Raw genomic sequence first — 125242 nt, forward strand, 5'->3', positions numbered from 1 at the left:
GTGAGCCCCACTGCAGGTGAGAGCACCCGTGAGCCCCACTGCAGGTGTGAGCACCCGTGAGCCCCACTGCAGGTGAGAGCACCCCTGTGTCCAATTGCAAATAAAAGCACCCGTGAGCCCCACTGCAGGTGTGAGCACCAGTGAGCCCCATTGCAGGTGAGAGCACCCCTGTGCCCCATTGCAAATAAAAGCACCCGTGAGCCCCACTGCAGGTGAGAGCACCCGTGAGCCTCATTGCAAGTGAGAACACCCGTGAGCCCCATTGCAAGTGAGAGCACCCGTGAGCCCCACTGCCGAAAAGGGGGAAGCACAGAGGTATCTTCGGGAAGGGGTCCTGGGTCTAGTGTAAAGAAAGGCAAAGGAAGAAGAGGGGAGGGAGTAAAAGTGAGAAAGAAGGGGGGAAGGAGGGGGAGAGAAGGGAGGGGGGAGGGGGAGGTCAAAGGGGAGAAAGGAAGGAGGTGAATGGGGAGGGAGGACAGAGAGGGGTGCAGAGGCAGGAAGAGAAGGGTACAGAAGTTAGAAAGGGGGCGGGGAGGAAAAGAGCGAAGGGGGAGAAAAGGGAGGCAGAGAGAGGGAGCCTGGAGAAGTGCGGGGGGAGGATGGCGGAGGCGCCGGCCGGCGGCAGGGGAGCTGTCAGCCTCTCCGCCGCGCGCGCCTCGCCCCCCCCACCGCCCCCAGCCCCGGACCCCCGCCGGGCTCCCCCGCGGCCCGCTCGCTCCCTCGCCTCCGGACGCTCACCCTCGGGCGGCAGTGGGGACATCGACAGCCCCGAGGCCAGGAGCAGGGGCAGCAGCGGGAGCAACAGGAGTAGCGGCGGGGCCCCGGCCGGCCCGGAGCAGTCGCGGCCCCGGCCCCCCATCGCGGGGACGGAAGCGGCCGGAGTGGACCGGAGCTGGAGCGGAGGAGCGCCGGGAGCCGAACGGCCGCCGGCGCGGGAGGGGGCGCGAGTGCGCGTGAGGGAAGGCGCCCTGTCCGCCTCGCGCCTGCCAGCCGTCCGTCTGACACTCTGACAGCCGCGGCTCGCGCCCGCCAGCCCGGAGCTGCCCCGCCCCCCGGGCCGGCCTCTTTTTCACTCGGGGACAGGGCGGCCCCGCCCCCCCCCCCCCCCCCCGCCCCCCTCGCTCCCAGCCCGGCCGAGGGGGCGGGGCCTCCTGACAGTCCCTCTCCCCGCCCCGTTGCGGCCGGACTCGGACTTACACACCTGGCGGGCTCCGGGCTCGGGGCCTCGCCTCTGGAGCGCACGTGGCCGTGCCCCCCCCCCCCCCCCCCCCCCGGGCCCAGGGCACTTGTCCTGGGGTAACGATTAGCTCCAGAAAAAGTGGTGGTCCTGCCACCAGAAGCCCCTTCTCATACCCTTCCAGGCGAATTCCGATCCACAAACTCATTAAAGCGCCTGATGTGCGCAAGCCATTGCCTCCCTCCTGAGCGATCTCGGTTCAACCAGCATTCATTCAAAAGCCTAATACGTGAGAGGCGCTGCGGCAGCCAAGGCCGCTAGGAGCACAGGTCTAGACGAGGCTCTCATGTTACAGATAAGGAAACTGAGGCTCAGAGAGGCAGAATTTGAACCCAGGTCTTCCGACTTCTGAGCCAGTGGTTTTTTTTTTTTTAATCTCTGCCCCACTCCGGGCTTCCTTCCTCTCCTCCAGCCCCGAAAACTCCCGCACCCCCGCCTACCTCTGCCTAGGCCTGTCCTCTCCCAAGCTCGCGGACACTGCTGCCTCCATCACTAAGTGCTGTCCTCCCGACCATAGGACTGACTCGAGGGTGCGGTGGAGTGGGGGGTCTGAAGCTGGGGCTGGTCTGGCTAGGGCCAAGGAGCTTTCAGGGAAGCTCAGAACCTCGAGCAATGGGAGACCCTTTAAAAATCACCTGTTCCTTGCCCATCTCTTGGGCCTGAACACACAACACACACACACACACACACATATTTTATGTAGATAAAACTGGGTTGAAATGATCACGAAACAGCCTCCAAAAAGAAATATCAGAAAAAGGCAAACTAAAGCCAATGAGGATAATAAAAGGGAGAAAATGCAGTCCTGAATTTAGTCCCCAACCATCGCCCCATTGGTGGCACTGGTGCTCGGGCTGGCTTTCCTTTTTTTCTTTTTTTCTTTTTAAGGTCGGTCTGGTGAGCATCTCCTTGAAGCGGTACCCACCGCGATCTCAGTGTCTGCTCCCTGGAGAGACTAACCTGCACAAGGGCTGTAGGGGATGGTGTGAAAGCCTCCCTTATAAGGCTTCAACTCTGAGCCCCAGGGCATTAGAAGACTGTGTACCCGAACACGAAACCGTGAACAGAATATCCTCTCTCATCAAAACATCCGGACACACTTATCATTACAACAAACTACGAGTCACAAATAGAGATACGTAGGAACATGGATTCACACCCTACCACCTCCAGCTCACACTCGGCTTTCCTCTCCATACTCCTTCCTCCTTCACCCACGCTCTGAATAGTTTGAGGGGGTTGGTTTGTCCTGTACACATACTGCTGCACATTTCTATTTGAGGGGGGAAAAGTCTCTTTTTAAAAGGGGGGCGGGACGGGGTGATGTCTTTTTGACCTTTTCATCCCCAGTGAAGGGAGGCAGGTTGCATCCTTTTTTCCCTGTCTGTTTCTGTCTCTCACTCCTCCCTCCCTCCCCCTTTTGCTTTGTTCTGAGAGAAACGCTGGCTATTTCTAGTTGTAAGGATGGTTTATACACATTTGTAAATCTTCACTTAGTGAAACTTTCCCTGTCTTTGTCTTTGTGTTCTTAATGGTAGCCATAAATTACTGCTTTCTTTTCTCACTGGTCCATCAGGCTTCATTGCTTTTGAAATGATCAAAGTTTTTTTTTTTTCTTTTAAAATCCAACTAGAAACCACCTATTGTGTGGAACAGACCTTTTTAACTTCAGTCAAAGCATATAAATACATAAAGCTGCCCATTAAACTCTTAAGGCAGACTTCTTCCTCTCACTTTCACTAGTTAAAGAAAGCTTTGAAAACAATACTGCTCTTTCTGTCGCTCTTACCCCAGGTTTGAGTTTTACCAGCTAGGTAAGTGAATAACGATAACTTCATTCTTCTCTCGCATCTTTTCGCTTTTGCGGGATATCATTGTCGGGTCTCACTTCTACGGTCCCCACTGGGGCAAACCACAGAATATGCGCTCAGAAAAACTGCCAAATTAAAATCGTTTTACTGATTTTCATTTGGTCGGCCTTCAGCCTCCTGGATGTAGCTCACATTTCTTATACAGCAAAGAATATTAGAGTGAACAGGGGCTTTAGAAGATCTTCTAATCCATATCAGGAAATATGCCCAGAGAAGGAAAACAATTTGCCCAAGGTGGCAGGTTAGTATCAGAGTCAAATCTGGAATCCGGGCTCCCAGTCTACTGTTCATTCCATGATGTCATGCTTCCAAAACCTCTGTGTAGACAGTAGGGTACTATCATTATCCTCATTTTCCAGGAAATTGAGAGAAATTAAGTGATCTACCCGTAGTTGCACTGGGAAGTGTTTGTTAGAGATATAACTTGAACTCTCCTCCATTGAATTGTTAATGTTAGTCAATTTGGCAGTTTGTGCCTATGTTAAGGATGAGGAGAAGCAGAGAAAAAAGGAAAAGATTGCTGAGGAAAAGAAGAGGGATTTTTGGTGTGAAAAAATGATTAGGTGGCCTCCTTGGGTCCATTCTGTCCATTGAGCTAATTTAGATGACAGCAGCTGAATTGCCAGGGGGGGAAAAACTGGCCTCACACCAGAGACTCCAAGTCCAGTGTTCTTTCCACTGATTTTGCTTTCAGTTAATGCATTTTAAACAGTAGAGCACAATGTCTGTTTCTTATAGAAGTATTAGAATCTTTGCCATCTAATTGATGGTAGTTATCCAAATATCCCACTTGGCTTGCCAAAGGCCCATTTTGTTGGCGTTGCCAAACAAAAATCTCTCTCCATTCCTCTAGACCAGTATTTCCCAAATTAATTTGACCATAAAAGACTTGAGATTTTCTTATTTTAAAAAAATGTTTTATTGGGCTTTTATTTTTTGCACAATATTTATTTCCAAATATATTCCTCCCTCCCCCTTCCATACTCAGCAAGTCAATCCTTGTAACAAAAACTTTAAAAAAAAGAAAAGAGTTCAGCAAAACTAACCCAAACAAAGATCATGTCTGCCAGTACATGAAATATTCTACATCCCTAGTCCTCCACTTATGCAATGACAGAAAGAGGATGTGTCTTCTCAGCTTTTCTCTGGAACCAAGCTTTGTCATCCTAATTACATGATTACATCATTTTTTTGTTATTTCCATTTACATGATTGCAGCTGTTGTATATACTGTTTTCACGACTGGCCCTGAATACTTCACTCTGCATCAGTTCAGATAAGTCTTCTGATGACTGACTGAAATTATTCATATTTATCATTTATTATAGTAAGATAATATCCTATTACATTTGTGTGCCATAGTTTGTTCAGCGATTCCCTAATCAATAGGCATTTAGTTTATTCCCAGTTCTTTGCTAACACAGGATATGCTAATATTTTGGTGTTGTATCCCCAATATTTAGAACAGTGCCTGGAAATGCCTATTGAATAAAGGAACTTTCTTGGTCTTGTAGGGCCATGACCCAAATTTGGCAATTTTTCTGAGTTCATATTCTGTGGTTTGCTCCAGGGGAGAAGGTAGAAGTGATTCCCAGAAATGATATTCCACAAAATGGGAATGGGATACTCCCAGAAAAAATTGGGGAGCTAGAGAAATTTTAGAAAATATAGGGAATTGAGACTATTTTCATACTGAAAAAGAGATAACTTCATAGTTTGGGACAACTAGGTGGTGAAGAGGATAGAGTGCTGGTCCTTAAGCCATGAAGTCACCTTCCTGAGTTCAAATCTAGCCTCAGACTGTGTGACCCTGAGCAAGTCACTTAACCTGTTTGCTTAAGTTTCCTCCGCTCTAAAATGAGCTAGAGAAGAAAATAGCAAATCACTCCAGTATCTTTGCCAAGAAAACCCCAAATGGAGTCACAAAGAGTTGGACATGACTGAGATGACTGAACAACAAAAATTTCATAGTTAATATTCCAGGGAGAAAATATCACTGATCATCAAAACTTTCTTATGGACCACCTATTCATGTTGCATAGGATACTATGGTTTTTTAGAAGAGTTTAGGAAATATTGTCTTAGAGCAGGGGTTCTTAACCTTTTATTGTGTCATGGACCCCTCTGTCATTCGGATGAAGCCAATGAACCCCTTCTTAGAATAACATTTTTAAATGCATAAAATACACAGGATTCCAAAGGAGATGAAAGTTAATGAAAATAAAAATGCAACTTTTTCCCCATCTAAGAACCCCTAAAATCTATCCAAATCTAATTTTTATATAAAAATTTCATGAGAACATTAGGTTGTCTAAAAGCTATAGGGTAAATAGCATTGCATCTTAGAGAGAAAAAACAACCATTTTTTGGCCAGTCATTAAATCATTACATTAGATTTGGTCAGTCATTAAATCATTATGTTACTTTTGGTCAGTCATAAAATCATTACGTTAGATTACTGAAATGAGAGATGTAAAAGTCCAATTAAAGTACTTGGTTTATTCCTGTCTAGAGAGATCCTAAATGTTAAAAATAAAGATAGGATCTATGGCTCTCTACAATGTTTCATTGATCTGTTTTGCAATTTTACCACAGACAACCCACTAACACTTTGCCGTTTTTTAATTGATCAATTATAAACAAGGAAAAAAATGCTGTGATTTTTCTGACATTCCACATATATTAGCTTTTTAAGAAAAAATACACACACAAAAAAACCCCACAAAACTAACAACTAACGAAAAAGTAGTTTACAAATCCCGTGGGGGCATGCATTGCCACAGTAAAAGGAAGGCCAAAAGAAACATGGCATGCATGACTGTAGCCCTTTTTTCCATTCTCCCTTGGTAGTCATGGGGGAGGTGTGGCACAGTGCCTCCGGGCATGGGTTGCTCTGGATTGTTCAGGGGGTTTGCCAAACAGAATATGTACTTGTCCTTGCTCGTCACGAAAATATGTTCATTAATCCATCGCCATAGCATGATTACAGTTAGGATGTCTAGGATCTGTGGAGATATGCTCTGTCCAAACTCCAAGAGGGTGTTTCAATAATTAATGACAGAGAAAAGTAGCTACACCGTCCCAGAATAATCAGAGCGAAAGCCAAGCAACTATATTTGTTGCTGCTTCAGGAAAAGCCTTGAACTCAGTTGCTCCTCTTTTGTCTGTTGAGCTAATCTGAATGATGGAAGCTGAACCAGCAGAAGAAAAAAAAACTCCAGAGTAGGAATGTTCTAAGAATTGTTACTATTAATGAGATCGACATATGGCTACAAGTGTTTGTCTTGCTTACTTTCTGGAAAAGATAGATGCATTTCAGGAGAAAGCAAATCAGTCAGCAATAACTAACTTTGGTGTGAATTCAAATATTTTGAGAGAGAGATCCCAAACACAGTAAATTTTGGCACATTATATGTCTGAGTCTAAAAGGAAGACAGAACCACTGAAGCCTGATCCTACCCCCAAAGGGGTAAAAAAAAAAAAATGCTACGAGATTCAATGTCAAAGCATTTCCAAGGCTGGTCATCATTTATGGGTACTAAACAGAGCCAGCAAGCTACATTTGGTTCAAACTGTTCTCTGGAGGCTTGTATGACTCTACTACTTGGCTTGAATACAAAGAATGAGTGGGAAAGTCAGAGCCTAGGCTATAATGATATTTTTTGCTTATTAATAATAAGAATCACCTATTGGGTACTAAAAATATATTGGGTGACGCAAGATTGCCTCACATCTTTTGTATGGTTTGTTTACAATTTAAATAGAGAAAAGGAAAATGAAGGTGATCCCAGAGATGCAGAATATAGGACGTAGAGATAGAGGAAGAGAGAGAGAGAGAGAGAGAGAGAGAGAGAGAGAGAGAGAGAGAGAGAGAGAGAGAGAGAGAACCTGGGTTTTTGACTGTCACCATCTTGTCGTGGAAACTTATCTTCCTCACTTATCCCAAGATTATCTCTTTATTTTAAAATGAGAGGGTTGAATTGGCAATGATCTGGTCCCTTTCAGCTCTAAATCTATTTTAAAATTTTTATTTTAGTCATGTAGTTTCAACCAAACTAGGCTTTCTCACTCTTGTCTCTTTTTAAACTTTTAGTTTATTTCCAATTAACAAGCATTTATTATCTCTTCCTCCTATCTCTTCACCCCCCTTAAAATTTTTTAAAAAGAAAAATCAAATCTTTGTAACAAATAGTCAAGCAAAATAAATACCTGCGTATTCCATGTCCAAAAGTATATGTCTCATTTTGTGTCTCAAGTTCGTGATTTCTGTCAGGAAATGAGTAGCATGCTTAATTTTCAATACTACAAAACAGAGTTATTGTATTGATCAAGGCTCTTAAGTTTTTCAAAGTTGTTTGTCTTCACAATAATGTTGTTAGTATTTAAATTGTTCACCTGGTTCAGCTCACTTCATTTTGCATGAATTCATACAAATCTTTTCAGGTTTCTCTAAAACCATCCCCTTTGTAATTTCTTAGATCCCAATAGTATTCTATTACAATCACATACCATACTTTATTCAGTCATTTCCCAATTGATGAGTTCCCCTTCAGTTTACAATTCTTTGCCATCACAAAAAAAAAAAAAGAATATTTTGGAATGTATAGGTCCTTTTCCTCTTTCTTTGATCTCTTTAAAGGAATAGGCTTTGCAGCGCTATTACTGGGTCAAAAGTTATATGTACAATTTGGCAATATTTTGGGCATAGTTCTATAGGACTATTTTATAGCTCCATCAATAATTCATTCGTGTATCAATTTTTCTTCAGCCTTTTCAACATTTGTCATTTTCCTTTTTGTCAAATTTTCCCATTTGATAGGTATGAGGCAAAGCCTTAGAGTTACTTTAATTGTTAATTCTCTAATTATTCATGAGAATTTTTTTCATATGGCTATTGATAGCTTAGTTTTCTTCCTTTGAAAACTACCCATTCATATCTTTAGACCATTTACCAGTTGGGAAATGGCTCTTATACTTATAAATTCAAATCAGTTCCTTACATATCTGGGAAATGAGACCATTATCAGAGATACTTGCTGAAAAGTTTTTTCCCGCCAATTATTCATATCCCTTCTAATTTTAGCTGCATTGATTTGATTTGTGCAAAAACTTTTTAAAGTTATGTGATCAAAATTTGTCCCTTTTATCTTTTATATTTATTTTTTATGCCTTGTTTGGTCATGAACTATTCCTAGGTCTCAAAAGTACTTTCTTCTTTTCTCTTTTAATTTGTTTATGATGTGACCTTTTATATCTAAGTCATGAATCCATTTGGCACTTATCTTAATGTGTGGTATAAGGTGTCAGTCAGTTTAGACCAACTAATTGCTGTCAGAGTGCTTTCTTGTTTCCCCAATAATTTTTGTTGAATAATGAATCCTTATCCTAGTTGCTACAGTCTTTGAGCTCATTGAACCCTTGGCTACTAGGTTCCTTTGCTTCTCTATGCTGTATACCTAATTGTTACTTATGATACTTGTCAGTTTTATTCTCTTTCCTTTATCACATTTTATCTTTCATCATCTTATTCTTCCATTAGAGTATAGTCTCCCTGATGGCAGGGACCATGTTATTTTTCATCTTTCTACCCCTAGTGCCTGTCCCAATGGCCTGCACATAACATGCAGTCAATAAATGTTTGTTGAATTGAATCATACTAAATAAGGAATAAATATTACAGAAATTGAAAAGCCTAAAGAAAGAAGAAAACCGAGTAAAAGGTTTCAGAAGTTAGAACTATAACTTCAAACATTATTTAATATATATATATAAATATAACATATTGAAGATGGTGGCTTCCACCAAACCTAGTTCAAAGAGACAAAAATTAAGAGTATGTGGAAATGTTTTTTTTTTTGTTTCCTTGTTATAATATAAGAAAGTTTCAAGACCCTGAAATACAACTCAACATGTCTGTCTCTCTATAGACAGACTGACCACCAAAAAAAGTTAGTTAGTGATGATTTTAAACACCCGGCATTAAAGAGCCCCTATCAGGGAAAGATACAAGTATCCTAATAGGCTAGTGGGAAGGGAGCAGTTGGCCATCACTTGAAAAAACTAGAGGAACACACACCTTTTCAAGAGGATTTTATAGTATCGTTAGAGATGCATGGGCAATATTCCATTTAACTCCATTTAATAAGCAATTATTAAGTGCCAAACACGTACTAATGTGCTAAGTTCTGGGGAAAATCCACATTAAAACAAAACACTACTTTCCCTCTAGGAGTTTAGATTCTATGTGGGAAGAGAGGATATATCATATACACAAATAATGTAATATATTTATATATTACAATATAATTATAAATATTATAATTATAAAATATTATAGTATACAAATAAAGGTTATATATGCATATTTTTATGGTAAGGTAAATTCAAGATATTTAAGGTAAATTCAAGGTGGGAAAAAACTAGCAATTCTATAGAGGAGAATCAGGAAAACTTAAACAGGAGAAGGTACCTGAGTTGTGCTTTGAAGAAAGCTGGAGATCCTTAGAGGTGGAGATGAGAAGGGAATACATGTCAAGCATAAAATACTACCTATAGAAAGGCACAGAGTTGGGAGGCATTTGGAGAACAACTAGCAGGTCAGTTTGCTTGGAAGGGAAACAAAAATAAACATTTTCATTTCATCTAAAGTAGGAGGTGGAGGGTAGCTAGATGGTGCAATGGATAGGGTGCCAGGTCTAGAATCAGGAAGACTCGTCTTCCTGAGTTCAAATCTGGCTTCAGCCACTTACCAGCTGGGTGACCCTGGGCAAGTCATTTAACCTTGTTGACTCAGTTTCCTCATCTGTAAAATGTTCTAGAGAGGGAAATGGCAAATCACTTTAGTATCTTAGCCAAGAAAATCCCAAATGGTGTTGCAAAGAGTCAGACATGACTGAAAACAGATGTGTGAGGACTAATATTTGCCACTTTCCCTGCTGTAGCTTTTTAACCCCCACCTCTAATGGGGCGGGCCAGATCCAGGTCCCTCCTCCTTCCCTAATCCATAGGGATTCAATTTCCCTAAAAAGAGACAAACTTTCTCCCAGGACCTTGATTGGTCCCTGCTTCTTTCCACAATTTTTCCCCCTATTCCCTGCCAAGGATCAAGGTAAGTTTTACTTCCTCCAAAAAGTTTTCCCTGGTTATTCCAACCCATAGTGACATCTTCCACCTCTTAATGTAATTAAGACCTCATCTGGCACTTACTCACAGATTGCCTTTTACAGGCAGTGTCCTTTTATGTATACTTCACGTCTTCGGGTTTTATAGATGCTAGTGCATTTAATGGTTGGACCACAGGAAAATCTATGCTACTAACTACAGAACTGAAAATGGTTCTCTGGCTTTGTAGACACAAGACATGGTCTAGCTTGTTTCCTTTGAGAACAAATGACTCAGTAAGGCCCAGGCCAACAATACCGCCTAGTCAAAATATATCCTCTACCCTCAGTTCTATTCCGCAGAGCATGGAGAAAAGGCACCTTGGACCTGTGCAGGTATTTCTGCACTAGGCTAAGAACTTACCACTGGGTTACTGAAGCTCCTTGGCTGTCCCCACTGGACACCATCTTGTTATGGGCGCTTATCTTCATCACTCTTTCTGTCTCCTTCTCTCTCTTTCCCCCTCTCAAAAAATACAGCAGCTAACAATCAACTAAAAATAAGCTGTTGACATTCTAATGTAAGGGAAACCTTTCCCTCCTGAACCAGGAAGTAGGAGACCTAGGTTTCCAATCCAGGCTTCACCAATAGCTAGTTGCTTGACTTTGGGCAAATCACTTCTTCCTAGGTCTGGGTTTCCTCATCTGTACATGAGAAGTAACAATAACACCATCCTACCCAGTTCACAGATTTGTGGGAAGGATAGAAACAAACACAAACATGATTTGAAGGTTTGTAATGTCCTATGGAGACTTTTTTCAAAACGCTTTTGTTTTTAATATGCTGCAGTGATGGCATAATAGATAAAGGACCAATCTTGCTATCAGCAAGTCCTGGATTCTGAGTCCTGCCCAAGACCCCTCCTGGCTCTATGATCCTGGGAAAGTGACTGATAGTCCCTCTGCCTCAAGGTTAATCTCCAAAACTCAAGTTACAAAGGAGTTGAAGATTTATACTGGTAGAGAAATCTCAGGTCAGGACCAAAATAAATGGCACATTCCATCACCCTAAAATAGTGATGATGGGGCATATTTTATACACCTCATCAAAAGCAGTGAATGAACCTCTCAGTGCGCAGGACCACTCTCTAGATCAGCAAAGTTGGAGACAGGTGAGAATCCTAATTCACAGGGGGAGTTCCCTATACCACTAAAATCACAGGTTCAGATTAAAAAAAAAAAAAAACACCAACCTCAAAATTCAATTGTAGAAATAGAATATATAGAAAGAGGATTAGGGTATTTATTGAGCAACTTACTGAGGCATGACTATATAATGCTGAAATAAACTTTATGTGGCTTATGAAAACCAGTCTCTTTACTTTATGGGCACCATGCACTAGGGTCTCAGTGAGAGACGCCAAAGAACTACAAAGAATGACTCTCAGCCTCTAAAAGCTGGCGGTGGCAAGGGAGGAGTGATGTATTTTAGATGGGGATCCTGCAAGCAGCACATTGTGCCTGCCCATCTTTTGTATCTTTCCCTTTCTCCCTCACCAAATAAGATCTTTCCTCATTTTCAATAAAAATAAAAAGAGCTAGGGGAGGGGTTGGCATCAAAAACCTATCCCAAAACAACCTGAGAAAATTAGAAAGCAAATACGTCGACAGGAACAAGACAAGGGTCAAATTTCCTTGGAACAAGCACCAAGAGACTCTCTGAATTCTTTTATTGCACTGAGTTCTATAGCATCTAGAGCTGCTCCAGTGAATCATTCATCACCAGGGGAGGGGAAGCTTTTGGATATGCTGAGATTTTTGGCTGCAATGGTTTTGGTTATGGCAGAATTTGTCCTATCCGTCATACTAAAATGCCTAAGTGATGGAGAAAAAGGACTCTGGGGTAAGTCTTCTGACAACTGGAGGAAGTAAATTTTGAGTCAAGTCTTGAATGGAACAAGTTGATCTGGATGAGTGTCGAGGAGAGGAAAGGCAAAGCAGGATGGGTAGTATATAAGCTGTGCAGAGACATAAGGTTGGGCATCTAATTCTGTATAATGGCCAAATAGATGCCTTCTCTTCAAGCTACCTGAGAGGCTCTTCAATCGTGAACACCTATCAGATCACAGAGCTGACTAATTCAATTTCCTTCTCAGAAACTGTCAGTGCCAAGGGGAAATTGAGGGGATGTAAAAACAAAAGATGTAATTTTTTTTAATCTTTCCGTGCCTACCCATTACCAATTCCTTGACCAGACATTCAAAGTCCTTCACAATCTGTCTCCCACTTACTTTTGCAGTTTGATTTAGTGCTATTCCCCCTCATAAATTCTAGTTCCAGTCAAAGTGGACTAATTGGTTTTTCCTGAAATCTATTACAATATCTCCCAACGTTATCCATTCACATACATCATCCTACATGCCTGATGGGCTCTCCTTCACCTCTGTCTCTTAGAATCCTTATCTTCCTTTGGTCTAGTTGAGATTGGTTAACATATTTGTAGTGGATCCAATCTGCATGATTTCTTCCCTTCCTCTAACAGTATTCAGCTGCTTGGGAGTAGGAGGGGAGAAGGCAGATGGTGAGGGTGACCCAGGGCTGAGGATTAGCAAAGAATGAACAACAGAAGTACCAGGGAGCAAGGGATTCAAGGGTGGAGACATCTGTTGGATCTTTCCCTCTCTTTCCTTCTCTCTTCTCTCCCTCCTCCTTCCTTCCCCTCTCTCTTCTCCTTTCATTCCTTTCTCTCCCTCCCCCCCTCTCCCTCCCTTTCTCTCTCTCCCTCTCTCTCTCTGTCTCTGTCTCTCTCAAAAAATACAGAAGCTAGTAATTTCTTAACCTTCCTTAATAATAAGTTCATCCTTTGAAAGGTGGAAGAAGAAACAATGGAAACTTTCATTCTGGCCCAGGTATTCACCTCAAGGAAGAACTGGTTGCTAAATGAAAAATAATGGAAACTTTGGGGGCAGTTGATCACTCCATCTTGGAAATTTTTGAAAGGAGAGTAGAGAAAAGCTGAGCACAGTCTGATATGTAACTTAGAACTTTGGAAAGCGTATTTCAAAGGGTTCAGTGGAAAGACCAGGGGGATCCCCTAGATACAAATTTTACAGAGGAAGTCCACCCAAGAGGGGTGTCTACCATCCGGTAGACTCTCGAGAATAAAATTCTGAAAACCCAAAGAAAACCAGTACTGATAGGGAAGAAAAGACACTGGTGTTGATATTCATTAAACAACTTGGATATTTTTAAGTGTGTACAGAAGATATAAGTATTTTGTTCAACTGGTTGACTATAGAATCAAGACTGTGAAAGTAGAAAAAGATCAGTTCAAGGGTTACATAATGGGAGATCAAAGAAAGTTTGAGGTCATAGTGAGAATTTTTAAAATAGGTTTAGGAGGATCGAGAATAGAAGAGCTGAGAGCACCAGGCAGTGTAATCAGAGAAGGGAGTTTGACAGTTCGGGGTCTTGGAGAAAGAGGAGTTCTAGGTGATGATGAGGTCTAAGGGGTGACCATCCATGGGGATGACCAAGATAACCAGGAGACAGGCATTATGGAAGTTGAGAAGATTGATTAATTGAAAGATGAAGACATTTGTGAATATTAAAGTAACCAAGGATGAGAGCAGGGCTCATATGAGAAAGAAGAGTACTGAATTCATTGAGGAAGGAAGAAGTATGAGCTGGAAGTCTGTGGATAAAAGGAAAAACTATCTGGAGAAGGAAATAGAATTATATGGTGTCAGCTTCCAAGAAGGAGAGATTGGTGAGTGATGGCGGCAGAAGGAATAGCTATCTGCAAACTCCTCCTGACCCAGTGTGTCAAAAGGCATTCAAGAAACAGTGGCCAGCACTGAAAAAGATGACATGGGATAGAGTCTCTGGAGAAAACCAGATTTCAAATGGAAAATGGAAGAAGTTTAAAAGGAAGAGATCTGTCTAGGTTAACAATAGGGGATTCCAGAGAGCAGGGGAGGATAGGCATCAGGGAGGGGCAGGGATGAGAGTATGGGGAGACCCAGAAGGAGGTTTGGGATCAATGAATCAACAAGTCTTTATCAGGAGCCTACTCTGTGCTGAGTGCTGGGGATACAAGGACAAAGAATGAAACAATCTCTCCTGACAAGGAGCTTATATGCTAATATATTTTCATAAAGGCAAGCCATGGTTCTGAATCACAAGAGTCTATGCATATGTATACATATGTATACACATACATATGCATACTTATGTATACACATACATATTACAGGAGGTAGTATTGCATAGTAGATAAAGAAACAGACTGGGAGTCAGGAAGACCCCTGCCATATATCAGCAGGGTAACTATATCACTTAACCTTTCAGGGCCCCCAGGAAACTTAGAATCATAGAACCATAGAGCCTCTCATTTTACCGATGATGAAATAGGCCCTTGAATGCTCTAAATTACAGAGAAGATGACAGTAGGCAATGGTGGGAGTCCCCTATATTGAGGAAATCCCAGGTCCATAGATGTGTACCTATGAGGAGTGGCAGCTCCTGCGTAGTAAAGATGGAAAATTCTACCTTTGGAGCCACAAAGCACAGGCAAATCTCTTAATCTCTCATTGTCCTGGACAACTTTCTAAGACTATCAGTTTTAGTTTAGATAGTGTTTTAGTTTAGTTAATGTTTAGTCGTTTTTCAGTCCTGTCTGACTCTGTGACCCCTTCTGGGGTTTTCTTGGCAAAGATACTGGAGTGATTTGCCATTTCTTTCTACAGTTTATTGTACAGATGAGGAAACTGAGGCAAACAGGGTGAAGTGACTTGCCCAAGGTCACACAGTATATGAGATTGGATTTGAACTCAGGAAGACTCATTTTCCTGACTCCAGGCCCAGTGATTTCCACCTAGCTCTCCTTACTCTACCATCTTTACTTTTTCAGTTGTGCCCAACTTTCTGTCACCCCTTTTGGGATTTCTTGGCAGAGATACTGGAGTGATTTGCCATTTCTTTCTCTAGCTCATTTTACAGATGAAGAAAATAAAGCAAACAAAGTGATATGCCCAGGGTCACACAGCTAGTAAGTCTGAGACTGGATCTGAATTCAGGTCCTCCAGGTCTGGTGCTCTATCCACTGTCCCACCTAGCTGTCCCAATCAATTCTAGATTATTTGCTATTTTTCATTGGTGAAAGGAATTTTCACACCAGGAGTTGCCCACACTGATAAAATCAGATCCAGTCAAAAAAATGCACATAATATTTTATAGATGTACATATGTGTGTAGACTAATATTTTAATATTACTAACTAGTAATTACTCATTAAGAATACTAATAATTTAAAATTGAAGCAGTGATTAGGAGAGAAGAGGAAGTCAATAAAGAAACCAGACTAAAATGAGAATCTGAACTGCCTTTTTTTCCTGCTTTATTCAAATTCTAGCGAAGTGCTTTTGGTGAACAAGTCTCAACTTGAAGACTTCTTAATCCAAAAACCAGAAGCCCTGAGCATCGGTTAACAGCTTCCTCTGTGCGTCAGTGAACCAGGACACTTAGGAGGTCATCTGTGTGGCTTCAGAGAGGCAGAATATGAGTCTGTGACAGCCTGAATATAAGTGCTGCAGTCAGGAAGGTCAGGTCCTCACTGTCTCTTAGAAAGGGAGGCTGGGAGCCAGTTGGCGGCTTTATCTTCTCTGGAAACGGCCTGTGAGCTGAGAGGCTAATATTTCTTCTGGCTGGGGGCAGAAAGGAATAATCAACGTGGATGAGGGGGGCTCTGGGAAAACCTCAGGGTACCCTCAGTGGAAAACCAGCTTGGAAGAGGCCCTGGGCAGCCAGTTTGAGAAACCGAAGATGGCTTCTGAGTAACTAATACTTCAGTTCCGAAATTTTAGAAACACTGACTGTCCTGCCCTGATTAAAGGTCAGTTGCTATAATAAACTATTTTTCGGATGCTGAGAGAGATAATACAGCAACCTTTTAGGATCAGAGACACAGCGTATGGGGGCATCTCAGTCCAGTAGGAAAGAGATTGGTTTTCTTTTCAGAGCCACCAAAGGAGAAGAGAACAGAGAGCTGGTCCCTATTACAGGAGCCCACAAACATCTAGCACAAGAAGGCATAGGTATACAATAAGAGGCATTACATTAGGGAGAAACATGGGGGGAAGGGGAGTAACGTGGCCACACTGTGGCCAAACTGCAACGTACAGAGGCAAAGAGGGTTCAGTTCACCTCTGCTCTAGTCCTCCTCTGACCCTCTTTGAAGGTAGACCAAGAGTCTTGAAGGCTAGCCTTCAAAAACAACCAATGGGGCGGCTAGGAGGCACAGTAAACAGAGCGCCAGACCCAGAGTCACGAGGACCTGAGTTCAAATCCGACCTCAAACACTTACCACTTTCTAGCTGTGTGACCTTGGGCAAGTCACTTAACCCCAATTGCCCTGCCTTCCACCCTCCAAAAAGACCCCCCCAAAAAAACTGCAACTGATAAGCACTTATTAAATGCCTACTATATGCAAAACTCTTTGCTAGGCACTAGGAATACAAAGACAATATATGTATAGTAACTGCCCTCAATGGACTTATATTCTATTGGGAGATACAATAATTCTATATGAAATGTATAGGGATAGGGACTGTGATTTCATTGGTATAAGGAATTCCCATCGAGTTCCTTAAACCCTAATTCCTCTGCCAGTTCAGATCAGCACCTTTTCTGCAACTTAAGAGTCTGAGCTGCCTAGAGCACAGGGGAAGTGTGACTGACCTAGGATTACAGAAGCAGCATATATCTGAGGCAGAATTTGAATCCAGACCTTCCTGCCTCCAAGCCAGCTCTCTCTTAAGTACACCCCACTGCCCCTGTTCACCTGTGTATAGGAATATCTAAGATACAAGTGAGAAGGTCATGAGAGGGGGCAGCGTCGGCTGAGGGGACCAGGAATGGTCTTAGAGGGAAGGTAGAAATCGAGCTCCGAAGGAAAACTTACCAAGGACTTTCTGCCAAGAAGGCCACTTGAACGAACAGTCTGTACAGCTCCTGAATGACTACTCCAATAAAACACTAAGGTTCACACCACACTGGATAAGGAAGAAGAAATGCAGTAAGAAAACACAGTCACTGGCAACTTCCACTCTAGGACTGCACAAAAATCCAGCCAGAAGCCCACAGGCGCCAGTGCCCTCCAGCATGACCAGACTTAGGACATGGGTAGCCTGCAAGGCTCTGGATCTTCAGAAAGCCCCAAGGTAGGGAGGGGGGACCTTGGAACCCCCAGGGAGCAGCAGCAAAGACCAGCTTGATGCCAAACCAGCAACTGTCAGTGTTCAGACTAGGAAAGCCCAGACCCTGGGAGGCTCCGAAGTCTCTAAGTCCTGAGAAGCCAGGGGTGGCTAGGTGGCACAGTGAATAGAGCACCAGCCCTGGAGTCAGGAGGACCTGAGTTCAAATCCAGCCTCAGACACTTAACACAAGACTAGCTGTGTGACCTTAGGCAAATGACTTAGCCCCAATTGCCCTACCTTTCCCCTTCCAAAAAGCAAAAAATAAATAAATAAAACAAGTCCTGAGAAGCCAGAGGGAGTTCTGGGGGGTTCAGGGCCTTGAACCTTAAAGATTCAGGGAGGCCAAACCCCAGGGGAGAATTTCAGTGCAAGAGTTTCAGAGATAGAGGGTAAGACTAAGGAGGTCCAACCAAGCCACCCAAAAACCCTTTTGGGGGCCAGAGTCTGGCCTTGGTACAAAGTCCTAGTTCTGTAACTAAAGCCAAAAAGAGAAGAAAATCAAAGAAAACACTAATCAGTGTCAAAGATAAGCAGAGATTTGAAGGGAAAATTGGATTTTCTTCAAGGATTATATGAATGCCTAGAAGAAACAAAATAAGAGATAAAAAAATTAAATAAAATCTCTTGAGGAAAAAATTGAAAAGAGAATATATAGCTTAGAATGGAAAGTAGTAACCTTTACACAACAAATGAAATATATGACTAGAATAGACCAAACAGAAATCAGACTCCAAGCCACAGTAAGAAATATTTGAACAAAATGAAAAGAATGAGAAAACAGAAGAAAATATAAGATAGCTGATAACAAAAACAACTAATCTGAAAAAAATCAAAGAGAAATCATTTAAGACTTACTAGGCTCCCTGAAAACCACAATTTCTAAAAGTCTGCACACTATATTTCAAGAATTTCTGAATGAAAACCATTCAGATCTATTAGAATCAGAGGACAAAGAAATGATAGAAAAAAAATCCACTGATCACCTTCTGAAAGGAAAAGTCCTAGGAATGTCAGAGCCAAGATACAGAGTTTCCACATCAAAAAAAAAAATACTGTAAGTATCCAGAAAGGCACAATTCAAGTTCCAAGGGACTTTAGTCATGCAGTTTCCAAAAACCAGAGGAGATTGTGGAATTTTCCAAAAGGCCAGAGAGATAGGCTTACGATCAATAACAATTTACTATACAAAGCTGAATATAATCCTACAAGGGGGAAATTGATTTTTTTTAAGTAGAAGACTTTCAAGCAATTCTAATGAAAAGACCAGAGCTGAGTAAGAATGTTGAAATACAAACACTACAGTATAAAGAAGTCTAGAAAGGCACATTTATGTGAGCATTTGAAAGGAATTGAAGGATGATAGAATGGCAATATTCTAATAGAAGAAAAAGCAAGTGTCTCTTCAGAACCTGTGAAAAGCTGAGAGTAGGGGCCCCACAAGAGACTGTGTGACTCCTCTCTGAGGCCCAGACTAGCTAAGTGTGGAAAGGTTGGTGCCCAGAGAGGGTTGCAGCGATTCTTGAAGACCGTCTGATAAGGCATGGAGACCTTGTGTATCCTGAGACAGTACACATGCCAGGTTAATCAGGTCCTTTGAAGTCATGAAGTAGCATTAGGCAAAACCACAAGTTTGCATGATCTAAGGTATATACTCGCATTCACATGAGATAACAATCTATGGCTTATTAATGCCAGACTAAGTGAGCTATCAGGGTAGAACCAATTTTACCTCAACATCCATCTCTGATAAGGGTTTTCTCTCTCTGGAAACAGTCTAATGGAGGTGGCAAGCTGCAACCAATTACAGAGATTTGGGTAGATTAGAGGTGAGATAAACCCAGAAAATGCCAAGACAATGTCTAAAACTTTAAGTTAATTGCAGGAATGTGCTCAATTGATGTCTTCATCAAGACAATGTTAACACTAGCAAATTCCTGAATTTTCCATGAACATGGGGCGTAATTCACAAGAAAGTGAATGTTACTAGATGTAATAATAACTAGCACTTATAGAATTCTTTCAGGTTTGCAAAGAACTTTATAAATATTATTCATTTGATCATCACAACAACCCTAGGAGTTAGGTGCTTTTATCATCCCCACTTTATAGATGAGGAAACCAACGCACAGAGAAGTTAAGTGACTTGCTCAGGGTCACACAGCTATTAAGTGTCAGAAACTAATATTTGAACTCAGATCTTCCTGACTCCAAGCCCAGTGCCCTACGCCCTGTACACCACCTAGCCACTAAAGAAATCCATGTGTGATTTAACAGAATCACAGAAACTAAAAGTTGGAAGAGATAATAAAGGGACTTTTTGGCCAACTGGTCAATGTGACCAGAAATTGTGTCCACCACATCCCCCACAAATTGTCAACCAGCCTCTGCTGGAACAGCTCCATAGGCAGAGGACATTGTGTGTACTGAAATAAGCCATTCCACTTTGGGATATCTTTAATTGTTTGAAGGATCTTCCACTAAGTCTAGCATCTTCTCTGAAACTTCCTAGATCTGCCTCTGGGTCCAGGAAGAACTTAGCTGATCCCTCTTCCCCCTGACAGCCCTTCAGATACCTGACAATGACTTCCATGCACCCCCCCAAATCTTTTCTCCAAAGCTAAACATCCCTGGGTGTTTTTGTCAACTGATCCTTGGGTACCTTGCTGCCCATTCCTCTCACCATCTTGTTCATACTCTATTCTTTTTTTTTCCACAACCTATTCTTGCCAGTCTCCAACTTATTTATAGACATAAGGACTAGATCCATAATTTTGTTAGTACTGGGTCATTCCAGATGAGGACTCTCCCTCTGTCAGTACAGGTTGGCACTTTTCTTTGCAACCTAGTCTTTAAATAATATATTTTTTTATTTTTCCTCGGTTACATGTAAAGATAATTTTAACATTTAACTTAAAAAAATTTTTAGTTCCAAAATCTCTCTCCCCTTTCTTACCTCCACCCCTCCCTGAGACAATAAGCATTAATATAAGTTATATATGTTCAATCATGCAAAACATATTACCGTATTAGTTGTGTTGTGAAAGGGAAAATATACAGAAAGTGAAAAATAGTACGCTTTGATTTGCATTCAGACTCTGTCAGACCTTTCTCTGGAGGTGGAGAGCATTTTTTATCATGAGTTCTTTGGAATTGTCTGTATCATCGTATTGCTGAGAATAGCTAAGTCATTTATAGGTGATTATGGTACAATATTGTTGTTACTGTGTACAGTGTTCTCCTGGTTCTGCTCTCTTCTCTTTGTATTAGTTTGTGTAAGTCTTTCCAGGTTTTTCTGAAATCCACCTGCTCATCATTTCCTGTGGCACAATAGTATTCCATTACATTCATATACCACAACTTGTTTAGCCATTCCCCAATTGATGGGCACACCCTCAGTTTCCAATTCTTTGCCACCATGAAAAGATCTGCTATGAAAATAAGTAACCTAGTCTTAAGAGAGTTGCCCAGAGAACTAAGAGGGTAAGTGACTTGCCCAGGATGTCAGTGGCAGGACTTGAAACCTGGTCTTCCTGACTTTGAGGCCAGCTCTTTATTTCCAATGTGTTTATATGTTTCCTAAAATGTAGTGGCCAAAACTAGACTCAGTAAAGATATAGAATTATCACTGCTAAGTAGAGAAAAACTATTATCTCCCTTATTCTGAGCTCCTTGCCTCTCCTAATGCAGCCAAAGACAAACAGCAGACTTCTAGCTGCTTCATCAAGCTGCTGATTCACAGTGAGTTGACACTACACTAAGACCCCCAGATCTTTTTCACAAGAACTGTCCAGCCACGTCTATCAGAAGTAATCCAGTCAAATCTATGGTTTTTCTTTCCAATTTTTTATTTGTCCCTAATAAACTTCATTTTACTTGATTTGGTCCATTCCTGTTCTTAGAATTTTCAGTTCCTTCCCCTATCCCTATAGACTTGCTCTTCTCCCTACACCATTCTCTCTGAATATCTCTATCAGTCCTACAATTTCACTTCATAATTTTCTTCTTCCTTGAAAGGGTTGGTTTTAATAGCTTCAAACCTTGCTATATAAATTTATTTAACCTAGAAATTCCAGTCAGTAAGTTGCAGCCTGAACATCATGTATAGTTTAGGATTAAAAAAAATATTTGACCAGAAAGAATTGCAAGATGTGTACCCATTGATTGAGAAATAGCTACATTATAGTACAGTACAGTATCCTCAAATTATACTCCAAAGTAATCATTAAAGCAATCTGATGCTGAATAAGAAACAGAGTGATTGATTAGTGAAATAGATTAGGTATCCAATATATAGAAACAAGTGTCCACAGTAGCCTAGTATTTGATAAACACAAAGATTCATGCTTTTGGAGAAAGAACTCACTATTTGACAAAAACTGCTGGGAAGACTGGAAAGCAGTCTGGCAGAGATTAGGCATAGACTAACATCTCACACAATATACCAAGATAAAGTCAAAATGGATGCATGATTTAGGCATAAAGGATGATATCATAAATTAATTAGGCATGGGGGGGAAATTACTTATCAGATCTATGGATAAGTAAAAAGTTTATGACTAAACAAGAGATATAGAGGATCACAGGAGGTAAAATAGATAATTTTATTATAATAATTTTTAAAGGTTTTGCACAAATAAAATCAATGCAACCAAAATTAGAAGGAAAGTATGAAACTGGGGGAAATGTTATAGCAAATTTCTTGGATAAAGGTCTTGTTTCTCAAATATACAAGAAACAAAGGCAAATTTATAAAAATAAGAGCCAACATTCCTTAATAAACAAATGATCAAAGGATATGAGCAAGTAGTTTTCAAAAGAAGAAATCAAAGCTATCAATAGGTACATGAAAAAATGCTCTAAGTCTAAATCACTAATTAGGGAAATGTAAATCATCTTTCATGTTGGCTAACATGAAAGAAAAAAAGAAAATGACAAATGCTGGAAGAGATGTGGAAAAACAGGGAGACTAATTTACTAGTGGTAGAACTGTGAACCGACCCAACCAGTCTGGAGAATAATTTGGAACTATGCCCAAAAGGCTATAAAACTGTGCATACCCTTTGATCCAACACTACCACTACTGGATCTGTATCCCAAAGAGATCATAAAAATGGGGAAAAGGACCCCATGTACAAAAGTGTTTGCAGCAGCTCTTTTTGTGGTGGCAAAGGATTGGAAATTGAGGGGATGCCCATCAATTGGGGAATGGATGAACGTATGATTATAATGGAATACTATTGTGCTATAAGAAATGACAAGCAGGAGAGTTTCAAAAAAACCTGGAAAGACTTATGTGAACTGATTCAAAATGAAGTGAGCAGAGTTAGAACACTGTACATAGTAACAGCAATATCGTAATGATGATCAACTGTGAAAGACTTAGCTACTCTGATCAATAACGACAAATCCAAAGGACTCATGATGAAAAATGCTATCCACCTCCAGAAAGAGAACTGATGAACTCTGAGTGCAGACTAAAGCATATTTTCTTTCACTTTACTTTTCTTGCTTTTTTTGAAACATGACTAATATGGAAATATGTTTTGCATGACCACATATATAATGAGTTTTATATTGCTTGTCTTCTCAATGGGTGAGAAGGGGCTTGCAGGAAGGAGAAAATTTGGAACTGAAAATAATATCTTTTTTTTTTTGTTTTTTGGAGGGCAGTTGGGGTTAAGTAACTTGCCCAAGGTCACACAGCTAGTTTTTGTGTGTGTATTAAGTGTCTGAGGCTGGATCCGAACTCAGATCCTCCTGACTCCAGGGCCAGCGCTCTACTCACTGCACCACCTAGCCACCCCCCAATAATATCTTTTTAAAAAGAAATGGCTAGACAAATTACAGTATATGAATATCATGGAGTACTATCACACTGTAAGAAAAGATAAATATGAAGAATCTGGAGAAACTTGGAAGACTTGTATGAACTGATTCAGAACAAAGTATGCAATACTAGAATGATTTATGAGATAACTACAATAATATCAAAACTCAGATAAATTCAATAACTGATTTCCATAGTTATGACTTAGCATGTTACGAATACTAAGATTGCTTGGGGGGGAAAAAACACTTCATTTCAATGTAAGCATATTTAACCATGAGCTTAGAAAACAGGTCTGAAACCTGAGGAAAATACATAGGCCAGTTTTATGGATAAAGGAAGGAAATGAGAGGAGGAAAAAAATCTGTTTCTCTTTTCACAATTAGCTCACTAGGTGACCTTGGGTAAGTCACTGAACACCTCTTTTGCCTCTTTGCCCAAAATGGGAACAAGATCTCAAGGAAATCATAAAACAACAACAATTTTTAAAAAAACCAACCCAGCAACAACAAAGGAGTAATGTATGTGGGACCTCAGCTTCCTGGAATTCCTTTCCACAGATTCAGGCTTGTCTGAGCTCCTCTCTGGCTGAAGATATCTATAGATACAGGAAAATAACTGTTCCCTTTATATATATACATGAACAGACACAACTAGTAAGTGTCAGAAGTCAAGATTTGAACTCAAGTCTTCCTGACTCCAAGCCCTGTGCCACCTAGCCAATAAAGAAACCATGTATTATTTAACAAAATCACAGGAGCCAAAAGCTGCAAGAGTCACTAAAGGGACCTTTAGGCCAACTGGTCAATATGACCAAAAATCTCTCCCATACCATCCTCAACAATTCACAGAAGCCTCCAAAAATAGTTACCTGGCCTCTGCTGGATAGTCTAGTCAATGATCACTGTGCCTTGGTTCTTCACTGTTTCTATATTAGCACTAGAGGGGATAAAGGAGCCAGTGTAGATACCCTCCTCACCCCATGCAGGCTATCTCCTCTGTTTAATGATTTTAAAGATCTCACATTAAATATTTCAAATACTTTGTTTTCGTTCAGTTGTTTCAGCCATATCTGATTCTTTCTGACCTCTTTTGGGATTTTCTTGATAGAGACACTAAAGTGGTTTGCCACTTCCTTCTCCAGCTCATTTTATAGATGAAGAAACTGAGACAAACAGAGCTAAGTGATTTGCTCAGGATCACATAGCTACCATAGTAACTGTGTGAGGTTAGATTTGAACTCACAAAGGTGAATCTTCCTGACTCCAGACACACCACTCTATCCACTGTGCCACCTATGTTGTTTTGGTTTTTTTTTTGCTTTTTGGAGGGAATTTGGGGTTAAGTGACTTGCCCAAAGTCACACAGCTAGTAAGTGTGTTAAGTGTCTGAGGCCAGATTTGAACTCAGGTCCTCCTGACTCCAAGGTTGGTGCTCTATTCACTGTGCCACCTAGCTGCCCCTGTGCCACCTATCAATATTCAATACCTAAAACTGCAGTGTGTTTATTACTGACATCAGTCCAATTCTCTTCAGATCCTGGGGGCACGTTTCACTAATAAGACACCTATAATGCAAATGTCTCAAATCAGCACCTCCAACAGCCTGTAAACCCTAAGGACAGAAACCAACCTTGAAGAAATTGCTGCTGGCACCATAAACTCCCCCAGCCAGCCCTTTACTGGCATTTAAAGATTATTTTAATCCATCCCCCCCTCAGTCAGAAATGATCTCTCCTTCCTCTGACCTTGCATAAACTTCAGATTTCTTTTAGCTTCTCATATTCTTCTACACAAAGACAAAACTCAAGAAGGGTTCTATTTAGAGTCAATGTGAAGGAGCTCTGCCCTCCCCAGAATAACCTCAAATTGAACAGACTGCTAGATGTTAATAATAGCTAAGATTTATATAGCACTTTAAGGTTTGCAAAGCACTGTACATACATTACATCATTTTATCCTTAAAATGACCCTAGGACTTAGGTGCTATTAATATTCCCATTTTCCAGATGAGGCAACTAAGGCAGGCAGAGGTCAAGTGATTTGCTCATATATCTAATAAGATCCTGATGTAAAATGAGCCAGAGAAGGAAATGGCAAACCACTCCAGTATCTTTGCCAAGAAAACCCCAAATGGGGTCATGAAGAATTGGACATGACTAACTATATAATACATATAACTAATATAATATACATACATACATGTACGTATATATGTATGTGTCTATCTATATTATATGTACATACACACATATATACATATATATATATATATATATAAAACTAATAAGTGTCTAAGGCGGGATTTGAATTTGGGTCTTCCAAGCCTAGCACTCTTTCTGCTGAACCACCCAGCTGCTTAATCCCAGTTTGACTTGATATGAAATATGTTGCGCTACAAAAATGTTAATAACAAAAATATAACAATAATAATGATGTCAATATTATTATTATAGATATTGAATTTTAAAATATCCATGTGAAAGCAATGGGATGGCATTCTGAAATTGAAGCTGAATGGGAAGAATATGTTTAAAGCCATTAACACCTTTGTAACACTACTCTTATTGTACACTTTCAGAACTGTAAAATGGACCATAACAGATCTGAAAAGTGTCCTAACAAAACCTAATACAATATTAATGACACACAGGACTCTCACCCATGGGTAACTATAGAAAGATTAACGCTTCCTCACCAAAAAAGGAGGATTGATAGACACTCTTAGAGTCCATCTACAGTAATATTTTTAGAATAAGCAGACATCCCTTCACTAAACAATATTAAAGGCTGGGGTGGCCAGGTAGCACAGCGAGTAAGAGCACTGGCCCCAGAGTCGGGATGACCTGGGATCGAATCCGGGCTCAGACACTTAGCACCCACCCAGAAACACCTGGCTGTGTAACCTTGAGCAAGTTACTTAATCCCAATTGCTTTAAAAATATATATATTAAAGGCTAATAACAGATACCTGCCATTGGATCTGCTGAAAAAAAAAAATTGGTTGACCACTAGATTCAAGCTGTGAAACATCTAAGATCCCAGAATGAAATCAAAAGACCCTCTATGGGCAGCATACATATGAACTCAACTAACAATATGTCAACCAAAAAAAATGTCAAAGAAATGGTTGAGCCATGCATTTATTCATAGAGACTGAGGAGCTACTGCAGACACCCCCCCCCTGTAAAATTACCTTCCATCTATTCTGTATTTTTTGTTTATTTATATGTAATCTTCCTATTAGAATGTAAGCACCTTGAAGGCAGAAACCTTGCATTTGCCCTTTTTTGCATCTCCAGGGCTTAACTCCTGTGCTTGACCATAAGAGCTTAATAAAAATTTGTTGATTGTTTCCCATAACTGCATAACATAAACATTAAAATTTAGAAACACTGATTTTGATAACCTGCATATCAAATACTCATCATCTCCAAGCTATATGTCTACGACAAAAAGCTTTCAAAATAAAGAGACCCAGCAGGGGAAATTTTAGAAATCCTGCCTGCTACTGGAACTATCCCTGAGAGGGTTTCAGTGAGCCTACATTCCAATATTTTTATTCAATTACCCCCCCCCAAAAAAAGACATTTTATCCACCTGTGCTTTTAAATGTAAAAGGATAATTACAGGATAGTGTTTCTATCTGAATTCCATTGAGAAAAATGAGAATAATGAGATTAATAAGAATAATAATACCTCACACTTCTATCAGAAGAGTGATTAGAAAAAGAGAACAGTTGACAATACAAAGAATCAGGAAAATAAATTATCAAGATGTAACAGGACATTATGGACAAAAACAAAGCTAATCCTCCAAATGTACATTTAGGCAAACTCCAAAGTCCTAGGGAGCCATCTAGTCCACCCCATTCATTTTTACAGAGGGGGAAACTGAGGCTTAAGGAGAAACAAATCTTGCCCAAGAGCAAAGTTATGTAAACCACATCAGAACCCAGGTGTCCTGGCTCCCAGCCCAGGGATTCTTCAACTAAAGAACGCTTTTCCCTGCACTGCCAGCCCATGGACTAGCCAGGTGCAAGCAATTAGCCATTAGGTGAGCTGCAGGTGGGGGGCAGCCAGCTTCCTGGGAATGTGAGGGTAGGGAGGCCTGGTCCAAGGATTCAGATATGGTATATGTACCTTCTAGAAGGAGCATCTCCCCACCTCTGCCTCCTGCCCATCCAGGTGTAACTACAGCAGGTAAACTACAGGTCAAGACCGTCTTTAGTGATTATCACATTCAATTATGTTCCTTACTTAGATTAAGTCAATATCTAACAACCTAGAAGTTCCATTTTCATCCCTGCTTTCATGACCCACAAGATCTCATGAATGATGTTTGGGTTTTGCCACATGGATCTTGGATGGAGATGATATAGTTCAGCGGTAAAAAAAAAATACAGGATTTGGAGTCAGAAGACATGGGTTTGAAGACCCACTCCACCTCAGACTACCTCAGTGATCTTGGACAAGGCACTGCATTCCAATAAGCCTCAGTTTCCTCAATTGCAAAACGGTAGAGGGAGAACTAACTCAACTCTCAATCTATGATCCTATAATCTGTGCCCTATCCCCTGCTTCCTTGTTGAACTCAGATGACATTTCCTCTAGGAAACTTTTTCCCTGATTGACTGCCCACCTTGATAAAAACCTTCTAGCCTTCCCTCCCCACTCCCCCCACACCTCACATAGCACAGCTTTTCACCTTTCTAAATGCATTTGGCATTCATATTGTATCTTACAGCTAGTGTCTTACTTCTCTGTAAACTCGAGAAAGGAAGGGACTGGATCTTGCCTAAATTCTGTAGGTACAGATGGTTCCTGGCACCCTCAGCCTCTATCAGATAAAAATTACCATGTTCTAACTAGTTAATCCCCAGTCGCTGGCAGGTAGTCTCTCCCCCAATCTTCCCCAATAGTCCTGCTAAACACAGCAACCAGTCCATGTGGGTCTTAGATCTGGGGAGGCCTTGTGGGAGTTATGGTTTCTGCTCCCTCACCTCAGTCATAAGATCATAGTTCTAAGAAACAGAAGGGACCTCAGAGACCATCTAATCCACCACCACTTCACAGATGAGGAAACTAAGGCCCATAAGGGTCAAGTGACTTGCTCAAAATGAGGTAGGATTTGAACGCAGATCTCCACTGTACTCCATGGTCACCTGAGGAACAGGGTAGATAGCCCAATGGAATGAGATACACGTAAACCTGGCCCTGGCCCCACTCCCAGACACATGCAATTGATTTTAAGACTTTCTCTTCCTCTTGACTAAAGCTTGGGGTACAAACACCGACTGCTTTCTTTTGGAGTCTTCCCTTGAGGTGGAGAGAGGCCAGTTGTGGGCAGCAGGGAGGAAAATGGAAATGGAATCAAATCGCAGGAGTAGATCACCAGAACAGAGACCCCTTACAAGAGTAACAGATGGGTTGCAATGGGACAGCACCCAGTCCTGGAAGCCAGAGACTGGGCTCTTCTTGCTGTAGTTCAGTTATTTCAGTCATGTCTCAGTCTTCATCCCACCTGGGGAAGATACTGGAGTGGTTGGCCATTTCCTCGTCCAGCTCCTTTTCCAGAGGAGGAAACTAAGGCAAACAGGGTTAAGTGACTTACCCAGGGTCACACAGCTAGTTAAGTGTTTGAGGCCAGATTTTAACTAAGGAAGATGAGCCTTCCTGTGAGTTGGCTGTGTGAGTTAGAGAAAATCACTTCACTTCCAGGACCCCAGTTTCTTTATAATTCAAAATAAGGGTCTGGACTCAATGATCTCTAAGAATCCCAAATCCTTTTCAATGCTAACATTAGGTTGAGTCCATGAGTGCCTAGATCAGCACAGCCTCTTACTGCCACCTGTCGACAGAAGAGAACATCTACATCATCAGCAATTTCAATAAACCTAATTAAATACCTACTATGTGCAGAGTCCTATGCTAGTGTTTTTATGACATTTTAGATAAGGGAGCTATCAAACAGCGCATAGGCTAGCAGCAAGGGAAAGAACCAGTATAGTGACTGTGGGCTCCTGGAGGGGATTTTTTTTCATCGTATTGCTGTAGGTTCAATACCTAGGACAGTGCCCAGTACATGGTAGGCATTTATATACTAAATGCTTCTCCAATTGGAACAGACTATGGATGACCGTGTAGCCCACCTTCTGGATTACCTCCACAACTCGGCACTTATTTTGCTTGTTGGGTTGCTTCTGTGAGTGCTGAATGCTCTGGTCAGAGGTCAGGAAAAATATCATTCTCAGAGTTGGGATCCAGAAGTACTCTCTGGGCCCAGCTAACTAAAATTACAACTTACAGGTGCCAAATAGTGAGCTCACCTTCAATAGATAGCCAGAGAACAAAATGAGATCAAAGGGAATACATGTGGCCACAGAATCTCATGCTCCAATAGGGCATGGCCCAGATGGCCTTTTTCTGCCTGTTGCCCTCTGCTGGGAGCTTCATCTCCCTTAGGGACAGCTTGCTCAGCTGGACCTCCTGGATCTGTTATTCTGCTCAGCTCAGTGCCCTATGCAAAAGTTAACTTTGTCTTGTATCCATAACCGGCTCTCTTCTTTACTGCCGGGTGTCCCACCCCTCCAAGCTCTCTCAACTCTTTTCAGACCTGCTGGATGTAGTGTCTCCTCCTGGGCAAGTAGTTATGTTATAAAGCTGATGGTAGGGTGGAGAAGAGGGAGAATCCTCCTCCACCGCGCAGGAGAAATTCTTTCTCAGCAGCCTCCCTTCTTCTCTGTTGTCAGGGGTCACATTCTTCAGTGCTTTCCTGGGTAAACTCTCTTTTGGTTTGGCAAGTCTGCTTTTCTTTTCCTTTTTTTTTTTTGGCAAATTTGCTTTTCAAGGATAGGGCAGATTTGGGTAACACAAAACGGCAGATTTCTGGGCAGCCAATGGCAAACTGTCCTCTCAATTCCACCAAGTTTTCTGCTAAGAATACTTCATTCAGGGGTGGTACAGTGAATAGAGCACTGGCCCTGGAGTCAGGAGGACCCGAGTTCAAATCCGGCCTCAGACACTTAACACAAAAACTAGCCGTGTGACTGTGGGCAAGTCACTTAACCCCAATTGCCCTCCAAAAAATGCAAAAAAAAAAAAAAAGGTTATATTGGGAGTGGTACAAGGGGTAAGGCTGGAAAGGTCAGGGGTAGAGGAAGATGTTCTAGGAGACTATTTCAATAGCCGAGGTAAGTGGTACAAAGGTCCAAATAGGGTAGAGAAGAATTTGAGGGATGTTTTGGCATTGAAAATCTACATATCACATGCAGTATAATAGGTGAAAGAGAAGGAAGAGTCAAAGGGTGAATGGTGGTACCATGGACAGAAACAAGTGAATTCCAAAGGAGGAACAGCATAGCTTGGGACGTGCTACGTTTGAAATGCAGGTGGGGACAACAGCCAGAGAGATATGTCCCATAGGTAACTGGGGAGGGTACAAAGGGCTGCAGGTCCAAAAAGAAGTCAGGACTAGAATAAAAGATTTGGAAATTATTCAGGGAAAAAAAGTGGGAGCTGAAATCCTAGATGTGAATGAGATTTGATGCAGGATTACAAGTGCTTTTTGTATTCTCTAATTTGAGCCTCACAACTCTGAAGCATAGGTCCTAGAGGTAGTCTCATTTCCAATTTCTGGATGAGGAAGCTGAGGACCAGAGAGGGTGACTTGTCCTTGGTCACACAGCTAGGAAGTGTCTGAGGCTGGGTCCAAACCCAGGTCTTCCTGATTCCAAATCTAGCACTCTACACGTGGCTGGGTGGTGTGGTGCATAGAGAGGCAGACCTGGAGTCAGGATGACCTACATTCAAATGTTTCCTGTGTGACTCTGGCAAAGTCACTTAACTTTTGTCTGCCTCGGTTCTCTCAACTTTAAAATAGGGATAATAATAGCATGTACCTTGCAGAGTTGTTGTGAAAATCAAATGAGATATTTGTAAAGTGCTTAGCACTTGTTTGAGAAATGTTTACTCCTTCCCCCTACATGCTGTCCTGTACCATTATTATTTCTATCTTGGAGCCGGTGGCACAGTGGAGTCAGGAGAACCTGAGTTCAAGTTTGACCCCAGACACTTGACACTTATTAGCTGTGTGACCCTGGGCAAGTCACTTAACCCCCAATTGCCTCCAAAAAAATTATATCCATCTTACAAATGAGGAAACAACCCAGGCCGGAGACCTAGCTCCACCACTTATTGTGACTCTCCCTCTCTGAGAAACAGTTTTCTCATCTATAAAGTGAGAATATCTTTTGCCCTGTCTCCATCCTCAAAGGGTGGTGAGCAGGAACAGCTCTGTGTCACCCTTAAAGCTCTACAGAAACGCCAGCTGTTTGGTCATCTCTAGAGACCTCCCCGCCAAGACCCACCCCAGGAGTAAACATATCCTTCCAAATGTATCTTGGATGGAAATCTTAGGGGTCTTAAGTAAGCCCAATAGGACAAGCCTGGCTGGGGAACAGGAAAAACCCTGCCTCCCGGGAGTCCCAGTTAGAAGCTAGAGGGAAACAGATGAGAAACATTAAAAAGATCTGGCTTTTTTCTCTCGAGGCTGGAACAAGTGCCTTTAAAGATCTTGGGGAAATGCTAAGCTTATTCTTGAAGTTCTAGGTGTCTCCTTACTTCTAATCTCTCCTCTCTACAGCCTGTCCTCCACAGAGCTGCCCAAATAATCTCCCTAAAGCACAGTTACTCCTGTTACTCCCTTGTTCAAGAACCTTCAATGGCTCACTGCTGTCCCTAGGATAAAATACAAACTCTTCTGCTTGGCATTTAATACTCTTCACAGGTTGACCAGCTAATAATAGCTAGCATTGATATGACACTTAAGGTCTGCTAAGTGCTTTTCAGACATCTCATTTTAGGTAGCAAGGTAGCAAAGTGGACAGCACTCTAGACCTAGAGTTAGGACCACGAGTTCAAATCCAGACACTTCCTTAGCTGTGTAATCACCTAAGCTCTTTGTGCCTCCATTTGTAAAATGGGGATAATAATAGCACCTGCTTCCCAGAGTTGTTGTAAGGATGAAAGAAAACAAGCATTTATTAGGCACCTACCATTACTATGCACCAGGCACTGTGCTAAGCATCTTACAAATTTTATGTCATTTGGCCCTGACAATAACCCTTGGAGGTAGGGGCTATCATGAACCCCATTTACAGTTGAGAAAATTGAGGCAACAGAGGTGAAGTGACTTTCCCAAGATTATTCTGTTCGTGTCTGAAGCTGGATTTGAACTCAGATCCTCCTGACTCCAGGCCAAGTGCTTTGTCCACTGAGCCACCTAGTTGCCTAAAAGGAGACACTTCGCAAATCTGAAAGTGCCATATAGGTGCTAGCTATCATCATCATCTAACCCAGCTTCCTTCCTCTACAGAAGAGAAGGCTGAGGTCCAGTTGGCACAGTGGGAAGAAGGTAATTTATAACTAGAAAGTCCGAGCTCAACTTACCACCCATGTGACCTTGAACAAGTCACTTTCCCCTTCCTCTAAAATGAGGAAGTTGGATGAGATGATCTCCCAGCCCAGGACCTGGTCTAGGACACGGACAACAGGAAGAAAGGAATAAGGAAGACTGTGTCCTTCACACAGAAAGCTCCACCCTTTAAAGTGGCATTTAAGACTTGGTTGAGCAGAACCCCCCACAGAAATCTGATGACTCCTCTCTCCCAAACTCTACCATTTAACTGAATACTATAGAGGGGCCAGAAAAATCTCACTGCTAGTGTATTATTTGGGGGTCAGTTGCTGGCAAGTGATAGCCATCAGCTCTCCAAAAAAAACGGAGCAGAGGGCTGCAGAGAGCAGGCTGTTCTCAGACAGGAGTACTTGAGGGTTTGTTTCTGGGCCTGTCTGGACAGAGGAAGATGCTTGCTTTCCCTGAATGGATCCTTTCAGAAGCAATCAACCTTATCCTTATAGACAGCTGTGCACAAACTGAGGAAAAAGCATCTGCCAGCAAACCCAGGTTAGAGCTGGAAGCCACAGCCCTTCACCTCGGGACAGCAGTGGGGACACTGTCAGTCAGTCCCAGGTTGTCTCCTCTGCAGTGACCCAAGCCCTGGCTCCAGAACTTGGAATTCGAAAACAGGAGGTGAGTTTATAAATACGGGGCAGCTAGGTGGCACAGTGAATAGAGCACCGGCCCTGGAGTCAGGAGCACCTGAGTTCAAATCCAGCCTCAGACACTTAACACACTTATTAGCCATGTGACCTTGGGCAAGTCACTTAACCTTCCCCCTCAAAAAAAAAAGAAATAGAAATCGCTTCTCAGAACAAGTAGATCTCAGAGGCATTTAGTTGAACTTGGAGTCAAGGGGCTAAGATTCAAATCCCATCTCTACCACCTACCAGCTATGTCACCACGGGGTAAATCACTTAATTTCTCTGGGCCTTAGTTTCCTCTCATTACCACAGAGGTGACAGGACTTGCCAAGGACACACAAGAAATAAATAATAGAGTCTGAATTTGAACCCAGGTCCACCGATTACAAATCTTGAGGCCTTTCCATTGTGCCTCACTCTCTCTCCAATTAACTTAATATTATTTATCTTCATGCACACTTCATTCTAGTCAAACAGGCCCACTAGGAATAGCTAGGTGTTGCTTAACTTCTCTCAACCTGTTTCCTCATCTGTAAAATGGGGATAATACTAACACCTCCCTCAAAGGCCTATTGTGAGAATCAAATGATATAATATATGAAAAGTACTTTGTGAACCTTAAAGCATTTCTATAAAGGCTAGGAACTGTTATCACCATCACCACCACCACCACCACCACCACCACTACTACTACTACTACTACTACTACTACCACTACTACCACTACCACTACCACTACCACTACCACCTACTACTACTACTACTACTACCACTACTACCACTACCACTACCACTACCACCACTACCACTAAACAGAGAAAGAAGTCAAAGAAGTGTTAGTTGAAAAGGGACCTTAGAGGCCATATGGTCCAAGCACACTTTGTAGATAAGGAAATTGAGGCCCAAGGAGTTTGAGTAAATTGCTCAAGGCCACACAGCTTATAAAGTAGCAGAGCCAGAAATTGAACTCAGGTCTTTCCCAATAAGAGGAATCCATTTTTTAAGGTCATGGAGTGAATCAGTATTTGAGCCTGAAGCTGGTTCAATGACTCCTCTGCCCCTACATTGGGTCAGGATCCAGGATCCTTGCCTCCTTTCTCATGGTCTTTATCACCCTCAGTCCCTGGGGCCCAAGGCTCTCCTACTAGGCTCCTAGCCTCCCCCCTACTATCTAAGTTCCTGCTATTCCTATTCACACTCAGCCCCTGTCTGCCTCTGAGCTAAGTCAGGAAAGCAAGACAAGGGACACCAAAGACAAACTTTGCATACTTCACAATTTTGCTGAGGATGAGGCTTCCAACAAGTAAATCACAGAATACAGAAATTATAGAATATAGAATCATAAAAAGAAACTTTAGAGACTATACTTCCAATTTTCCCATTTTACAAGGGAGGGAACTAAGGCCCAGAGAGGTAAGGGGCTTTCCCAAGGTTACATGAGTTAACTCCCCAGATTGCAGCAACTTCTTATTAACCGATCTTGCCGTCATACCCCTCCTTCCCTTTGCCCTCAATCCTCCCTAGAGCGGATCTGTTCATTATCATAAATGAATCTCTAATTGGCAGAATTTCAGACTTGGGAGGGAGAGCTTTGGGGAGCATGAAGTCTTTCCTTTAATTCTATCATTTACCCTACTCATACAAGGTACCACAGACACGGAGAGCAGAAAGTTCTCCTATAAGCCCTCCACAACTTCCTTCCGATGGGGACGTTTTCACTAGCTGCTTTTTGTTTGCTTCTCCATCACATTCCTGGATGGAGCCCCAGGTGGCATTCCAGGGTTAGGCCTACAAGTTACGAATCAGGTCATTGGAAGGGACACCGAGCTTCTTGCTCTGTATTCAAAAATCTTGGGTTACAATATTTTCTCTGCCATTGGTTCCCTGTGCTACCTTAGGAAAATGACCATGTCCCTTGGAGCTCCTCAATTTCATGATTTGTAAATGAAGAATAATCCTTTCCATGCCTCCCTCCAAGGACCACTTTAAAGATAAAAAACAGTAATGTATACATGACAGTTTATGCAGATGTAAGGTTAAGAGGGAGCATTAATGAAAATAAAATAAATGGATGGAGGAAACCAGGTTCCTGAGTACTGTTCCCTGGGGCAATTAAGTGGCATCCAACCTTCTGTGGTACTTTCCAGCTCTGACAAACATCCTGTGTTCTCACAGGATGCAGTGCAACCTTGGAAATTGTCATATTCAACCCCTTTATTTTACAGAAGGTAAAACTGAAGACCAGTGGAAAGAAGTGAGTGCTCAGAGTGCTGAGTAACAAAACAGGGATTTGAATCCAGTCCTCTGACTCCAAAGGGCAGCTAGGTGGCACAGTGGATAGATACAGCACTGGGCCTAAAGTCTGGAATAATCATCTTCCAGAGTTCAAATTTGGCTGCAGACTAGCTGTGTGACCCTGGGCAAGTCACTTCACCCGTTTGCCTGTTTCCTCATCTGTAAAATGAGTCGGAGAAGGAAATGGCAAACCACTCCAGTATCTCTGCCAAGAAAACCCCAAATAGGATCACAGAGTTGGCCACACTAAAACAACTGAATAAAAACTCTGATTGCAAATCCTGTGTTCTTTTGAATATTATGCCTGGTGAAGGCCCCTTTCTAAGCTTGGCATCCTCCGACCTTATCCAGCCAGAAGAGACCTCATAGGGCACTGAATTTATCATTCTCATTTTACAGATGAGAAAGCGGGGCAAAAGCGATTTGTCCCCTAGTTACTGGAAGGAGCAGAGTAGAAATTTGAACCTAGGCCCTCTGCCTCTAAATCCAGCCCTGTTTGATCTGCATCATGCTGTCTTCACGTTCTAAGGTCCCTCTGAGTTCATAAATTGCAGTCTGTGACCTAAATGACTAGCCCTAGCCTAAAAGTGTGCAGTTGCAGAACTAAGGTTACAATCCCAAGCTTAGAGTACTACTTAGAGTATGTCCAGGGCTCCTGCCCCATAGCCAGGCCCTCTGCTGCCCTCTGCTGTCACTACTGAAACCTGCAGCACCCCCAACTGCTCTGACAGTCTGCTCCTTCCCCCAAGCAGAGGGGAGCCCTCTCCTCAGACCTGCACACCTCACGCCTGACTTGTATGCATGTATCACATTCTAACTTGTCTTAGCCTCCTACCTCTGGCCATCTCGACCCTCTGTTGTTGCTAATAGCAGTTCACTGAGTAGTTATTTTTCTTTATAACAACCCTATGAAACAGTCAATGCAGAATTTAGTGTTTTTACAGAGTCCCGGAGAGCTGTCCATCTCAGCAGACGTCAGAGCTGGGATTTGAACCTGTCCAAGTTGGACTCCAGGCCTCTTCCCATGTCCCTGCGGGCTGGGCCCACCTCTCTCTCTGCCCTGGGCAGCAAGGGGAGGCACGCAAATGGTGGGCTCTCACAGCACCACTCCCCCCTCCCTCCCCACTCCCCTCCAACAAGCTCGAGGCATGCAGACAGGTTTAGTTTCCAGGTGTTTTATTGATGTGGGCTGTATGACCACTGGTTTCTAAAACTGCCCAAAACAGAAATGGCACAGCCGCTAATAAACACTAACAGAGCGGTTAGACTGTAAGAGGCTTCACCTCTTAAAAAAAAGAAAAAGAAAAAGACAACTTACAAAACACTCAACGGAAGGTTAAATAAATAAAATTACAAACTAGAGACAATGACACGGCGGTCCAAACCCATGCTGGGCTGTCTCCTGAGCAGGCACCGCAGTGCCCCTGGAGAAGAAACGCTGCTCCACACTCTCTCCCAAGACCTGGGTCCGAGCTGTCCTTCCTCCTCAAATAATACTGACAACCAAAAGGAAAGGAAAAGGGGGGCCGAGGTGACTCAAACGAAACCCAGCGGGGCCCAGGGCACTCCCCCAGCCCACTCACCAGGGGTGGGGCGGGTTCCATCCAAGCACACATTGGTGATGGTGTGAATATAGAAAACATGAGAACCACAGAATCACAGAATGTCGGGGCTGGAAGGGACCTCAGAGATCATTGAGTCCAGCCCCTCATTTGACAGATGAAGAAACTGAGGCCCAGACGGAGGAAATGACTTGGCCAGGGTCACACAACCAGTCCGTGGCAGAGCCAGGACCAGAAGGCAAATGTCTTTGCTGACCAGCAATGGGATGTGGTCACTGAGTTTTCTGACCCAAAGACCCCATCAAAGGCCAAGTTCCAAGGACACCGAAAAGGTCACCGGACGTATGGAAAATACCACAGCTTGAAAATAAGCTGCTCAAGACTCATCTCTTCCCTCACCCTCTTTCACGTGAAAGTGTGAAAGCAATTCTGCAAATAGACTCTAAAATAGATTATTTATTCCAAAATCCTCTTTTTTTCTTTTTACATCGAGTTTACACCTCCTATCTATTTCCTGCACTAGGCCTGGAGTCTCTTTCAAAATGCAAAGTCCAAGTTCTTTGCAGGTCCCACAGCCTCTGGGGGAGGCCATGCCTGGGGAAGGGTCCTTTGGGCAGGGCCCTTTGGGCAGGGCCCTGGCACTCCCCTGGCTCCCAATGATGACCCCCTCGCCCCGGGATGGGGTCAGATGTCGATCCCTTTAACCAGGGACGTCTCCAACGTGATATTGAACTCCTGCAAAGTCTGCAGTACCCGGATCAAGGAATTAACAAGCGTGTGGTCCTTAAGGAGCGCCACATCCTCATACATCTGTGCTGTGATCGGACAGTCTGCAAGCAAGGCAATCCAGTGGTGTAAGAGGTGATCTCTGCCCAAACCAGGAGGAGCATGGAAGAAAAGGGAAAGGAGAAAATCACGTGAATTAGAGTCATAGCTGGACCCACAGTGCAAACCATTACACTTCCAGGGACCTCCTGGGGACAGGACACCACCCCAGAAGCTGACAGTTTTTGTTGTTCTTTGTTGTTGTTGGGGGGGGGGGGGGGGGGGGACTTGTGCACTTATCTGAAAGGCTGTCTTAACCATCCCTTCCCCTTAAGTCCTACTCTGGCATGAAGGGGAACCCTGGGGTCTCAACAGCTATGTAAATGGAGCACAAAAAGCCTAGGAGAGATCCTACCCAGACCCCACCAGGCTGGAAAGAGCTAAATTAAAGGACCAGCAATGGTACATCTGTCAACTGAAAATTAGTCTAATTAAGTTGGGAGAGGCTCATCACCCCAGAATAATGAATTTTTTTGGCAATGATAATTCACAGACATAAAGGTGGTAGCGGTGATCTGTACCTATGCCCATGAAATCACAGACTGAGTGACTGAAGCCTGTGCCACCAAAGCTTTAGCAAGAGACAGAGAGGGAAGGAGACAAGGTCTGGGATAAGGGCCCTCACTCAAATCCACACACTGGAAAAAAGAAGTCCCAGAGGACAGATATTACCCAGACTATGGGCAGCCCATGATTTGGCCCATCAGTATCACCATTTTAAATGGCATTACAGAAGGACAGGGAGCTGGGCCCACAGCTGAAGAGGAAACAGAAATGAAGCTGAATGGGATCTGGGAAATCACACAGGCTCTCAAGAATCCTGAGCAGCTCCCTGCATCATCATTTTTAAATACAAAAGGCCTTCTAGCAACATTCAATGGCTACAAATCATGAAACCCCAAGATCTTGGTAAAATCAAAATTGCAGAGAGCCAAAGGGCACTGGTGGGGGCACCAGCCAGTAGGCCAAAGTATAATGGCAACAACTCACATGCAAGAAATAATGAAAAAGACAGTATCATGGGCATATTAGACTGGAAAAAAAGAGAGTGCAAGACAAAACAGACAGACCAGCTAGGTACTGGACTGGTATCCATGCTATGTCAGAAGAATCAGAGGAAGGCCTCCAGAACTATGGATGATTTTCTCATGGAGGAGTTATAGACCAAACAGAACTATGGAATGCACAAAATGGGAAGGCATGAATGGACCAAGATTGGGATACCAATCCCAGTAAGATTACAGCCCTACCTATGTATATCAGTAAGGCTAAACATTCTGCCCTCCGCTCACTTCGCCAAGCGGGGGTGTCTTTTCTAATACAGATAAAACAGAAACATACCCATAACACTCAGAGGAAATCTGTAACACCTGAAAAAGGTCTCTTTAGTTTGCCTGGAGGTACGTCTACAATAGCTGTTTTCTGGCCTCCACAGTACAGATGTGCCACCAATCAAGCTGTAGCTACATTTTTAAACAGCTGTCCACCAAGCTGCACTATCCAGAATATGGCCTGAGGGGGCATGCACAGCCAGCCAGAGGCATACCTGGCTCCCAGACACACCAACATCTGGAACTTGCCGTCTTTGCCGATGTTGCGGGGGGTGTTGTTGATGGCGGTGACAAAACGGCAGAAGTTTCGGGCCCTTGTCTGCCAGTTCTCCTCAGGAACAAGATCACTCTGGTCAAGGGTCTCGTAGTAGGTTTGTGCTTTTTCTTTAAAGAAGATGACAAGTTCTGACCTCAGCACAGACATCCCTCAGTGACATGACATTCCAGGGCTGCCCTGCCAGAGGCCAAATGTCTAGACTCCCTGCTGCCTGGGGCCACCCTTCAGACAGAAGTTCCCAGGCACAGTCTGCCCAGGCATAGCCTGCCTCTGTTGCTTCCCCCAATCCCTGAGCACTGTTCTTAACACAACATAACACAGAACTGATTTTTTTTTTTGCTTTTTGGAGGGCAGTTGGGGTTAAGTGACTTGCCCAAGGTCTGTTAAGTGTCTGAGGTCGAATTTGAACTCAGGTCCTCCTGACTCCAGGACTGGCACTCTATTCATTGCGCCACCTAACTGCCCCCCAGAACTGATTTTTTTTAAGTGCTTGCTGTTGTGGTTGTACATTTTAAACATTAATACTCTCTCCCTCTGGAAACGACTGAATTTTCCCTTGTGGATGCTTTGCACTTACCTGTCCACATGGCAGCCCTCCACCTGCCCAAGCCCAAGTAGAATGCAAGCCTACTGAGGACAGGGTTTGTCTTTGCATCTCCAGGGTCTTACACACACTAGGAGCCTAGTAAATGTTTGATGTTTAATTCAGTCTGCTGAACGTGCAGATGGTACACAGCGCTGGGGTCACAGCCAGTATTAATAACCATTTATTTAACTGATTTAAACTCACTTGGGGTTTCTGTCCTTAATTTGAAAAGTTAAGGGAAACACTCTCTATTAAAAGAAGCATAGAACCGTAAAGCATTGGCACTGGAAGTCTCGAGCTCATCAAGTCCCAGGCCCTCCCTGTAACATAAGCAGAAGCTGAGGCCCAGGGAAGGGAAGTGAGCTGCCCAGGGTCACACTGTGAGAGGGGCAGAATCAGCGCTCTAGATCCCAGGCCAAAGTGTTCTCCCTCTTCTGCGTGATAAAGAGGAGGGGGAAGAACTGAGGAAAAGAGAAAAAGCCCCAAATGCTTCTTGTTCAATTCGGTGAACCCTCACACACTGGCTAAGTGCCTGTTTAAAGGCCCTGAAGATGGGCATGGTGGATCCCTGCTGCTCTCAGCAATCTCAGCTGGGGAACTCAGATGGGTCCTGCGGCCAGGAGGCAGCCTAAGACAGTGCCTGCCCTCAAGGACCTGACTTTGTACTTCTGAATGATACTTGTCCAACCCTGCTCATTTTCTTCCCCTAGGGATCTGTAACCCCCACCCTTATCCTAAAGCTGATACACACACTCAGACATAAATATCCAATGGAACGGTACCCAGGCAGCTCAAAAAGAACCTAGGATATTCTCAATCTATGAGACTCTCCAGCTTCATGGGGGACCCCACCTACTGCCCTACCCGAGACGCCAGCTGGCTCCTAAAGGGGGAGCTGACGATACCCTGTCCTGTGGCCTGGCACCTCTCAGTCCTCGAAATCCCAGAGACAGAGGAACCCCAGGAGGAGTCTCGGCTGGCGCTGGCTCAGTAAGGATCTTTTCTGGAGTCTGCCGACACCTGGCCGTTTCCAGTGATGAGGAGCTCACCCCCTTACTGGGAGCCTGTTTCACTTCAAGTCCAATTGTTAAGAACCTCTGCCTGACGCTGAGCCAACATCTGCCTCCCAGTAATCCCTCTTTCTTCCATGTATCCCTAACCTGGTCTTAGTTCTGGCCTTTGGGGTCGCACATTACACAGCTGCTGGTCTTACTTCTGGCCTCTGGCCCACAAGACTCCCACTGCGGTGTGACCAGCACAGAGGATGCCACAGACACTGGCTATATGGGAACGGCTCACTGAGCAGGCAGTGGTCTCAATGGGTGGCTCCTGTACCCTCCCTTCTCCTTTCCCCTTCCACCCACTCCTGACCCGCCTCAACTCACCCAGAAAATCCCAAATGAAGACATTTTTGAAGAGCCGGGGGGATTTAAATCCATGCTGAAAGACTTGCTCCAGGGCAGACACCAGGCCACACTCGCCACAGAGCAGGAGCGTAAGACTGCCACGCTGTAAAAGAACCACAAAGCTCTGGGGTCCCAGGGATGTCTTGTCTTCCTGGGGAGCCCCAGCCAAGACTGAGCCTGAGTAGCAAGAGTAGCAAGGCCCAGCACTCCCCTAGAGACTAAAAGGCTGTCTGTCACACAGGGACGGCTGGGAAATGAGTGGATTTCTAGTTGGGGCAAGGAAGGAGATGAAAAGGGCAGGAGCAGATGAGCAGATGCTGTGTCTCCCCTGGACTCTGGGGTCTTGTCTCCTTCTGTGAGGAGTACAATGAGATGCTCAGCTCTTCCCCTCACTGCTTCCCTCCTAATCCAGCAGTGGAGAAGCAACTAGGCCACGAATGTGAGAGCCATCCATGTGGTCTTGAAAGCCCCATCAACAATGTGAGCTCCTCAAATACAAGTAATAACAATAATAATAGTAACAACCACTTCCACTGTGAGAGGGTCTTATCAAGTACCAAGTCCTTCTCTCCTGATCCCATGTGGGGGAGGAGAATGCATGTAATGAGTCTCATTTTACAGAGGCTCAGGAAAGAGAAGTCAGTTTGTCCAGAGTGGTCAAAGTCAGGCCTCAAACGTCAGTGTCCTCACTCCCTCCTCCCACAGTCCTGCCCCCAGAGCTCCAGTCACCTCTTTCTCTGGCTTGTGGAAATGCTTGACGATGCCGTTGACGGCCTCACCGATGGACTCCTGGATCTGCCCCGTGTTTAACTCTGCATAAGACAGACACAAACCCAGGGTTCATCTTGGTCATTCTCCACAGCCTTGTGTGTGTTAATCCCTGTCCTCCTCCCATCCCCTAGCAGAGGACACCAGGACTGCTGTCATCCGAGACAAAGGCACCTGATCCAACAGAAACCACAACTTCAGTGAGGGGGAGAAAGGCCTTCAACACAGGCCAGGGGGTCATAGGATTCAAAGCAAGATGGGTCATCTAGTCCAGCCTCCTGCCACTACCCAGGAAGCTAAGCTGAGGCCGTGTTCAGCAGCTTTGCAGGGGTGAGCTCCAAAGACCACAGACAGGCTGAAAGGAAGGGGAGGGAAGGGGCAACTAGTCCATCCCCTTGCCTCTGTGCCCTCCTCTTCAAGGATAAAAAGTATTTATGGTGGAGGGTGAGAGAGGGCAATGCAGGAATTGTCTGGGAGCACAGATAGTTTCTGAGGGGAAGCAGATCTGGAGCTCTGATTCTTATAGGCATCTTGTAAAACGGGACCAGGTCTAGAGACCCTCTGTGGGAGAACTAGAGATTGCTCACAGTGAAAGGTTCAATGCCTTGTGGTGACCCATCCTGCCCAGCTGGGCCAAAGTCCCTCCCTTCCAACTTACTTGGCTTGTTACTGGGAGAGATGGTGACAAGCCTCCGTATCATGCTGGGTGACTGCTGCAAGGGTGGGGTTCGGCACTGCCTCTCATCTGCCTCGGGGTGAGAAGTGAGCAGCTCCCCAACCAGGATCCTCTCTAGGCTCCCATCGTCCATCCCTTTCCCCAGCCACCTGCCACAGGGGAACCTAGGGGTGCAGCCATGTGACATCAGAGTCACCCAGGAGATGCCTCACACGCACACGCATGCACACGCACACACACCCGTGGGCATACACATGCTGGGACCCAGCTCCTCCAGCCTCTCCCTCTAGGTCACTCCTACACTCCTGCCTCCAGGATGAAGCAAACCTTCCTTAGCCACCACATAACAAGAGTAGCTCCCATCTCAACCTAGTGATTTAAGGTTTACAAAGTACCTCCTTCATGGTACCCTAGCGAAGCAAGGAGAATGAATGTTAACGTTTCCTTATTGTAAACGAGGGAATGCAGAATAGGCATCTTGAGGCTGCCTGCGGTCCATCAGCACTGCTCCAAGCCCTCTCACTCCACTTCAGAGGGGACCAGCCCCCCAGGTCACCACTCACCCCTGACCCTGAAGAGCGGGCTGGGCTCACGCTTACTTATACGTGTGTCCCGTGATCTCGTTCCTGACCATCACATGCTCCACAAGCCACTTGGCATACAGCCCCGAGTTATCGTGGCCAATCTGGACAGTGGTGAGCTTTCCCAGGTTCTGGTACTGTCGAGTGCAAAGAAGAGAAGGGAGAGTGAGGAGGGAGAGTGCAGTGATGAAACCATGTAACTGTAATCCAGGAGAAGCAGCTGCAGAACAAGGGGCATCCCCCACCAGGCCACTGACTGCTCCTGAGCAACTTTTAACAAGGGATTGAAGGGCCCTTCTGGGCTGATGGACATCCTACCCCTACGACAGTCACTGTCCAGTGCCAGCTCTGGCTTTTAGAAACCCTGGGCCCAAGCCCACCTTCTGAGCCAAACACCTACTGAGCTTTCTGGGAAACAGATGTGGTGAAAAGTGCGTATGTGAGATCATGCATGCATGTGTGTGCATGTGTACAAATACAAAAGTGTATATGTGTGTGCATGCATATATAAATGTGTGTATAAATATATGTCTAAGTATCTACATTAATATGTCATATACCGCATATAATCTGTCAGTGATATTGTGTTATGTGATGTGATAGGATGTGATGTTGTTAAATTGTGTCATGTTATGTTAGATCAGTCCTGACTAGACAGAAATGAACTTTCTGAACCATCACCTGAGAGGATGGCAAAGAGACTCCATGGAGGCATGGGGAGGAGAGAACATGCCACCAGGCCTCCGCAGAAAACATAAAGATCCATAAACTCACTTCCTGACCTCCCTGGGCCTTGGTTTCTTCCTCTGCGAAAGGAGGGGCTGGACTACAGGACCTCAAAGGTCCCTTTGGAGCTCTTCCAAGGCTACGACCCCCCTGGGCTCAGAACATACCTCAAAGGTCATCTCCAAGACGTTCCTGGGGACCTGCAGGATCTGTGTCTCCCCCAGCTCTCCGGAGATGCAAATCCAAGGATTGGCCGTGAACATGGAGCCGCCCAGCTTCTTGCTGGGGACAATCAGGATGTGGTATGGGATCACTGTGCAGGGAAAAGCCACAGGGGCACTTCACCAGGCTGAAGTAAGGCCCAGGGACACTCAGGCCCCCCGCACTGCTGCTACCCGTCCATCATCAATGATGAGGGTGAGAGGGCCTGTTTTTATAGCACTAAACGGTTCCTCTACAACAACCTGTGAAGGAGACCCCTTCTGCCCGGCTGCCTGCCTACACCCGGGACCTTGGCACCTCTCAGCTACCCCGAGGGCCAGGCCCCAGCCATGGAGCTCAGTAGGAAGGAAGAGCAACAGGCCCCCACTAGTAGTTCTCAGAATTGTAGGAGCTCCCTCTTAGAGACAATGGCCTGGACTCAGAATCAAGAAGCTAAGGACTTGTTCTCTCTTGGGAACAGCTGCTCCCATCAGACACAGGAGACTAGGCTGCCTCGTGCAGCCACACAGACCTGCCTCCCAGTAAGCAGGTCATGGGGCATAGCACCTCTGACTTTCCCCAGCTTCCTGCTGGGCAGAGTTATGGGAGGCTATGGGTTATGTATCTGTGTTCAAATCCTGCTTCTGACACTAACTTTATGAACCTGGGCAAGTCATTTGACCTCTTGGCCTCCTCATCTGTAAAACGGGGGTAATGAGACTTTTCAGGGTTGTTGTGAGAATCAAATAAGGTAGATCCAGAATCTGAGAATCTGGGCTCAAATTCCGTCTCTGATGCTTACTACCTTTGCAGTCTTAAGTTAAATGTAACTTTCCTCGGCCTCAGTTTTCTGATCTGTAAAATGAGGAGGATGGAGCAGGTGACTTCTGAGGTCCTCTCTGACTACACGCATTTGATCCTAGGATCCTCAAAGCCCCATGTAAGTGCTGGCTGGCTTTTGTTTTATTTATGTTTTGAAAGAGGATGAAGGAACTTCAAGGTCACCAGAGAACACTCCACAGGGGCCATGGAACTAGTGAGTGGTGGGGTAATGTCCAGACCAGGAACAACTGGGAGCTTCCTCACAGGGAAAGGGGATGAAAACGCAAACTCCTGCTAATCCAGAAGGAAAAACAGAGCAAGCTGGGTCATTCCAACCTTTTCTGTGGCATGGACCCATCTGGCGAAGCCTACAGGCCCCTTCCTCAGAATAATGGTTTTAAATGCCTAACATAAAATACAAAGGGAACCAGTCCTCTGGGAATACAGTGAATAACTACACAGACATATGTGTTATGTACTTTTTTTAAAGTCACAGACTCCAGGTCAAAAACCCCTTCTAGATCTGCCTACAGAGCCTCGGGATTGTAGGATTCAAGTCCCAGAACTCAGCGGATGATCTAGTTCTCCAGTAACATTAATGATGCTGTTACTACTCTTCACTTGACTCAGTTCTGTAACTCCGGCTCCAAAGCAATCCCTCCTCATCTCATCTAGTCCTCACAACATTCTATCCCCTGTGCAGAGTGCACCATAGCTCTCTCCTGCCCCCTTCACAATGACACACTGGAGAGCATTTCTTTCCCCTTCAGCCCAGAGTGATCTAAGCCTCCCTTTGAGAAGCCAAGGCCACAGAAAATTCTTCTGCAAAATAGGAGTGTGCCACATGACTCTAAAAGGGCCTGGCCTTCCAGCTTTCTCACATTCTCTTTCCTGAGTCTCTAACTGTCCCGTGGCTCAATGGTGCCCTTGCTTCCTGGCAGAGACTGATGGGAACAGTCACCTGGCCTACTATGTGCAGCAACCAGGGTCATACTGGCAGCATGCAGACCCAGAGGGTTATGCTCACCAAACTCAGAAAGAGGTCAAGCCAGAGTTTCAGGGACAGCTGTTCCCTCCCACGCAGAAATGATAAATGTGCACATGCACACGTACACACACACGCACACTAAAAATACACATGCATGCACATATACAGCCACCCACACTCATGCATGCATACACATGCATATTCACATGCATACGTGTGCACATACACATGTGTATGTCCCACATACATGTACATGCCCACTCTCACGTACATGTACCTTCACACCCTCACACACATACACACCTTCATATACACACACACATAAATTCAAAAGATCAACAAAAAGTAACAAAAAGCCAACAGGAAATGGGTTGCCTTTCTCTTAGAAAAAGAAAAAAAAAAGAAGAGAGAAGTCTCCAAAAAGTTTGCCTGAAAATGTAGAGCAGGGATGGGAGGTGAGAGCTACTCACTGATTGTCGTGAAGACATTGGTGAAGCAAAAGTAGTCCACAGCATTGAAGGACAGGAGGTGATAAAGGAACTGCTCCTTCTCGTCATCGCAGCGCAGGAAAGCATACCGCTTATACAGCTTCCTGCCAAGGAAAGGCCACACGTGAGCCTCAGAGAGATGGCGGGGGCTCGGCAGGACCAGGGACCTGGCCAGGCTGCAGGAGGAATGTCCTTCAACTTTGTGAAGGGTAAGAACAGGAGGGACTGGACTCTGCTGTTCCGTCTTCATTAAGGACTACTAGGGAAATGGGGTCCTGTACCATCACAGGAATCACAGAGCTGGAAAGGACCACGGAGTTCTCCTCAGAAGAGGAAAGGGAAGTTGAGTGCTTCAGAGTCACCCAGATGTGGTGGAGGCATCACCCTCCTCTCTATCAACAGCCCCAGCCTCCTTCAAATTTTACTCCATAACCTTTGCCTTCTTTGAGGGTATGGGAGAGGGATTAGGTTTGTTCTGCCAGGCCCCAGAAGGCAAAACAATCAGTAATGGTGAGATTGAGATTTGTTCTAAGATGACACTTCTGAACACTCGGAGACACTCTCAAGCAGAATTGGGGATGAGGAGCAGCCAGTAGGTTCTCCCTCACGAAAGGAGGACTGCCACTTGAGTATGATGTAGAACTGATTCTAACCGTGCTATTTCATAGTCCCTGAAACTTCTTCTCCACCCCCCAAAATTCAAGAATTTAAAACAGATTTCTGACAGCTCATTTCTCAAGAATGAGAGGTTCAATGCCATGTACTCTGAACATGACCTTAGTGAACTGAATTTTCATCTGGGTATAAAGACCTACCAAACCAGGCTGTTCTTAATTCTTAAAGATCAATCTAGTGATTTACAGAGTATTCCTGTGAAAAATTAGGGTCTCCTATAACATACAGATCTGAATCTCTGCCTGGACAAGGGGATGGTAAGGAAAACAGAATAAAAAGACAGAATTCTGTGGCAGAGTTCACTGTGAATGGGCTATGGAAGGAAAGGAGGGGACACTTCAAAACCAATACCCAAAAGCAGAATGCAACAGCAGAGTCTGCAAGGCCCCAGAAGAGCTCCCCCACAGCCCTCCAAGCACATCCCTCCCAATCACCAACTCTACCTCACACCCATCATCTGCCTTCCCTCCATGAAGGGAAGCTCTTCTTACTTGGTGAGCTCATGATCTGAAAGCAGCTGCTTCAGGTGCCGGGAAAGTAACTTCTTCTCCATACTCAGTCGAACCCAGGCCCTGGCCTTGCCAACATCAGTTTTGATCTCCCCAATGTTCTGGATGTGCCTAGAAGGTAGACTTGCTTCAGTGACAACCCAAGGGAGGAAAGGGAACAGCTGCCAACGGTATGAGCAGTACCCGTCCCATTTTTTTCAAGTTTTTCTATGTCTGCAGGTCTATGAGATATTGCTACAAGAGGTACTAAGGATGAAAGGTCCATTTCTGCACCCAAGAGACTTATTTCAGTGGCTCAAAGTTGCTCCTAAAAGTCACTGCAGGTCTTGGAGTATCCTACATTCTTATAGCACAGTTAAAAAGTTTCTTGGGGGTGGCTAGGTGGAGCAGTGAATAGAACACCGGCCCTGGAGTCAGGAGGACCTAAGTTCAAATCCAGCCTCAGACACTTGACACACTTACTAGCCGTGTGACTTTGGGCAAGTCACTTAACCCCAACTGCCCTCCAAAAAAAAAAGTTTCTTGAAGAAACTTTAAAAACAAAACCTCCCAAATAACTGAAGAACGCTACAAAAGTCTCATTAAAAAAATGGCAACCGGGGCGGCCAGGTAGCACAGCAAGTAAGAGCACCAGCCCCAGTGTTGAGAAGACCTGGAGATCGAATCCCGGGCTCAGACACTTAGCACCCACCCAGAAACACCTGGCCGTGTAACCTTGAGCAAGGTACTTAACCCCAATTGCTTAGGGGCGGCCAGGTGGCTCAGCGAGTAAGAGTACCGGCTCCAGTGTTGGGATGACCTGGAGATCGAATCCCGGGCTCAGACACTCAGCACCACACCCAGAAATAACTGGCCGTGTAACCTTAAGCAAGTTACTTAACCCCAATTGCTTACAAATATAAAAAATAAAAAATAAAAAAATGGCAACCGAGAACATGTCATAGGTCAGTCTGGACCACACACTGGTCTACAGAATGCTAAGCACTTTACACAGAACTTGTCGTGAATGCAAACAGACCTCATGTCCTGGATGAGAGAGATCCTTAGGGGAGGCATAGCAGAGCTCGCATCAGACTTCCTCCGTTCTGAATCCAATAGTATTCCTAAAAACAAGGAGTCAATTGAGCCTTTCCAAAGAACTTTGAACAGTCACTCACTGATCAAAATGGGGATATGTATGGATATGTACATGCATGCATAGACACATCTACCTAGATGCAAGAAAATGCATTTGTGTTCCTGTGTATAATTACACAGACCTCTTGTACCTCCTAACTAGTTTCTCCTCCAGTCCCTCCCCTCTTCAATCTACGTCTTCCTAATGTACAGATCTTGTCATGTCCCTCTCTTCAGTCAAACATAAACAAAGCCCTCATTTGGCATCGACAGTCCTCCACTGTCTGAGTGCACACCCCACCTTTCCATTCTTGTTTTCCTCCTCCTCACACATTCTTTGTTCCGTCCCAATGGGACCCACCTCATTCACTAGAGATCAGTCCCCGACCTCATTCTACCTTCCACCCACTTGGGAAGTGCTCATACAGGCAATTCCCATCCCAAGGATGAACTCCCTCCCCCAGCTCTGCCTGCTGGAAACTGTCTCTACCTTCAGGGTCCAGCTCAGGTGCCACCTTCTCCCAGAAATCTTCCCTTATCCCCTGCCTCCTGGTTACAAGCATCCTCTCCATCCTCAAGTTTTCAGAGAGTATACTTGTCTGGAAGACATTCTCTCCTGTTCCTGTGTACACAGGCTATCTCCCCCACCCTCCATTAGCAATGACTCTAAGAGCAGCAGGAGCAGCAGCAGCACTAGTAACTGCTAGCACTTCCACAGTACTATAAAGTTTGCTGATAAACGTTACCTTGATAACTGCTATCTCATTTGATCCTCACAACCCTGGGAGGCACCGCTATCATCACCCCCATTTTACAGAAGAGGAAACTGAGGCTAAAGGGGCTGAAGTCCATTGCCCAGGCCACATAGCTGGTAAGTCAGCTGAGGTCAGATTTGAACTCAGGTGCTCCAGACTCCAGGCCCACTGTCCCTCCATGAGGTTAGGGACCAGGCTGGATTCTTGCTCCTTGCTTTATCATAAGTAGTCCCCATGTGAGGCTGCCAGTGTGTTTTACCACTCCGAGCCTCAGTTTTCCCCTCAGTAAGACAAAGGTTAATAAAACTTGTACTACCGTCCTCACAGGGCTGCGATGAGGACCAGATAACAGGCATAAAATATTTTGTAACTTTAGAGCAGAAATGTTAGCCTTGGCTATCATTACCCTTCCTCTTATTAATGTACAATAATAATCACTGCTATTATTACTATCCAACTAACAGTTATTATGCCAATATGCTATTAGCATACTAACACTTGATAAAATACTATTAATGTTATTATGATTATTCCATAATTATAGAAAACACAGTGCCAGTGAATTCCATTTATGTGTCCTATGACTCAGAAAACATTTCTTAGCCTTTTCAGTTTCACAGAAGCAATGCCTTGCTGATTTAGAGTATTTTTTGTAAGAGATTAAACCCAACGAATCAATAAAGATTTATTAAGCATCTACTCTACCACAAGCACTGTGGTAGGCCCTGGGAAAAGAAATACCAAGAATGAAGCAATCCCTACTCGGAGGAAGTCAGATTCATAGGATCAGAGGTCTATAACTGGAATGGACCTCAAAGGCCATCTCAAAGGCCTTCATTTTACAGATGAGGAAACTGAGGCTCAGGGAGGTTAAGGGACTTGCCCAACACCAAGTAGCTAGTAAATGGCAAATTCTTCCCTAGAGAAGAAATCCCCTCACCTGAGGTACTGAAGCTTCCAGATGTCAGTTTTCTTTGTCGATTTTCCTGATAGTGCAATAGGTGTGACCACAGGGCGGACTTCCCCTGAAGGACAGACAAGAAGAGTGGAGACGAGAGTTTAGTTTCCAAACTACAAAGAGTGAGAAAGGAACACAAAGTTTCTTCTAAATTGTGAATTGAAATCTCAATGCAGAGAATCTTGGCCACAGGAATTCTGGCCTTAGAGTCCAAGGAAACCCTTCTGCTACTCCTTTTAGGCAGGCTGGGACTGGAGGCCTCTTCCAAATCTAAAGATCCTGTGATTCTGTGAACAATCCAGCCAGAGAAGGGGTGACCTGAGCCTGTGCAGGCCTTTACCTTTATTCTTTGGAATGGGAAGGGAAAGAGTTAGGAGAGCCTGATAAAGGAGCTGCACTTTAGAGTGAGTCATTCCACAGTCTATCACCTAGGGGACCAGCAGGGTGCAGTATGAGAGACACACACACACACACACACACACACACACACACACACTCTCTCTCTCTCTCTCTCTCTCTCTCTCTCTCTCTCTCTCTCTCTCCCCCTCGCCCCCTCTCCCCCCCCTCCCCCCCCCCAGGGTGTTTCCACCCTGGGCTATCAGCCACAGACCCACTCTTTCTGGCAGCTGTGGAGTGTGACTACTGAAGTATGTGAAGGGAGTGGAGGCTGGGCTCCCCTCCCAGGACGTAGCTATAAGACATAGCTCATGCTTTCACTTAATCACAGGCTCATAAGAGAAGAAATTTAATCTGGGAGACCAAAACTTGAGGGGATAAACCCAGGCATCTCATGGGCTCTAAAATTCCAACCCAGTCATAGATTAATCCTGCTCAACATGTTAGCAATAGGAAGACTTCAGAAGACTTTCTAGAGGCTGAAAGGTAAGAAAATAAGATTTTCCTGCAAGATTTAGGCACTTAAAAAATTAAATCTCTGGTTCTACCTTAACCCTAACTCTGGTCAAAGCAAACAGCCCACGTTAGTTCAGTCCTGGCTCTTTACCCAGGCCCATGTTGATCCCTGGATAGCCACCCCTTAGGTGAAGAGGCTGTGCAGCAACAGAGAATCACACTTTCTGCTGCCCAATGGCAGGCAGAATAGGAACTCTGACAAAATTCTGGGGGACCTCCAAAACCACACCTCATTTTTCCCATTTTTAAAAGAGGATAATACTTATATTAGTCACCTCATAGAAATGTGGTGAGATCAAATGAGAATGTGAACTCACTAGGCAAACCAAGAAGTGGCGTGTAATAAATAATAATAGCAGCTTTCCAATTTTTCCTCTATTTCTTCAGTTCCTGGCAGGGGTATGGAGGAGATTATGTTCTCAGAGACAGTGCCAGCCGAGCATAAGTTGTGAAAGGCTAACTTACCCACCAACAGTCATGCAGCTGGAATGTGCCAGAGATGGGACTAGAACCCAGGCCCTTCTGACTTTGAGGCTGGCCCTTTATCCACTGCCTCAAGCTGCCTCTCAGAAAGGTCCTACTTTTTCTTAAAAGCCCAAATCCTTTTCCCCCTCCTCCAAGAAGCCTTCCCTGACGTCTCCCTCACTTTCCCACTCACAAAGCACTTTGTAGCTCTCAAAGTCACTTTCACTGTAACCATGTAGAACGGTCTGCTTCCTCACCTGTTTGACCTGCAGCCCGTGGCTCCAGATCCTCTCCAGGAGGTCACAGAGGCTAGCAATCAGAGTGTTCTCCTCCACACCGGTGATGTTGACTTCTCCATGGCCCAGCTCCACAGCCTCTCGGCCCATCTTTTCCACCAGCATCCTCTTGGTCTATAAGGCAGTCGACAGAGTGACAACATCAGAGTCAGCAAACCAACTGAACCAAAGATGCACAGAAAAGGCCCTTTACCTAGAGCACCTCAGCAGCCAGGAAGGGAAGCACCTGGGAAAACAGACACCATCTGTACCCTGCAAGCACATTTTCCATATTATGAGCCCCCAGAAAGTCTGAGTGAGAAGAAAGGTCATCGGCTAATTTCCACACAATGTCTTCTTCAAACTGGCTCTAGGCCAGGCACCAAGAGAACTGGGTTCCAGTGTGGCTTCAACTACTAACTGGCTAGGTGACCTCGGACAAATGACTGCCCCAATGTCTCTAGGTCCTGGTGAAATGAAAAGACTGTATTAGATGATGTCTCAGGTCCCCCACAACCCCATAGGCAATCTCTAACATTCTAAATTTCAAATTCCCTCTCGGGACCTAAGAAAGCTTCTAATCATAGAAACAGAGGATTTCAAAGCTGGAAGGAAGTACAGATCAGCTGGTTCCCCCTTGCACCCAGTGACAGAATTCCCTGGGTCATCCCTAAACTTAACCCTGCTCTTTCTTACTGCCTCAAAGAGACCCACTGCTGTTCCCCAAAATATGCATCCAACCTGCCCCTTCCGGGCCTTCTCATGAGCCTTTCCCCACACTGGGAACACACCCCTCCTCACCTCTTCTAATCAAAGCTTAATTTAGATACCAAGAGAGTCTTTTCCTCATCACCTGAGCACTTTCTTCCTCCACAAATGTTCTTGGATTAACTTACCTATGCATAAAATAAATGCTCACTGGCTGACTGATACTATATCTCCCCCTTCCCCAGAAGGCTCTCATTCCTGAGGTAGGTATCTTCCATTTCACCTCTGTATACTAAGTACCTGCACAGTGCCCTGCCTAGAAGTGGGCCTTTAATAGATGCTTAACTGAATTGAATCAGTGAAATGTAATCATGAGCAAATTAGACGTGGATGGAGAAACAAAAGTTTCATCTCCCTAAACAATGTAAGACTCCTTGAAGGCAGGGCTAATTATGTCTTACTGATGTTGTACAAGGCACACACACGCGCACACACACACACATGCACACACACCCTCCCCTGGACCTACCTTATTGCGACACTCCTTCAGTAAGCCCTCCACAAATTTCCAGTTGGTCTGTGCGATCACAGAGGGCGAGAGGTTGGACAGCTTGGGCTGCCGGATCGTGCTGCCCATATTCCTGGCTTCCTGGATGTACTTCTGCAGGGTACAGGATACGGGCAAAGTCAGGCCAAGCCCTCCTGCCACACGTCGTTCACACGGCGACCTGCAGAGGGCAGCATCCCCCCATGCCCAGCAGGAGGAGGGGGAAGGGCAGAAGAGCTGGGACCACTGCTAAAAATGTGCCTTTTGTGTCAAAAGTGAGTTCTCCTCTCCTCCGACACAGAGGGCTGAGGGGCGGGCCTGCTGAGCTGGCTTTCAAACCCTCTGCACCAGTGATTTAGAGAACTACAGAGGCCTGAAATCATCACCTATAGATTGGCCTCCTGAGGCTTGCAGAGTCTCCTGAAGGCTGCATTTCAGCCTGGATCCTGGTACAGATCAGCATGCCCGCCCAGTCTGAGGACCAGCAGAGCTCAAAGCAATGCTGGGGGGATGCGGGAGGCTCTGAAGCTTGCTCCTCCCGGGCCGGCCATCAGTGTGGCCCTCCCCTCAATCCAGCCAGACTGTCCTCGGTCACATCAGGCCAGATTTAAGGGACTCGTTGGGTCAAGTCCCAGTTCTCTAGCCTGCTATTCAAGGCTCTCCACCACCACCTGCTACACCAGCCTTATCTTCTAATTCCCTTCTACCTACTCACCTCACTCCACCCCAGCCAAGCTGCCCACTCTGCCCCTCCAGGGCTCAGCCTCTTTGCTTGGGATGGAACGTCCTCCCTCTTCCCCTTCTCCCTCCCAGGCTTTTAAAACCCAACTTCAATGCCATCACTTTCATGAAGCCTTCTCTTGGGGCCCCTGCCATTCGGGACTTTTTCCAGCCAAGACCTCACAAAAAACTTTGCACTGACCCTCTTCACCCACTTCCAAGGTAAATGGTACAGTAGAAAGAACTCTAGCCCTGCAGTCAAAGGACCTGAGTTCAAAGGCCATCTCTAATGCTTACTATATGCAAGACCCGTACTATATCCAAGACCTCATGGAGTCTTCTAGCTCTCTCTCTCTCTCTCTCTCATTATGCCAGGAGGAGCTAGGTGTTCAGATGAGTAATTCATTAAAAAAACAAATCTTCAGGAGGAATCAGACACTTCTGAACAATCAGAGCAAATCCTTTCAGGATATAAAAACACTATGCCACCATTTCACACAAGATGGGAGCATCCACCAGCCCGAATAGCTCATACATGTCAGAATCTTTCCATGCCCCTTGAACATTTTTGTGACTTCCACACAACTATCCCCAAAGCAGACACTTCACAGGACTGAGATGAAGAGGTTCCAGGGGGGGAAAGGGAAGAGGAAAGGGAAGAGGAAAGGGAAGGGGAAGGGGAAGAGAAAGGATTGGGGATGAGAAGCAGTAGCCCTGGTCACATCAAATTTGAGCAGCTTCCCCTAAAGGTGATTGTCAACTTCCTTCATTCTATTCAAGCCCTTCTGCACAGACCCAAGCCAACCCATTAGCAAAACAAATCTACGTTCCAGTCCTGGAAGACTGCTCAGCCTCTTTCCATGCCCACTAACCACGTCAGGGCCACCAGTTTCAGACAAGGAAAGAACCCTCATGTTGACTCTACTCTAAAGGAAGCCCTAGTATCAGGGACTTCAGGATAGAAAAGCACACCATCAATAGGAAGGTTAGAGGGGCCCAAGTGATCAAGCCTCAAGTCATGTGGGAAACGTGTCTCCTGGGTGACAAGGAGAGAGGGACAGGGAGGCCCCAAGAGCCCAACTCAGGAGAACAATTCACTTTTCAGTGTCTATTGCTTTAACATGCTAATACCATGAAACAATTTTTAAAAAGACAAGAAAAATAAGTTCTTTTTTTAGTTTGCACCGCAGGACTGAACCATTAATGGTATTACCATCCTCCCCAAGGGACAGACACCCTGCGGCCATCTTTGACTCAGAATCAAAAAAACTGACTGTGGAAAGAAACCTTCAGGGAGCAGACACATCTCCCACATATATAGATAAGATAATGAAGCCCCCATAGAGGAAGCAACTTGCTCAAGGCCACAGGTAAAGAAGAGGAGGCAAGGAACCAGTGATAAAAATTATAACAGTCACTGAACTCAAAGCAAAGGAGGATGATCTAGCCCCAACCCCTTTATGTTATGACAGCAACAGCTAACACTTTTAGAGAGCTTACATTTATCATCTCATCTGACTCTCACAACAAACCTGTGATTTTACTGACAAAGAAACAGAGACTGAACGAGGTTAGCCAACTCGCCCCAGGTCATGCAGCTTCTGAGGCAGACTGAAGCAGTTTTCCTGACTCCTTGTCTAGCACTCTCTCCACTATGCCACAGAACAGGAAACTGAAACCCAGAGACTAAATTGTCCAATATCAGACAGTTAGCTGATTATCAGAATTTTCAGAATTTTGTCTTCAAACTATCTTGACAAAATTAAGAAAATTATTTTTCATTAAGAAACTTTTGTCAGTCATCTAGTCCAGCTGTCCCTGATTAAGATGAGGAAACTGAGGTACAGAGAATTTAAAAGACAACTCCACCCCACTCCACCCTCCACTCCGGTCACAAAGCAAGAAAATGGTAAGACTCGAACCCCAGACCTCCTGGCTGGCCGGCCAGGTCTCTTTCTGCACACCACAAGAGCTGACTGGTCTTATTCAACCAAGAAATACATGATCTAAGGCTTTACAAAGGCATCTTTTTACTTATTGTAAGGTTGACATGACTGGCATGGTGGTATGAGAGAGGGCCACCTTTGGAGTGAGGAAGACTCAAAGCTAAGACTCAATTCTACCACATATTGACTGAGAATTTATCAGTGACCCAAGACATTCTCTAATCAAGTCAGATATGTATAAAAGCACTTATCAGAGGGCCTGGTACATAGTAGATGCTTAATAAATGCTCATTTCCATTCCCCAAAGACTAGATTACAAACAAGTTAGAGATTTACAACAGGGGAGGGAGTTTTCATATCAGGAGGTCCCCACACCCATGAAATCAGAGGTGTACGTTTATCATGACTACCTATAACTTTATTCTGCCAAGCTGAGAAAACGCCTAGTATAAATTACATTTTTCTTTTAACCAGACTAATAAAAATCAATCTTGATGGAATGGAATGCTATGCTACAAATGTTTCCATTCCTTTCTTCTCCAAAACATGATTTGCCTAAAGCAAAATGTTTCTTCTTCCTTCTAAAACAGATTTTTCTGTACTTCACACAAGTTTCTGGCAAAGATCTACCTGTAATGAATCAAATTATCTATAGAGGACAGTTTCTTGAATCAGGATCCTGCCACACTTCTCGGAAGTGACCGTCAAAAAAGCCAAAAGACACTGCCCAGAAAAAAAAAAAAGATGAAGTGGGAGGAGAAAGGCCCTGGCAGAGACAAGGACATATTCTAAGAAAGAACTATTTTCCAACAGAAGAAGAGATAATTAAGTATAAAACCCCAACTGCAAAACTTAGACGTTAACTGGGTCATGAAATTTAGGCAGGATGCCCAGATCCTTTCACCAAAAAAAAAGGAAAAAAATGTTGAGGATTCAAACTGGCTCCATAGTATTCTCAAGCAACTGAAAGGAAGTATAATGTAATGGTTCAAAGGAAAAGGACAGGACCGGCACTTGCACTGATAAAGTCCCTACATCTTCAGATGAAGAAGCTACCAATGAAGGTGGTGTACAGTCCCTCTCTCCCTCAATGAAGAAACCCCTCCACCAATTCAAGTTTTCACCTTTTCTGTAACTAAGAGTCACAGAGAGAATTACCTAGAGCACTGGAGGGGTTAAAAATGTTTCCCAAGGGGTACCCAGCCAATAAGAGTCAGTGGTGGGATAACTCTATAGCCTAAGATCCTTTCTAGAGGATTTTCATAGAATGTATTAAGACCCAGACTTGGAGGACACTTGGTTGATGGAGAGAAATGTCCATGTCAGACATTACATGCTCCAAATAGCTGTTTGATGTCTAACAAAAAGACTGCTTGCAATAGATCTCATCACTAATTGCACATGCAGTGACTGATGACTTGGTTTATTTACTTCACCCACAGGGTCGGAGGGACTTGATGGGCTCTCGGTTCCCTTCCCACTCTAGAGACTGCACTCAACAGTGAAAAGACCCTGGTCCCAACTCTACTGCTTATTAGCAACACCATCTGTGTTAAATCTTCTTGCTTCCCAACCTCTCTTACTCTCCTCATGTGTAAAATATGGGTGAATAGTATTTGCCCTGCCTACCTCACAGGGTTACAGTAAGCAAAGTTCTCAGCAGATCTCGGCCTTGGCAGCCCCTCCCCCTGGCCAGTCAGGCAGTTCTCACCTCCCTCTGGTCATTATCCAGGCGTAGGTGCTCAGTGTGCTGCTTCTGTCTGTCCTTTCGCCTCCACTGGGCAGGTGCATTCCTCTTAGTCCACCTGTCAGAAACAAGGAGAGTGGGTAGTGAGAAGGCCACAGGCTGGACTGAAGGGCTTGGGAGTTGGGCTAGGGAAGAGAGAGTAGAACCACACACATCTGCAAAAGGCATCACTGCTCTGGCAGAAGAGTGGCCAGGGACCAAGGACTGAACTAGGGGGTGGCCTCCTAGGAAAGGCAGATGCCACCTCCGGTGATAACTGCTCTAGACAGGGGGTCTAGATCACCTGGGCCCTGCAAAGACTCTCTCCCAGCCCTTTTCCATTTCCAATCATTGAGACAAATGGCACAACTCACTGCCATAAGCATCGTAAGAAGAATGCAATAACACTGCTAAGTTTCATTTCATCTGGTCTTATAGTTCATTGGGGGTCAGAAGTCCCTGACTAAACTAGACAGTTAGAACAGCAGTGGTGACTACTCTAAGAGTGACAGATAGCTTCACCTTTTTGGGGTCATGGGCACCTTTGGCAATCTGGTTAAAGTTCATGGATCCCTTCTTGGAATGATGTTTTTACATGAGTATGATAGAATATATACAATTACAAGGGACACTAATTACATTGAAATAAAATTATCAAAAAATTCCCTGACCCTGCTCTAGCATTGACTTTTCTTTGCCCGGTCACATGAATGAACACGGCCTTCCCTTTAGAGACCTTCAGGGAATCCAAAGTCCCGGTGCCACATGACCGATCCCCTGACCACCCCCCCCCCAAAACTCCCCAGCACATACAACCTTGCTTTTCAGTGTGCCTCCGGGATCACTCACTTGTTGCTGGCTGGCCCAGCTGAAAGCACATCGGCCTGCAGTTTGGGGAAGAATCCTGGCTCATACTTCCCCTGCCCAATCTTCATGTCCAGTAAGTGCGGGTGAATAGCAGTGTGGTCGATTTTGGCCAGTCTCAACTCAATCGCTTTCTCTGCAGGGGATGCAGACAAAACAAATGGGCGAGGCCCTTCTGAAAATCTGGCCTATCTCAAAAGCAAAGGAATAGCAACTTTAGGCCTAGGTGAAACTAAACATACTAACTCACTTCATCATAGGTAGGGACCCCCAGAAAGAAAAGCCATGCCAGTCTAATATTCCCTTACAACTCGAGCTAAGCTGCCTTGTTCCTACTGTTAAATGTAGATGTGGAGCAGGTGTAGGGTATATATGGGGTGTGTGTGTGTGTGTGTGTGTGTGTGTGTGTGTGTGTGTGTGTGTGTAGAAATATATGACAGATGCAAGAGGGTTATATGGAGGGTATTGGGGGTATATATAGAGGTGTGCTGTGTATGTATGGTCATATGTGCATAATGCGGGTGATTTATATGGGTGGGAGTGGGTGTGTGGGTGTGTATGTGTGTATATGTATATATATATATATGGGGGGAAGGTCCACACTATCATTTTACAGACTAGGGGATTGAGGCCCAGAGAGGTTAATGATTTGCCCAGGGTCACACAGCTATCAAGGAGAGCAGGGCTCTTCTCCAGCCGGCAAAGGCAATATGTATTTGCAGTAGAATGTGGTCCAGTTGCCCCACTGGCCAAGCCTCTCCAAATACCTCCAGAGCTCAAAAATCTGAGGGAGGCATCAAGCGCCATCCCACTCTTCATCCCCAGCAGCCTGGACACTGTCCTAGACACCTTCATATCCTACATGCCACAATCAGACCTGTCTCCAAGGCCTGCAGCTACTTCTTTCAGATGGTCTGGCCAATGGTTTGGTTTGTCCACATTTTAGCCCACATTAAAGGAGGTGGGTTCAAGCCTAGCTCTGTCACTTAGTGTGTGACTTGGACAAGTCACAGCTTCTCTGAGCCTTGATTTCCTGTTTCTGCCAAACCAGATGATCTCAAAGGCCGTTCTGGATTTGCACCTATGACCCTAGAGGTTCACAAGCATGGGGATGTTAGCCAGTGTTTTTGATCTGAACATAATCCAGCAGAAACACCAAGGATCCCTACCTGAGACATGAAAACCCCCCAAGAGCTGCCAATGAGCCAGCCTCAGCACATCATCAGGAATCCGAATCCTGACATCCTTCCAAGGCTTTAAGGTACCTTGGGTTAAAAACAGTAAGCTCACCAAGGATAAATGTCCTCAGGGCTTTGTTGAGAACTGCCATCTCAACGAAGGCCTGGAATAGGAGCTGATGGTTGAGGAGAGAACACTAGAGAAATGCACAAAGGGGACATGACAACCAAAGCACCAATAGACTGCTGTATTATAGCTCAGCTGGCCTCGGGCTGCCGGGCACAGCCTCGCTGGCCTGTTACAGGTCAGAGAGACTGAAGAGGAGGGTGAGCATGGCGGAACACCATCTCCTGGGGGAGCCTCTCACCTGCCTCGTCCACAGTAGTGCACTTCTGGTACATAGATGTTCGCAGGGTCGGTGTCCGCACGTTCAATAACCTTATTTTGTCCACTCGAGCATCAAACACCCTCAGAATAGGGTCTTTGTCATCATCATCATGACACATGATCTTATTGTCAACAAAGGATGCAAACATCTGGGTCTCCAAGAATCTTGAGAGGAAGGGCAGGTAGGGCTCAGGCTGGTCTGATAAAAAAGAGGCCTTCAGGACCCACAGAAAAGGGAAATGAAACAAGGAAGAGAGAGACAAAGACAACACTTTAGCCATGAGCAGCAACAGCAAAATATACCAGGCCATTTCACCCAAGACAACTGTGATCTAAGATTTCACTGGACTTTCCACCCTCCCATCAGAGAACAGATTTGCTCCTTTTGGTGTCTATATCTAACAAAAACGCATTATACATCCATGACCTTTAAACCAACTGAAAGCTCCTACCTACTTACATATCTGTAACCAGAGAAACAGGGAGTATGAGAGAGTTTTTAGGCATGGTGGTCCTGGCCAGCCAGACAATCCAGGATGAAATCAAATCTCCCAACTGAACAATCTATACTGGGGGTGGGGGAACTGTGGCCTTGAGGCCACATTTGGCATTACAGGTCCTCAAGTGTAGCCCTTTAATTGAATCCAAATTTCATAAAACAAATTCCCCCTTTACAAAAGAATTTGTTCTATAAAACTTGGCCTCAGTCAAAAGGCCACCCCCAAGGGCCTAGAAGGCCACATGTGGCCTTGAGGCTGCAGGTTCCCCACCCCTGGTCTATACTAACTCTCCAAAAGGAAAGAGAGGAGGAGGCCACTCAGCTACCATGTCAGTTCAGATCCTCGTGACCTCTCACCCAGACTACAGTGACAGCCTCCTGCGCGATGTCCCAGGGTTGTTTTTCCTGCTCCGCTCCTCCCTACACATTGCTTCCAGGAGATCTGAAAATGTGTCTCCCCCACTCAGCCATCTCCAATGGCTTCCTACTACCTCCAGAATCAAATATAAACTCTCCTGTTAAGCTCATCCATCTCTATCTCTATGCTTTCTTATGGATCATCCCTCGTGGATGGAATTTACTGCTCCCCTGCCTCACAAAGTCCCGCTTCCTTTAAGAGGCAAGTAAGGTGGGGTGGCTAGGCGGCCCAGTGAATAGAGCACCGGCCCTGGAGTCAGGAGGACCTGAGTTCAAGTCTGACCTCAGACACTTCACACAAAAACTAGTCATATGACCTTGGGCAAGTCACAACCCCAATTGCCCTCCAAAAAGCTAAAAAATATTAAAAAGTTGAACTTTTGGGGATGGCTAGGTGGCACAGTGAGTAAAGCACCAGCGCCAGGGTCAGGAGGACCCGAGTTCAGTTCTGGCCTCAGACACTTAACACCTACACAAAAAAACTAGCTGTGTAACCTTGGGCAAGTTACTTAACCCCAACTGCCCTCCAAAAGGCAAATAAATAAATAACTTTAAAGAAAAAAAAAAAGAGGCAAATAAGGTGCCATCTTCTGTACAAAAAGCCTTTTATCATTCTCCCAGTAGGAAGTGCCCTCCTTCCCAACCTCCTTGCATTTAACTACTTTGTATATTTATGCATGTGTGTATGTGTGTATATACACACACATATATTTACTAACTTTATGTTTACACTATTGAGAAAGAGAGATCACATGTATGTGCTCTCTCCTTTGTCAGGACATATGCTCACTGGGAGCAGAGACTGGGTCATTCTTTGTCATTGCATCCCAGCACCCACCGAAGCACCTGATACATCAGAGAGGTTTAATAAATTCTTGATTGCTCCATTTTGCATCAGCTGCCTCACCTAGCTTCAGTGTCACAGAACAAGACACTCCCATCTGAGGTCCCCCTTAGCATCCCAGCCTAGCCCTTCTGGCTTTCTGTGTGCTGTCCCCCCTTTATATTGTAAGCTTAATGAGGGCTAGGACTGTCTTTGTGTCTATTCATTGGAGCTCAGCAGCTCTTAGCACAGCGCCTGCCATGTTGGAGGATTCGGCACTTAATTAATGCTCACTGGATTGGATTGACCCATGGGTTGGAACTGCCCATGCCAACTAATGTTTCAGTGGAGAAGACTTTAAAGCTTAACCAATATATGAGTAAGGCCATGAATGCTGGCTTCCAGAGCACAGACGTCTTAAAAGAACTACTATGACTAATGGTATACCTTAGAGATCCCTCAAGTCAGAGTTAACTCTCTTCTTTACTAGGCTCCACTGAACTGCCATTCTCAAAGAGGCCACCATGACACCTACGGACCGCCATTCTCAAAGAGGCCACCACGACTCCTACGGACCGCCATTCTCAAAGAGCCCACCATAACACCTATGAACCGCCATTCTCAAAGAGGCCACCATGACACCTATGGACTTCCATTTTCAAAGAGGCCACCATGACACCTATGAACTGCCATTCTCAAAGAGGCCACCATGACACCTATGGACCACCATTCTCAAAGAGGCCGCCATGACACCTACAGACCGCCTTTTTCTAAGGGGCCACCATGACTCCTCCGGCTGCTTTTCCCACTCACCTTATCAAAGTTCTGCATCTGCTCCCTATTGGTGAACCAGGACTCCTTATCCTGACTGGGCTGGATGACAAACACTTCGTAGTCAGCAAACATCTGGGTGAAGCGGTTGGCAAAGACTTCTCGGATCTGGATGTTTAGCTGGTAAACCCTGAGCTCCTCTTCTTCACACTGAACTTTGAGATCTTTATTGCTGCTGCTCTCTTCACGCATGTCCAGCTGTGGAAAAGAAACAACAGCTAGAAAAAGAATTCTTTTTCTCCTCTCCTTCCCCAAAGGACGTCAGTAGCTGCACTGAGCACCCCCAACATAAGCCAGAAAACCAGAACTTGTTAGTAGGAGAAAACAGAGCAGGGATGGATGTGGTGACTAAATGCAGAGACTTTAGCAACAATGAGTCTGCTCAGTTCAGTTAATCTCACTCTAATGGCTCACTCATACCCAATGGGGGAGAGAAAAAAAAAGGGAAGTTCTTTGCTACTCAAAGCTGCTGGAAGGCAGGCAGTAACCTCTACGCTCAAGCTCTGTGTGATGAAGAGGAAAGAGCCCTGGATTTTAGAACTGGGGGTCTGGTTTCAAATCCCTGCTAATTATTTTTGGTATATTCTTGACCAACTTCCCTGGCCTCAATTTCCTTACCTATTAAAAATGAAGGGAAGAGGGGCAGCCAGGTAGCACAGCAAGTAAGAGCACCGGCTCCAGTGTCGGGATGACCTGGGGATCGAATCCAGGCTCAGACACTTAGTACCCACCCAGAAACACCTGGCCGTGTAACCTTGAGCAAGTTACTTAATCCCAATTGCTTTAAAAAAAAAAATGAGGGGAAGGGAAGAGAAACAGACAGCATCTGGAATGTCCTAAGATCCCATAATCCTGAACTGATTAAGACAATAATCAAGACAACAATTACAAAAAAGTACAAAAAAAGGAAAATAACCCTCAAAGACAAGAGAACTCCAATCAATGGATTCAACGAATTGGCCAGTCTGGACTCCAGAGAGTTAATGATGAGGAACAGCTCCCTACTCTAAGTAGGGAGAGAAGAGCTGAGCCACAGAACAGACTGAGACTTACACTGACACACATAATTAATGTGCTGGCTTGGTTTGCTCACTGTACTTCCTTGTCATGAGAAGATTCTAATGGGATAGGAGGAATGTGTATTGGAGAATAATGTGATTTAAATTATTTTTTTTAAAAAGAGCCTGATGTGGGCAGGCCCAGAGGCCAAATTCAAACCCCAGTAACAAAGGTATCATCTGTCTCAAGCTGGAAGGGACCTTAGAGCACACCTTGTCAAATGCCCGCATTTCAAAGGTGGAGAAACTTAGGCTTCAAAGGGAAAGAACTTGCCCAACTTGACTCCTTCCAGCTGCCATTAAAAACATAAACAAGACAACTTCCCAGTGGCACTTTAATTCCAAAATGCCTTTTGTAAATTAGAAAAATAAATAGCTCACAAGGTATTAATAAACATTTCCACAGCACAAAAATATTAAGGTCACCAGGTAAGAATTGATTTTTGTCTCAGACAGGAGCCAAAATCCATGCCCTTCATCTCAATCCAAAGGGAAGTCCAAGAGGCTCAGTGGAGAGGGAAGGCCCGCTCAGGGGTGTGTGCTGTGCCCAGCCCCCACGGAGAGATGCAGAAAGTCACACATGACTCTCCAGGGGCAAACACTGCTGCCCAGGGCACTTGACAAGCCCCAAGCATCCCTGTGGCTGCTTAAGATCATGAACAATGCTTCAGTCATTCTGTTCGTCAGTCAGTCACCTTTGAAAAAATGCTTAAATGATTCTTTTTTTTAATTTATCACTATCACTTCCTACTGACTCCTCCCCCTCTCCTCCACCCCTAAACCCTCCCTTGTATAAGTCCAGTCAAGCAAAAATCAAGGGATTGATTATGACTGAAAATGCATGCCTCCTTGCATACCTGTGGTCTACCACGTCCCTACCAGGAGGCAAGAATGCCAGCTGCCATCAAATGGTTCCTGTCAAGTATCTAAAGTGGGGAGAGTCAATGAGGAATGCCTGAACACATGATAGGTATATGGATGTCATGGGACACTGCTGTACTGTTAGAAATGATGAAAGGGCCCATTTCAGGAGAACCCTGGAAGACTTGCAGGAACTGATGCAGGCAGAGGGAGAAGAACCAGGGAGACAATTTATACAATCCCAAACAACACTCAAAGACTTAAAAACTCTGATCAATGAAATGACCAACCGTATATCCTGAGGCCCAATGATGAGGCATGTTACCCACCCCCTGGAAGGAAGCAGATAGACTTAAGGTGCAAAATAAAATGCATATTTTTTGGGACAAGGGAAATGCAAGATCTTATTTTGCTTGAAAAAGCATATTTATTATAAAGGTTTATTTTTTTTCCAATGTGGAGACACAAGAGATTGTGAATGATTGCAAAGATTATAAAAGGAGGAAAAGGCAGGGCCACAACACTGGCATTCAGCTCACCTTTTCCAGGCTCACCCCAGTCCTCTGCACCAGAGCCTGCAGCCTGGCGATGGTCTCATTCTCCTTGAGGAGCTCGTAGGTGTGCAGAGCGGAGCTGGCGATGTTCCCATTCCGTTTGTCAGAGGCAATATCACAGGCCCTGAGGCTCTTCAGTTTGGAGGCACTCTCACTGCAGTGCAGGTTCCCTTCTGGGGGAATTCCAAAGGCCATGAGAATCTCAGAGATCTCCTGAACAAACTCTAGCTTGTTGGGAAACTGAGGCAGGTCCTCGGGCAGCTCAATGAAATGGTTGTCAATATCCACAAAGCAGAGATTGGCCTGTAGATGAGAAGGGAGGTGATGGTGAAGAGAAGGAAAAGAGAGAAAAAGAGAGGGAGGGAGATGGAAAGAGAGAAGGAAAAAGAGAAAGAGAAGTCATCATCAGCTACAGCATTCACAGGGAAGGAGGGCTCAAAGAAATGAATAAAAACAACTATACGAATATATACATCTACAATGCTATAAGGTTCACAGGAAAAAAATTCTTTTGGTAGAACTCTGTGAAAAACCTTGTGTAAATGACAAGCTCCCCATTTCAGAGAGGAGGAGGGAGGGCTCAGACTGGTGAGATGACTGGCCCCCAGTCACACAGCTACAGTATATAAGGTAGTTAGCAAATCTTAAAATGCTTTATAAATGTAAGCGATCACTATTACTAATATTACTATTATTATCATTACTATTATTGCTGGCAGGTGCAAAATTTGAAGCCAGACCTCCTGCCTCCGTGCCTAGCTGGCCACTCCAAGAACGGAGGTCAAAGGTGATTTCCTATTTGTCTCTGAAGCCTCTGTGCCTGGCACTCAGCAAACACCCAATAAGGTCACACACATTCAGAGACAGAAGGGACCTTCGATGCCATTTTGTCCACTCTCCTCATTTTACAGTCAAGCAAACTGAGGCAGACGTTAGGAGCCCTGCCCACAGTCACAAGGCTAATGTCTGAAGCAGGACTGGGCTCCAAGTCAGCGCCTTTATGCCACTACTGATGGATTAAGGAGCAAGTGCCCACCCTTCAATAACAAAAGCAAGGAAACACAGATTAAGGCAGGACACTCTAGATACTATTAAAGGAGGTCTTGGGGTTGCCATGGGGAGAGGAGATGGTGAGGAGAGATGGGTTAGGAAGGCCAGCAAGTGGCCAGCTGAGTAGCTTAGCTCTGGGGTAGGTAGAAGGCCAAGTGTTTAGGGATAAAAATCACCCCATCTGCAGCCCAAGGGCCACCAATCACTCCCAATTCTCAGAGGGCCCGGCAGCCAGGGCTTATGGCCACAGATGCAGTTGGGATAATTCCATCTGGCCTCTTATTTCCCCAACTCAGCCAAGGTCAAGCACCACAGAAATGCAAGGGGCAATCTCAGGCACTGGGGAAGGTGGTGGTCAGGTTGGCTGCAGGCCCAAAACAACTCAGTGTCTGAGCGACAGACTCTTGCCTTCTAGTGAGTAATAAACTTGTGGCAAAATAAAACCAACTGTTGGTTTAAATTCTCCCTTGTTCCTGCAGGGCCAATAAAAGCCAAGATAGTGGAGAAGACTCATGCCCAAGGACACTTATAAAGGCAGGACACATTCACGATGTAGGGCATCCATTGGCACAGACTCCACCAGCAAAACAACCCTCAGATCACATCTCCAAGAAAGAGTCTCTGTACAATCTGGCAATGAGAAGGGACATTTTAAATGTAAAAGATTCAGTTTGCTTACTAAGGGAGAGGGGACTTTCAACCTCTCATACAGAAATTCCCTGGGCAGAACTAAGCCACATGGGAACTTTGCAGGTTCGGGGAAGGCCCAAAGAGAATTCCAGGAGTTAACATAGTCAGATGGATCTGTGCACCGTCTAACACCAGGGGTAAAGGGGACAAGTGGGGAGCACTCACGCCTGCAGGATTAGGTAGTTTCTAAATGGTTTGGTGGGTGGTTTCCTTATGTTCTTTAGCACTAAAACCAAATTGAGATTTAAGCCTCAGTCTCCTTATCTATAAAATAAGGGAGTTAGTTGCACTAGAGAGCTCTTAATCCAGAGTCCACAGATAGATTTTGGGAAGAGTAAGAATATGTGAACTTGAATAGGGAAAAAAGTTACATCTTTATTTTCACTAACTTCTAAATTAAATTTAGCATTTCCTTCAACTATAAACTTTTGTAAAGTTACTCTGAGAAGGGGTCCATAGGCTTCACCCAACTGCCAAAGTGGGATGGGGGGGGGGGGTGTCAATGACACACAAAAGAGGTGAAGAGCCATTGCACTGGAGGTTTTTTAAGGTCCCTCTCAGCCTTCTACCTGCCCTAGAGCTAAGCTAACTCAGCTGGCCACTTTAAGGTATTCTGTGTCCTAGGCTCACCCTCCGCTCTGGCGTTCTATATTCTAGGCTCCCTTCAGTGCTCAAATTCTGTGTTCTAGAACACCCCTCGGCTCTGGAATTCTGTGTTCTAGGCTCCAGTTCTGGCATTCTATGTTCTAGGCTCTGGCTCTAGCATTCTATGCTCTAGGGCATCTCTCAGCTCTGGAATTCGATGTTTAAAGGTCCCTCTCTGCTCTGGAATCCTATGGTCTATGCTTCATAAGTCTGAAGCACCATTTCTAAAGGTCGGGGGTGGGGAGGGGAGAGAGAAGAGATCATCTTTAGCTCACATCATGAATCAAACAAGAAAGTTTTTAACTACTTAGTCTTTAATCTTCCAGCCAGGAATACTTGGTTGGAGGGAAACAACCAAAAAGAAGGAAAATAACTGCAAAGTGAGGAGCACACAGACACCTCAGGAAAACGAAGGCTAGACCCCCCCCAGGGCTCTCCAACCACCACCCCCTTAAAGTGAGAGGCTGGGCATCCCCTCAGCAGCCAGCCGGGCCTACCTCCTCGGCTGCCACTCTTCCGAGCCTCTGGCCATCCTCTGGACTGTAGGGTGCAATGAGAAGCAGAGCTGCCCCTGGATGCCTTGGGTGACCACTCACACCATTTTTTCCTCTATATCCAAGACCAACCCATTTCTTTGGCTTGGTTTGTGGGTGCTGACAGTGAACATGGGGGGCTTTTGAAGCCCTCAGTGTGCTCTTTATCCCAAACTGGCTGCCCCCTAGGTCAAGCCTTCATGAACTTTGTGTCCCCTCCCAAATTCCCCTAGTCCCGCTTGTCACAGCCAGTTTCTCTTTCCCTCTATTTCACCCTGGACCTCTTCTCCTTCAGGAGTCCCCCTTCTCATTCCGGGGGCACCCCCACCCCCCACTTCCTCACCACAGAAACCTCACCATGACGTAAATGATGAAAAATCAATCAAAGCCTCATCTGAGGAAACATGGGTTTGGAAGGCCAACACACGACCCTAGGAGCAGAACAGCCCAGACCTTGGAGAAGCTTATACAAACTGATGCTGAGTGAGAAGAGTAGAGCCAGGAGGAATTTGTACACAATTACAGACACAATGTATGTGTGACGACCAACTTTGATAAAATGGACTCTTCTCAGCAATGCAGGGTTATAAGTCAACCCCAAAAGACTCATGATGGAGAGAGATGTCTACATCCAGATAAAGAACTGAGATTGAACCCAGACTGAAGCAAACCAACTGCCCTTTTCTTGTTCTTGTTTGGTTTTATTTCCTCTTTCCCATTGTTCATTCCATCTGATACAATCCTTCTTTATAACCTGACTAATGCCTAATGTGAAAGTATTTGCAGATCCTATATGCGATTGTATGCCGCCATTGGGCGGGGAGGGAAAGAAAATTTGAAACTCAAGGAATTGTGGTAATGAATCTTGTAAACTAAAAGTAAACAAATTAATAAAGACCAAAAAAAAAGAGAACGGGCCAGGCTTTATTCTTAGGAGCTGTCTGACCTTTACCAAGTCATGCACACAGAATTTCAGAGGAGCAGCAGGAGAAGGGTTAAATGAGCATTTATATAGCTCCTACAGTATATGTCAGGCACTGTGCCAAGAGCTTTTTATAAATATTATTTTATTTGGTCCTCAACCTTGCAAGGTAGGTACTATTACTTCCCCCATTTTAGAGTTGAAGAAGCTGAGGCCAACAGATGAGTTGATCAGGGTCACACAGCTAGTAAGTGGCTGAGGCCAGATTTGAACTCAGGTCTTCCTGCCTCCAGGTCCAGCATTCTATCCATTTAGCCAGATTAAGGGTCACTGAGTATAGTTTTCTAAAACAAAAACCTGAGGTTTGTGAGGGACATCCTTAAAGGTTTACAAAGCATTTTGCTGACAGCAGCCCTGTGAGTTCCAGAGGACAAGCATCACCCTCATTTTAAGGATGGGAAATTAAGGCGCAAAGGAAGAAGTCACTTGCCCAAAGTGCCCATAACTAGCCTATGTGAGGGGCAGGCCTTCGCCTCCCCAGGTGACCACTTCTCCTAGCCCACAATGCCCCTTCCAGAAGAAGCCCTCGGTGAATTCCAGGGCATGTTCATCCCTGTCTCCAACTCTACTGCCTAGGTCGGCATCCTTGTCTTTGGAAGCTGGGGCTGAACACAACAGAGCACTTGCTGACAATCCCAACAGGGGTTCCTGGCACTAAAATACTAGAAAACTCACCTGGAAGGGGTCAAGCCCCTCGTGCCTATGCACCACATGCACCAACTCCCCAGCTGTGGGGACTGCAGGCCTTCAGAAAATGAGAAGTATGACAAAACTATTCAGAGTCATGAGCCCCCCAAGAGCCAGCCACTCAGGCCTCAGGGGCAGCGAGGGTCAGGGCTCTAAAGGTTTCCTCTCAGTGCAGAGCTCTGCCAATGGCAGGTGCTCCTCGAACCTGTCCTTGCCACAGGGCCTCTGAAAGGTCTCCAACACTTGGGAGGACATAATTCTGGCCCAATGCTGCTTGAATATTGCTTAATTACAAACAATGCCACACCAGCACACAGAGAAGCTACAAGTGTGGATTTAAATGCCTGAGCTGAGTTTCACTTTTGGCTCACTCAGATATACATAGGAATAATCAAAGCCTGCCGAAAATGACCCACCCGGAAGGACACAAAGCCACCAGCCTTCTACTTTGGGATTTGGGGGGATGGGGGTGGGAAATCACAGAAGGCTCAAAGAGCCCATTTCTCCAAAAGGAAACACACAAGGCAGCTAAAAATAGAGTGTATTCACTCAATAATGGCGGGTTGGCTTCTCCCCTGCTGCTCCTAACCAAATATAGAAAGACAACTTGAAAGAATTTCATAAACTACAAACACGGGATACACACATTGCTGATGCCCTTGGACACAAGCAGATGGAATGAGGAGACAGCTACAGAGACCTGCTCTCTCTAGGCAGGACCACAGGCAGAAGCTCAGCAAGCCTGCCGTGGGATGCAAGGGAGGGGAATCTGGAGGAGGGGGGCAAGGGCAGGGGAAGAGACGGCAGACTGAGTGACAGGAGAGGACAGAGGTCACCACTATTCAGTGGTGACTGAGGAGAAGGGGAAGGGAGGACGAAGACAGGAGACAGCCAGGGGAATCAAAGCATCACTACACTGCACGTTACTGGGAGGAAAGGGAGAAGGAGATGAACTAGGGGGAATAGGGGAGGAGAAAGAACAGAGACAGGGGCTCAGAGTGCAGAGCAAGGTTACTGGTAGAGGAAGGGACAGAAACAAAAGAGGGAGGGTAGAAATGAGCAAAAAAGGGGGAGAGGGGGTTCAGCAGTTTACCTCTGGGGAAAGGGGAAGAGGAGAGGAAGGGGCAGAGAAGGAGAGAGCTAGAGGAGGAATAGAGAGGGCTACTATTTGGCAGGTTACTGAGGGGAAGGCAGATTACTGAGCTCACCAAACAAACAAAAAGGTAAACCCCCACTCTCTGGTGCCATCACTCACTCCAGCAAACACTCAGTGTAAGAGACTAGATGCATCCCTTTGGCTCCCCACCCCCACCTCATCACTGGTGACACAGGAGAAATGGGTCGGCTTCTCCTCTGACAGCGAGCCTGCCTCACTCTCCCCAGGCAGGAGACTGGAGAAGAGAAGCAAAGGGAAGGGAAGGCTCCATTTGGACTTCAGATCTCGCACAGAGTCTGGCTCTCTTCCTGCAGAAGGCCCCAGTGCCTGCTCCAGGCCCTGTACACTGACCTGCTGCCAAACCACAGCTCATCAGGGGCCGGACAGAGGCTTGGCAAGCAAGGCACGCCTGAAACAGACATTCAAGTGGTTGTTTTAAAAAAAGGGGGAGGAGGATCCCAGAGGGGATGGAGTGACCCTCCCCGTCCTCCCCTGAACAGTGGTGAGGTTTCCTGCTTCCTAGACTCAAATAACCACCCCTCATAGAGATTTATGAGACAAGGGACAGTTCACAAAAGCAGGCCAGGCTTCTGGACCCACTGGACTCAAAAGGAACAAAGGCCTTTTGAGAAGCTCTTAGTGGCTCAGAGGGTGGCAGCCACTGATGAATTCTGATTTGGGCTGGGTATACCACTGAACCTTCCCCCCTCTTCCTCAAGGGCTATGCCCTCTACATAGGCCTCCTGCAGAGCCCACCCTTAGCATCAATACCCAACCCCCTTAACCTGACTCCACTATCCCAAAACCCACCACTAGCTGTGCCACCTTAGACAAATCACTTAGCCTCTTTAGGACTCAATTTCCTTGTTTATAAAATAAGGAGACTGACATGATAACAGAATCAGAGGTCTTCAGAACTGGAAGGAACATCAGAAGGCATCGAGCACAACCTCTGCATTTTATGGACAAAGGCCCCAAGAAGGCATGTGACTTTCTCAAGGCCACACAGTAATAAGGGAAAGAACCAGCAGTCAAACCCATGCCTCTTGACTCCTGCCTTTAGATGATCTCAGTGGGTCCCTTCTGGTTTGGACATTCTATGGTTCTATGCATAGAGGAGGGAGGGAAAACACTGGGAGAACGAGGCAAAAGCCTTCCCTTAGGACAGATAATCCCTGTGCCCCGGCCAAGGGGAGAGGCTGACAAGGACAAAGATGGTGTGGGAGGGCTGGAACACAGGAGTGTAGCATACAAGGAAAAGACAAAAGCAAGAGTGCAGGTCACAACATAAGGTAATCAAGAAAGCTGCCAGGCACACAATAACAACAAAGCTGCTCAGCCAGCGACACAAGGACTGTGCTGACCATCATCACGGTAAGTCAGGTACACGCTAGACTAGACTGCCTTTGTATCTGGAGAGGGGAAGCTGAGACCCCCTGGGCCAGGCCCACAGCAGGCTGAAAACAGCTGACTCCAGCAAGCACAAAACCCACTGCTCCGACCTTTCCCACCTGTGGAAAGGACAATGGGTTGGAGTCAGAAGACCTGGGCTCAAGAGTGGGCCACGTCCCTCCCTACAGCTGTGTGCCCCAGTGGTCACTTCACCTCCGAGATCCCAGCTCCTCCTTATCCCTAAAAGGAGAGGATGGTGCTGGATGGCCTCCAAGTCCCTTCCAGCTGTCATTCTAGGCTTACCAAGGCCTTTGTCTTTCAGTTTAAGGTTTATAAAACTGATCAGGGGAATTGGCAGGACTTATTTTACATCACTGGTGTCTTTTCAAACAGTTAGGCTTTCTCTAGTCCTTGCCAGTTTCACTTCCTGCCTCAAAGCAAAGAAAGAGCATGTGAATGAGTGTATGATTTCTCTCTCTCTCTCTTTCTCTTCCCCCTCCCCTCTCCCTCCTTCCTTTCTCTCCATCTCACATTCCCTCTCTCTCCCTCTTTCCTTCTCCCTCCCTCGTTCCCTCCCTCTTTCTCTTTCCTTCCCTCTCTCTCTTTCCCTCCCCCCTTCCTCCCTCCTTTGTTCCCTTCTCCTTGTAGCTTGTTCTCACCTCACCCAGCACAGACCCCTCCAGATGCAGACAAGAAAAGGGAGGAGAAAAAAGAGAAGCTGCACGGACAGACATGTTGGTGCCTAAAATTGAAGGGGAGGAAAGAAGAGCATTTCTCTACAATTAAGGCATCACAAGGGTGGGCTAATTATCAGGGATGCTCATCAAGGATGCTGACGACATCCGCTGCTACCCAGACCCTCCGCCTTGGGCTGGCAGCACAATCCAAAATGCCTTCCCTCTTTGCTATTCCTTTCCTCACTTCAGGCTGCTTGTTCCTGAGCAGCACCCAGAGAATTCCCAATTGTTTCTGGTGGGGAGGGGAAAGGGCCACCCCAGAGGCAGGCCCTGTTCCAACACAAGCTGGCTCTGGCACAGGCGTCACATGTCACAGCGCTGTCCTCACTCCCTACATATCAGCATAGGAGGGCAGCTGCTCTGCGCTCCTGGCACACACACACACAGCACAGTGCCAGGCACACAGGGCATTTTAAAAATGCTTCACAAATGAGAATTCACATCTAGCATAATGACAGTGGACATTTCTGTAGTGGTCACTGTCATCACAGCCATAACTAACCTGCACAAGGCCCTTCAGAGTCTGCCAAGCACTTCACCTAACTCACCTTGTTGGATCTGATCTCCCCAAAAGGCCCAGAAGGTGAAGGGCCACAGGCGGCATAATCAGGCCCCATTGTATAAATAAGGAAACTGATGAATGACTTGCCCAATCACACCGGCCCTACCTCCTTATAATAGGCTTCAAAACCAGGTCCCCAGATCCCCAAGCGCCACATTCTATTAATCCCATCAACATTTACTCAGCACTTTAAGGCTTACAAATCGTTTTATGAATCTTATCTCATTTAATCCTCACAACAAGCCCCTTAGGAGGTGGGAACTATGAACATTACCTTCCCATTTTACAGATAAAAAACAGAGGCTCAAGTAAGTCAAGAGACCTGCTCACAGTAACCCAGCAGATAAGTGCCAGGACCCTCCTGATCAGCCCCTCTTTCCATGACTTGTTGCCTTTCCTGGAGTAGTAACAGACCGAGGTTCTCCTCCCCACCCGAACCACAAACCAAAATTCCTAGAAGGTAGCAGGGCATGTAATTCCAAGGACATAAGAAAATTTCCAGCCCAACCTCTAATTCTGCCAAAGAGACCAAGACAGAGGGGCAAGCCAGGGTCCCAAGACAGGAGGGAAAGCTGCCATCTCCAATCAGGCATGTTGATAGCACTGGATGCCCCCAAATGGTGACACTGGTGTCTAGTCGCTATCAAGCACCTATCCCAGGGTTCCTCCTCACACCAAGGTGACCCCCACCTTCCCCCTCTTACCTCCTGAGGCAGCTCCAGTTTGGACCGATCATCCAGGCCATTGGAATGCAAGCCCATGAGGTATGGAACAGGAGCATCTAAGAAGTGCAGCAGAGAGGCCGGGAGAATGGGGACATAGACGTGTTGCCACTGGAAGGGAAACATGAGCGCCGTGATCGTCTCTGCCACAGTCATCAGCCTCTGGTAATCTGAGCCAAAAAACACACACACAAACCACACCATCAAAAGCGAGGAACCTTCCTTTCCAATGTACTGATATGTCTTCCTGAGACCAAAAGCAAACAGAATCAAGGTAGGAAATTCCACCCCCCACCCTGTAGGTTTTGGTTTTGAATAACAAAGATTCAAAGGCCAACAGTGTATTTCCTAGACCTGTGAGAGATGAAGAACAAAAAGTCCCAGGACCCAAAGAGCTTACAGCCTAGCTAAACAGGAGACGAGGAACATACAGGAACACATACAGACAGCTAGAAGCCAAAGTGCCCAAGCATTTCCAAGGAGGGTAAACACATCCAATCGGTCAAGTCAGGGAAGGCTTCATGGAAGCAGTGGCCCTCACAGATGGGCAGGATGTTAACAGGCAGAAATAGGAGTGGAGTTGTGGGAAGACGTCCCAGGCACAGGAAACAGCATTAGCAAAGGCATGAAGGAGGAAAAGAGAGGGACAAGATCCGAGAACAACGGCAGATCCAGCTGGATTAAAGAAAGAAAGAGGCTGGGCACCACAAGGTAAGTGAAGCCAAATGGAAGGTGATGCTGGCTTCAGAGGACAGATGGTGGAGACCTCCCTCCACTCCAGAGAGTTAGAGAGACTATGGTGGCTGAAGGCTCTGTGTGCTGTCCAAGCCCCTATGGCAACTGGGTCTGCTTAGTCTTGGTTTGTTTTCTAATGTCAAGGAAATAAGCTGTGGTGGGAAGGGACATTAAAGAGAGTGTGGAAGAAAAAAGTCAGTACCCAGACTAGAAACGGAATGCTGCAAAGACTAGCACGTCCCCAGCATAAAGATGACATATAAATTCATGAAACAGTCTATACTTTAAAACAAAAGGAGAAAAAAGTAAATGAAACATTCTAAAAATAGACAGAAGAGTACAAAGGTCAGCTCAGAAGGGGATTAGACAAGTAGGCCAATGTTGATACTACCACGTTAAATTTATATATTTTATATTATATAGATATATGTATATATATATATATACACACACACACATTTTAAAGCTGTATATAATTAAAATACTTTCTCTTCTTTACATATGGAAACATCCATATTCGTGAAGTTTTTCAAATTTATAATTAAAAAAGAAAAAGCTTTAAGAAAAAGCCATGAGGGGCGGCCAGGTAGCACAGCGAATAAGAGCACCGGCTCCAGTGTTGGGACGACCTGGAGATCGAATCCCGGGCTTGGACACTCAGCACCACACCCAGAAATAACTGGCCTTGTAACCTTGAGCAAGTTACTTAACCCCAATTGCTTAATAAAAATAAAAATAAAATAAAATAAAATAAAAAAAAAGCCATGAATAAAACTTAAAAAAGAAACAAGGGTTCTTCGCTTTCTCTGCATCAGACCCCTCTGGCAGTCTGGTAAAGCCCATGAACCCATTCTCAGAGTATTTTTTTTAAATGCTTAAACATAGGATTACAAAGGATACTGATCACACTGAAGTACAATTATCAAAATATTACAAAACAAAGCTCACAGACCACAGTAAGAACTCCTGTTTTAACTCGAGGTTAAAAGATACCCTTTAGATTCTGGAGAGCCTTCAATGTCAAGCTAAGAAGACACTACTATATTTGGTAAATTATGGAGTACCTTGAATGCCATACTAAGAAAACACTAGTGCATTTGGTAGATATGGAGAACCTCGAATGCCAAGCTAAGAAGACACTACTATATTTGGTAGGAAATTGTGAGCAAACTGCTAAAGGTTTCTGAGCAGGAAGAGACGTGATCCCTTGTGGATTACTACAGGAAGATTCCTCGGGCAGAAGCATAAAGATCTGTGATTACTGTGAAATGAAGGTTGAAATCTATACACAAATAGAATTTTCTCCTAGGATCTGGAAAGCAAACATGGAAAAACAGTTTAAATAAATAAATACATCATTCTGGAACACCTAACTTCTCAAGTGCTATCAAAATGCCCAGGACAATCCTCCACAGAGGGAGTGGGGAATGACTAGGAAGGGAGGCCCTCCCCACAATGGGAATACAGAGGACTGACAAGGCTCCCACACAGCAAGCCTGTATGCTGCTCAGGCACCAAGCACAGAGAGTCTGTCTCTGTTTCAGCATCCACAATGTGCTAAAGAGAAACTTGTCCACTCCCCACCCCCCACCACTTCCAACCAGCACAACCCATAATGGCCGAGTCCTTCCTGCGTTTCCCAGGATCTGCTGGGCTGGAGGGAGGAAAAGGCTAACCAAGCTCCCCCTAAGTCCAAGCTCCCCTGGTGGCCCCAAGCCCTGTGCCAGACAGGAAGCCATAGCCCAAGAGGGCCATCTTGTCCTGAACATTTCTGGCTTCCCTCAAAAAGACAATTCTATTTTTTCTTGGGGGGGGGGGGGGGTGTCAAGGTCACACAGCTAATTTTTTGTGTGTGTTAAGTGTCTGAGACCAGATTTTAACTCAGGTCCTCAACTCCAGGGCCGGTGCTCTATTTACTGTACCACCTAGCTGCCCCCAAAAAGGCAATTCTAAGAGGATTCACTGAAAAATACTGAGAGAAAGCAGCAACAGAAAAGAGACCAGGTAAAAAATTAAGTCCTAGGAAGCCAAACACTCTGAGAAGAATGTGACTTGATGGCTCCTGGGTATCTTCTAGCTTTGAATATCTGACCTTGAGTCCATAACAACCAAGTTTGGCCCGGAGAAGATATGACAACATGTACCTCCCTCCCTTCCTTGCAAAGGTGGGAGGCTATGGGTGAGAAATAGCATCCATACTACTGGACAGGACTGATGTTTTGTTTTGCTTCTCCTTTTTCTTTTTTATTCTTTGTTAAGAGTTGGCCTGCTTTGGGGGGTGGCAAAGGCAAGGAGCGAGTGTTATATTCAGAAATGATGGTGACATAAAAACAAAATACAGCAAGATGAAGCTTTATCAACTGATCTGTCGCCAAACGTATGGTCATTGCAGGTACTAATGGCAACTCCTGCAAGTTTGCTTCCTAGACCTGAGAAGCATGTCAGGAGCCTGTAAAACCTTTTCTATGCAGACAACTTTCACCAGAAAGGCATTCTGTGGATGAAGATCCACTGCCAATCTCTTGCAGGGCATAGCCAGCTTCCAGAAAGTCTGCCATTTGGACAGTGAACAGGAGTTCAGATGCTGAAACCTCTGGCAGGAAATCTAACAGAGCAGCCTGAATCTGAACATGTGGGGAGGAAGTTTCAGGGCACAACAGGGCGACAGAAGGTTATGGAAGAGACCAAAGGCACCTAAAAACGCTAAGCTTGGGAACAGAGAAAGGGCCACGGGGGCCTCACTGTCCCAAAGCTCCTAGAAGCTGGCCCTGTGGCCCAGAACATCCTGGAGGCTGTTTATGGCCAGCTTAGATGGGCTCCCCAATCCATCTGGCCCCTGTGCTATGCGGTGTGCTCATTTTCTTTTGACCTGGCTTTCCCTTAGGTCCTAATGAGATCCTTTTGGAAAAATCTCCACCTCTCACCTCTCTCAGGTATGCTATGGTGAAGGAAGAGCGCATCGGCACTTGTGCCAGCTGAGAGCCAGCACTCCAGGCGGGCCGGAGTTACACAAGATGCCACTGGTAGTGGGGACAGTTGTGGGGAGGCGGAAGACCTGGTTGGGAAAGAAAGTCAAGAAGAATAACAAGACAATCAACAGCCACCATTGCTGGAGCACCTAACATTTTACAGTGTTTTCCTCACAATAATCCCAGGAGGCAGGGAGAGAAAACCCTAGGTTTGCCTTCAAAAGCCCAAGTTCTTTCTGCCTGGGCTTCACTTCTCTCCAAATATCCTCCTATGACTCCTGTGATTCCTGTTCCTGCCTGGCCAAAAACGGACATGCTGGAGAAAGAAAATTACTCAGGACCTGTAATACCAATAATAGGTCAAGAATGACTGGAATCTGGTCCTCACCCACCCACCCAGCCAAAAAGACAGCAATTGTCCCAATGACAATTGCTGGAAAAGTACTTTAAAGTTTGCAAAATACTTTTTACATCAATTACCTGACTGAGGCCTCCTAGCAACCCTTATTTTACAGATGAGTAAACTGAGACTCAAGACATTAAGGGACATTATTGCCCATAATCCCAAAGTAAGAAAGGTACATACAAAGTACTTTGGAAGGAAGGGAAGGGACAGATATCACTTCATATACTGTTTACAACATAGACCACTGTGGCACAAAGTGGTTGGGGGCCTGTCAACAGGAGAGACGACTCAGTGAGTGGTTCGATGCAATGACTACCTGTTAAGGGCCTATTGTACAGAGTCCAGTGCTAGGAAACAGGAGGGTTGGATAAAACACCCACAGCCTGAAGGAGGACAAGCCACACCAACAGGGAACCGAACAGTTCCACAAGGTGCTCATGGAGGAGGCTTCATGTGGATTGAGCTTTAAAGGAGGGCAGAGAGGTCATGGAGAGCTGGGCAAACAATGTAGATGAAGTCTGGGTGGGTTCAGAGGGCAGAGAGGAGGCCAGTGCAGAGCAGATGGAAGGAAATCACTGGGGATATACGTGGAAAGGCAGGGCAGTACCAGACCAGGAGCAGGGAAGCTGCAGCCTCAAAACCAGTCAAGGGGCTACACTTGAGGACCTAGAGGGCCACATGTGGCCTCAAGGCCGCAGGTTCCCCACCCCTGTTCCAGACTATAATAAGCCTTGAATGCCAGGCAGAGGGGCCTGAACAACGTACACAGCTAGTGACAGAGCACTGAAGATTCACCAATGACAGAAAATTGATAGAGTTCCCAAATAAATCTGATGGGACAGGAGGGAGGCTATGCTGGGTGTGAGCACACCACTTCATCTTTCACTCCACCCAGATGGGTCAAATTCAGTCAAGAGGATTCTTTTAGCCTTGTCTCCTTACAGAAACCAAGCCTCGTCTCCATCTGTGTCAGACCTAATGCCTTCTCTCTTCTTGTCCCCTCACAGACAAGGCATGCCAATTAATAGTTATCTCAAAAATCTTAGTCATCTCAGGAATTTTCTTTTTTTGACTCTTAAGATGAAGATGAATCAAAGAGAATTTTAAAAGCGTGGGAGAGTGAATGGGGGAGGAAGAGATCCTTCAACTGACATTTACAGCCAAATGCACAGTCATACTACACCCCAGCACTGGTTCACAAACGCGTATTTAGGAAAAATCTCTGGCTGAAAAATTCCCCTCTCCTGGCAAGCATGCACACCCAGGCACACACTGTACAAAATGCCAACCATCCATGTAGGGTGCTAAGCCACACGAGGAGGAAGACCAGAGACCTTCATTCACTCTCCTGCACTAGAAAGAACACCAGGCTTACAGGCAGAAACACTTTGTTGTGACACTCATAAGCTGTGACCCTGAGCCAAGGCCTATCAGTGCTCTGAATCTCAGTTTCCTCATCTGCAAAATGGGGATAAGACTAGTATCTATCTTCCTCCACAAGGATACACTTTGCAAACCTTCAAGCCTGAGGGATCCGTGCAATCTTTCCGGCTCTTTGCCTCGGCCCATAAATGGACACCCCAGAAAGGGCTGACATGACTAACAAGCTTGTGGGCTACCAAGGAAACCATCTGAGACTGAGGATGACTCTGCCTTTATTCTTCTCTTGCCCGAGGTTTACAAGGTGATCTTCAGTAGACGCTCTGAGGCACTGGTGACAGAAACTGAATGGGGCTGGGGGGGGGGGGTGGTCTGAGACGCTAGCATGTGAGCTCCAGAAAGGAGAACCAAAAGACAGGCCAACATCGCCAAGGAGGGGCATTTCCTCTGCTCTGGAAAAAGGGCCTATTTTTACACAGCTCAGAGACCCAGGTTTGGGGTTTGCCCCCTGCTCTCAAGGACAATGCTGGTCTCTGGAGCTCAGACTGTAGCTTCTCAGACCAAGAAAGGTGTTTCCCTCAGGCAAAAACATGGCCTAGAAGCACTTCCTTCATCAAGTTTTTGGAATTGCAGCACTGGTAGGAACAAGGAAGAGATGGGGAGAAGCCTTGGGATACAGGGAGAGGTCACAGGAGGGGCTGAATAAGACTCAGGTAAATGACTTGTCTTTTGAGTCAACTGATGCTAGAGACTTCTGAGGTGGAGTTGGAGATTAAACCCCCCACCCCACCAAGAAAACAAAAAACATAGCAACGACAATAACAAAACCATTATTAGAAAGATGATCTAAGGTTGCTTCATGCTTCAGCTCCCCCGGGGCCTGTGCGGCCCGAGCTAGGCCGTGCACCTGACAGTAAGCCTCCCCGGGCTAAGGGGATCAGCACCACACCACCCTCCAGGGCCGGGCTGAGGAGCCCAGAGCATGCTGCCCACCCAGCATGGGCTGCCCACGGCTAAGAGGTGAGAGATGATGTGGCTGAAGGTCATTTGCATCCCAGGCGACTCAACCAATCAAATCCAACTGCAGACACGTCAGCTCCTGGCAACGGGCTGGGCTTGCCCACACGGCTCCCATGATGTTATAATGAGCAATTACTTGTGACAAACGGAGGCAGAGGAACGCTGGCATCCCAACCAACACCACCTTCGTAGCCTGGGGGTGGGAGGGGAAGAGCAGTGGCTTTAATTTCTTTAAATAATATACCTGCAGGCAGAAAGGCACAGGTACACAGGGTAGTGGTCTCCATGCACAAACTAGAACTAGGACCCTAGTGCAAAACAGAGAGCTGTAATGCTGCCTCAAGGGCTGTGCCTCAGAAAGACCCCTGCGGGCCCAAATTAACATCTGTCATCTCAACAGCGTGACTCCCTGCACCCCCACACGTCACAGCCTTCCTGTCTATGGTCCCCAAGTGCTAAGAAATTCAGGGGATCTAACGCTAGACTCAGAGTGAGGAACACCAGAGTTCAGATCCTGCCTACAAGTCACTCCTCAGCCTCAGCTCACTTGTCCTTAAAACAAGGGTAACAACAGACTCCATCTCGCAGGGCTGTCGTCAGGCTCAGATGAGGGAGGCAGCACATGGGAAGAAAGAGTTCTGCAAACATGCTCTGTCCTGGTGAACGTGGTCGTCTCCCGGAGGCCGGAGCAACGGCGATGAGCCCCCACCCCCAAATATGCACACAGAGCACCCCCAACTCGGCAGGGCCCCATCGGCCCAGCCTTCAAGGCCCCAAAGTCGTCCCCAGCACCACCAGAAGCCACAGGGGAGGGCTCCACAGCAGCAGAAACGTGATACATATCATAGGCTACACAAGCCACATGTACAGAGAGAGACATCATGAGGTACAGCAGATCAAGAGTGGGCCTTGGAGCCAGGAAGACCCCAGTTCAAATCCTGCCACCGACACCTACTAGCTGTGTGACCCTGAACCAATCACTTAACCTCTCAGTGCCTGCCCCTCCACAACTATGTTACAGAGAAGGCAATGTCCTGCAAATGTAAGAGGAGTTTCCTCTTCCAGAACTTCTGTATAACAATGAAATCGCAGCTCTTTTTCTACCAAAGCTGGGCACATCTTCTAAAGGATCAGACCAGATCTGATCTTCCCAACCAACATGGTACAGTAGAAAGCTCAAAGTACGGGGCTCAAGAGGCCTGGCTATTGGTCTCGACTCTGCGCCCAATTCACTAGAGGACTTTCAGCAGGTTGGGGCCCCAGCCTCCCCCTGCCTTCGGTTTTCTCATCTTGTAAAGGAAAATGAGTGGGAGCAGGCCATCCCAAAGGCTTTTCCCAGCCTCATCTAGGGTTCTATGGACACCGCAGAGGGACTTCTGATCCAGAGAGAAATTTCCTTGACCCCTGGAAATGTAAACTCTTAAGAAAAGCACCTTGAAAAATGTACAGATCGCTCTGCTCTGCTCACTTGCCCTGCATTGGCTCTTATAAGTCTTCCCAGGTTTCATCAGAAAATGAGCTCAAATCATTCCACACAAATCATTATTTACTGACAACAACTACCACTCACAATGCCACAGTGCTTTTAGGATCGCAAAGCACTTTTCCTCAAAACGATCCTACAGGATAAAGAGTGAAAGTATTATCCCCATTTTGTAGATGGGGAAAATGAAGTTCCAGGAGAAAGTGATGCCCTAGATGACAGAACTTCCAAGTGTCAGACCTAGGACAGGAGCCCAGGCCTTCTGACTCTGTCCCCAGAGTTCTTTCCACTCCACCAAGCTGGCTTTCTCCTGCCAAAGGGGAAATGTGGCTCCCATTAGAAAGGGACATCTGCTCTTGGTCACTGTTCTATTCAGTCTGAGAGGCTGAATACCCTTCAGTAACAGAGACTATGGGAAATACTCTCCCTCAGGCTTGGGCTGAGACCTACTGTTGGTCAATCAGTGAAAGTCAGAGTGATTTGGATTTAAGGCTTAGTTTTTTTAAGTGACAGAATAAATATGTAGGGAAAAGAACAAAAAAAACTAGTCTATATTCCCCAGAATATCTTGCAAGGTTTCAGTGATCAAAATTTATATTCCTTTGGGCAAAGCACCCATAGGTAAGGATATGATTCCTTATGTGGACAGAGAAAAAGGAGAAAGAGGAGGGTGGGAAAGGAGAGGGAGAGGAAGAAAGGGAGAGAGGGAAGAAGAGACAGAGAGAGAGAGACAGAGAGAAAGGAGCATTGCCCAACTGAAACTAGCTAAGTTGGGTCCCCAGTGAGGCAGCTACTTATACTCAGGTTGTTTTTTTGTCCTTCATTCTCTTAAGAGGACCAACGTCACCAGGTGTTAATCACTGAATGGACTTTGCCTCAGTCAAACTGAGACCTGGGAAAGACCTTAACTTAAAAAGGCCAAGGTCTCCCACTTCATCCAGTGCCATCTCCTTACAGCCCATCTAATCTAATTCCCTCTTTAAACACACGGAGAAACTGAAGGCCAGAGAGGGGAATCATCTTATCCAAAGTCATCCCAGTGCTATAACTAGAGCTTGAACTCAGGTCTTTGGGCCCAAAGTCCAGGGCACTTCTCACCCCACCACTGATCTGCTGAGCTCTTATCTGCTTAGTTGCCCTCAGTTCTTTCTTTCTCCTTTTTCACTTTAAGCTAAAAGATAAATTTATCCTCCTTCATGCTCCCCCCAAAACATGAAAGGTCATACTCTGTGACTCTTCAAGCCACATAAACATGGTAACCAGCTTGGGCCCTTTCAACTCAAGACAGAGCTCAGGATGGGATTCACTCAGGATGGGATGAATGCAGAGGCCAACACCCCCAACTACTGCCATCCCCAACCCATCCTTTCAGTAGTTAGTTCAGAGCAGAAGCTAGGCAACAGGGTTCTTCTCCTGGACCAGAATCTCGAGCACACAGACCCAGCCAAGCAGAGTCCATTCCCTTCACAAGATGGTGGCCACCACCACCTACCTGGAAAGAGCCCTGGCGTTTGCTCCCATCAGCAAGAGCCCCTGTCCAATAATGTCCACAATCACTATGGCCAGGGAAGACAGAAACCACCTGGTGGGAAAGAAGGGAAGGGACCCTGCACAGAGAAGTACTGACTTACGCTGTGAGTAGAGCAGGATCTGAAACTCCAATAGGGCACAAGTGAAAAGCTGTAGAACATTCTCCACCCCAAGCAGTTCAAAGACCTCCCTGACAGGGAAGTCAAAAAGCGGCAGCTCATTGGTGCTCGGTCTCTGGCAGATAATAGGTCCGTAGACCCCTGAGAACTTCAGGGACCTGCCTGGCGGGGGGAGGGGCACCTCATAGAGAATGTTGTAGATGTAGCTCTCAAGGGGCAGGGGTGGGGGTTGGGGGGACGTAACCGCCTGGTGAAGCTGCTCCAGGGCCCTCCTGCACGCCTTCATGAAGGACATGGGCGCGATGAGGCAGATGCACTTGGAGACGTAGAGCGTGTCGCGGCTAATGTCGTAGGAGTTAAAGCGCTGGAGCTTGGAGCCAGGGGCGCTGTCGCAGCAGTCTTCAGGCCCACCACCACCCTCTCTGCCATTGGCAGATGGCGCATGCAGCACATCATATTCCGCATTGTGCATGTGGTACAGCGTCTGCATTGCACTGCAGATTTGCTTGCTGGTCACCTCTTCATAAAAGGTAAGGGCAAACCCAAATGTCCGGGAGCCATCCTCTCGCGTGATGATGAAAGCATGAAACTGAGGGCTCTTGGGGTCGGCCTGCGTCTTGAAAGCCAGCCCTTTGGGCATACACAACTGCAAGAGAGAAAACGAGAGATGAACAGAGACAAGGCCCTTCAGGACAGCAGCAGCAGCACCCAGACCACTTGCAGCACATGCTGCACTGTGCCTGGCACAGCCGGGGGAGGGCAGAACTGTTAGGTAAACCTCGGAGATGAGCTCAGGAAGGGAGACCTGAAAGGGCCAACTGAAGCCACAAAACCTCTGCCCTACCCCCCACGGCCATGCCGGCCCTGGCCTCTATGCCCAACAGCAGACTTTGTACCAACTGTTCCCCTCTCGCGGCCTGACTTCTCACTGGCCCACCTTACTTCCTCCTGGCACTTCTTCTACACCTACTACCTACCTTGAACAAACATTTCTCTCAGCCTCAGCTTATAAAGAAAAATGCTCTGTAAGCCTTAAATCAGTGTAGAAATGGAAAGCATGACAATGACTATTATAGTTGGAAATCACGAACTCTAAATGAGAGTGTGCCCAAGACAAATATCTGCAAGGCGGACAGACTTGAGCATGGAGCTTTGGGGGCTTTAAGTCTCATGAGCCTGAACCTCTCTGAAATCAGCACCAGAGAAACTTCCTAGATGTTTCCCAGAGATCTTGAGTCAATCTGTGTGTTAACAGTATGTGTACATTATATATGTATGTATGTGTGTATATATACACACGCATACATACACATATATCTATGGGTATATATATGTGTGGGGGTGTGTGTGTGCGTGTGTAATGGGTTATATGCATGGGTGCCTTTGGGTGTGGGTTATGTCAACAAACATTTATTAAGCATCAGCTGTATGCAAGACACTATGCTTGGCCCCAGAGGACAAAGAAAGATGGCACAGAGAAGCAAGAAGGGGGGATGAGACTTGCTCACAAATAACACACAAAGAATGTGGTGAGGGCAAAGAAGAGGTCTGGACAAAGGGTCCTAAAAACAGGAGAATGACTGCTGCTGTTTGTCCTTCGTTCTCAAAGAGGACCATGACATCAGGGAGCTGATGCCGTGACATGCAAGCGAACTGGACTTAAGTGAGGGAGGGCTGTGTGAAGTCACCAGCCTCACATCATCCTCCAGAGCTATCTAAGTCCAGTGGCCAGATACGGATCAGGGCCCAGGATAAGGATGGGGCAGCTAGGTGGTGCAGGGCATAGAGCACTAGCCGTGAAATCAGGAAGACCTGGCCTCAGTGCAAATCTGACCTCAGATACTTGACACACACTAGCTGTGTGAACCTCAACTGCCCTGAAAAAAAAAAAGAGTCTGGGAAGGAGATAATGTGGAGAGGAGCAGCAGTTATCAGTCAGTTTAATGTTTTTTTAAACCCATCATCTAAACAAGGTTTGGGAAACCAAGGCTGTATTCTTCTTGGGTAGCCCCAAAGAAGAAGCCACTATTTTAAAATAACCTGCATTGATGCATCACTCTACATTTGGGCTGTGCCCTGGCTGGGGAAGATTCACAGATTGCGTCACACCTTCTGACCCCAAATGCTTGGAGGAAAATGCTCTCTCCTGGGCCTCACCTCTTTACCTTCAACCCTCCCTCCACCCTCAGTGTGTAAAACAAAAATAAACTGATGAAGGAAAACAAATGCAGAGTCCCATTATAACCAGGCTTTTCATTCTAAGTCTACTCGAAATCCAGAGAGTAAAAATCTAATATGAAATGGTTAGACAATACTATGAATCTTGGGACTGTTCTTAAGTCAATAAAAGGATTCACTATGTGCTTAAAAAAAGAAAAGGAGAATGGCTACATACAGCACAGGGCATGGACAAAATGGAATATTACTGGACTGTAGGACACAACAAACAGGAAGGACACAGAGAAGCATGGAAAGACTTCTATGAACTGATGCAGAGGGCAGGAAGCAGAGCCAGGAAACAACATGCACAAAAACAACAATGTAAATACAAAGATCACACAACAGCGGATATAAAGATAAAGAACAAGCTTGACCTAGAAAAAGGGATATGGGAAGACTCCTCCTCCTGGCCCCTTTGCAGAGGTGGTGGTCCACAGGTAGGGAACACTGCATAGAAAACCAGATTCTTTTTTTTGTCAATGCATTGATAAGTTTTAATGATTGCCTCTTAGTCTTCATATTTCTTTTTAAAAATTTTTCTTTGTTATGGGAGATGGCTATCTAAGCAATATAAAAACAAAAGATAAATAAAAATCAATTTTTTTCAATAAAGAAATAGGAGAGGGGTTCACTTTTGGCTGGACTTCATGGAGGAAGTGGCATTTAAGCTCTATGTATTTGCGTATACACATACATGCATACAAATATGTGAATGTGCTTATGTGTGTAAGTGTTTAACAAAGAGTCTGGATGAGCACATCCCTGGATACATGGCCCTTGGAAGATTGTTAATCTCTGTATAGAGAGGAGCTGGCTTGCCAGGCATTTGTGCTGTGAGAGATGCCACAGGCCCTCGGGGTGTCTCTGGCAAGTGAATACACTCTCAAGGCCCACAGATTCAGCCTCAGGCTGCACGGCCTAAAGCATTTTTTTATGATGTCATCTTGCAAACTGAGATGCTGCTTTAAAAAGAACAAAAAAAAAACTGGGCCCTGCCCCCAGTCCTCCCAACCCAAACCACAGTTTGTACACCAGGCAGCCGTATCCTGCACACGGCTGAACGTCTGACATCATGTGTCCTGATCCTCAGCCACACGCTAACACCACACACCCTGGGCATCCTCATAAACTCAACTTCCCTTTCATTAAACACATCCGTCTTCTCTGGGGCTCGCTTCACATCCCCTCAGGCTTCCCCAGCTCTCAGTCTGCCTACAGCAGCATATAAATCCCCCTAAGCAGGCAGCAATGACAACACATCCCTCCTGGGGAGGGGCCCCACTGCACTTCTCCCCAAACACGACTCTAGAGGAGCCACAGTTTCTTGAAAACCTCCCAGAAGATGCAAGGGAAGGAGCCAAGAAACCCTCTCTCACTCCCCCTCCCCCACCAGAGGCCAGGAGAATATTTGTCTCCCTCACTAGCTACAAAATGCTGCAAACGGATCACATGAGGGGACAAGATGACATTCTCACACAGCCTTTGGAAGGGAGTATCAGACAGACGTAGAAACAAGGGCGAGAGACAAAAAGGAGCGGCAGCCGAACCAGAGAGGGGCTGGGGCCATCCTGCTGTCTGTGCCTGGGTTTTTTTTTTAATTGCTGAGTTAATTCTGTATAAAGTAAAAAGATAACAGACTGGGGAGGAGGAAAACGCTGCTCTCTTCTCTAAGAAAGGGACCTCGAGTGACTAATGAGCACCTAGACTTGGTGGCAGACTCCTCCCCTTTTCAGCCCTGCAAGATGACAATTAGGAGCCTTTTCTAGGCACAGCACAGGCTGACCTGAAAACAGAATGCCCCGAATCCTCCTCTGTGGTCTCTGCACAGACAGGACCTTGGCATGCAGGGAAGAGCCCTGAACAGGAGTCCTGGAGCTTCAGGCTGGGCCTGATCAGGTGCCTATTCGTTGCATAATTTGGGGCAGGCTGTTGACCAGCATACATCTCTGGGCCTTGGCTTCCTCAACTATGAAACAAAGGTCATAACCTCTTGCACTACCTACCTCACAGTGCCATATAGAAGGAGGTCTGCAGTCTAAACTCTCAGATAGTAACCACAAAGAACTCAGAGGGTGAGAGACTTCTCCAGGCTCACACAACCAGAATGCTTCAGAACTCTCCATCTATTAGGCTACACTGGCTCTCATGCTTATTCAAACATCTGGTAGTGGTATTACCTATCAGCCTTGAAAAGTCACTCAGACTGTTGATAAGGCTAAGATTTCCATCTCAGGTGCTCAATGATACACAAGGCAAAGGGAAGGGGAGCAAAACCCCCACATGATCTTAGGTTCAGCTGATCCAGCCAGAAAACATTATCCTGGAGAGGACTTAGGCAAGGTCAGGATCCCACTCCTCACATCAGAAGAGCCATCATTTGGAGGAGGGTTAGATGATTTCTGGTTAGCCCTGAAAACAGCACTGAGAGAAACAGGTATAAAGCAGGGGCTTTGGACCTTAGCTCTATGACTTTAAAAAAAAATTTTTTTAATAAGTGAATTTCAGTATCATTGGTTTCTTTTGTAATCCTGGGTATTTTGTTTCATGCGTTTAAAAATATGATTCTAAGGAGAGTTGAGAGACTTCACCAGACTGCCCAACGGATCCAGGACACAAAAAGCAAAAAATATCCTGGTATAAATAAAAGGCTGATTTCAGCTCAATAGAGGGAGGAACTTTCATAGGTTTATAGACTTAGAAGAACCTCAGAGGGCATCAAGTCCAACCCCCTTACCTTTTACAGATGAAGAAGCTAAGGCCCAGAGAGGGCAAATGATTCCCCCAAGTCACATGAGAGAGAGGCAGCCTGGCCAAGGGGCAGAAGCAGGATTCTAACCCGGGTCCTGACCTTGAATCCAGTGCTCTCTCCACTGCACTATGGCACTGCAAGAGGATGAATACTGAGCTCCAATTTTAAGGCGGTTGAGTTACCCATCAGCACAAGCGTTCATGAAGAAGCTAGATGACCCCCTCTTGTAGACGGTATTGTAGAACAGATTTGTCCATTGAGCAAGGAGTTGTACTGGACAGCTTGTAAAGTCTCTTACAGTCCCCGGAATCCATGCTAGATATCACTTCATACTTCAGTCTTTGTGTCCCATTCTGTTTCGCCCCACCCTCCACTAGCCTATGAGGTCCATCAGAGCAGGGACTGGCTCTTACCTAAATTCTGAATCTCCCTCAGAGCCCAACACAGGTAGGCCTAACACACAGCAGGCATTTGTTGAATAGCCCTGTGATCCACAGGCATCTCTAAGTTGTCTTTTGGTTCTGTATTCTGGTTTTGGTCTGGACCTACGATGGCAGCAGTGTGGAGAAATGCCTCCACTGATACACAGTAGCAAGTACTCTGTTGTTTGTAGTCATGAAAGGGAATGAGACTTGCCCAAGGTCACATAGCCAGTAGGTGACACTGAGGTAAGACGTGAACCCATATCTCCCTGACTCCAGGGCCGGCCCTCTAATCACTAGCCCAAGCTACCTCTCAAAGCACTGTAACTGTTTGCAAAACGCATCTGTGTCAGTATGTGTCAACCATCAACAGATGTGGTCTGTGGTCAAAACAGCACAGGGGTGTCTGGATGGCTTGGGTCATTCCTCCTCCTCCAATTGCTGCAACAAGGTCAGCTTTTACTACTTCTAAGCACTGCGCCTCTGAGCAGAATCTCCACAGCTCTCCACACTTGGTACTCACCATTCCCACCGCATCTTGGTCAAAAGGATTCCATTCTACATTCTCAGGGTATCGGGCAAGAACCTTAGATTTGAATGTGCGTCTCAGGGGTGTCTGCTCAAAATTTTCTCCTGGGGAGAAAGGAAAAAAAAAAAAATGGTGAAAATATTTTGAGAAATTCACTCATGGCCACCAGTGGCCCAATATCTGCTGCCCCAGCCAAACACAGGAAGGAAGGCAGGAGGGTTAGTGGGCTGACATCGAGCCAAGAACAGGAGAGAAGCAAGGGGATTAGGGCAGCAAGGAAACAGAAAATTGTTTTAGCAGTGGTTATATAGGACACCACTATCTGTGTGCTTTTCTTTACAGTGAGATGATTAATACAAACCTACTAATTAATTTTTTTTTTTGGTGTGGAGGGGGTGGGGATGACAGAGAATGGTTATGAGAATGAAGGAAACCCAACCCCCAGGGAACACTAGTTGCTTGAAGCTGGTTCAGGTTTGTTTGGGATTCCACTGGCTTCATGGCAAAACAATTGTTTTGCATTCTAAATGCAATCTGCATTTCTAACGTCTCTGAAAAGCACAAAGAGACAAAAAAGATACAAGAGTTATAGAAAAACAGGTTTTTGGTGTGCTGTCTTTTTTTTTTTAATAAGCAAATCAAATGAGGCACCTTGTCAATTCAGAAATGTGAAATGCCATGACTTTCTCTTTTGTCTCCCCCTCCCCACTTGGGTTAGAGTAACTTAAAAATTAATAGGTAAATACAGAAACAGATGGAAAAGCATTAGAGCACCCACCACCTAGAGAGAGGCAGACTAAAAATTCCCAGAGGAGCTGGCAAGTTAGAAGGTCAAAGGGCACAAGACATCACAGAGAGCCGCCTAGAAGAACCACCAGAAAGCTCTGGTCATTCTGGGCCAAGTTGATTTTTACCTTCTGCTGTACTGGCAATGAAAGGGCTGGTGCCATCCCTGGCTTTAGAAGCCCGTATGTACTGGCATAAAGCTATGTGACAAATGAAACAACAGAATGTTACAAGAGGATATTGGGATGAAGGGGTGCACAGACAGCCACACTGTACCTGGGCCCCACACCTCTCCAGGCAGGACCCAGCTCTCCCTTCCCGTCCTGAGACCCACAGAAGCCTGGCCTCCCCATCCTATTCCACATCCCCTGTGGATGGAGAGGGAAGTGAGGAGGACTCAATGGGTAAGGTAAGAAAGAGCACAGAAGGCCAGGGAAAACAACAGATGCCTAGAGAGAAGAAGAAGGAAACATGAACCAAGACCAGGACGTTAACACACAGGAACTCAGGAACTAGCCAAAGGAAGAGTCTCAGACCCCAGAACAGGGCCTGGGCCCAATGCAAAGCTGCTCCTAACAGGCCCTTTAGGAGATGTCCTCATACCTGGGGTAGGGATGGGGAGAATCCAGCTGGGTGGGAGCTGCCATGGACTTAAGAGAGCAGATACATCAAAGGTATCCTAGGCTAACACCCTCTTCTGATACTTCACTCCAGCCAGGACGTGGCCCTGGGCTCTCTCAAAGGCAACACCACAAGAGTCTAATTTCTATCGTGTCCTCCCGAGCTAAGAAGGCTGACTACAGGCCCAAGTAGAAACAGCTAGGCTCTGTGTCAGTGGTTTGGAAAACCAGCCTGGTTGGCTAAATGCAGACTGGCAGTTGAGTTTTTTTCGGCCACACAATTTTTCTGCATCTCCCCAAACCATCCACTAAGACTCAGAGGGAACAATCTATCTACACTGTTGAAATCATGGATCCCTGAGTTTCTGAAGACAGCCAACTCACCACCTAAGGAACCTGGGCAAGGACAGACACCCCCTGTAACAAACACAGGACCATCGCCCAGTAGGAAAGCCAGGCCTGAGCAAAATCAGAGATACCCTACACTTACAGACAGGACTGCACCACTCTGGGAAACTGAGTTCACGAAAGCCAGTGGATGCCTAGCCCAGATACCAACAATACTTGCAATGGGGAAGACTGTGCTTTTACTGAACCCAAACCTTTCCCTCTGTCTTCTCTTATTCTGCCCTCTCTGAAGATGGAAAATAAGCATCTCCATCCTTCTCTGACTTCTAACATGACAGAACCAAAGGCTTCCATCACTCACTATGACCTCCCAGACCTCTTGCACAGACCAACTTCCATTACTCCTACTGCTTTTTATTCTTTTTCCTTCTACTTGAGTTCTTCTGAAATCTCCCATTTCAGGAAATTTCATGCCTCAAAATAAACTTGATAATCTTCACTGCAGAGGACGGGCAAAATGAGCACACAGCTGCTGACAGCTGTGGCAACAATGGTGCCAAATTACAGCAAACCAAGAGCGGAATCGGCCGTGGCTCACGTGGGGCCCAGGGCACCTGCAGCAGGCTCAGCCTGGGGAGCCTCGGGAGCCCAGCCCTGCAGGGGGGATCTGCGTCTGGGGTATTTCAGAGAGTCCAGGGGGACAGCAGCATGGGCTAGTTCTCAAAACACTTATTTTAAACTTCTGTGGTTTTGAGGGAGGGCAGTGTATGTGCTCATATGTGCGTGTAAATGCATGCACGTATGTGTGCATTTAGGGTGTGTGTAAGAGACAGAGAGCAAGAGAGAGAGAGAGAGAGAGAGAGAGAGAGATTGAGTGGGGAAATTAAGGAAGAGAACAATGCCTTCATATCCCCAAACAAGGAATAGGATGATTTGGGGCAGGGGGATCTTGCTAATAATTTTGGTTGGTTGGTTTTTTTTCAAAACTAGTTCAATTTTTTAAAAACACATTAAGAAATGAAACTCTTGAAGGCAGTGAGCTGCTGAGCAGGTGCTAGTCTGCACTGACAGAAGGAAGCAGCTCCATGACCACTGAAATCACAGGTCTGGTCCCCCTCAGAAATGCAAATGCTGCACTCTCCCAAGCGCGAGTCCCAGGAGCCGCTGTCTTTGGGCAGGGGGGGTGGGGAGCAGAAGAAGGATTTTTATCCCAACACTTAACACCAGCATGTCTCCTGACATTCCCAAAGAGGTGACCCTGGTGTCTCCACTCTAATTAATCTCTCCCACAGTCCAGCAGCCAGTCCCTGCTTCTCTCCTCTCCTCTCACCTCCAGCCTCTATTCAGTACAACTCCACCCATAGGGCAGAGAAGAGCTGGGGAAAGGGAGAGGACTGGGCTTCTCCACTTGAGTAAGTTGACCTGGAATAGGAGGGCTGAGGTCACCAGGTCACTAGAGAAGCACCAGAGGCAGGGTCAGGGAAAAAGAGATGTGGAAACTGAGGAAAACTCAGAGTATATGAATCAATTCAAGAACAATGCCTAAAAACAGGCGGAAAGCGAGGCTGGGTATTTCAAAGACCTAGGCCAAGGAAAACCAACCAAATTATGGTTCCAGTAACTGTAAGAGGGGTTTTGACCTAAGGCTAAAGTCAATGCACCTGGGGTCACCTAGTTACTTATGACACTGAGACAGCTAAGGGGTGCAGTGGAGACAGCATCAGGTCTAGATCAGGAAGACAGCAGTTAAAATTTGACCTCAGACACTTACTAGCTGTATGACCTTGGGCAAGTCACTTAACCTTTCTCAGCTTCAGTTTCCTCATCTGTAAAATGGGAATAAATAGCATCTACTTCACTGGAATGTTGTGAGGGTCAAATGAGATAACCTAAGCAAAACCTTAAAGTGCTACATGTATATAGCACTTTAATAATCACTATTATTATGCTAGTAATGTGGGCGTTCCCTGACCAAGACCACAGCCCCTCCACACTGCACAGACACTACCTCTGGGGACAGAGGGGACAGCCTTTTCCTTCATGCCTAAGGAGCCTGTGTCATGGGTTCCTGTGGGCATAGTCATCCCCAGCTGGTCAGTTCTCCACTGACAGAAAGCAGCCTATTGTAGAAGAAAGAGTACTATACTTTAGAGACCATGTCACCACCACCTCCCATTTTACAGAGGAGGGAAATGATTTGGCCAAGGTCAGCACGCAGGAAGAACCAGGGCATATCTGAGCTTGTCTCCCAACTCCACACTGGGTCCTCTTGGCATTGCTGCACTCCCCCCAACTCTGGGTCCCATGTTTGCCACCAATTCTGTATGGCCTTGGGCAAAACAGTTACCTTCTCTTGGCCTCAATTTTTCCCTCTGGAAAAATCAACAGCCTGGGCAACATGATCTCAAAAGTCCCTCTGAGCCCAGTCAACCCTCAACTCCAAGGTCCCTTCTGGATCTGGTGATCTTTTTCCTATATTCTTAGGGTTCCTCCCAACTCCGCCATCTCATCTTCTAAGGCCCTTACAGCTCTGTGTAATGCGAATGTAAATTTTAAAGATCTTCCCTGCCCCTAGGCTAAAGTGCACCAGAAGCCTGGGGAGGGAGGCTTGCTTTTCAGTAGATACTTTTTGATTGGCCAGTGGGTCAATAAGGTTGTTACATTCTCTGAGCCAGGAGAAGGCTATATAAGCCCTGATGTGTAGCTTTGTTTTGGGACTCACTTTGAGAAATGTTCTGTGATTTGATCTGAATTCTGGGAAGCCGTTGTTGAGAGTCCCCCGGCTTTGAAAAACCCAGAATGTGGAAACCCAGATGTTGACTGGGTATGGATGTAATGGTTGGACAGTTTGGAAATCTGTCTACTTGATGTTTCTGTCTTGATAATTATGCCTGTATACTTTGAGGTTCAGGGTGCTGACCTTTTCTCCTGAACAAGGTAAACGATATATGTCTGACTGATTAAAGTAAGCTTGTTAACCCATTTTGAGTTGCTTTCCTTTAACAAAGCAGATCCAAGAACCTGTGTGAGCAGCCACCCTAGGGACTCCAGGGTGCTTGCTGCTACACTCTGATACATCCATTCTAGGTGCTAAGGTCCCTCTCACCCCTGACATTGTCCATTCCATGTTCTATGGTCCTTACAGCTATGATTGACCTTCTAAATGAGGATCAGAGAGGCAGCTAGGTGGTGCAGTGAATAGAGCGCTGGTCCTGGAGTCAGGAGGACCTGAGTTCAAATTCAGCCTCAGACACTTAACACCTGAATGTCCTAAGGCCCTTCTCAGCAGCCTATGAATGGATGCACCTAAGCACACAGGCCTGAAAGGTTCTGGCAGAAATAGAACCTCTCTGGTGCACTGGGTCTCCCATCATCCAGGCAGACTATAACACATGGCTGCCTGGCTGCCATCTGGAAACAGAAACAAAGAGAAAGAAGCCAAGTTCTGGAAGGCCTCGGAGGAGACCCACAGAGTCAGCATGACACACAGTGACATCCCACACACCAACACCACTACACAAGGGTGCGCACCTCAGAACTTGCAGAAACTTCTCATAAACTGTCAGACAGAGTCAACAAGATGGAACATAATCGCCTTCATTTAGGAGATGATGTAAAAGCTTTACGAAGTAGACAGGTGCATGTCACAGGCCGATACAGAACAGAGGCGTTTTTATTCCAATTGGCAAACTGGAGTGTGTCCAGAGGAAAATGACTATGACAGTGAGAAGACTGGAGACCAGGCCATACAAGGATCTGGGAGAGAAACTGCATGTGTTTATCCTGGAGAAGAAAAGACTCAGGAGGTAACATGATCCCTGGCGAAGTAGTAGCTCTGGTCTAGAGCAGGTGTGGGGACCATGAACACAGTGGCCATCTGGGTCCTCAAGTGCGACGCTTGGGCCGAATCCAAACTTCACAGAGAGAGAGAGAGAGAGAGAGAGAGAGTGTGTGTGTGTGTGTGCGCGCGCGCGTGCATGTGTGTGTGCACATGTGTGTGTGCACGTGTGTGTGCGTGTGTGAGCGCATGCACACGCAGTTTAGATTCAGTCAAAAGGCACCAAGTGGATACGCAGGGGGTTACATGTGACCTCAAAGCCACAGGCTCCTCACCCCTGTTCTAGGAGGTTAGCAGATTGCAACTCAATGAATGGAAAAAAATTTCATAACAATTAGGGCTGCCCAAAAATAGAATGGGTGATTTCAGGAGATAGGGAGTTCCCTGGGCCATTTTAGCAAGTTATCACCTGGATTAAGAGGCACAAAGAAGAAAGATTCCAAGAAATTGGTACAAGGACACTGTGGGGAGGCTCAGAAGGAGGGAAGCGAGGAAGGAGACGGGGTCAGACAAAGGCCGTTACCTGGTAGCTTCCTAACTATTATCATGCTCTCAATTCAGTAACCCTGCCCTAGTTACCACTCCATGAATGCCCATCACTAAAGGTCTTCACGTGGAGGCTGAATGGATGCTTGCCATATTGTAGAAGGAGACCCTATTTGGTATGCACTGGACTGCTTGATATTTCAGCTCTAACATTCTGTGAGAGAGAGACGTATTTCTGCTCCTAACTCTAAAATTGCCATAATCCAGGTTTACACATTAAAGTGCAGAAATGGACCGTGAACTGAACGTCTATATCTCCTCTCCTTATTTATGCTTTCTTTTTTTTTTGGAGGGGGCAAGGCAGGGCAATTGGGGTTAAGTGACCTGCCCAAGGTCACACTGCTAGTTTTTCTGTTAAGTGTCTGAGGCTGGATTTGAACTCACGTCCTCCTGACTCCAGGGCCAGTGCTCTACTCACTGCACCACCTAGCTGCCTCTCTGCTCCTCATTTGGAATCCTAAAGCAAAGAGAGCCTGGTGTGGCCCCAGCAAACCCCTCTCCAGAAAGCCCCTGGATCCCTAGCACTTAATTGAAAGTTCTCTCCTCAGATGCACAGGTGCCTACTCAAAATCCAACTGTGGGGGTATCCTGACTCATCCTCTACAGTGGGATTTACATAACTGTGTTCTTCGTGGGAATCACGCTCTACTTCTGTTCCTGGAATCCCTCTCAGAAGAGGGGGAGAAAGAGCATTCATAACAAAACACCAGCTAGTCCAAGACAGGCCAGATCTGGACCTGGCCTCCAACTCAGGCTTGTCACCCCACCCACTATAAAGCCACAGTCACATTGATTGACCCCAGTGGATAGTGAAGGTCTCCATAGCAATGGCGCCCATAAATATACTTCCAAGACAGAAGTGGTGGCCACTGGTCTCCCCTGACTCAGGTCAGTGCCACTCCCACCCCCACAAGGGCATTTGTCAAGGCTCTGAAGAAATGAAAAATCAGTTTTCTGGCAGAATCTAAGTTCTCTGAGCGAAGGGACTCCCTCATTTCCATCTTTGTAGCCCCTGTGATTAGCACAGTGCTCGACATCCAAACTCAACAATGCCTGTTGAATGGAAATGAAGTCTCCTCCCCCAAAAGGCTGGGAGATCTCTAGGATCCCTACAAATACTCCACAAGCCCTTCACACTATTCCTACTCCTTGAGCTTTATTTAGACTGCCACAGAAAACCTAGGCAATACTGCAAGAATATGAAATTGGTGTCATAGTTTAAAACATTAAAATTAGGAATAGTGACTTCTTGTTTTGCGGACCTTGACCTTAAAACACTCCACGTTGTGAAAGGGTGCTGCCACTGCTCATGAGGGGGCCGTCATGGTGTTAGCAGGAAAAGAATTAGATCTCAACTCCCAAAGATCAGGGTTCAAGTCCTAACTGAGACTCCTCCTTGAGGAAGGAAGTCACTTCAACCTCTGTGATCCCTTGCAGAGCTGTTGTGAGGGCAACATTTGAAACCCCATCTACCGAAAATAAAGCTCTTACTATGATTAGTACAGCGCTTTGTATTTACCCAAACATCTTTAGACTTATTATCTCACCTGATCATTGCAGCTCAAGTTACTAGATTTTAGGATTTACAAAGTTTTTTCCTCAAAAATACCCTGTGAGTAAAACTGGGGTTTGCATTTTTGCCCCTATTTTACGGATCAAGAAACAGCAGTTCAGAGAGCGAAGGGATTGGCTGAGGTCACCTATGTAATAAATGGCCAAGCCAAGCCTCAGGACTACCAGTCTAATGATCTTTGAACCTCTCTGGGACTCCTCCTCAATTCAGGAGCAGAGATTCTTCACCTGGAGTCCATGAACTTAATTCTGTTACCTTTCCATACCTGTATTTCAATATAACTGGCTCTTTTCCATCCTATATATTTGACTTGATGCATTTGAAAAGCGTACACTGGCTAAAGGAGTCCACGACACAACTAGGTTAAGTACCCTCACTGTGGAGTGCAGAGCAGACCAAAGGCTGAGAAGCAGACACCCACTTGGCTCAGGGGCTCGTGCAGAATGACACCTCTGCAGTCAAACTGGGAATGCTAACAGCCGACATCACAGAAGCTCCCTGAGAGCAGGGGCTGATTATCCCCCTTTGCCTCACTCCACTGCCAGCACATACAATAAGCACTTAATAGATGCTTGTGGGAAAGAACGGACAAACCACAGGGGCAGCCACAGCTGCTTCCAGAGTGTCAGCCCCAGAGAGCAGCTCCCAGGCCCCTGGTCACAAAGGGTCCCCTCAGATAACAACAAGAGCCCTGCAAGGATGGCTGGGGCTCCAGACCTCCCTCTGCCCTCAGGCCACAAGGGCTCATTGTCCTCCCCAGAGGCCCTTTACATTTATTAAGACTTAACCAGTCACCAGTTTCCCAAGATCTCAGGCTGTTGACACGTCCAAAGACAGGACTCACAGATCACGCTGCAGGGAGGACTGCCCAGGACCCAAATCTAACAAGGCACAAGTTAACCTGGAAACCTCAAGTCAGATCAGACTGTCAGAGCGGGAAGGGCCTGGGCATCAGCGCGGATTAAGTGTCTAGATGTGCCAGGCACCGTGTGGAGTACTGAGGGCTACACACACACAAAAGAGACAGTCTCTGCCCTCAAGAGGCTGCCACTCTACTGAGGGGAATTTGATATTTCTAATAGGAGGATCTTACAGCCCATCACGGCCAACCTCTTCATTCTATGAAGCAGCTGCAGCCGGTGCCCAAGGAGAGACCCGCCATGGCAGGCATCAGGCTCTCCAAGCCCAGGACTCACAGACACTGAAAACCGTGTGGTTTTCTTCCCAGACAAGTCCCGGCCGCCCCTGTAGCAGCTGCGGCTGGGATGGACGAGGTCTGAAGAGACAAGTGCAGCCTCCTCTCCTTCCCTCCGTCCTCTCCACTCTGCAAGCCCAGAGACCAGGGCAGGAAGGAAACGAAGCTGGTGCCCCCTGATGGGGTATGAGCCCCACAGAGGCCTCCATTCTTCATACAGCCCCGTGGGCAGTCACTGGGGAGGACCCGCAGCAAAGGACGGCCTAAGCAGCGATCGTGCATATCATGGGGACCCAGTGGGGATAACGTGACAGCTGACATCTGTAAGTGATTACTGCATGCCCGACAGTATTTTACAATGACTGTCTCACCTGATCTTCACAACAATCCTGGGAGGCAGAGGCTGCTATTATGCCGTTTTACAGGTGAAGAAGCTGAGACAAAGAGAGGTGAAGAGACTTGCCCGGGGTCACACAGCTAGTAAGGATCTGAGGCCACAACTGAGCTCAGGTCTTTCTGACTCTGGACCCAGCACTCTATCCACTGGGCCACTTGGAGGCCCCACAAGAAGGAACCAACACAGTCCTTCCTATGCCCCCTCTCTTGCTCAAGGACATGGGAGAAATGGCCCCCAGCTATGGCTGGAGTTCTACCAGCAAGCCTCTGGCCCCTACTGGGGAAAACCAAGACCCCAGGAGCCACGAGCATTTATTAAGCACCTCCAGTGTACACAGCACTGTGCTAGACTCAGCACCTTACTCCACACAACTTACAGTCCAGTGAAAGGAAAAACCCCAGTATGGGGAAAGATGGTAAGGATGGAGGGATCGAGGAAGTCTTCCTGTAGGAGACAGAAATGGAGCTGAACTTTAAAGGATGCGGACAGACATGAGAGGTAAAAAGCCCGAGAGAGGGTACTTCAGGAACAGGGGCGGCTAGGAGTAACATCGAGGGAAGAGCAAAGTCAGGCCCAGGCATGTTCAAGGGGAAAGCTGGTACAGTCACAAGAAGGAATGGGAGAGGGTGTGAGGAAGGATGCCCAGGGAAGGGAGCCCCTGGAGACTTGTGCACATGCAGCCAGAGCACAGTCCACCTCGGGGGGCCGCTGGTAAGGGAAGCGGGGGCCTACTTCCAGACAAAATCAGGTGAAAGCTGACACGTCAGAGCCCAGGGTCCAGGGCAGGAGTCTGAATTCCAGGGGGAGGCCCAGAAGGGCTGCAGTTCAGCAGCCTGACTCCAGAAGAAAGAATGAAGAAGAGGTGCCTGATGGCCAGAAGGTTTGGGCATCAGGGAGAGTCAAGTAAAGGCCTAAACCAGACTTTCTTCAGGACACCAGGAAGCCTAGACAATTAACCCTTGGTCCAGTCTGATACCTTTAAAAACAAACAGCAGCAATAAAAAAACAACCAGCATTTATATCAATAACAACAACTCCAAAATCCTCACAAAGGGAGTGAGAAAATGACCATGCAGGCATGACTTGCTAAGGAGACAGTCCTAACCAGGGTCCCATGTGCTAAGGGCCCATAGTAGGGCTTCCTTCCTTCCTACGTCCCCATATTCTACTGCACTTATATATTCTATAAAATTTGCTTGCGTAGGACCCAGGGGGTGGAAAAGACAGATTCATTCTTTGGGGCCAATTGGTTAAGAGCCAGATCAGCCCATCCCTTATTGATCAATCACAGCTGTGGAAGAAAGATCAGCTGCCCGTGAGCAAAGAGAAGGACTCCAGGGGAAAGAGATGTGAACCAGCCCGGCCATGAGCTCAGAATGGCTTCAGGAGGCCATTTCTCCTCTCTGGAAATCAGTCTACCCATCTGCAAAATGGGAAGATGATTTCTTTGGTCTCTGCCAGCTCTGATATTTTATGGCCCCTTATGACTCAACCATTCTATGCCTTGAAGAAGCCACCATCTAATCTATTTGGCAAAACCTGCAGGAAGCCATCCCAGCCTAACAGAAAGGGCCCAGGGCTGAGAGTCAGAACACCTGGGATGTAGCTCTATCTCAGCTGAACAGCAATAACCTTTCCCTTAAGTAACAGGCAGGTTTGTTGAACTATACAGGCACACCGCCATATACTGTGGCTTAGTGAGCAGACAGCTGGATTGGGAGTACAGAAGATGTGAATTCAAATCCCACCTCAGACACTTATCACTTATGTAACCTTGAAAAAGATACCTGAGGGGTGGCTAGGTGGCATAGTTAATAGAGAGCACTGACCCTGGAGTCAGAAGGACCTGAGTTCAAATCCAGCCTCAGACACTTGGCACACTTACTAGCCATGTGACCTTGGGCAAGTCAATTAACCCCAACTGCCCTGCCTTCCCCCCTCCAAAAAAAGGAAAAAAAAGAAAAAGATACTTGACCTCTCAGACTCAGTGTCCTGAGAGGTAAAATGGGAGATAATAATAGCACCTATTTCACTGGGTTTTTGTGAGGATCAAATGAGGTAACTGATATAAAGGTACCTTGCAAAATCTTAATTATATATTACATAAATGCTAACTATTATAACCCCTCAACTTCAAGACTCTATACTATCTTCCCAAATCCCTTTTCCCCCCTTACATATCACTACCCCCCTCACCTCCAAGGGCCAAAATTAACACAAGGAAGGACACATGGGGGAGACTTCTATTAATAAAAGGAGAGGGTCCCAAGGAGGGCAAACAGGGCAGGAGGGATCTCAAGGTTATGCCACACAAGGTACTGAGGATGTTTAGCCTAGAGAAGAGATCAGAGGGACGTGATCAAAGTCCTGAAGTAAACAGAAAGAAGACCAGGGCAAGGATCCTGGGCAACGTGGAAAGTGACGTGTTAAACTGATTATATGTTTGAAAAGAAAAGCAGACTGCACAGAATATCCAGTTTCCCATACAAATCTCTTTTTTCTGTTCGACTAGGTATCTAGAAACGCTCATTTCATTTGGTGTTGACTTCAAAATAAAAAGAATTCTTTAAAAAAAAATTAATATCTTCAGGTATCTGAAGGACCGTCTCATAAATAGGGGACTGGATTTCTTCTACTGGACCTCAAAGGGTAGAAGTGAGAAAGACAAGACAGAAGTACAGAGAGGTAAATTCTGGCTCTATGTTAAGGGAAAATTTCCCAACAAGTGGGAGCCATCCCAGTGTCCTAGGAGGCCTTGGAAGCAGCTTGTCCCCTTATAAGTGGAGGCAGGATGGCCACTAGTTGGGGATGCTCTAGGACCTGGTCAGATATAGGGTGACCTAAGAGGACTCTGAGGTCCCTTCCAGCTAGGACATTCTCTGAGGCACAAAAGAGAGGTGTTTCTATGGCCATTATCCAAGGATAAAGTTTCTAAATGTTTGAAATCTCTCTTTAAAAAAAAAAAAAAGTTGAGGGGTGGCTAGATGGCGCAGTGAATACAGCACCGCCCCAGGAGTCAGGAGAACCCAAGTTCAAATCCGAACTCAGACCCTTGACATACTTAGTTGCCGTGTGACTTTGGGCAAGTCACTTAAGCCCAACTGCCCTCCAAAAAAAAAGCAAAAAAAAAAAAAGTTGGTAGGGTTGAGTTGTTTTTTTTTTGCTTAAAGTTTTTAATGTATTATAGATTACTTTTTTTTTAATTATAGTCTTGGGCCTATGAAAGATTGGTAGTAATTAAAGCTTTTCTAGTCTGTATTTGGGATAGAGACAGAGTATGGTAGAAAGAACACTGAGTTTGGAGGACCAAAAAACCTTGGAACTCAAACAGTGGCTCTGATACTAGCTTTGTGACCTTGGACGAGTCCCTTTAACTCTCTGGGCTTCAGCTGGCTCCACTTTTAAAATGAGGAGCCTGAGTCTGAATGATCTTAACCCCTCCCTTTCCCCACTCTTCTTCATGTTAGGTCCTTCCTACCACCCCAAGATGCCCTGGGACAGGCCTATGCCCAAGGTAGAAAGCCTCAGGCTAGATGGAAGGGCAGCCAGCAACATTCAATTACATTTTAATTGGGTTAAATCTAAAGAAAAACTTCCCCCAGTGCCCAGTGTTAGAATCTAAAGCAACTGCAAAGTGGAATCCCACCTCTGAAGGCTTTTAAAGACTGCTTCCTAGAAGTCCTTCTATTTCCATACTTGGCAAGAGTTCTGTGTGGCCTGCCTAAAAGCAGGAGATAGACCTCCCAGCTACTTCTTCAAACCCCAGTGTCAGCTGGGATTTTTCTTTTTTAAGGCATGGCAGTTAACCAGGGCAAACTCACTTCCTGAGGAAACTTAATATAGTAGAGAGGTTCCACAGGACCATAGATTTTAAAGCAAAAAAGGAACACTGAGGTTTTCTGGTCCAACCATCAACTTTGACAAAGGGGGAAACAGAGGCACAGAGAACTGAAGCCAGTAAACAGCAGGGCAGGGGGCAGTAGAATCCAAGTCCTCTGACTCCAAATCCAGCATTCTTTCCACTAGGGTTTTTTTTTTAATTCCTTAGAAAAAAGGAAAAAACAATCCATTTCTAGCATTCTTGACAAAGCAAAAATGTTCATCATAGCAGTTTTTCTCACCACAGCAGCAAAGGATGTGCCAGCCTGAAAAGCAGGACTGAACTCAATTCAATTTAATTAGCATTTAGTAAGTGCCGACTACTGGCTAGACACAGAGCCCCAGAGCAGATTCGGAAGAGACACAAACAAGACTGAAATCAGTCTCTGCCCTCAGGGAGTTTTCATTCTACAGAGGGAAAAGACCTGTCCCCAACTAAGTAAATACACAATAAATACATAATGATGGGGGAGAAAGGTTCGGTGCAAGGTTCCATACTCTAAGGGGGTGGGCCTGGAGTCAGGCATTCCAAGAGGCAGCCATAAAGAGGGAGGGCATCCCAGGTATGGGGCACAGCACATGCAAATGCACACAAGCAGGAGATAGGATCCCAGAAAATAACCAATAGACTGGCTGGGCTGGAGTGTAGAACGCATGCTCAAGAGCAATGACCTGATGATCTGTGAGGCTCAGCGAAAGAAGGGAGAGCCAAAAACAAGGGGGCTGCCCAGGAGGCCCCTGAAAGAGCCCAGGTGAAGAGTTAGGAGGGGATGACAAGGAGGACCAGGCACAAAGGACCCCAGCAGGGCATCCACAGTGTTTCACTAACACCCAAGCCCAGGTCCAAACATTTCAACCTGAAACAAACCCTCAGGGATCATCTCCAAGGGATCTTACCAAGAAGAAAGGTGAGGCCCAGAGAGGGAAAGATGTCAGCCTATGATCGATCACACAGACTACCCAACAGAGCTAAAACAGAAGCCTCCAAGTATGGGGCACCTTCTACTATTCCAGAACTGAGTTCAAAAGGGCAAAGCAGAATCAAAACACACTTGCCCAGACTTATCATTCACAGAAACATTCTCAGTAACCAAACCACAAACTATTAAAGTGTCTGTTTTCTCCTCCCATCCCACCAAAAATACACAGTCAGAATTATGTTTCTACCACACATCCACCATGAGAAAACCTCCTTTCCTTCCATCCACTGAGGGATGTGAAAAAGTACACAAGGCCTTTGCCCTCAGGGAGCTTGGCTCACACACAGACTTGGTCAAACTGGCCTCTCCCCTTTCTGGACAAATGCGATTTCACATTCCATTCAGCACATGAGGGCCATCCCACAAAAGAGACATCCCAGTTCATCCCTCAGTCTCTGGGAATATGAGAAAGCAGAGTGTCCAGGAGTCCAGATGTCCCCAAATGCTCTCAATTCAATCATTTTTAAAAAATCCCTCCACCTATAAAGATCACACCCCCTCCCTCCTCACTTCAAGAGATGCTGCGGGCAAAAAAAAATCACCTTTTATGGTCAGTCACCTCTCCCATCTTGGATTGGTCCTCAGATACACTGTCACTGGGGTCCATACTCAAAAGCCTTTCTGGCTCAATACTGAGAGAGTTTGTACTCTGCTTACACAGATGTCAAGGCCCGCGGGTGACTTGCCCTTGATAGCCTGTTTGAACTTGAGCCAGGTTGGTCTTTGTGGGACAGACAGGTTCCATCATCCCTGAATTCTCTCCAGCAGGAGCTGTTTCCCTTTTTTGTTTTTGCATACCCATTACCTAGTACAGCCCCTGGCATATAATAAGTGCTTCAGAAATGCTTATGGAATGAGTGATTCCTAAAAATCAGAGCTATCTAACGACAGCATGGACTCCTTCAGGATGTAGCGAGCTCCCCCTCACCAGAGGTCTTCAAGTCAAGGATGGATGACTTCTCAAGGAGGTTGTGAGGCACAGGGAGTGGATGACTCTAGCTCTAGGATTCCTTCCAGAGTCCCAAGATTAAATTACTCTCTGGTCCTCTCAACTTCCCCACCTGGAAAATGAAGGCTTTGGATGAGATCATCTCTAAGGTGCTAGGACACCCCGTCTGCGCTCTGCATTGTCACAAAGGCTAGAAGCCTCCTGACATAAAGCCCAGCCATTCTTGAATCTGATCACAGGCAGAACGGAGCAAAACGTATTGATGATTCTATTCAGGAAACGTGACAAAAACTCAAGAAGACAAAATAAACGTGGAACAGGCAAGGGAAACTAGGCAAGTGGAGAAGGAGGATAAAGGTCTACAAATGTCCTCTAGGTTCTAATAGTTCTTTAGAAGCATGGGCGGTTTAATCCTTTGTCTGTATCCTCAAAAGCCAAGATAGTGCCTGGTACACAGCAGGTGTTTAATAAGTGTTGGCTGACTGACTAACATCTGGGTAACAGCATGGAGGCCCTATCAAAGCAGTGTATTGCCTCATCTGAGGGTGCTTCCAGACACCTGCCATCCACACTAGAAAACTCTTCTTCCCAACAGCCATGATGGAGGAATACTCAGGGTCTTGAGGCAGCTAGGTGGCCAGTGGACAGAACTGGTGAGTCAGAAAGACCTGAATTCAAATTTGCTCTCAGGCATGTACTAACTATATAACCTGGGCAAGTCACTTCACCTCTGCCTTAATCCACTGGAAAAGGGAACAGCAACCCATTCCCCTCTCTCTGCCAAGGAAACAGAGTCAGCCGTGACTCAACAGTAGTAACTCAGACCTGCACAAGCTTGAGGACTCATCTGACATGAGCAGTCCCAGCTCCGGCTTTAAACCACCTCCTCACTCCTGGTTGGGGGCATGGGGCTACAGGACAGTGATAGACACAGAAGCGAGGATAGCAATCATCCACCTCGGCCTTCCTGCCAGAGGGAGACACCCCCGTCTTCTCAAAGGCTCTGCCAGCCAAGGCTGAGCTGGAGAGAATTCAGGGATAATGGAGCTCGTCTGTCCCACAAAGACCAACCTGGCTCAAGTTTAAACAGGTTATCAAGGGCATGGCCTCAAGAACTCAAACTGCTCCTCAGAACGGCAACTCTGAAGACCATCTACAGGCACAGACTGCCTACCATGGGTGTCAGTGCAGGGGAAACTCACCCTAATGAAATTAAAAGGCCAGCCTCCTTCCTGTCCCTGGAAAGGTGAGAGACCATGAGCGTGGAATAGCACAGACACCAGCAGACTGGACTCACTGGGGTTTAATCAATTTCCTGGCCATGCCCTGCCCTCCACCCCACTGTTCCTGTCTCTCCCGTGTTGTCTCTCAGTGAAACGGTAAGCTCCTCAAGGGCAGAAGCTTACAGCTGTACAAATGAACTGTATCCCCAACTTAGCACGTGCAAGACACGTAAGTGGCCACTCAATAAATGCTTATTGGATTGGACTGACATGCTCAGGTTGACTGATCTGCTTTTACTTTTCTTCTCTTTATTTTTTGTCACAAGGGAATGGTTCAATGGGGGGGAAGGGAAATAAGTATATTCAGAAATTAACCCAATCTAAAAACAAAAGAGCTCAACAAAATTAAATTTCATGTAAAAAAAAGACTTGAAGCAGTAACAACATTCTGGTTTCTGTAGTACTTGATGCTCATGAAAAGTGTCACACAAGTTATCTTACTTGATCCTATGAAGTAGGAGGGCAAGGATTATGATGAAGAAACTGAGATGTGAAAGGATCCATCAGAGGTCACACCCCTAATAAAAGTGATGGCATCAGGACCTGAACCCAAACCTCCTGACTCCAAGTCCAATTACTCTTTCCCACAATCATAAAATGATGACCTAATTTCCTAACACAGGATGGGACAGGGGAAAGCACTGGACTAAGGATCCCAAAACCAAGGGAATTTCCCCAAATCTGACACTAATTTGCTTGTGTGGCGGCCCTGGGTTGGTCACTTTTCCTCTTCAAACTGGAGTATCCTCAGCCATAAAAATGAAGAGGAATATCAGTCCACTTTACCTCTAAAACACAATTCTTTGAACTAGGATGCTTCTGTATCCCATGTTGAGGAACCTTTGGATCATCCTGGACATCAGTCCAAGCTATGTACAAAAGGCAAAAGGAGAAAGAAACAATCAGTAAGATACCCAAGCACAGAGTCAACAAGACCCCTGGCAGTGAGCTCCTTGTGTGCTTACCGGTCCAAGAGGCTGGGGGGTGGGGAGGGAGCCAGCAGGGATTTCTGCTCCAGGGGAGGATTGGCTTAGATGGCCCCCAAGTCCCTTCCTATCTTGAGACTCTGGGATTATGGACACCCCCAATATTACTGGAAAGCAAAGCAGTTGACAAAAAGGGGTCTGTCATTTCACCTAGGCTGGGCATGCATGTGGCTGTTTTTTGGGTTGTTTTTTCTTTTTCTTTTTTTTTTGTCTTGCACATCCTGGAATTAATGCTGGTCTCTCTGAATCATTTCCTCTTCTTGCTTCCTGTCTTTAAAAACTCTGAAAGGCTCCTTGTCGTTTCCCTGATCCATGTTTACAGGCACAGTTTCCTTTTATTCAGGCAGACACAGAAAGTCAGAAACTCCACCTGCCTCCAGGCTTGCAGCCCCTTGCACTGAATGAAGGAAGGAAGGGGCGGAAGGAAGAAAGAAGACTCTCTTAGACTGGTAGAAGCAAACCACAGTGTGAGTTTTCTTTCCATTTTCAAAGAAAATAGACCTGAGAAAACCACAAGTCACCCCAGAAAGAACCACAGGAAAAACTCATCAGGAACAAGCCTGAGAATGGTTCGGTGAGTGAGCAGCAAATCCCTGATTCAAGTCAAATATTTATCCCCAGAAAGACAAGGGGGAAATAAATGAATAACCCTTAGAAAGGAGGTGGTAAATATCAGAACTCACCCCTACCTACCAGGAAGTGACACAAAGGAGAGGGCACTGGACTTGAAGTCCAGAAAGACTGGCACTCAACCAGAAGCCCATGGGCAAGATTCTGAACCTCTTAGGCCACAATTTCCTCCTTGGTAAAAAAAAAAAAAAACCAGATAACAATAGCACCTAATTTACAGAGTCATTTTGAGAATCAAATGAGATAGACTATAACATGCAGATGAAAGGCTGATAGCAATGCCCTCAGGGAGCTCCCACTCAAACCCTAGAAATCTTGAGCCAAAATCCCCTGGACCTCTGAGTCAGTTTCTCCACTAAAAGAATTGAAATTAATCCATCATTACAGATCTGTAACAGCATAAGAGAATCAATGCACACTTAGTCTAATACATTTTGCAAGGGTCAGAGGAAGCCTTGAAAATCGAGTGCTGGATGCCACAGCAGGTGATGGAGCTGGAAAAGGTCACCTTTTCAAGAGATGACCATCTAGTTCTAGTTTTTAAACCACTAATCCCTTCTGCCACCCAACATAGTAAGTTTGAACAGTGCCTCCTGACTAGACTTATTACTTAGCTTGTTAGCCCAAAGAGTAAGGTAAAACCACATATTCCTGTTACCCTTCCAGTGCTCAGGAAGTGGGGTTATACCAGGAACCCCATGTGTCCCAATCTTATTTGGGGAGCACTCACTGCCAAACACTTTGGGCCACCATACCACCTGGCCAAGAGAGAATGGACTGCCCCAGATTTAGGTGCTTTATCCCATTTTACGAATGTCAGGACAAATCACAACCACTATAATCTGCCAATGACAACCACTAGCACAAAATTCCCCCTTTCCTTCCCCTGGCTCACAACCATCTCCAAAACAGCTGCAGTTCCCACAACTGACCTCAAATCTGCTCCCTTGCATGACTCGTAAGAACTTCACACTGTTAAATCAAGATAACCATTGCCAGACTTCCAACTTGTATCCACAAAATACAGGTGGCCCCAGCACCACTGAGCTACAGCTACTCTAGAGGGCAAAAACCTCCTCTCTAATACACTGCTTATTCAATTCAAAAAGCACTTATTACACATCTATGCTCAAAGCACTCAGTAAACTGAGAACACCAGCCCATGCTGCTCAACACTGCAGAGCCCAGTAACAAGGATCACAACCTGACTTCTGACCCCGGCTCACTAAGACCAACCCATGCATTCTGGGACTAGGAACTGTGACCAGGACCACAGAATCGTAGCTCAGGGCTGAAAGAGACTTATGAGGTCAACAAACCTACTCCCATTTTACAGAGAAAGAAACTGAGAACCAGAGAAGGGAAGGATCTTACCCAGGGTAACGTCTCCTAGGAAAAAACACCTTACATTTCTATAGCTCAGGAAAGTCTGCAAAAGCCCTTATCTTAAAACAATGCTGTACAAGTGTGATATCTCAATTTTATCAATGAGGAAACTGAAGCTCTGAAAGAAGAGACTTTAGGCATAAGTGGCACTATACTTATAAGCACGAAGCCTGGAGTCAGGAAGACCTGAGTTCAAATTCAGCCTCAGGCCTTCACTCTCTGTGTGACCCTGGGCAAGTCACCTAACCTCTCTCTCAGTTTCCTCAGCTGTAAAGTGGGAATAATAGCATCAACCTCCCAGGGTTGTTTTGAGAATCAAATGCAATATTTGTAAAATGCTTGGCACATAATAGGTGTTTAATAAATGTTTCCTTCCCTCTCCCCTTTATACAGACAGTAAGAATCAGAGCCAGGACAAACCAAGTCTTGAACTCTAAACCAGAGTCCTCTCCATCATAGTCACAGCACAGAAAAGGAGGCCACACAAGGAGAGGAGATGGCCACAAGATGTACTGGGCACTGCAGGTAACATCATATTTTGATGTCTAGGTTCCAGGCAAAGAGAATGTGGTTTTTTATTTTGGTGTGGGTGGCATAAGAGAGAAGTGACATTAAGCAGAGGGGACTGCGTTTGATGTGAGCACAAAATAAAGAACAGTCATAGCCTCCCAGATCCAAAACAAAACTCAGTGACCTTCAAGCTGTTGGCATGGCAAAGCCCTCCACACAAGCCAGGCATGACTACTGTAGGAATATACACTCTGCCATACTGGGAAGATAAGACTCATCCTGCTTCATGGGGACAAGTCTCAGCTCCCCAAGAAGACACTAACCTGGCTTCCCAAAAGCAAGGCCAAATTTTAGGGTTATCTTATAATCCCAGTGCCCAGCACAGGACTAGCTGTCAACAAGCCCTCCATTACAATCTGCCAACTGGTTGGCTGACTGACTGCACAAAATCCCAGAATTAGAAGCTATCAGATGGTCCAACCTCCTTCCCCCCCCCACCCCCATGCAGGAATTTTTCTAGAGCAGAGGTTCTTAACCTAGAAGACATAGATAGATTTCAATGGGTCTGTGAATCCAGATGGAAAAAAAATTACATCTTTACTTCAACAGGGTTGGTTTCCTTATATATTTTATTTTATGCATTTAAAACCATTATTCTGAGAAGAGATTCTAAACAAAAATGTTATATCAAAAGTGTTGTGTGTATATAAAATATATACCAAAAAATAAAAGTGTTAACTACAAACATGACTGCAAGGTAAAAAGCATCAATGAAACTTGTAAAAAATCAAGTGCTACCTATAGGATAAGTCTCCAGACAGCTCCCTCCTTTCAACAGAAAGGTGGTGAACTATAGGTAAAGAAGGAGGCATACATGTTTTGCTTAACTGTATTTTTTTGTTTTAATGGAGAGTTCTGCAGAGTATAGAGGAGCCATTGGGAAGTGACAGCAATGTTTTCTGTTCTGTTTTGTTTTTAATCAATTACATTTCTTTAAAGAGGGAGAGAGAGAGAGAGAGCACACTGGTGAAGTCTCCATATTAATTCCCCATACTCTGAAATTTAAACTCTGCTCAAAAGCTACGTTGCCCAATGAAGTCTCATTTCTTTAAAAATGCCTGGGGCACTGGGAAGGTGAGCCAAGCTTACCCAAGATCACAGAGTCAGGATAACATGCGTCAGAGGAAGGATTAGAGGCCAGGTCTTTTTCAGGATGATTACTTGTTACTCTCCATCATCACTCCCCATTCCAACTAAGCTGGACTTTGTGCTGCCCCTCATCAACAGCATTCCATTTCCTGTCTCAACACAGGCTGGCCCCACAGCCTAGAGGGCTCTCCCCTCATGTTCTACCTCTTGGTTCACTCAATCTCATGGTGTCATCCAATCCAGATCCTGGAGCCCCAGGTCATTCTCCTTCCTTTCTCAAGGAGTTTCCCTGGCTTTCTACCTTACTTATACTGGAGATGCTTATACTAGGTGGCATGCTGATATCCCTATAAACACCTGAATCTCTCAATTCCTCAGTCTCCCTGATTCTCCTGACCACCTCTCTTGGCTGGCTTTTGAACCCCTTCACAACCTAGCCTCAACCTACCTTTCCCACACTGTTCTAGATTTCCTTTCCACTGTCCAGTCAAACTGGCTACATTGCTGTTCCTCACACGACACACCATATCCCACTTCCCTGCCTTTGGATATATCCCATGCCTAGAATGCGCTACCCTCACCTTCTCTCAGGATCCTTCATGTTCTTCAAAACTCAGCTCAATACCACCTTCTACATGAAGCTTTCCTGAGAGCTGGTATGTAGTTCTCTCCTCCACAAAATTACACTGTATTTGTTTTAAATACATTTATTTGTTTTTCCCCAAGAGAATATAAGCTTTTTGAGGGCAAGATCAAAGGAAAAAAATTATAATACTGTACTATGGAACAATTTAGAACTATGCCCAAAGGACTATAAAACTGTTTAATTTTGACCCAGCAATACTATCACTAGGTCTATACCTCAAAGAAATCAAGGAAAAAGGAAATTGTTTAACATGTGATTGGGGTAAAAACTTAAATATTATGTAAAAAAAAAAAAAAGACAAATGACCCACACATACAAAAATGTTTATAGTAGCTCTTTTTGTGGCGGCAAAAAATTAGAAGCTGAGGGGATGTCCATCAATTGGTGAATGGCTGAACAAAGTATAGCATATGAATGTGACGGAATATTATTTGTGCTATAATAAATGAAGACAGGAATGGTTTCAGGAAAATCTGTATAGCCTTATACAAACTGATGCAAAGTGAACGGAGCAAAACCAGAACAATGTACACAGTAACTGCAATATTGTAAGTATCACCAGCTATGACCCAGTTACTCTCATCAAGACAATAAATCCAACACAATTCCAAAAATCTCATGATGAAAAATTTTATCCACCTACAGAGAGAAAACTGATGGACTCTGAGTGCAGACTAAAGCATACTTTTTCTCCTGCTTTATTCTTATACTTTTTTTCTGGAGCACAGCTAATGTGGAAATATGTTTTGCATGACTTCAAATGCATAACAGCTATCCTGTTTCTTGCCTTCTCAAAGGGTAAGGGAGGAATAAGGGAGGGAGAGAAACTTTGGAACTAAAATAAAAATATTTTTTTTAAAAAACTACTACACTCTACATTTTAGGTAGATTGCCAGAAACCATTTTTTAATTAATTTAGTATTTTAAATCCAAGAATTTTGAAGTTGGAGAAAGAAACATCCAAATGGACAGTGTCTTCCCATGCCTTTGGGTATCTCTCTAACACATAAAGAAAAAGATCTATTCTATCTAACAGAACAAAAGTCACTTAATCTTTTCCTAAAACTACTCAATTCCTTCTTAGACCACCTCCCTCAAGTGTACTCCAGGGATAATCATAAGGATCTGCTCTCTGAGATCAATACCCTAATCCCTTCAGAATGGGGAAAGAGGGTCTGGACATGACTCTCACTCCTGGTGAGGACAGGAAGCAATGATCCTAACTAAACAAGGGCTAGTTCTTGTTTTGCACTAAGTCATCATCCTTAATCCATTTTCCCCTCACTTTGGTACTTGACCTTTTACACACTTTAGACTAGAATAACATATATTTCTCAATACTTTAAATTGAACTAAAAAGGTTTTAAATATACTTCCACAGCAGGAGTAGTTTCATTTTTGTCTCTATTCCCAGCATCTGGGGGAGGCCTGGCACATAGCAGGTTCTTAAATACTCATCCTGATGACTGACTGATGGGAACCCCCAGCTCCCATCAGGACACGGCTTTTCCCTCTTCCCTTAGTTGTCAGTGCTGCCTCTCCCCATCACTGTGTGTATTTCTTCTGTAGATACCCCGAGCTCCTGCAGGGCAGGGAACATCTCATTTGAGTATTTTTATCCCCAACACTGATCCCAGAGCCTGACACATAAGAGGTATTTAATATGTACATTCATGACTTCTGACTCCTGTCCCCGTTCTCTAAATCCACTATGCTGTGCTGTGCCTGGAAAACTAAATGTTACAGAAAAATTAATTCTATTTCAGTCAGTCATTTAATAAGAGGCTACTATGTGCCAGGCACTGTGCTAAACAGTGGGGATACAAAAAACAACAAGACAGTCTCTGTCCCCGAGGAGCTGTCTTATGGGGGAAATAACATGAAAAAACTCTTTACAGAAAAGCTATATACAGGATAAAGAGGAAATAATCAACCAAGGGAAGGCACCAGGATTAGGAAGGATTGGGAAAGAACATGTATTTCTTTCAAATAAATATATATGCTCACACCAAAGCAATCCACCTTCATGAAACAACCTAGAATAATGGAAAAGTCCACTGGTCTGAGACACAGAAGGCCTCAGGCCAAGTCCTTGCTCCAAGACTTCTTACTGGATGGGCCTTGAGAAAATTACTTCTCCCTTATGGTCCTCAGTGTCTTCACTTGTATAATGAGGATAATAGTCCTGCATCACAGCAAAGTCGATAAGGTTCTGGATTTGGGGCTCAAGAAGACTTAGGTTTATTAGTGGGGGTCTGATGGTTCTTAGCTATGTGACCCTGGGCAAGTCACAAGCCCCTCTAATCCTCCATTTTGTAGTACTCAACCTCAAAGTCGAGGTGAAGAACAAAGCAGATACTATATAAAAATACTCTTCGTACTTTAAAGGACTAGAGTGACAGACATTGGGAATACCTGATACAGGTAACACCCAGATAAGGAAACTCCATCCCCCTTCTCCACAATTTGCAATCTCAGAGCGTCTCCTAGTATACTGGGGATTAAGGGGCTCCCCTAAGAGGTTAACCTGTGCCAGAGGCACGACATGAATGGAGGTCTTCCCATCTGAGAGCCTCAAGCTCCATCCACCATGCCAAGCTGCCTGTAAGGTACCATGCAAATGCCTGTTATTGGTATTATTACCAACCCCACTTTACCTCAAGGAGGGTATTTGTTGTGAAGAACAAACAAGTGAATGTGAGAAAGTACTCTGCAGACCCCAAAGGGCTTTGTAAATGTTAGCTATTATCAGTACAGACACAAGTGTCCCATGATACTTGCTATCCATAGGGTAATGAAAACCTAAGTCTGTCTACAGCACTCTGTGAGAGAGCCAGCATCGAAGAGGAGGCGGGGCAGGCCTGAAGCTTACTTTACTCCCAAGACATATGCAATGCCTGGCACTAAGTTTGGCACATAGCAGAGTAATTTTTTTTTTCATTTTAAGTCCAACATTTAAATTCAAATATTTTTGGTTAAAAGAGATTTTTAACAACCAAAAAAAAAACCAAGCCCTAAATATGGCTTCAAGTTAAGATACAATAAACCCCAAAACATCCCAGTCCTATTCTACATAGCAGTTTTAAGGAAAGGCTTTTGTAAACCTTTGGGCACTATAAAAATGAAGGCTCGAAGTATTATCTTAGAGCAGGGCTCTTTAACCTGGGGTCTGTGAACCTGTTTACCAGTTTTTATAACAGTATTTCAATATGAGATTCCTTTGTAATTCTATGTATTTTATTTTATGCACTTTAAAACATTCTGAGAAGGGATCCATAGGCTTTATCAGACTGCCCAAAGGAAAGATGAAAATAGAAAGGTTAAGAACCCCTGCCTTAGAGGGTTCGAGCTGGAACAGACCTTAATCTTCTAGGCTAATGAACACATGATACAAAGGAGGAAACCGAGATCAGTAGAAGCGACATGTCTTGCCCAGCCTATATTTTATGACTAAAAAGCCCTGAACAAATGTAGGTATTGACTATTATAATAAAGTCTAATAAAGTCATAATTCAATTTCCTGATATAGCTGAGAATATAACAGATAATATTGATAGGGATTTCTACATCTGGTTTAGACCCGTGATTTCACTGGTAGTACAGAACTCCCAAAAGGAAAACTTATTCTACCAATGAATACTGAGACAAATGCTCAACAATTTAAAGTCTTCACTGCCTGGACCATCACTGGTTGAGTGACTTGCCCAGGGTCACAAAGCCCTTAGGAGACTTGAGCCCAGGTCTTCTGGCAGCCAAGGCCAGCTCTCCATCCATTATGACACAACACATGGCCTCTCATATCTCCATCAAACCTGAAGTGAAACTGACATCCTCAGGCTATATTCCCAAAGACTGAACCATCTATGCCCTTCCCTCTTAACTGGTTAAATTCCTGCCCATCTCTTCTCCTAGTTCCCCTTTTCCAGACTGGATTCTAAATTCCAAGAGGGCTGGAACCTTATCTTAACTATACTTGACACCTCCCCCGGCTCCCAGCACAGAATTCTCCACTCACATCATCATCCCATGACTAAGAAGCTGGTAAAATCTTCAGGGAAGGGGCGGGGGGTACTTTACATCATTTCCAACCCTAAGATAAAGGAAGATTTCCATTTCAAAAGCAAAGTGCAATTTTTTAAAGACAGTTATCCCCAGCTGTGCTTAATAAATCTCTAAATCTGATCTCTTTAATTACTAAATCTAAATCTGATGGCCTTTTCTCAGTCCTCATCCTTCCAGACCTCTCGATTCTTCTGGCTTCATTGCCCAGGCCCTCCACCAGCATGTTCACGAACACTGATTCCTCCTGGTCCTTCCTCTGTCTGACTGTTCTTTCTACATCTGCTCTGCTGGTTCTTCCTTCATGTCTCACCCGACAGAGAAGCCAGGAGGCAGAGATGAGGAGGGAGAGCCTTCCAGGCATAGGTACTGCCAGTGAAAGTGCCCAGAGTCAGGAAATGGGAGTGTCTTGAGTGAAGAACACAGCCAGGATGCCAGGGTTACTAGATCACAAAGCTGGAGGGGAGTGGTAGATAAGGTAATAATAGTAACAATAATGATAACAGCATTTATTAAGCACCTACTACACGCCAAAAGTGTTAAAATGCTTTACATATATTATTTCATTTGATCCTCACACAACCCTAGGAAGTGGATGCTATAATTATCCCCATCTTACAGATAAATTTTAGAAAATTAAGAAGGTAGGAAGGGGCCAACTTGTAAAGGGCTTTGAATGACAAACAGAAAAATTTATATTGCATTGGAGGGTGATATGGTCAGACCTGCTCTTTATAAAGAGCACTTTAACAGCTGAGTGGAGGATGGACTGGCATGGGGAGAGTCTCGAGGTAGACTGAGTCACCAGTCTATTGCAATGGTTCAAGTGCGAGGAGAAGGGGGCCTACAACAATGATGGTTGTGTCAGAGGAGAGAAGGAAGGTGGTATATGAGAGAGATGGTATGAAGGTCAAATCAATTTATTCATTTATTCAAAAGCTCCAAATCACCACAGAAACAAACCTAAAATGCTTCAAACGTGCACAAGTTTGTTTTCACAGAGGAAAAATATATTTTTAACATAATCAGCCAATTACTTACTGCTGAAGGAGCCATTAAAGAATTCTAGCACCAACCCCTGAGGAATGACTGTCCTTCAAGAATCTTCAACTCAACACAGTGCATTATCTTTCCTCCCTAGACCAAAATGACCTGTTTCTCCTGAGACAGCACCATCAGGGTCACCCTCAACTCCTGTCTCTCACCCCCAAGGCTTCTCACTTCCCAAGTCCAGTACATTCTAGCTCTGTAATGGGAATGCAAATTTGGAAGATCTTCCCTGCCCCTAGGCTAAAATGCACCTGAAGCCTGGGGAGGGAGGCTTGTTTTTCAGTAGATACTTCTTGATTGGCCAGTGAGTCAATAAGGTTGTTACATTCTCTGAACCAGGAGAAGGCTATATAAGCCCTGATGTGTAGCTTTGTTTTGGGACTCACTTTAAGAAGTGTTCTGTGATTTTATCTGAATTCTGGGAAGCCGTTGTTGAGAGTCCCCCGGCTTTGAAAAACCCAGATGTGGAAACCCAGATGTTGACTGGGTATGGATGTAATGGTTGGACAGTTTGGAAAGCTACTTGATCTGTTAATGTCTTGATAATTCTGTCTGTATATTTTGAAGTTTGGGGTGCTGACCTTTTTCCCCTGAACAAGGTAAATGATATATGTCTGACTGATTAAAGTAAGCTTGTTAACCCATTTTGAGTTGCTTTCCTTTAACAAAGCAGATCCAAGAACCTGTATGGGCAGCAAACCCTGAGGACGTTTGGCGTTTTTGCTGCTACAAGCTCTTAGCCCATCTCTGGCTTCTGGCCCTGTCTCTTCACTCACACGGCCCTTGGCACCTCACCTGGACCACTACAACAGCCTAAGGGATGTCCCTGTCTCCAGTCTCTCTCTCCCCTTTCTAATCCATCTTTTACAAAGCTGACAAAAGAACCTTCCTAAAGGACAGATCTAACCATGTCACCCCTCTGCTTAGCAAGATTCAGGGGCTTCCCACTGCCTCTAGGAAAAACCTCCAGCTTAGCATTTAAAGTTCATCACAGTCTGGCTCCAGTCAGCCTCCCTTTCCAGACACTATTCCCCCCTTCCCTCCCTCTTGCTTCCAGCCAAACTTCCCTATTTGATCTCTGAATCTGCCTAAGCACATCCTCCTTCCCCATCCCCCATACCTAGAATTCAGTCCCCTCTTTGTTTGTGGCTCTTAGAATCTTAAGGTTCTTCCCAAGACCACCTTATTGGTCATCTTCCTCCTTAACTGCTCTCTCACTGTTAGACAACCACGTACAAAATCCTTATGATCATAGATCTTTTAAATTTACAGAACATTCTTGATAGATTTTGGCATACCAAATACTCCTAACCTCCAAACCACATGGAATGAAAAGCTCTCAAAATATAGAGCCCCATGGAAAGAAACCAAAACCATAAGAGAACAAGATGAACTGCAAACTATTCCTGTCATCCCATCTGCTCCTGGGGTCGTCCCAAAGATACTGTCGGTGAGCCTACAGATGATGAGCTCAAACCTCGACACTTCTACTCGGTTGTGAAAAGATGGTAATAGCTAGCACTGACACAGCCCTGTAGGGCTGGCAAAGTGCACTCCTGGCATTATCTCATCACTTATCTGATCCTCATTAACAACCCTGCCCCATAGGTGCTCTCCTTATCCTCATTTTACAGATGAAGAAACTAAGGCAAACAGAGGTTAACTGACATGCCCAGGGTCACCCAGCCAGTAAGCGTCTGAGGGCTGGATTTGAACTCGAGTCTTCCAGACTCCAGGCCTAGCGCCCTAACCATCATGCCACCTAGTTTCCTCTTTAAAAAAAAAAAAAAAGGACAATCTTTTGATCTACCTAGGCAAGAACATTAAACCTAAAAGAATATGTTAGTGATTTGCCCCAGAATCATTTCTATTTAAACTCTGTAGACTATAAGATGAAAACAAAAAAAAATCCTTTTATACTTGTCTGCTTCAATGGTCTAATTCCCCAGCAGAATGTAAGCCCTCCCAGGGCAAGGAATGTTTCTTTTTTCTGTCTTGATGTCCCTTTGCTGAGCACTCAGCTCAACACCTGGCACATAAGACATTCAATAAATGCTTCCAATTGCCTGTTAAACTAAACTGAAAATACCACTTTGGGAAAAATAAAAGGGGGGGTACAGCACCTGCCTGCCTACTGATTGCAACCTCTTACCTTGGCACCTAGGATGCATGCCTATGCTTACTCCGTCCTGTGGGGGCAGCATGGTATATCAGAAAGAATGCAGACTGGGGAGATGGAAGTTCAAATCCCAGGACTCATGTATAACACTACAGTTACATTACCTTGGGCAAGTCACTGAACTTTGCCTGGTGCTAGCTTCCCCTCCTGTACCCACTTCAAAGGCCATTATGGTTAAAGGACTCTGTGAACCTAAAGGCACTGTTACAACCAAACTCAAGAAATGGGCAGTCTGCAGGGAAATAAATGACATATTCAAGAGACAAAGCACTGAGGAGATAGCTATTCTACTTCTTTAGTGAATGACCCAGGAAATGGGTTTTAGAAATAAGTCTAAGCACTGGCCCTGGAGTCAGAAGGACCTGAGTTCAAATCCGGCCTCAGACATTTAACACACAAAAAAAACTAGCCATGTGACCTTGAACAAGTCACTTAACCCCAAATTGCCCTTCAAAAAAAAAAAAAGGAAAGAAGTCTACAAGGTCCTACCATGCCCATATTCCACATTCAACATGAATATAAATGACCTGACCTAGGAAATCTCACTTCTGCCCAGCCCATAGCTATCAGATCAGCCTCAGTCCCCTTTTCATGTGCTGTTCTGGTTGAGGTCTTCTTACTGGGGCTGTCCTTCATTTGCTCCCTTAGAACAGAGTAGCCTAGGATAACTGGAGGCAGGCTGTCCAGCGCCCAGAGCCCTGGTTCTGCTGCTGGGATTCCAGCTGTGATACTTACTGCTGGGTTTACCTTGGGGCTTCAGGATGAGGCTTGCCTTATACACAAAATGGGGATAATGATGCTTACATGACCAGATGTGCTGTGAGCAGAGCACTTCTGTAAACCCTGAAATGCTACAGAAATGTCATTGTCTCAGTGACAACGGGCTTCTGTGGTCCCCTGACATCACTCCCATCCAGTAAGATGCAGGAAGGTTTTGATTTGAAGCAAAATAAAATTTCTTTTCAGATACTTATACTTGGCATGTTTTTCCAACCTGAACTAGAAACCTGAGCTCAGAAAAGTATGTTGCCTTAGAGCCTGCTATTGTCACAGCGTGAACCAAACCAGCAATTCCCTCATCGCCCATGCTCATCAGATCACTGCAAAGCTGCAATCAGAGCTGGGGGTGTGGAGGGGGGGGGGAGGAGTGGAGGCTGGGGGTGTGAAGGAGGAAATGCAGCAGACTTAGAGAAGGGAGAGGATGAAAAATGTCACTTCCTACTTCTTGGGGCCAGAGCTTCTTTATATGTAAAAGAAAGGGGAAGGGAAGGGAAAGGAAGGGATTAGCTGGATAAGAGGCAGGGAGTGTGGAAAAAAAACACCAGATTTGGAGTCAGTCAGATCTGCAATGAAACGATAGCTCTGCCACTTCCTAGCTGTATGACCTCAAACATGTCATCTGACTTCCACTAGACCTCAGTTTCCTCAACTATATAATGGGGTATTTAATAATCTACCCACTATGAACCACACAGGGCTATTTATGAGGAAAATATTTTATAAATAACCTGCTAGCGCAGAGGTTTTTAACTTGAGGTTCATGGATTATTTTTAATATTTTGCTAACTACATTTCAGTAAAACTGGTTTCCTATGTAATCTTGTGTATTTTATTGGATGCATTTTAAAACATGATTCTGATTAGGGGTCCAAAGATTTCCCTAGACTGCCAAGGGCATCCAGGACACAAAAAGGGCTGAAGATCCCCTGACCTAAAGAAATGGGCTGTTATGACTACGACTTCCAACTGAAAGCTCAGCTGCCGCAAACTCAAAGCCCAGTGTTGCAAAGGGGGCAGAAATAATGAAGGCTTCTCACAGGGCCTCCCTCCTCCTTCCACAGGCAGAAAGCAAAGCCCAGCCTCCTCCAATCCTTCCTTCTCAGCTTAGGTCAATGGCACTGGCAAAGAAACCATCTACATAATGCCAGTGAGGGGCAAGACTGTGGCAGGGACACTACCTGGGTCCCAGAATTCCATTGACTCAGTGAGAACACAGTCTCCTAGGGACCTCTCCAGAGGTACGGGAACAATTCATGATTTCCTGTAGTTTCCGTTACTATGACATCATCCTTTTCAGAGAAGCAGACCTGCAAGAAGCCCACAGATGCCCTGGAACTGAAAAGTCAGGGGAACGGGCAGAAGGCTGTCTGGGTTGGCTTTGTTTTATGCCAGGTTTCCCCCAGCTCTCCTCCACCCCCCATGGGGATACCAAGGTCCCCTACCAACTGACATGAGAGAAGAACCTCTAATCAATGCCTATGTGTACACAAAGACTGCAGGCTGGACAAACGGCTGCTGCCGTCACATTTAAAAACCCTTCAGCAACACAGGGAAACTACCCTTCTGTACACAATTCCTGCAACTCCTTCCTTTCTTCAATCACCCCTGCAGCTTAATTATGAGGGAAGCCTTTTCAAGCTCACTGAGATGCCAGTTCCTGTGGCAAGCAGCGGACAATTCACAAACCAACAGCAACTTTATTGTCTGACTGTTCAGATACCATCAGAAGCCTCAAAATGATTCCTTGGTCCTCTCCAAGAATGCCCTGAAAGCCACTCTCTGCTAGGGAGTGAGAGGGTTTGCCTAATACTTCATGGCAGGATGTTATGGGAGCATGTCTGCAATCTGCCAGACCACTAAATGTATATTCTAAAGTCGGATCAGGCCCAATGGGAGTAAGCTGGTGTACCCGGAAAGAGGGAAAGAGAGAGAGAGTGAGTAGCTGGGTTCAATTTACTACCTGTATGACCCTGGGCAAGTCACTGAACATCTCTGACCCTCAGTTTCCTCATTTGTAAAATGGGGAGGGCAGCTGGACTACGATCTCTAAAGTGCCTTCTAGTTCTAGATCTATAATCCTATGGGGGATCCGGACTAGAATGGGGTTAGAAAAAGAATTAGAGATAGGTAGTATAGTGCATAAAGCACTGGACCTGAATTCAAAATCCAGTCTCATAGACACTAACCAGCTGTGTGACCCTGGGCAAGTCAATTAACTGCTGTCTGTCTCAGGTTCCTCATCTGTAAAATGAGGATAAATAGCACCTGTGTCCCAGGGCAGGAGGATTTAATAAAGATCAAATGAGATATTTGTAAAGCACTTTGCAAACTTTAAAGTGACATATAAATGCCAGCTATTACTATCATTAGAAGTTAAGAGCACCTGCACTAGATGCATTCAAGATTCTAGCCCTGGCTCTGTGCTGAGCTTGGAAACTAGCAGCAGGTACGGTTCCTCTCCGTGCCCCCAAGGTTTTCTCCTCTTTTTAAGGCTAGAAGTTGGGGTGAGGTGGGGTGGGGTGGGGTAGGGGGGAGGCTAGGTGGCAGTTACTACAGCAGCGGCCCTGGAGTCAGGAGAACCCAAGTTCAACTCCAACCTCAGACACTTAACACTTAACACACACACAAAAAACTAGCCATGTGACCTTGGGCAAGTCACAACCCCAACTACCCTACCTTCCCCCCTCAAAAAAAAAAAAAAAGATAGGTCAAACCGTCTTAAGTTCTCCCAAAAGGTCCTTCCCAAGCCTAGTTTTATGAAAGCCCTACAGCCTCCTACATACTAAATGACTGAATCTGAAAGTGAAAACATTAAACATCTGTATTACCAATATCTAACTGCCTGGCAAGGGGGGGAGGGGAAGGGAGTTACAAAGTACTTAGCCCAAGGCCCCAGACACTAAGTATCACTGGGCACAGGAAGGAAGTATTCAATTAAGGGCCTTCTCTCACCCTCAACTTCAAATTGAAGTGATAACATTCTCTTCCCAATTTTTTCAAAGTTGAAATCTAAGTTTTAGTTTGTTATGGGTTTTTTTTAAAGAGACTTTCCTTTGAGATCAGGGACTGACTTTTTCCTTTCAATTTTAATGCTTAGTATAGTGCCTGACACATAGTAGGTTCTTAATAAATGTTTATTGACTGACAAAAAAAAAGAGAGACTTTCAATGTTTTACTTGTTGGAACGTTCATTTCTATTTCTTCAGAAGACATGTAGTCACTGGAATTTTTCTCATGACCAAGAAGAAAACTGTCCCATCATCACCAAAGACATGCTAATTTAATCACCAGGATGAATGAACCTTGAATGCTGTGATCTAATTTCACTTTACAGTGAGGGTATCTGCTGCAGGAAAGCAGCAGGGTTTTCCTGTCAATATCAGCCATAATGTCAAAAACCCACAAAAACCCCACAAAACTTAACAAAACAAACCATCAGCTGGGGGAAAAACCAAGCAAAGTGACACAGTTCAGGCTTCCAGGTAAGGAGAGCCCAGGTACAGTATCTGAACTACAAGCCAGTCAAGCTATTTTCCAAACCTGTCCCACTGAGGGAGAGAGAACTAGGTCAGAAGAATTCTAACTGCTTTCCTCATCTTCTAGGTAACTCAAGTTATATCACTTCCTTTATCCCCTTCTAAAAAGGAGGAGGCCTATGGCAGGAAGGCAGGTAAATTATTTGTTCCCCAAAATCCCCATCAGCTTAGTCCAAAAGACATCTTGCCCTTTCACACTTTTAGGGGGAAGGACTGAAATCTGAGGGCCATGCCCCAGAAAACAGATTCGCTATCTCTGTGGCCAGATGAAGTAACCACAGTAACCTAGGAGGGATCCACAGGCTGGCCAGGACAGGGCCTCACCCACAGGGGCTCATTAGCTGAGGATCTAAGTTAAAACTAACAGCCCCAAACCGAGGAAGGCCTTGGAAAGACCAAGAACTCAGGTCCTCGACAGACCTTTCTGGGAAGGAGTCTTCCAAAACATAACTCTAAAGTTTAAAAAAAAAAACTTGGGCTGGAGTTCCCTCCCTTTAATTGTATAGAGAACACAATAAACTTTTGCCCAGCCCTCATCTTAACCTGTCCCCTCCAAATAGTTAAGAGTCACCAAGGAAAAAAAAAACAGCACTTTGGAAGGAAGCAAACCCCTTCCCCCAGACATGTATCAATTCCCACTGAGCAGTCCCAAGGTATTTGGGGCCTGGTCAACTCTGGCTTCATCATCATTCACCCGCTCCCACGGGCTCCTTCCTGGACCCTGCACCCAGGGCAGCCCACTGCCCCAGAAAACATGACTGGGGGAAGGGGTCAAAGAGATGCTCACAGGGTCCACCTCAACCCCCTCCTTCTGAAGGGGTGGAAGAGGTTAAAGAGCCTAGCGATCTCTGCCACCTTGGGGCAAACAATGGGAATGTAGCCTTGACCCAGAGTCCCCCTTTTCCTATACATGGGAGTGAGGAGTAGGGTCCCAAGGGGAATGGATCCCGGAGAGGCACCCCAATAATGCTGCCTCTTCAGGGGTTCTTCTCTGGGGTTCACTTCTCATTCATGAGAAAAAGAGAAACTCCAAACAATACAGACTGCACCAGGGTCCCCACTCTCCAAGGGAAAGGGGGCAAACAATGCAGCTCCAACAAGGGTCCCCCACTCTCCAGGGGAAGGGGGGGTGAACAATGCAGCTTGGATCAGGGACCCTCACTCTCCGGGGGAAAGGGGGTGAACAATGCAGCTCCAACCAGGGTCCCCCACTCTCCAGGGTAAAGGGGGGTGAACAATGTAGCTCGGATCAGGGTCTCCCACTCACCACGGGAAAGGGAGTGAACAAGGCAGAACTAGGGTTACCCACTCTGCAGGGAAAAGTGGTGAACGTTCCTGACCTGGGGGATTAACAATGCAGCCCGGACCAGGGTCCCCCATTCTACGGGAAAAGCGGTGAGCGCTGCAGTCTGGCCCGGGGTCCCCCACTCCAAGAGAAAGGGGGTGAGCCTCCTACAGAAGGAGGGGGCGAACAACGCAGGCTCGCCGGGGTCCCCCATCCCTGGGGG

At 45.5% G+C, this 125242-nt stretch overlaps 2 protein-coding genes across 6 annotated transcripts in view; both read right to left on the bottom strand.

Annotated features, from left to right (window-relative positions):
* Positions 1–898, bottom strand: part of SCUBE2 (signal peptide, CUB domain and EGF like domain containing 2) — an 84170-nt gene extending 83272 nt beyond the window's left edge. For all 5 annotated transcript variants that reach the window (XM_069091190.1, XM_069091189.1, XM_069091187.1 and 2 more), the window contains exon 1: positions 739–898. In XM_069091190.1, the coding sequence (XP_068947291.1) occupies positions 739–859 (121 nt within the window). In that variant the 5' untranslated portion in view covers positions 860–898. The remainder of the gene's footprint in view (positions 1–738) is intronic.
* A 35950-nt stretch (positions 899–36848) lies between these two features.
* Positions 36849–112757, bottom strand: DENND5A (DENN domain containing 5A). The gene is made up of 23 exons (XM_069091193.1): positions 107610–112757; positions 91344–91415; positions 90424–90533; positions 84492–85155; positions 74850–75037; positions 65697–66014; positions 63221–63436; positions 60649–60883; positions 59088–59238; positions 58224–58317; positions 53829–53960; positions 52574–52726; positions 50922–51006; positions 49129–49213; positions 48093–48221; positions 46909–47030; positions 44595–44740; positions 43720–43838; positions 43103–43284; positions 42406–42488; positions 41656–41779; positions 39623–39791; positions 36849–38119 (listed from the first exon to the last, which is right to left on the bottom strand). Exons 3-23 carry the CDS (start codon positions 90424–90426, stop codon positions 37936–37938), a joined length of 3582 nt encoding a protein of 1193 aa, XP_068947294.1. The 5' UTR covers positions 90427–90533; positions 91344–91415; positions 107610–112757; the 3' UTR covers positions 36849–37935.
* Positions 112758–125242: the final 12485 nt, after the last annotated feature.

The sequence above is a fragment of the Petaurus breviceps genome, unplaced genomic scaffold (assembly GCF_028583685.1).
Source record: "Petaurus breviceps papuanus isolate PSGF00001 unplaced genomic scaffold, PetGlider_PUasm1.0 188, whole genome shotgun sequence".
Classification (NCBI taxonomy): domain Eukaryota; kingdom Metazoa; phylum Chordata; class Mammalia; order Diprotodontia; family Petauridae; genus Petaurus; species Petaurus breviceps.

Bases quoted from the DNA above. Each gene is read 5' to 3' on its own strand.
- DENND5A (XM_069091193.1), bottom strand. The intron at 63,437-65,696 runs GTGAGCTGAATG...TCTTTTCCACAG, and splicing joins CTGGGGTGAGCCTGGAAAAG to CTGGACATGCGTGAAGAGAG. The intron at 58,318-59,087 runs GTGAGTGATCCC...TGTTTCTGACAG, and splicing joins GCTGGGCCAGCCAGCAACAA to GTGGACTAAGAGGAATGCAC.